Source organism: Polyodon spathula, chromosome 11 (assembly GCF_017654505.1).
Source record: "Polyodon spathula isolate WHYD16114869_AA chromosome 11, ASM1765450v1, whole genome shotgun sequence".
Taxonomy (NCBI): domain Eukaryota; kingdom Metazoa; phylum Chordata; class Actinopteri; order Acipenseriformes; family Polyodontidae; genus Polyodon; species Polyodon spathula.
This window is the reverse complement of record NC_054544.1, coordinates 41,701,121-41,822,696: the sequence shown is the minus strand read 5'-3', so window position 1 is coordinate 41,822,696 and position 121,576 is coordinate 41,701,121. Positions and strand designations below refer to the sequence as shown.

At 38.9% G+C, this 121,576-nt stretch overlaps 6 protein-coding genes across 8 annotated transcripts; 4 read left to right on the top strand and 2 right to left on the bottom strand.

The window, feature by feature from the left end:
• Positions 1-25,459: 25,459 nt before the first annotated feature.
• Positions 25,460-26,634, top strand: LOC121323484 (odorant receptor 131-2-like). The gene has a single exon (XM_041264569.1). The coding sequence runs from the start codon at positions 25,460-25,462 to the stop codon at positions 26,474-26,476; it is 1,017 nt and encodes a 338-aa protein (XP_041120503.1). The 3' UTR covers positions 26,477-26,634.
• Positions 26,635-27,618: 984 nt separating this feature from the next.
• Positions 27,619-28,707, bottom strand: LOC121323483 (probable G-protein coupled receptor 148). Its single transcript, XM_041264568.1, has one exon. It carries the CDS (start codon positions 28,705-28,707, stop codon positions 27,619-27,621), a length of 1,089 nt encoding a protein of 362 aa, XP_041120502.1.
• Positions 28,708-43,284: 14,577 nt separating this feature from the next.
• On the bottom strand, positions 43,285-61,151 carry LOC121322725 (PAS domain-containing serine/threonine-protein kinase-like). Its single transcript, XM_041262972.1, has 20 exons — positions 60,940-61,151; positions 60,146-60,387; positions 59,316-59,548; positions 58,570-58,740; positions 58,067-58,204; positions 57,162-57,296; positions 56,025-56,340; positions 55,714-55,898; positions 55,122-55,296; positions 54,645-54,749; positions 54,284-54,455; positions 52,880-53,937; positions 52,220-52,398; positions 51,511-51,678; positions 48,998-49,123; positions 48,213-48,347; positions 47,534-47,733; positions 45,420-45,553; positions 44,879-45,022; positions 43,285-44,301 (listed from the first exon to the last, which is right to left on the bottom strand). The coding sequence occupies exons 2-20, from the start codon at positions 60,351-60,353 to the stop codon at positions 44,114-44,116; spliced, it is 4,170 nt and encodes a 1,389-aa protein (XP_041118906.1). The 5' UTR covers positions 60,354-60,387; positions 60,940-61,151; the 3' UTR covers positions 43,285-44,113.
• A 902-nt stretch (positions 61,152-62,053) lies between these two features.
• Positions 62,054-71,375, top strand: ppp1r7 (protein phosphatase 1, regulatory (inhibitor) subunit 7). Of its 2 annotated transcripts, XM_041264429.1 has the most exons (10): positions 62,054-62,146; positions 62,741-62,830; positions 64,608-64,660; positions 66,115-66,180; positions 66,312-66,442; positions 67,700-67,862; positions 69,309-69,425; positions 69,521-69,625; positions 70,207-70,293; positions 70,469-71,375. In XM_041264429.1, the coding sequence occupies exons 1-10, from the start codon at positions 62,113-62,115 to the stop codon at positions 70,643-70,645; spliced, it is 1,023 nt and encodes a 340-aa protein (XP_041120363.1). In that variant the 5' UTR covers positions 62,054-62,112; the 3' UTR covers positions 70,646-71,375. The 2 variants fall into 2 exon arrangements, with proteins under 2 accessions (XP_041120363.1, XP_041120364.1); XM_041264430.1 differs by lacking the exons at positions 62,054-62,146; positions 62,741-62,830 and adding an exon at positions 64,175-64,301.
• A 7,664-nt stretch (positions 71,376-79,039) lies between these two features.
• Positions 79,040-89,453, top strand: LOC121323246 (E3 ubiquitin-protein ligase rnf168-like). Of its 2 annotated transcripts, none has more exons than XM_041264189.1 (7): positions 79,040-79,287; positions 82,971-83,281; positions 83,594-83,670; positions 84,309-84,476; positions 84,723-84,829; positions 85,132-85,216; positions 87,084-89,453. In XM_041264189.1, the coding sequence occupies exons 2-7, from the start codon at positions 82,978-82,980 to the stop codon at positions 87,999-88,001; spliced, it is 1,659 nt and encodes a 552-aa protein (XP_041120123.1). In that variant the 5' UTR covers positions 79,040-79,287; positions 82,971-82,977; the 3' UTR covers positions 88,002-89,453. The 2 variants fall into 2 exon arrangements, with proteins under 2 accessions (XP_041120123.1, XP_041120124.1); XM_041264190.1 differs by lacking the exon at positions 79,040-79,287 and adding an exon at positions 79,660-80,984.
• Positions 89,454-90,363: 910 nt separating this feature from the next.
• LOC121323247 (UBX domain-containing protein 7-like) lies at positions 90,364-109,657 on the top strand. The gene is made up of 11 exons (XM_041264191.1): positions 90,364-90,470; positions 94,484-94,637; positions 95,742-95,809; positions 96,186-96,251; positions 98,040-98,152; positions 98,579-98,725; positions 99,848-99,938; positions 100,427-100,554; positions 101,078-101,576; positions 107,350-107,429; positions 108,397-109,657. The coding sequence occupies exons 1-11, from the start codon at positions 90,401-90,403 to the stop codon at positions 108,556-108,558; spliced, it is 1,578 nt and encodes a 525-aa protein (XP_041120125.1). The 5' UTR covers positions 90,364-90,400; the 3' UTR covers positions 108,559-109,657.
• Positions 109,658-121,576: the final 11,919 nt, after the last annotated feature.

The window sequence follows — 121,576 nt, the reverse complement described above, 5'->3', positions numbered from 1 at the left end:
TTTGGTCGAAAACCTAACACTGCCCACCGCCAAAATAACCTTATCCCAACTGTCAAGCATGGTGGTGGGAGTGTCATTGTTTGGAGCTGTTTTTCTGCCTCTGGACCTGGGCAACTCGCCATCATTGAGGGAACCATGAATTCAGAGTTATATCAGAAAATTCTGGAGGAGAACGTCAGGCCATCCGTCCGTCAGTTGAAGTCGCGCCGAAAATGGGTATTCCTAAGCATTCCAGCAAATCTACCAAAGAATGGATTAAGAGGAAGAAATTTTGTGTTTTGGATTGGTCAAGTCAAAGTCCAGATCTCAACCCAATAGAAATGTGGTGGCAAGACCTGAAGTGGGCTGGTCATGCAAGACAGCCCTCAAATGTGAAGCAGTTGCAGCAGTTCTGTAAGGAGGGATGGGCAAAAATTCATGGAAGATGTGAGAGACTGATTAATAACTATAGGAAACGCTTGGTTGAAGTCATCGCTGCTAAAGGAGGTGCCACAAGCTATTGAACCAGAAGGTTCACTTGCTTCTGCACACAAGGATTTTTGAGTTTCTGTTATATAAACATGTTTTGTTAAATAAATATTGACAATATATCTTATTTGTGTGTGTGTCTGCTATTCGTGTTATCCTCATCAAAAATTTAGATTTAGATGAAGGATTTATAAGGTTCTTTGTCTAAAATATATGAAAAGGAAGACAACCCCATGTAGGGGTCACATACTTCCACGCAGCACTGTATATATACAGACAGGTGCACCCAAGGTTTAAATTGCCCTGAAGCATATTCCTGCCCTCCCAGAATGACTCATTACACTGTCATCATAATGGCTGAACAGTACATATATCCTTCAGAAGCACTTTGAAAACTTACATCACATCACAATAGTACAGTAATAGCATAGTTCTGTATGTATACCTCAATTTAACAGAAGGCAAAGTAAAATTGTATGCAAACAACTAAAACATTACATTGTTAAGCATTGCACAATTATGCATCTCCACTTACATTTGCTGCTCCATGAATGTGGCAGCCTAATTTAAGAAAGCTCCCTTATACCGCAATCAGATTGTGGGCTTGTTATGAAACTCTACCATCAAATCAAAGCATACCCATGAGTATGATTTTTTAAAAATGTTTGGATTGTATAGTGCAACTATTCTAGACTCTTGTTAATTAATTAAAACAGATTAAAACCTTAAAAACTAATCCTGAGTAACTATAATGCATTGTACCTTTTTAGTATACCAATCTATCACACCCTATAAGTTATTGTATATTCTCGTGAAGGGCCAACTGTACATATTGCCTTAAACCTTCTATAGTGGAAAGAAAAGCAGGAAGCAGTTTGTGCTTCAGCTACAGAACATTGTATTGCCATTGTGGTGTCACTGTATTACCACTAAAGATCGTTTGGTAAGGGGAAGTCTACTCTGCTTCTTATGTATTTATAGGGATTCTTGTTCTTTCTGCTGTCAGTTACTAACCCTTCCTCAGGAACCTGTTCTAACTTCCTCCTTCTGTGATATTTAGCTATTATAATTAAAATTAGTGTAGTTGGCACATAGTCACATTGGTTTTGAGGTTCCTCATTACATTTGTGATTTTTTTTTTCTAAACCTGGTTATGCCTTTTCTTCCTTGTTGTTTTAACAGCTGACTTTCTGATACAACTACATTACCAGCTTTTTAGAAATCATAAACTCAATGACACATCATGTTTGGACTAGAAGTCTTTCTCAATATTTGCCATCAAATTGATTTTGTTTATTTTAATATTAGTGAATTACCACTAGTGAGTGTTTCATAGTTCTGGATGATATTACCAGTTTTTAATATACTTCCGAAATGGATGTACCTAGTATGTTGGAGACTGACTGATTAACACTTTTGTCATTTTTGTACCACAAACAGTGGAGCACCTTTCTCCGGGCGAAGAGAGACGTCATTGTTAAAATAGGCTGATTTACAGAGGAACTGAAACCTGTTTATCAACTACAAATGACTGCAGATGTCATCACCTGCTCCTCGGTCTATAGATCACAAATTACATTCCAAAAGTAGACAAATCAAAATCTAAAACAAAATTGCCAAAATGGTTTAATAGATCAATTAAAAGAAAAAAAAATATTCAGAGAAAAAAAGGCACTTTACAGAGCATTTAAAAGGGACCAAAAACAAAGTACACAGAAAGAGTACTTGGAACTGCAAACACAAGTAAAAAAGTAAGTTAGAAAGGTCAAATGAGAGATAGAAATGAACATTGCTAAGGGGGCTAAAACCAATTCCAAAAAGTTTTTCCAATATTATAACAGCAAGAGAACATACAAAGAGGAGGTAAATGTCCAAAGAGATACAAATGGCAAAATCATAGAAGAAGAGAAAAAATAGCAAATATATTAAATTATTAATTTTCACAAGTTTTTACGAAGGAGGATATGGACAACATGCCCCACATGTCAACCTGTTCCTATCCAGTTTTACATAACTTTAGCAATACAGAGGCAGAAGTGTTAAAGGGACTAGGAGCTCTTAAAATAAACAAATTCCCTGGGCCGGGTGAGATCCTCCCAGTAGTACTCAAAGAAATGAAAGAAGTTATTTACAAACCGCTAACCAAGATCATGCAACAGTCTCTTGACATGGGTTATACCGATAGACTGGAGAATTGCAAATGTAATACCGATCCACAAAAAGGGAGACAAAACCAAACCAGGTAACTACAGACCAATAAGCCTGACTTCTATTTTGTATGTAAACTTATGGAAACTATAATAAGATCCAAAATGGAAAATTACCTATAAGGTAACAGTATCCTAGGAGACAGTCAGCATGATTTTAGGAAATGGAGATTGTGTCTAACTGTTCTTATCAATGTAGTAATTAAGTCTGATCAAACCCAAACAGTTTTAAAAACAGGTTTTACATATTTCAGAATCATTAACTTTTGAAAGTGTCAGACGTGTTGGTATTTCCTGTAAATCGTGTTACCTATCTGAATATATTGTGAATTAATACAGATGTAACTCACTTTATGTACTGTAACTTATTAAAACAGACTTTTGAATCCATTCTTTGTAAATGCGGCGTATAAGGCCACATCTATCAAAGTTTACCAAAATGCAATTTACACCAATTATTTATGAAAGAAAAGCAAGTTAGCAACAAACATCCGCACTACGGCTGTAAATTCAAAATTACAGCTGAGAAAGTAGATGCCCAACAGTATACAGAAACAGTATGTACAGACTGGTAAGAAATAAGAATTAACAATACAAATTATAATCACAATTTAAAAAGCGGTTCTTCAGATATATGTAAAAAGTGTGACATGCAGACGTATGTATGGGCACACTGACATCCTCTATATTCCCAGATTCTGATATGCTCAATAGCATAAGCTGAATAATGTTAAGTCCAAGTTTCATGACAATTTCCCATGCAGTTCTCCAGATATAAGCACAAATGCAAGTGTGACATTGTGACAGAGAGCGCATGAATCAACATTACTGTTATTATTTCGGGACTGAACCACATGGTTTTGATTGGCGTTACACATTGCTGTGTATTGCCATGATATGAACACCTCTACCTTTTCCACTTTGTGTTAGATTGTATCCCCAGCAGGGAACGGGGATCATAAAACTATTCATGATACATGACTAGTAACACATGCACAGTCCCTAAATTAACTCTATCACTTGATAAGTCTGATCTTTAGTGTGTTATGATTTATTTTTTCTGTTTTGCGTAACAACTACTTTCTAAACTATTTAACTATTTAACTATTTCTCATTTCTTCTTGCATCATATTTAAGTCCCCCTGTGGGTATTGGCATTCCAGAAGAGTAATGTAATAGGTGCCCGTACATCTGTGTAGATGTAACACAAATACCTGTTTTATGAAGTGCAAATGCGATTGTGATCAAACTTGAAAAAAAACGGAAAGAGTCGGGCTCCCGATTGGCGCATCCAGCAAAGTCGCTCCATGCAGATTTGCCCTATAGCCTGTTGATTATATGCTCGAGTCCATGCTATGTCCCAGCCGACCGTGACCGGGAGTTCCTAGGGGGAACACAATTGGCCGAGTGCTGCCCGGGTAAGGAGGGCCTAGGTTGGCAGGGGAATTCACGGCTCACCGCGCATCAGCGACCCCTGCGCCCGATAGGGCGCCTGTGGTTCTGCAGTGGAGCCTCCAGATCTGTGTTGTCCTCCGGCTCTATAGGTCTGGTGGCTTCGCTGTGGATCCGCAATGCGAGGACGCGTGCTCCAGCCTCCGTTCCCCAAGTTGGCGGGGGGGTTGCTACCGGTGGGCCGAGGATACAGATAACAATTGGGCACACTAAATTGGGGAGAAAACCAGGGTAAAAAAAAAATTGGAGATGACTACATTTATAATAAAAACCAAAAAAAAATTAAAAAGAAACTGAAAGAGTCTTCATATATTATATGAAGGCTTGTAAAGAGTTGATCTTATTATGGTGTAAGTTATAAAACGAAATAATTGGCTGTTACTATTTAACATTGTTAAATGAAAAAACTATGTTAGTTTCTAATGGATTTCCTGTGACTAAAAAAAAAAAAAAAGATTTAGAAGCTTTCTGATTATAGTGATAAGCTTTCTTCAGCAGTACCTGTAATGTAAAATCAGACAAACATTAATGGAAAGTTTTTTGTGGATCTTTTTGGTAAAATGAAATTCTTCACTTTGGGTATCGAAATCTGTGTTGCCTCTTCAGAAGACAGGTCAAAGACAAAAGCTCTGGAGTTCACTATGAAATGTACCGCTCTTAAAACACTGAGTAAGACCTAACCTGCTGTTTGTCATCAAGAGTCATGTGGTTAGCTTAAAGTGAGGACAACACTTGTGTGGGTGTAAATTGCCACAGTTGTTTTCAAACCAGATGAATTAAATGCATTTATCAGACAGGTAGTGCTGACAGTCTCTGGAAAATGTTCAATACTAATTATAGGTGTGTAGTGGCCTACCCACTGATCTGATTTTGAAATATGAAAGCCGAGAAGTAACAATTAGCCAATAAAACCAAGGTGACTGGAGATCTTACTTGAACCCTTTCTATTTTAGCTTGAAACACTGAACAGCAGCTTGCATTGTGGGGTTTCTGTTAGCTTGTCAATGCACTGAAAACTCCCATGGTCATCGTTTTGTACAAAGGGGCAATGGTAGCACATGAGTAACAAGGTACCATCTGGGTGTGGTATTGTTCACATAATGTTAGCTGCTTCTTCAGGGGTTTTAGAATTGCTATGGTATCACAGTAAACATTTTTGAAAGAGAAGCAGTCAACACCTGTTTGTTTTATAAAGGTCTAACATCTATGGGCTCACCAGTACCAAGCCCACATTCTTACAAGACAATATCTCTCAATGTGAAATTCACCATTTATCATATTTTTGCTTGGTACTGAACACTGTCCGATAACATTGAACCAGGTTAACCAGAATTAGATATTTTGATTCTAAACAAGAACCTGCAATTGTTTTTCTTCATACAAATGATGGCCCTTCTTTTAGTAAAGTTTTTAAAAGACCACAATTATGTCTGATTGGATACTGATTTGTCATTCTTCCATGTCAGTGTACCAAATCCATTGTTTCGCCTTCAGTGCACTTGAATTTAGCCTCTGTCTGACAGTGGGGTTCACTGTGGTTCTGTAAGGTGAACCAGCCACAGTTGGTGTCCCTCCACTAGCCTATGTATTAGAAAACCCCAGTGCAACCCTGTGGGCCTCTGCCAACATCTGCAATTTGGCGCAGCCGGGATTCACCAAGCTACTGATCACATGACTCCCCTGCGCAGTAGTACCTTTACTAGGTAAGCTGCTAGGAAAGTTTTTTTTTAGTACAGCTGTATGACTTCTAATTGAGCGTGTTTAAATCATAGATGCAGCAGCAGTGAAGGAACTTTCAAATTACAACTTTCAGGTTTGTCACTGTGTGTCACAAAGCAGTGCTTTTTGAACACATCAAACTGTACCTAGCCTTCAGAAGCAATTTTCATGAAAAGTTCAGAGGGTTTTTTTGTACTGTAGCAGCCCCCTCTAGCGGAGACATGTAAGCAGTGCACTGTATGTACAGTGGCTCTCAAAAGTATTCACCCCCCTTGGACTTTTCCACATTTTATTGTGTTACAACATGGAATCAAAATGGATTTAATTAGGAGTTTTTAAGAACATAAGAACATAAGAACATAAGAAAGTTTACAAACGAGAGGAGGCCATTCGGCCCATCTTGCTCGTTTGGTTGTTAGTAGCTTATTGATCCCAGAATCTCATCAAGCAGCTTCTTGAAGGATCCCAGGGTGTCAGCTTCAACAACAACATTACTGGGGAGTTGATTCCAGACCCTCACAATTCTCTGTGTTAAAAAGTGCCTCCTATTTTCTGTTCTGAATGCCCCTTTGTCTAAACTCCATTTGTGACCCCTGGTCCTTGTTTCTTTTTTCAGGCTGAAAAAGTCCCTTGGGTCGACACTGTCAATACCTTTTAGAATTTTGAATGCTTGAATTAGGTCGCCACGTAGTCTTATTTGTTCAAGACTGAACAGATTCAATTCTTTTAGCCTGTCTGCATATGACATGCCTTTTAAGCCCGGAATAATTCTGGTCGCTCTTCTTTGCACTCTTTCTAGAGCAGCAATATCTTTTTTATAGTGAGGTGACCAGAACTGCACACAGTATTCAAGATGAGGTCTTACTAGTGCATTGTACAGTTTTAACATTACTTCCCTTGATTTAAATTTGACACTTTTCACAATGTATCCAAGCATCTTGTTAGCCTTTTTTATAGCTTCCCCACATTGTCTAGATGAAGACATTTCTGAGTCAACAAAAACTCCTAGGTCTTTTTCATAGATTCCTTCTCCAATTTCAGTATCTCCCATATGATATTTATAATGTACATTTTTATTTCCTGCGTGCAGTACCTTACACTTTTCTCTATTAAATGTCATTTGCCATGTGTCTGCCCAGTTCTGAATCTTGTCTAGATCATTTTGAATGACCTTTGCTGCTGCAACAGTGTTTGCCACTCCTCCTACTTTTGTGTCGTCTGCAAATTTAACAAGTTTGCTTACTATACCAGAATCTAAATCATTAATGTAGATTAGGAATAGCAGAGGACCTAATACTGATCCCTGTTGTACACTGCTGGTTACCACACTCCATTCTGAGGTTTTTCCTCTAATCAGTACTTTCTGTTTTCTACATGTTAACCACTCCCTAATCCATGTACATGTGTTTCCTTGAATCCCAACTGCGTTCAGTTTGAGAATTAATCTTTTGTGCGGGACTTTGTCAGAAGCTTTCTGGAAATCTAAATAAACCATGTCATATGCTTTGCAATTATCCATTATAGATGTTGCATCCTCAAAAAAATCAAGCAAGTTAGTTAGACACGATCTCCCTTTCCTAAAACCATGTTGACTGTTTCCCAGGACCCTGTTACCATACAGGTAATTTTCCATTTTGGATCTTATTATAGTTTCAATAAGTTTGCATATAATAGAAGTCAGGCTTACTGTTCTGTAGTTACCTGGTTCAGTTTTGTTTCCCTTTTTGAAGATCGGTATTACGTTTGCAATTTTCCAGTCTGTCGGTACCACCCCTGTGTCAAGAGACTGCTGCATGATCTTGGTTAGCGGTTTGTAAATTACTTCTTTCATTTCTTTGAGTACTACTGGGAGGATCTCATCCGGCCCAGGGGATTTGTTTATTTTAAGAGCTCCTAGTCCCTTTAACACCTCTGCCTCAGTTATGCTAAAGTTATTTGAAACTGGATAGGAACTGGATGCCACTGATCAACACAAAAAAAGTCCATAATGTCAAAATGAAAAATAAAATCTACAAATTGTTCTACATTAATTACAAATTTAAAACAGAAAATAATTGATTGCGTAAGTATTCACCCCCTTTGCTATGACACACCTAAATAAGCTCTGGTGCAACCAATTGTCTTTAGAAATCACATAATTGGTTGAATGGAGTCCACCTGTGTGCAATTAAGGTGTTTCACATGATTTCAGGTTAAATACACCTGTCTCTGGGAGGTCCCACAGTTGGTTAGTACATTTACTAACAAAAACTACATCATGAAGACGAAGGAACATTCGAAACAAATCTGGAATAAGGTTCTTCAAAAGCACCAATCAGGGGTAGGATATAAGAACATTTCCAAGGCATTGAATATCCCCCGGAGCACAGCAGAGTCCATTATTAAGAAATGGAGAGAATATGGCACAAGTGTGAATCTGTCTAGAACAGGCTGTCCTCAAAAACTGAGTATCCGGGCAAGAAGGACATTAGTCAGGGAGGCCACCAAGAGGCCTATGGCAACTCTAAGGGAGTTACAGTCTTCCACGGCTGAGCTAGGAGACACTGTGCATACAGCAACAATAGCCGGGTGCATCACAAAACTGGCCTTTATGGGAGAGTGGCAAAAAAAAAGCCATTGTTGAAAAAAACTCACATCAAATCTCAGCTAGAGTTTGGCAGAAGGCATGTGGGAGACTCTGAGACCAAGTGGAAGAAGATTCTATTGTCTGATGTGACCAAAATAGAGCTTTTTGGCCTCAACTCTAAGCGCTATGTTTGGCACAAGCCTAACACCGCACATCCAGCTTGTGAAGACACAGGGCAAAATGGATGCAGCAAAGTACAGAGAAATCCTGGAGGAAAACTTGCTGAAGTCTACAAGAGACCTGGGACTTGGGAGAAGATTCATCTTCCAGCAGGACAATGACCTCAAACATACAGCCAAAGCCACACTGGAGTGGCTTAAAAACAAAAAGGTCAATGTCCTGGAGTGGCCCAGTCAAAGCCCGGACCTCAATCCAATTGAGAATGTGTGGAAATAGATGAAAATTGCTGTTCACCAAAGGTCTCCATCCAACTTGATGGAGCTTGAGCAATTTTCCAAAGAAAAATGGGCAAAAATTGCAGTGTCCAGATGTGCAAAGCTGGTAGAGACTTATTCAAATAGACTCATGGCTGTAATTGCTGCCAAAGGTGCCTCTACCAAATATTGACTCAAGGGGGTGAATACTTATGCAATCAATTATTTTCTGTTTTGTATTTGTAATTAATTTAGAACAATTTGTAGATTTTATTTTTCACTTTGACATTATGGACTTTTTGTGTTGATCAGTGGCAAAACTCCTAATTAAATCCATTTTGATTCCATGTTGTAACACAATAAAATGTGGAAAAGTCCAAGGAGGGTGAATACTTTTGAGAGCCACTGTACAGGGTAATGGTGTCTACCTCCAGTACTATTACTTTATTATGTATTATTATTATTTGTTTATTTAACAGGTGCCTTTATCCAAGGCAACTTACAGAGACTGGGGTGTATGAACTGTGCATCAGCTGCAGAGTCACTTACACCAACATCTCACCCAAAAGACAGAGCACAAGGAGGTTAAGTGACTTGCTCAAGTTCACACAGTGAGTCATTGAGTGAGCCACAGTGTGAACTGGTGACCTCCTGGTTACAAGCCCTTTTCTTTAACCACTGGCCCACATAGCCTCCTGTGTAATAATAAAATCCTTTTTTTTCAACTGTGGACATGCAGCTGATAAAGCAGAACAAGCATTTGTACTTGGATTCTACACCCACTGTTTGGTCTTGATTGCCACATTGCCTTTATAAACAGGATGGTACACAAGTACACACCAAACACACATGCTGATTACTGACCCGCTGTTATAGCTAATGGTGTAATAAACCAGCTGGAATGGAAACAGTTTTAAGTAGTTAACATACACACACAAACACACACTTAGATATCAATAGGATGCTCTAGCATTGACTCTCATTAAATTGACTAGATTTACTGTCATCCAATTTGTTTTATATTGCAGAAACAATAGCTTTGTGTATATTAGCCAAAAGCAACAATTAACTTCCACATAGCATACCTTAGAACAGCAGTTTTCAAACAACGGGGCTCAGGTAACTTACTTTCTTTAGCAACTGCTAGCTAGGCCACCTTGAGGTTTACAAATCAACAAAGAAATACAGAGTCAGTGTAGGCTGTGCTTTGATGATAGCCCTATGATTCGGAAACATATTAGGGTTTATGGCCATAATAAATATGGTCAAAAATCATTCAGTTTTACTGTTTCTTTTCACTTCTACTGCAGGACATTTAACTGGCCACCAACCTTTAAATTGACCCAACTGATTGTTTGAACTTCCTTCACCGATTAGCGCTCACCTGATTCCAAAATGAAAATACAGTCGGAAAACAATTTCAAAGACTTGCAAGATCGTGGGTATGCCGTTGTGGGTACACAAAAATAGACTTTTTTTAAAGCCTCTCAGACCAGCGTGAGCAGATGAATACAAGCACATGAACAGCTCTGACTGTGATAGACCAGAGCTAGTCATTGCAAGAAATATCCAGCAGTAGAAATAAAGACGAGTCGCTCTTTATCACCTTACTCTTTAACATCAGGTTCCTAAGGTATAGAGTGATTAACGAGATTCATTGTTGATTCAGATATAAACCTGGAGCCTGTTTGTTCAATGTCATGTTTATTTGTCCACACATACGATTCATATTACAGATTTACCTTAATGTTGAATTTACCGTTCCCTGCTCACCGGCAGTAGAACATTGGGATCCATTTTCTTACAATTGTTCTGAAGTGTGTCTGCCTTCATCCCGACATTCAAAAATATCTGTCAATCAGACCTTCTGGGATAAATAACAAAAATAAATACTACTATGACTGATACTACTACTACTACTAAAAGAGAGACCTCCTCGTCAATCTGCTCCTGGCTCTTGCTAAACTGGCCATTTACAAGACCAGGAAGCGTAAGATGAGCGGGGAAGGTCTCTTTGACTGCGGAGCCATGTTCAGGGCCCTCCTCCGGTCAAGGATTAATTTAGAGCACGCCCACGCGGAGTCTGCTGGCGACATGGCATCGTTTGTCGACCAGTGGACTCTAGGGGGCGTGCTGTGTACCACCTCCCCGTTTTCTTTGAATATTTAATTTACAGTCCTTTTTTGACCGGTTTTCTTTAAATTAGTTATAAGCCCATTCCTTTTAGCATCCTCAAACTGAGGATGTTAATGAGAATTTTTTTCTCCAGCCGTTATTTGACGGCTGGAGATGTCCTATATATTGGACGGTCCCATTTAATGGGCTTTTAAATAGGACTACTACTACTACTACTACTACTACTAATAATAATAATAATAATAATAATAATAATAATAATAACAAATAAGATCCTAAGATCTACCAGTGTTTAGGAAAGTAAATTGGACACCATGTTGTTATATAATACACTAAATCTTTTCTTTTTTTTTTACACAGGAAAATTAAATTAGATAAAGCAAGGCAGGGCATAGTGGTCAGACCTGTCACAGACAAGTATCCTTGGTTTAGGATGAAAGTCATTTGGTATTGGTCAACAAGTTTAAATTAATAAAATTGACTAAATTTGTTCTGATGTATATATAATGTAGTCTTCCGAAATGTGAGTGATAAAATTTAAAATTTAAAAGTATGAATCGCTTATAATTTGGCACTGGTATCTAAATACTGTAAATGCTTCTTTAAATTTGCTATAAAAACTTTTTTGGGTGGAGAATGTGTTTTTTAACATCACACATAAGTAGGCACAGTGCTGGCTGGTGCCACGATCTCCTCCACTCACAGCACTGCAAGTGCACCTCAGTCTCGACTTGAAGACCCCCTGCCATTCATTCTTGTGATTGCAAATTGTGCTGAATTATGCCACACTGTTTGGTTGTGATGTAGGCTGATTTCCACAATGGACTATGCTGACTTATTTCTCTTTTTACCTGATTAAAACTTAGGACTCCAAAACTGAAAGACAAGAAAGACTATTTTATTAGCCAGCTATGCCTAGATTCCACATTAAGGATTTTGCTGAAAGAATACTGATAACAGGTAAAAAACATGTTTAGCCCTGAAAGGGTAGACAGACCTTGAGGTGAAAGGGAGCAAAGCAGTACTCAAGACCATAACAGAACTCTATGTTAATGTTAAGACATCGCTCCAGCAAGTGAAGAAATCCTATCAAACAAATGTGTCTAAGACCACTCCTCTTTTTCCATTAAAACAACAGGTGAGTCCTTTAAGCTTCACTCTGGATTTGCTGTAACCGGGGACACAGCTTGCCTTGGGCATTTAAACCTTAAAAAGAGTGGTTGGGATATTTCTTTGACCCTGAACCCATACAGGTAGGGCGTCAAAGCCTTGGGCAGCATCATTAACGTATTACAGTTAATTAATGTCACCCACATCCATGTCCTTATCTCCATCAAGTCATAGGAGTACAGCAACATTTCAACCACAATTTACAGAAAGGAGCAGAAGGAGAGGAATAAAAGGATGTAATGGATTAAAAATGTCCCCTTTCCCCTAGCAGAAAAAAACGGTCCATATCCCTGACTGCCCTTGTTTTGTGATAAATGATATAACAGCACAGGATGAATCCTAAAGACATGAGCATTCCCGTGACTGAATCCACATGAAACTTTTTTAAAGGTTTGTAACTATTCACTGTGTGTACAATCAAGAGTGGCAAGGAACAAATGTTCAGCGGGATTACCTTTTTAGTCCTCGAAATTTGGCACAGGGACAAATAGCGGCGAGGCAGTAGCACAGCCAGGGAGATATCCAGCACCATTGTCTTGGTACTGAGTACCTCAGTGCAATATGATATCCTCAAGAAGAACAACTGACAAGCGCAAGCCTCTTTAGGCATGAGCAAGTATCAAGCATTGAAGCAAGTGCCCAGGGTGTACAGAGACACATATATTAAATCCGACAGTAGAAAACTGGCAAGCAGCAGGTAGCGGGTCTCTTGACGAATCCTGGGGTTTGAGAAGATAGCAAATAGGATCAGTGGGATGACCAGCCAGACGTCCACAAAGCACGCTATAGGGTAGATCACAAACATCTTCATCTGCAGGAGCGGTAAATGCTGTCTCCATTCTTTCATTAATTCAGCCAAGTGGGAGTCCTCAAATGTTATGGCCTCAAGTGTTTACCTCAAAATCCCTGTTTCCCGTAAGTAGATGGAGTTTAGAAAAAGGGGCATTCAGAACAGAAAATAGGAGGCACTTTTTAACACAGAGAATTGTGAGGGTCTGGAATCAACTCCCCAGTAATGTTGTTGAAGCTGACACCCTGGGATCCTTCAAGAAGCTGCTTGATGAGATTTTGGGATCAATAAGCTACTAACAACCAAACGAGCAAGATGGGTCGAATGGCCTCCTCAAAAGACATCTGTATTAGGTCCTCTGCTATTCCTAATTTTTAATGATTTAGATTCTGGTATAGTAAACAAACTTGTTAAATTTGCAGACAACACAAAAGTAAACACTGTTGCAACTTGTTGGAGAAGGAATCTATGAAAAAGACCTAAAAGTTTTTGTTGACTCAGAAATGTCTTCATCTAGACAATGTGGGGAAGCTATAAAAAAGGCTAAACTTTCTTATGTTCTTATGTTCTTAATATCTGTCTCATACTGTGTGTGGGATTGTTTGTCTTACCTTACCCAGCTTTTCTTGTTGTGTCATTAATACATTTTTAAGAGGTTCGTTTCGGATTAATTTAATACAAATTTTTGACAAAAAACATAAAAAGGAAATTAGTCTGAAAATCTGATTACATTTGTCATGCTTACTAACTATTCCAGTAGAACATGCTGTTGATAATGGAGAAGGTATGTGAGGTGGTAGGTGTTGCCAGCAGGACTGAAACATCACGAGAGACTGACACAGCACACATATAATAGCAAATAAAATAATAACATTGTTAAATCTCCTTTGTTAACTCAAGTAACCTCTAGCTAATACTTCATCCTTCATTCCTAAAAACTGTGGCAATACATCCATGAAAACAAGCCTTGGTTCCTCTCTGGATCTATCCTACATAAATATGTTCAAATATTAATAATTAATCTGGATATTGTGTTTCAAACCAGTAGGGTAGAAATGTATGGTATAAAATATCATAATAAGATTATATGGTATAGTAAAATTGTTTGACAGATATATTAGCTTTGCATTTAGCCATCTGTGGTATTTGTTCTTTAGGCATTTTTGGTTTTGCATGAGAGAACATTTTGAAAAGGTGAACCAACATCTGACTGAAAACAGTATTCATGTTGTACCTGGCAACAACAGAAACACCTGAGCCATTTGAGAAGAAAAGTATTGAAAATGTATATCACTTAACATTTGCTGATCCTCTACTTGGAACAAAGTAATGGACATTATTTTACAACAGAGGTAACTCGGTGTTCCCTGCCTGCTCTGACTGTACTCTATATCGTACACACTTTCGGGATCACCCTGCTGAATCACAATATACAGTATCCAAATTGGATTTTCCAGGACATATTTTAATAGGATAAGAGAACACAAAAGGAACAGTGAAGTGACCAGGTTCTTTTACTCTCTTACAAAATCGTAAAATCTGTTTTGGCTTTATAAGGTAAACCATGCCTGATATTTCATTGCCAAAAATAACATTGTAAGACCCTAAATACCCGCTTGCACGTACAAACCTGTCTTGTTTATGTTTCTAAGGATGACTCTGTGTAACTTCACACAGCTCAATGCTTCTGGATTGCTAATGGATCATTCCTCTGATAATGCCTCCAGTTTTTCACAGGATGACCAAAGCGCTGTAGTCATTGAGGATTGGACTCAGGTTCTGATGTATGGAGGAGGGAAATTCTTCATCATTCCTGCCGCTGTATCCCTGGTAGCTGTGCTGCTAGCCAGCCCCTTGGTCCTTCTTGCTATATTTTCCAGGAACAGTCTTTATGAAAAGGCAAAGTTCAGACTGATCGCCAACACTTTAATCAGTGATTTAATTTACTGCCTTGTGAATCTTACAGTTACAGCTACCAACATTGCTCAGTTTTTTCCCCCCAAGTTGCTGTGTGATTTCCTTCTGTGTCTTCTGTTAACTACGTATTTCACTGGCGTTTTGAATATTACGGCGATGGTGGTGGATGTTTTCCTGGCAATCAACTGGCCTCTGCACTATAGCTCCTTCCTGCCCACATCCAGAGCCGTCAAGCTAATAGGTTGTATTTGGATGGTTTCAGCTATGTCTTCATTAGTTATATACATTTTGTTATTAACCAAGGATACCTTGCAATGTGAAATTCCAGTCTGCGTTTTCAACGTTTCTTTCTTCGTTAAACCATTCAGCCCACTCCTAAGGGAGTTGAACTACTTTATGATGGCCATCGTGTTTGCCTCCTGTTTCGTCCTGATTGTCGGCTGCTACTGCGTGATGTTCTGGAAGACCCGACGCTCCGGCATCTGGGATGGATTTTCCAGAGCGAGACAAACTTTCTTCATGCACTTCCTTATCTTCATCTTCTACTTTTGCCCAATGATAACACTGATCACAGAAAAAGTTATGTTTGCCTATAATCTGATGGATGTCCAGTCACTGATTTTTGTGACAATGACCGTGTCCAACATTTTTATGATATTGCCAAAGGCAATCACTCCCTATCTATACTGCTTTAGGTGCAGAGAGTTAAATAAAAACATCAAGTCTCTGATCAAATGGAAGGTCCCAATTGGTCCAAAAAATTAGAAGTCAAAACCATGAGAAAAAAGTACTTCAGGCAAATATTAGGTATGGCTATTCTAAAATGAGTTTCTTATACTATAAGTTCACCGCCTGTGTTATAAGCAATAGGATCCCACCGTTTCTGGATAATTCAAACTCAGTAGCACTTGTGTTAAGGTGTTTAAGAATCGCTTAGCAAGGAAGAAATGCCTTCAAGTTTTTTCAAGCTTCTTTGCCTTTTTTAACTTTGCTGCCTGCCTTTTAGACCACTGTCGACCTCCTGGAATGTAGTGTGAAGATCGCTTCTCAAGTCAAAACTCCATCTTAATAATTTCTTCTGATTGCTGTCTAGAAAAGGATTGTTCATTTTTCCAGGTCTGGCACAGCAGAACTAATCCTGTTTTACATCTACAGATACTCTGAAACCTGAAACAAGCAAACTCTGAGGAGCTCTATAGTGATACCCATGCAAATAGTGACATTACAAAAACCAAAAGACTGTATCTGATAATTGTGATTTAATAATCAAATATCTGTTATTAATTGTGTGTGGGTGAATTTAAGAAGTCAAATATTTGCATGTTAAATCCATGTCATTGATTTACTAGTATGATTAATTTTAGTTTCTAGTCAATTAACTACTGTATTCATATACATTTAATTGAATATATTATTATTATTATTATTATTATTATTATTATTATTATTATTATTATAATATCATAAAAAAGTATTTTATTCATTATAGACAAAAAACTATTTGCTATAAAAAGCAAATCACAAAAATAGTTATGACCGCCCACTGGACTGGAACATCCCTCTTTCTTAAATCTATCTCCACATAATTTCCTCTGGTCCTCTGGTCCTGGTTTCTGCACTGTGCTTCGTGTTGGTTTGGAATAACTGTCATGGGGTTTCCATGCGAGTTTTCTTTTTTTTTTTTTTTTTTTTAACTCGGGACATTTACACGAGAAAAATGTGTAACATATGTGCATTTTGTGTGTGTCTATATTAGCGTTAGGACTGCTTTAATAAACCAATTGTTGCACACTGCACTTTAGGAATAGATGTTGCTAATACACTGGTTAAATAGTTATATAATAGACGAAGGCTGGTGTCATTTAAAATAGATTGACACGGTCATTTTAACTATCGGGAGCTTACCTTTCATTTGATGCTGTTATGTCGTTGTTTGTAATTGACGCACCTGTTACCTGTTGCGTGCTGTACGTCGTGTTAATTTCCTCTACTCGCATGATCTATACTATTGGTTTATCATGTAATTGGCAGCTAATTTCATTGTTTGTCTTTTGTGATATGTAATCTGTTGAGAGACAGAGGAACTGCAAGGACGGCCGGTCCTGCGGCGTGCTTTGGAATCTATAGAAAGAAATTGGGAATACTGATTCTGTTTGTTTTGTGGGTTATATAGAAACTGAATTGTTTGCGTTGAGAACACTCTTAAATGCTATTTTGCACAAGAAACTATTTGAAAGGTGGAAGTTTTCTTGCTGCTGTTTGTGTTTCCTTATTGATATTCAGGTTAACCCATTCACTGCAGCGCGGCTGACCTGTTAGTGTGTGGTCAGCGTAATTGCCTCTGTCCTTGCAATTCCCCACTCTCGTTCCCTTTGTCTACTTCACAATCAATTGTGAATCTGTGCTGTACTTTATTTTATATTGTGTCTTTAGCTTAATTGCCTATTTATTTATTATTTGTTCTAAAGCTTTTATTAAATACTGTATACCCTTTTAACTATAGAATAAACTTAAATTATCAAATTGCAGTCTAAACCTAAATGTTAATGCAGCTGCTCCTTTGGTGGCTAGGGCTGGTACTGCACCCGCGCCGACCCCACAGTACACTGTATTTGCTAGTCTGTTATTGTGCATTATTGTTCTGAGTAATTATTTGGTTCTGTTTGTGTGGTTTAGTTTATTTTGATTTTGATTTATTTATGTTTTACAAGATTCAGAGTTGTTTTATTTGTTGTTTTGACTGATTTCTGTGGCACTAGAATTATGTGTTTTGTTTTTGATTTGTTTTTGCACCTTCCCTGTGGGTTGAGCAGAGCTGCATCTCCAGCCACCCACCCCTCCTGGTACAGCTGTGACTGAAATGAAACCAAGGTTTACCTGTATTGTCTTAAAACCTGTGTCTTGAGCTTTCATTGAAAGGATATTGTGACAACTTACATGATTCCAAAAGAGGGTGTGATGGTATGTGTATAATACATATAGTTAACTTGTTTGCCTGGGTTAGAATCTTTCCCTGGTTTTAGTTGCTATTGCCCTTGCCTTATTGGCTAGGTGTTGCAATCGTCTCGTGTAAAGTGCTTTTTTGGGTTTCCATTCACTCAGTTTATTTTACTCCAGTAAACCAGGCTTTTCACCCGACATCATGCAAATGAATGGGAAAGGTGGGGGTTGATATGTAAATTAGCTATGCATAAAGTACTCATGCTGTTTTTGCAGATTACTAGTGAAATTTTGTGAAAATGTGGTTTCCATGCACAGAGAACTGGTACACGAGTAATAAGGCAAAATGCCTTGTGCCTGGTTGGTTAATAGTGTATTTTACTGCCCAAATTTGTTTTTCAAATGTCATTAGTAATACCGTTTCAACTAATTTATCTTGTGACTCGTTAATTAAAAATCAACTCAGAGGTATAAAATAAAATTGACTAACAAGTGTGTGTGTGTGTGTGTCTATATAATATATATATGAAATCTCTTTTTCTCTCTCTCTCTCTCTCTGTGTATATCTATCTATATCTATATATCTATCTATATATCTATATATATATATGTATATGTATATGTATATATATCCTTTCATTAAGGCAATACAGCATATAAGGGATCAGTTGATGATGCTACACTTGCTTAACCCTAACCCGTCCGAGCGGATGACAGCTGCTGAGGATGCATTCAACACCATGCTTGTGCAAATTTTAGTATTATTATTATTAGCGGACTTGGCAACTGTGAAGGTTACCTCAGCTGCCTGTTTCAATTTGACAGCAGCGATCTGAGGTGGCCCGAGCTGTCGGATTCTCTTTCAATTCGAAGATGACAACCACCACATAGGTATGGGATATTCCTGCCCTTCAGGTAGGTATTGCTGAGCTCTCTATACCAGAGCTGCCGAAAGGCCCCTTCCTGCGATGATGCACTCGACCCCGCCCACCGAGGGAATAAAACCGTCACTCACAGGAAGATCCTCCTCTCTTTCCCTCTCAAGACAGTATGGTAAGACCTCTGTGTTGAGCTGAGCATGTTGATAGAAAAGAGCTTCTCGAGTTGGTTGTATTTCCCTTGCATTCATGCTGAAAGCTGGCTTTCCGCTTTCCTGGAATCGACGACTTATATTGTCTTTCAGCGGCCTCCTTGCTTGCTGGTAGACTACTCTTTTTTTATCTGTCTGTCGTATGTGAGTGACTGTCTGTGCAGTCATCCGCAAATGTTTGTCTATTCTTCCTGAGAGTACACATGTCCTCCTCGGGGCTAGGCCTTGCTGTATCCTTGCTGTCGAGTGACCTTCGCAGCTGTGTTCTCCTCCACAGGGCTAGGCCTTGTCGCATCCCCGCTGTCGAGTAGTTACGCCGGCCACAGGCCCGTTGCTGCAGTGGTTAGGGCCTGGTACGAACGGTGTACTCTTTCTCCCTTTGCTATCTTTCTATGTTTTGCTGTCTGCTTAAACTCGCACACCATGGCTTCGGCCCTGTGTCCCCTCCTGGTATATGCCACACAGTTAGGGTAGGAATATTGTGTTGCGGCCTCCCCAGTGCTGCTGCGCACGCAGAGCCCCTGAGGTAGTTCTCCTGAGCGTACACGTGTTCTTCTCAGGGTAGGCTTTGCCATATCGCCACTGTGGATTTACTCTTCCAGCCGCGTTCTCTTCCACGGGGCTAGGCCTTGCTGCATCCCCGTTGTCGAGTAGTTCTCCCGGCTACAGGCCCACCACTATGGTGAGTCGGGTCTTGTACAGAAGGTGTACTTTCTCTCCCTCCTCTATCTCAGTGCCTAGAGTAAGTGACACATGGTGCCAGCGCGTCTACGGTACATTTAGTGCCCTCAGTACTCGGTGTACGTGGTGCTCAGTACACACAGTGTACCTAGTATACACGTGCTAGTAACTCTACCATTACTCAAGGTATGCAGTTCACGTAGTGTACGGCGTTTGGAACTCACAGTGCAAGCAGTGCATGTGGTGAACGTTGCGCTAGTTGCGTATGCACTGCTCTACCTAGTGTATAGCTTACAGTGCTGCACAGTACCCAGTGTAAAACAGGATACTTGGTGTGCATGTAAACTGGTACTACACTAGTGCTCATAAGGTGCTGCATGGTACGCGGTGCGCAGTGTTAATACCCTTGCTGCAACGCTGTGGAAATACACACTACATTAACACTTACCAGTGTTCAACGCAGTGTAAGCAGTTCTTCAGTGCTAACGCACAAAGCCAGGCCCATGTCAGGGTCTGTGGCAGAGTGTCCCGCCCCTTTATGTTTATTAGTGTTTTATGTTGTATGTAGTGTGTTAATGTTGGTGTTTATATATGGGTTACGAGCACGAGTTTTAAAAATGTATATTTGTATTAGGCACGAGGATTGCACAGCACTTCACGTGCAGGTAAAATGTAATATGTGAGCACGGGAAATTACACTTAATTAATTCATGTGTAGATGTACCGAGAGTCCAATTGAACGATTGATTAGAAATTGAGTCTCAGTACTGCTGCATAAAAGCAACATGTTTTCACGCACTCGGGGTTGTGTGTTCGGTGAGTGGAGAACAGGTGTGGAGAGGAGAGAATTAAAAACAAAGAGAAGTAAAAGTAAATACTTGATTTCACTCACCGTGTTTGTCTGTTCGTCCGCTGTGTTTTAGTGTGTTTTGTTTAGCGTTAATTCATTTTGTTTGTCTTATTTTGGCCTCAAGTGTCGTGTCCTGTTTTGGTGTGCTGTTTTTGTTTAAATTTTTGTTTATTAATACTTAATAAAACACTGAGCGTCCCTGTGCCTCAGTTTCACCCACTGCTTCCTGAGTCTGTTTCTGGTCTGACGTCACCACTGCAAGCCATCCTGCCCACAGGTCCCATCCCTGTATGCCCTGCACGTAGTGCTTACGGTACTCTGTGCACACGTTGTTTGGTAGGCAGGTGTCTAGTACGTCAGTGCGCATAGCGCTCTCGGGTGCTTGTTGCTTAGTCCAGGCTAGACACACCTGTCCAACTACTACGCAGTCCTTGCTGTTTTGTGTTTTCCTCTGCTATTGCAGTTTCAAAAGAAAAAGAGACGCATGATCCTCCACTGGACCCCGGCTCTGCCGTGCCCTGCTGTGGAGTTGACTCTGCTGGACTGCCTCAGCCCACCCTGACGGTGCGCTTAAAACCTTTCAGTTCACCTGCGTTGCAGTGGTGTCTCTTGTATTACCCTCACAGTTTGCTGTTATGTGTGTGTATGTGTGGTTTATTTCACTGCCTTGCAGTTTAGAAATAAAAAATAATACAAGCACGATTCCTCCACCGGGACCCAGCTCTGCTGCACCCCGCTAATGAGTTGCTTACGCTGGCTTGTTTCAGCCTGCCTACTCGGTGGGCTGGTAAAAACAAAACAAAATCAGATCCCTCATTGACATGGTAACTAATTTTTACCGCACAGCTTGCTGTGGAATGCGTATGTATTAGTTTCTTTTGTGCCTTGCAGTCAATGGCACTGGAACAATTTTTAATGTGGGGGGGTGCTGATAGCCATTGAACAAAACTGTAACTCCTGTGTATGATGGAAGCCATGCAAAGCCAGCACCCCTAGTTCAAGTGCCCTTGCTTGCAGTTTAGAAACAAAAATAATACAAGCGTGCTTCTTCCACAAGGATTCAACTCTGATGGCCCCACTTTTGAGTGGCTTCAGCCAGCTTGTTTCACCCGCCTAATCGGCGGACTGTTTTTGAAAAAAACAGTTATTTTACCCTCACAATCTTGCTTGTATATGTGTGTTTTTTCTTTACTGCCTTGCAGTTTAAAAAGAAAATGTAGTATGATTTCCAGCAGGACCCAGCTCTGCTGTGCCCTGCTGTTGAGTTGCATACGCTGGCTTGTTTCAGCCAGGTTTTGTTGACTTCATGCGGTTAAGGCTGGGTGCCTCTTAGTCGGCGCCCTTGGTGCTTAGATGCTCCACGCCTCGGTGCTTAGCGCCACAGCATGTCAATAACACCTGCAATCAGTGCCCCAGATGCTTCAATGCACCAGTAGTGTATTCTACCCCATTCAGTGTCCTCAGTGCCTGAGTGCTTCAATACACGACTGAGCTCTCGCTGTGGCCCCAGCTGAGCCGATAACGGCGGCCCCGGAGCTGACCGGTGGTCGCCCCGGATGTTACAGATCTGGATTTCAGCTTTGCTGAGGAGGACCATGATGCGATTATGTCGCAGCCTCATGGGGAAGTGGCTCCTTCCTTCAAAAGCAGCCCCTACCTCCCCTGACCGTTACTTTGGACCAGCGATTGAGGAATTGCTGCAGCGCTCCCACCGAGAATGCAAGGCGCCTTGGCAGGTAGAGAACAAGACGATGGCATCCGCTGTACTCGCCAGACTGTCCAGCCGGGTGAATGGTTCATCAAACTGGACCAAAGGAATGCAGATTCCATGTTCCTGTGGGTCCAGTGCACAGGAAGTATCTCCGCTCTACTTTACTGGGGAGCGTCCTGTGTTTTCTGTGCTGTGATTCGGCCTCTCCTTAGCCTCCCGCACATTTTCGAAGTGCATGGATGCCATCCTAGCTCCCTTGCTGCTGCAAGTGATCAGGGTGATGAATTACCTGGACGACTGGTTGATCTGCCCAGTCACAGGAAGGAGCAGTGGCACACACAGCTATTTGTGATGATGAATCTGTTTGAGGCTCGGTCTCACCCTCAGTGATGCCAGAGCCAAATAATACGGTCTACTGGATTCCCTTACGATGCAAGCCTACTTGTCGGACGGCAGAGTAGCTGCCATTTGCAACTGTCTGGCCCTGTTCAACAAGGGTTTACAGTACAATAGGTGTTGTGTTAAAAACTATTGGGTCTGATGGCCACGGCTTCATCACCCCCCCAACCTGGTCTGATCTCTGCACATAAATGCGTGGTGCTGAGAGCAGCCCACGAGAAGCCTAAATAGTTTTTGTATGCTTCCCGCCTATACTGCTGCTCCCAGCTTTTCTCGAAAAAGTCAAGTTAGAGAAAGCATCAGTTCTCCTATTGACCTCCTATTTTCAACCCTGTGCCAGCTGTTGCATGGCCAGCTCTGGGAGATTCCACTTCGTGGATCTCCTCAGTCAGATGAAAGGCTCTTTTTTGGCACCCAGAACCAGGCAGGTTCCGGCTATAGGTCTGGCCCCTGAAAGGGACCGCTGGCTAGTCCCAGGGCTATCGGAAGTGGTTGTGGGAATGATACAGAGTGCTAGGGCAGTTTCCACTAGGTCTTTGTAAACCTATAAGTAGAAGTATTTTCATGCTTTGTGTCTGGCTGGGAACCATGACCCCATTACTTGCCCTATGCCAGACATTTTGCAGTTTCTGTAAGAACTGCTTGACGCTGGAAGGTCACCTTCCACTTTAAATCTCTGCTTGCCATGCCCTGGGTGTGCATTGTGTCTCCAGGTCTGCATTTTTTGGCTACCCGTTTCCTTAAAGGCACACGGTGATTACACCCTCCTTGTTTTTACAGCAAGGGTATTCTCAAACAGCTGCTTTAATACTATAACAAGGGCATAATGCAGTTCATGGTAAGCTGTTTTATACAGAACTATAAACCCACAAGAGATATAAAACATGACTAACCAGACACAGCAAAAAACAATAATAAAAAAAGAACTACATCACTGCTAACCATACAATCTCCCTTCAGCCACTACTTTCTGCCATCTTGGAATCCACAGTAACAACTGACCTGCTCTCTTGCAATATTTATAGTTAAGGATAAACATACTCATTAACATTAACACGTGAAATACGGGTTTCCATGCGAAACTGGGTGTGGATTTTCCCGTGTGTTTCGTTATTTACACAAGTAAATGAGATTTACCCTATCGCTGTCTTTGGCCGTTTTTTTCAGCCACAAACCAGATTTACCTGAGTAATTCTCCCATTGCGTATCACCATTTCACGTGTGAAAAGACCTGCATGGAAACCCCATGAATCATGTCCCCCTGATTCTTCTTTGTTCAGGCTAAATAGATTCAGGTTTTTCACACTTCATACAGAACACACATAATGACCCAAATCCTATACAACTATTTGTCAGTCTCCTCTTGCTTTGGAAATCATAACAGAGCAAGTATCTTCAAATGACATTTTGACACTGTTTTTTTTTTTTTTTTTTTTTTTTTTTTTTGCTTTCTCTACATTTGCAATCGTTCTGAGTAGTTTGCTTGAGAAAGTGTCTTGATGCATTTTGAATGTCTTTTGCACTTGCCATACCAGGTAATGGGTTTCCATTGCTACTGGTACCATCCCTCAACCCCTCAGTGACACTGCATTCAATATCCAAAACAATCAATTTTCTCAATTATTGCCTCACTGTATGTGATATTACAAGTACAGTGTGGAGTGGACAGAAAATTTGTTTGTATAAACATAGCACTATGATAAAACTATTAAATTGATACGTCTTTGTTTTATTCGAATAAACCTACAGAAACAATTGCAGAAGTTTCACTTTAAAAACACACAAAGCATATTTAGTGAGGGATCAAAGTGAAGGGAGCTGTGGAAATGCACTTCATGGAAAGTAGAAGTCAAGCCAACTGCGATAAGTTCCTGTGCTTTTCAATAAAAACATTTCCTCTATTTATTAACTTTGATTTTTTTTTTTTTATATTACAAAATACTATACAAAACCCATCGAGAGTGCTTCAGAAAACTTATAATATATCATGTAGTTGTTCGGTTTAAGTTTTGTAAAATTGTTAGGAGTTTTATCTCTTTAAAAAAAATAGGCATTCATTAAAGACTGGCGTAAAAGATTTGAAAATATGGCACAATATTTGCACTCCAAACTACTTGGGATGTAATATCATTACAAGGGAAGGGAAGGTAAAATGAATGTTAAAATGTATTTTGAAATTATAAATCTTCAACAGTACACCTCTCTTGTAAATGGTGACAGAGTATGCATGGACATGAAATGGTGATCCATTGCTTTAATCCTTTATTAATATAACCAGGATATAAACCTCAGATGTGCCCAGGATACTTTTTAATAAGCCTGGCTTTATTTTCAATTCTCCAACACCTGACAAAGCTGGCAATACTGGCATAAAATCATGACTTGGCACCTCTATGGCTCTATCCTACATAAATATGTTCAAATATTAATGATTAATCTGGACATTGTGTTTTAGGCCAGAGTGTTAGGAATTTGTGGTATAAACCTATTACATCACATTAAATTGTATTGACAGATAGATTAACTTTCCATTAAGCCACCTGTAGTCTGTTTTATTATTAAAAGGCAATTTCTTTCTTTCTTTTTTTGTTTTGCATTTGAGAACTCTTGTCAAAAATCAGCTGTACCCGTGTATTACCTGGTAACAAAAATACTCGTCACATAAGAACAAAAGGGTTGAAACAGAAATCACGGTCAACATTTGTAGAGCTTTTTCTTAAAACAAAGTAGCGGGCAATTTATACTGGAGAGGCAACTACACCTTACCTTACACCACAATATACAGTCTGAGAGTCAAAGTTCCCAGGACAGCTTTTGATAGAAGGAAGAATACAAAATACCTGCTGGAGGATTGAAAATACAAATTAACATTGTAGGAATTTAAGAGACCTGCTTGCACATCAGACCTGGCTTGTTTATGTTTGTAACGATGAATCTGTGTAGCTTCACACAGTTCAACTCTTCAGGGTTGACAGTGGATCATGCCTTTGGAAACAACTCCAGATTTTCTGTCATAAAGATCATTGAGAACTGGTCTCAGGTTCTGACGTATGGAGGAGGGAAATTCTTCATCATTCCTGCCGCTGTATCCCTGGTAGCTGTGCTGCCAGCCAGCCCCTTGGTCCTTCTTGCTATATTTTCCAGTAACACCCTTTATCAAGAGACAAGGTACAGACTGCTCGCCAACACTTTAATCAGTGACTTGATTTACTGCATTGTGAATCTTACCATTACAGCTACCAATATCGCGCCTTTTTTTTTCACCAATATACTCTGTCAATTTCTTTTAATTCTTCTGAGCACTACGTATTTCACTGGCATTTTGAATGTTACGGCAATGGTGGTGGATGTCTTCTTGGCAATCAACTGGCCTCTGCGCTATATCTCTTTCCTGCCCACACCCAGAGCTGTCAAGCTAATTGTTGGTATTTGGGTGGTTTCAACTACATCTTCGATATTTATTTATGTATTCTTATCTGCCAAGGAGACCATGCTATGTAAAATTCCAGTCTGCATTTTCGACATTATTTTCTTCATTAAACCAGTCAGCCAAAAAGTAAGCCAGTTGTACAACTTTATAGTAATTATCTTGTTTACCGTCTGTTTTGTCCTGATCGTGGGCTGCTACTGCATGATGTACTGGAAGACCCGGAGTTGTGGCATTTGGAATGGATTTTCCAGAGCCAGACAGACTTTCTCTCTTCACTCTGTTCTCTTCTTCTTCTACTTTTGCCCAGTGATAATACTGATGCTGGAAACAGTTCTGTACTCCTATTATCTGATGGATCTCCAGTCGATGGTTTACTCTTCGATGATCATGTCCAACATTGTTATGATGCTACCAAGGGCACTCATTCCCTACATATATGGCTTAAGGAGCAGGGAGTTGTCTAAAACCATAAAATCTATGATTAAATATAAGGTGCAGATTAGCCCGGGAGAATAGAAAATAAAAAAGGGGGTGGTATTATCATTTGTCTTATGAAAATTGAAGCAACACATCCCTGCAAACCCTAAAAAAAAACGTTTTTATGTGTAATGCCCCATGCCTTTGGATTTCTATTTCTCAGAGTGTCAGAGACCCAGATTCCATTCTTATTTTTACATCTGATTGTATAACTTATTTTGACAGATATCTCTTTTTGTAAAGCATTCTGTGATATTAACATGAAGGATGCTTTAAAAAAAAGCTTGTGTTGTATTGAAATGTTTTATGGCGAAATAATTATAGTAATAACCACAGTATTAACCTTAAATGATCAGGCATCTGGTACTGTCGTCTCCTCCCAGTTTGCGTTATTCTCTGTGGTTCTGCTCTTTGCTGCTCTCAACAATTAAGCTAAATGTTTATACAATTAAAATATCTGATAGAATTGCATTTTCAAAAAGAAAGAATGGGAAAAGTAATAAACTTCATTATTATTAATTATTTCATTCCTAACTCATAAAAAATATATATTAATAAATCTGATTTGTGTATTTAATTGCCTTAGACTGAAGGACTTCATTGATATAATGGCGTGATTAAAAATAATTAAAAAAAATAACAGATTGCAATAATTCTACAACTTCTCAGCAACAAGCCCCTTTATATAATTTAGTCTTTTCATAAAACAGAAATAGCTGCAGGAGTATACATGTGGCTTAAAGCAGAGGTAATTTAGAGCAAAAGGCTATTACTAATTAAGTAGACTGCAGACCTTCATGCAGCAGTGCAGCAGCACTTCAAGAGAGCCTTAAGAAAGAAAGGTGTCTCTCATGAATAGGAGTAAGGTTGAGTTGGGAAGTAAATTTTGTTGCTAAAAAAACAAATGCAAACTTCCCTTTTGTGGCACTGCAAACATGCAACTGGGCTTCACCTCAGCGTCCAGCAATGTTAATCCAAGAAATATTAATATGAACAAAATTGTTCATTTAAAAATATGATTCATAGAACTGTCTCAAATGTGGAATTATATTATACATAAAGAAAACATCAGTAGTTACCCAGTTATTACAATGTTATAACATGGTTATGTATGCCAATTAATCAGAATGATCACCAAATAGTGTACACCAGAACAGTACAGATTAGGGCTAAATGATTCCTTATGTAACTGAAAGACAACAAGGTACCGAAGTCAGTACATCCAGTTGACTGATTGTCCTTCTCCTAAATAGCCTTTTGAGAGTGTTTAATATTTCCCTGTACCTCAGTCCATACAGGTAAGGAAAAAAAGCTCTCGGAAGCATCATCAGAAAGTTGCTGTTTGCAGAATGCGTCCACACCTTGACGTCCAAGCTCACAGTATCCTTCTGAAGCAAAATGATCTCGATGGCAAAAACCAAACCAGGACCAAAGTAAAGGAGAAGCATCACAGTGTGAATAATTAAAGTCACTTTAGCCCGCGAGTATGGACTCTGCCAAAGACCAGATGTCTTGGTGGTCCAGTACAAGCGTATTAAACAAAACACAACCACAGACGAACACAGTAGGGCACCTAAAGTGAAGTACACGTGGACACCAATTATCATTTCATTACCTAATGGCCCAGAGCCCAGAATCAATAACATGAGACAAACCTTCTGCTGTTTAAGAGGTTGGTTGTCAAGCATTTCCATTATGATCATAATGGTAACTGGGTATAGGGATGTCAATACCCAAATGGCGGGCAATATCTTTTTGGTTCTGGAAGATGGCACAATGTTTTCGTAATGCAGCGGCCAGTGGACTGCCAGGTAAGTGTCAAAAACCATCAGCGTGATAGTTATGATGCTGCTGGAGTAAGATGTAACAATGATAACCATGAGGATGACACAGAACAGCCTGTGTAGCGGCCAGCCTTGCATGTTGCAGATTGAAACCACCAGGTTTAAGATTGAGAAGATGATGTCCGATAACAGGGTGTTTGCCAGTAGCAAGTAGCGGGATTCTTGTCTGAGTTTCCTGCTGGAGACTATGCAGATGAGTATGAGCGGGTTGGCTAAGAGGCTGACCAGGAACAAGACAGCTGCAGAGATCAGGAACAGTTCCAAGTGCCAGTAGCGGCTCCTCAAGAACCAGTCATAAGTGGCGTCTTGAGAACTTGAATTTGCACTGCCTGTGCTCAGTTCTTCCGTGACTCCAGAGACTCCAGGATCCCAAGCTATGATAGGGGTCCATTCCAGTTCAGAATGGTTCAGGCCAGGCAAGGACATGCTGGAATTCACTGCAATACTTGAATAATGTTTCAGTAGTAATGTTGTGTTCTTACGTCTGCAGGCAGGGGAAACAAATGAAACTTTTATCATTTAAAAATGTCTTGACAGGTTTCGGAAGATGTATAATACAAATGATTTATTCATGTGTAAAAGCATCTGCTACAAGGTAAACAGAAGAAGAAAAAAACACCTGTGTTATCTTCAAATTTCAGCTCATATATGTCACTTTATAATGAGGGAGCACTGTTAAATTTACTACTAGAGGTAATTCTACTATCATTACACAAATATATATATATATATATATATATATATATTAATATATATAATATATATCTATATATTATATATATATATATATACAATTTGTCTACAATTTGTCTACACGTACGTCAATGTCATTACAGTTGTACATGTCGTCCAGGATAGGGTCGATCTATTAGAAGTAGAACAAAAAACAACTCAAGCTTTTTCTTAAATAAACATTCAACAATTTGGATTACATTTCCAGTGTATCAACCTGAAGAACCCTCACGGAACAATTAGCACACCACACGTCATCAAGGACCTGGAACAAACATTGCACTGTGGGATTCTGGGAGCAAACAGCCCACATAATGCTTCTGCACCCCAAAGGAAATTTTGCAAAAATGCTCATTTGTTATTTTTTTTTTTTTTTAGTTGCAAGGAGATGACATCATTTTTTTGTATTACATCATCAATACAGTTCAAAAGAATTTTAAGGAAATTATATTATTGAAATTAAGATATTGTTGGTGTATTACCATTGTGGTACGTAATTGACATGTTGTTTAATTTTTTCGGTTCTAAAATCACCACACTTTATAAATGTAGCTTTTAAAAAATTGTACAAAGTGTCCCTTTAATAAAGTATTAAGACTCCTGGTCATTTTATTAGGACCTGTCCTCTCGATTATATTAGGCATTGCACTGGTGGGGATAATGTTATCATGAGTTACCTTGGGTCCCTTGATTATTCCAGAAGACAATCACCTCTTTCACAAATAATAATTCACCATGTCCTGTGTGGGATGAACTTGTATCAAGGCTGTGGCATACGGAGGCCCAACCAACCCGCTATTAGGTACAGGTCCTAATAACGTGACCAGACAGTGTACATCGCAGGACTGCAGCATTTTAAAAGTTCTTTGTATGTAAGACCCCCCCCCCCCCCCCCCACCCCGAAACATTAGCCGTTTCCATTTTCCTGTTGTAATTTATGTTATAAAGCCAAGGGATAGTGCTGTATGTGTAAAATTGGATTTATTGGGGATATGACTAAATGAAATAAGACCAGCAAGTAGATTAGAGACTATTAAGAGATAGTATTGCTGTAATTAACATCCTGTCTGTGAAATTAGTCCACTTGAATCACCATAGAAACAATACAAAGTAACCTGAGGTAATCATCTCCCACACTGTCTAACCCATCCTAACATAAAACACATTTACTAGTATTATGATACGGCAACCTTTATTTATTTGACTTTTATATTATCGCCGATATACAATTACCCCCTTACCTATGCCTTTGGACCCTAAAGATCCCTATGGCAACTATTAGAATAAACAATTATTAGAAAGCAAAACAATTTTCTAAGCCAAATTACACTTCAGAATCTCTTGTTTAGAACTGGAAATAAACGCATCAGGTACAGTATTTTATTTAAGACATTTTAAGAACACTTATGTTGTTTATTTTTCATTTCATAACTTAAAAGGCTTTTGCAATTGATTAATTTACATTTGAGTAAAAATCTTTGAAAAGTGACTCTAACTTTACCCAAAGAAGCTGAACGACATGCAGAATCCAAATTTAGATTCTAATTTGGCTTTTCATATGGAGGAAGAAGAATTGTTGTTCAACATTCTTTAAAATATGCCACCGATATAGGGCCCACAGTAATAGTTTAAGAGCAGGGTGAGCCATGCAAGCGTGGTTCGAAACCTGCTCATGGCAATCTGGCTGGAGACCCACAGTGGGCTCTGAATTGCCTTAGGTCAAGATGGAAAATAAACTGGTCAACCCCTACCCCAACCCCTACTGGTCAGTTGCTTGACTTCCATTGGGGTCTTCCCAGGCTAGGCCCTCGTCGCCAGGGTTCAGTAGCTTGGTAACATCCACTGCTTTGGTTCAGCTGGTGAAAAGAGGGGCTTGACAGTGAAAATGGAGCTTCAGTTGATTCTGCATCTACCTGATTGGTAAGTGGGTATCTTTGGTGAGGCAACATGCAAACTGAGCAATGTAGGTAACAAAACAGGCTTAGATGTTATCCAGGCTATTTTTAATCCATAAGAACATAAGAAGATCTACAAAGGAAGGGAGGCCATTCGGCCGATCTATGCTTGTTTGGTTGCTAGATTCAGAAGTCAGATTCTTAAACGATTTGATTCTGGTTTCTGTGCTGAGCCTAGAGTGTTGGCTAGGGTTAACTATGTCAACCCCCCCCCCCCCCCCCCCCCCCCACACACTTTGTTGTTCTAGATTCCTTCGAATTTAAGACCCACTTTTTATTTTCTTCTCAAAAATAGCCTGCGTCTTAAATTCGAGTACAGTATAGTGATGCGTGTATAAAATCACCAACAAAAGACTGCCCGAATAGACAAGCAGCAACGTGACGTACATAAACCAAAATGTTATTGCTTGATCTCGAAACATAGACGCGTCATTAGCTTCCTGATGAATTCGAAGAGAAGTTTTTACAATTTCAGTGTTTCTAACAAACAGTGCCAGCTTGGACAGAACAGAAATGCTGACCAAGCCCCCTATTTTTTTGATATGCCAAGCAATACCACAGTTCACAAAAATTGGGAGAAAAACAGGTGTGAATAATCAAATTAAGGGTGGGAAATACAGGCTGCATCTTCAATTCTAAGGAATAAGGTAGATTGAGTTATTTCTTCATTGTTCATTCCTTTAAGCCCTTTCATACCCAAAACAGAGTCTACTGGATTTTGTTTGCAAAATATCTTTACAATAGTGCAATCAAACTAAGGTGATAAGATTTGTTAAAAACATTAAGAATGTCACAATCATGGAGGGCAATACAATACAGCACAGCACTGGATACTAGAGTATTCATCAGTGGTGACTCTTTAATACTAAAGACAATTAACAAAAACTAAACCCTCCATGTGTGTATGTATGTCTAAATACCCTAGATTTTTGGGTAGATTTTGTGTAGTTGTAGTTTATATAAATCTAAACTTCAACAACTAATTACAATCATAGAAATACTAAAAAAGCCATAATAAATTCAATGACATATTTTGAAATTCTGCACTACGTGTTTTTAATAGTTATGGATGATAATTATAATAATATTTAATGACATTTTAAATTGTGACTACAAAGTTAAACATTTGTTGGACATAACGCACAAAAGCAGGTATGCTGTTATTCTTCTCCATATCCGTGCCACATAATTTAGTTTTAGTTTCTTAATTGATCCATAAAAGTCCAGCCCAGGTTTACAGCAATTCAAGCAATGGAAAATATCAATACATTGATTGAATAAATTTCATTCTGAAATTCAAATTGACTTTTTGTTTTCTTTTTTCTAAAATTAACTGACCATTAACAAAAAACAAAGAGAACAGTGGCATGAAACCTTGAACACTTACTGTAAAAAGAGTTAAATAAGCATCTCACCTGCTTTTAAGTGAAGTGGATCATTGGCTCAAAAACCATTCACAACCCAATGCTTTTAGAGGCTGATCTTCTCCCTGAGGGATTGCTGGTGTTATCAATAGATAATGCTATGTTGACTCACAGAGGCATTGACTAAAAAGAAGCACACGATCTGCCATGGCAACAGAGAAAGCAAAGAAAAACACAGCAGTAGGGGACGTATGTCACTTTACAGCACTGATAAGGCAATATTTGGACAGGTTTAACACTATGAAATCTGGGACTTGATTCAGTTCTGTAAGTCATCCCTTATATTGATGGATGTGTCAATGTTAGTGTTGAAAATCCCAGCAATATCGTGTTCAGATTCAATCTACGCATATCCTGTCTAGGTGGGCAGCTGTCACAAAGACGGCTGTAGTGGGTGATGTCAGACCAGAAGCAGCAAAAGACAGACACTGCAGGTATGGTGCAAAACTACGCTTGCTTGCGCCAGTTTATCGTAAAATAAAAGATTGAAGAAAACAGAATATAAAAAGATTGTAATAAAAACACTGACACCAAAAGAGCACTTGAGCCAAAATAAATAGACAAACAAAACGTACTAACTCTTAACAGACAGACAAACAAGTGTACGAACACTAAACAAGTACCTTGCTGGCACTGCCAGCACGCTGTAGCAATTGTCATATTTTAGCTTTACTCTTCTCTCTCTCACCCGTTCTCCACTCCCGAACACACACTATATTTTAATTTGCACGTGGAGTAATGTGCAATCCTCATGGCTTAATACAAATATATATTTTAAATCACTTGTGCTACGCAGACCCCTTTATATCCTGTGTACCAATAACTATACACCAACATTAACACACCACACGCAACATATAACACACAAATACACACAGGGGCAGGGCACATTGCCACAGCACCATACAGAAGAGATTTTTGGCCTTTCAATTGAAATCAGTGGAAACATATCAACAAGTTGGTTACCATGGAAATCATGTCATTAAACTGGCCCTTCTTAAGCAAGAGTTATATAATGTATCATCATTTCTGGGTGGACAGATGATGCTTGTCTGTCTGTCCAACTGTCTTTCTGTGTGTCATTTAGCTATTTTGAATGTAGCTATACAATCTCCTGTCTGATTGTGACGAAACTTGCTAAAGACCTTCTTTTGCACAGTGAATGCTCAGGGTATGTGGAGGCTGTTTCTCTGGCAGTCCAACTGTCTTTCAGTATTTCAATTTACTATGTTGCATACAGCTTGTTTATCTCATTCTGATAAAACTTGTTAGGGATCTTCTTTGGTATCATAATCACAGGGTACCCTTGTCACAAGAACAGCCGAAGTGGGTGACGACAGACCAGAAACAGGAACTGACTCTGCACAGTTTAATAATGAACAGGCAGAAAATAAAAGGTTTGTAACAGTACAAAAACAGGACGTGGCACATGAGGCCAAAATAAATAGACAAACAAAACGAATACACTGACAAAACACAGAGTAGATGAACACTACACCAAAACAATTGAGACTTAGAATTATGCTTATCTCTTTCTCTCTCTCTCCCCCGTTCTCCACTCCCGAACACACAACCACCAGTATGTGACAACGTGCATCTATATATACTGTTGTGCCGGGATTCAATTACTAATTAATTATTCACTTGAATCCCAGCACGTGAATTAATAAAGAGCAATTCCCCATCCTCACATATTACTACATTTTACTTGCACGTGAAGTGCTGTGCAATCCTTGTGCCTAAATACACATACACATTTTAAACACACGTGTTACACAGACCCGTTTATATCCCTTGTACCAATGTCTATACACCAACCTTTAAACACACCACACGCAACACATAACAGATAATATACATAGGGGCGGGCACTTTGTCACATATACCCCCCCCCCCCTGCAAAGCACACATGGCCTCAATGGCCACCTCCCTCCTTTAAAAACCCAAAAGTCCCGCCCAAAGTCCTTGGCCAGGACCGGAGGCTTCCAGGGGCCCACAGGTCGTAATGCTGTCAGCAGCAATGCTGACAGCAGGGTAGAATTCTCCTGCCAGGGTAGTCCTGGCAGCGGAAAGGCTGCTTGGTGTGTCGTCTCCTGACCTTCCCCCTTCTTCGACGCTGGCAGCTCCCCTTGGTGTGGTTCCGGCCACAGTACTTCCGGCTGTGACACGGAGTGGCGGGCAACCCCAGGAGATGCAGAGCGGCGGGCAACCCCAGGCGATGCAGAGGCATCCTTGGGCGAAGCGAGGCTGGCATCCCTGGGCGAAGCGAGGCTGGCATCCCTGGGCGAAGCGAGGCTGGCATCCTTGGGCGAAGCGAGGCTGGCAGTCAGGACAAGCTGGGGTGCGGGTGTAGGCCCTCTTTTCAGCCACTGTGGCCGGGAGGTTCTTCCCCATGCTTCTAGCCACCAGCATCTAGTCCTGGCTCCTGCTCCTCTCCCCCTGATGGAGGTGGAGGCAGAGGAAGCTCCAGCTCCTCTCCTCGTGATGGTGGGGGAAGTGATACCAGCAGGCATTCACCCTCTGCTGGTGGGGGAAGTGATACCAGCAGGCATTCACCCTCTGCTGGTGGACAGGGACCCAGCAGCCATTCACCCTCTGCTGGTGGAGGAGGCAGAGGCAGCTCCTGCTGCTCTGCTCCTGCCGATGGAGGTGACAGAGGCATGTAGTCTCCTGCCAGTGAAGGTGGCGGAGGCAGAGGCAGCTCCTGCTGCTCTGCTCCTGCCGGTGGAGGTGGCGGAGGCAGAGGCAGTTCCTCCTCTCTTTCCTGGTAGGGGCAGCGCACCACCGGGTGCCCAAACTCCCCACAGGCAAGGCACCAGCCCTGGTCCTCCAGACCACCGAGGAACTCCTCCAGGTCCTGGCAGCCATCTCTCCAGTCCCAGCCTTCCATGTTTTATTTTTTTTTTTTTTTTTTTTCCCAAAACTACAGTCCGTGCCCTGGTCTTAGTCTAGGATGTGTTGTTAATCCCATGTAGAACACCACTTGTCACAAAGACAGCCAAAGTGGGTGACGACAGACCAGAAACAGGAACTGACTCTGCACACAGCTGTTGAAATGGTGAAGGCGCTGATGCGCAGTTTAATAATGAACAGGCAGAAAATAAAAGGTTTGTAACAATACAAAAACAGGACGTGGCACATGAGGCCAAAATAAATAGACAAACAAAATGAATACACTGACAAAACACAGAGTGGATGAACGCTACACCAAAACAATTGAGACTTAGAATTATGCTTATCTCCTTATCTCTTTCTCTCTTTCTCTCTCTCTCTCCCACGTTCTCCACTCACCGAACACCCAACCGCGAGTATGTGACATCGTGCATCTATATATACTGTTGTGCTGGGATTCAATTACCAATTAATTATTCACTTGAATCCCAGCACGTGAATTAGTAAAGTGCAATTCCCCGTGCTCACATATTACTACATTTTACTTGCACGTGAAGTGCTGTGCAATCCTCATGCCTAAATACACATATACATTTTTAAACACTTGTGTTACACAGACCCGTTTATATCCCGTGTACCAATGTCTATACACCAACCTTTAAACACACCACACGCAACACATAACAGATAATATACACAGGGGCGGGCACTTTGTCACAACCCTGTACACACCTCAGGTGTTATTGGAGCAGGTTATGGTATACATGCATCACTTTCCACTCATCCTATTTAAAACAAACAGCACATACTCTGTGATATTCCGCTTCTTATTGCTTGCTGTTACACAGGTAAAGCTGAATATTCCCATTACCTGACAAAGCACTCTTTCACGAGTGTGTATCAGTCATTGCAATCCAATTGGAAGCCAAACCCAATTGCATTTAATTTGGGTACTTTGATGACAATGGGTCTGCCACTCTTTAAACATTATCCCACTTGTAAATTTTACCCAACGGTTATAACCAAGGTTTGTAAAAAATTTTCTTACCTCTCTGTAACATAACACTATATTCTTGAACTGGTTGATATTTTTCTTATTCACTCTGAAGCCTCTTTCTCCTGGTGAACAAAAACTATAGTACGGTTTTTGCTTCACAATCTGTGATAAAAACAAATTGAATGGTACCACAACCTGAAAGAACTTCAATCCTCACAACAAGTTAACTGATTGAAGTAATTATTCTCATAAAAAAAAAAAAAATGCTGTAGTTTATATATGTTAAAGATATTTTAATGCAAACTTGCCCACTCTTGGAGGGTTGTTGAAACTTAGGGCAAAAGCCAAAACAGAAACAATTTGAAAAAGAACAAAGGATACCATATATAAAATAGTACCTTGTTTAAGCTGACGGAATGTCCACTTTAATATATAATTTGAATTTACAGTACACTACATTAGATCATGTGAAAACTATATATGGCATTGCTCTTCTAAACAACCCAAAAAACATTTAAAAAGACAAACAAGTTAATTTTAGTAACTGATGTAATGTTACCAAATCCTTTATTAGGCCTACGTGTTATTGAATTTTTAGACATAAAACCGTTATAGCATGATGGCTGTAACGGTTTTACAGGATCAATACAGTTTGAAAAAACTAATAATTACACAGAAACAAGTCAGTCCCTGCAAGCAAGAGGAGTAAAGGGGGTTACTTTTTTCTCTTGGTGTACACAGTCTGTTCACTGTTCTCACTTTCATACCCCTCCTCTGCTTCCTCTTCTTTACTGTCAGAGTCCTGCTCCTGCCCCTCCTTTTCCTCCTCTTGCTCGTGGGTCAGAAGCTTCCTGAAGACCTGAAACTCGTCAGGCGAAGCCCTGGCCACCTTGGTCAGGAAGTCCTCCGAGGCTCCCAGAACTGACTTGGAGGAATGATTAAAATGATGTTTCCATATGGAGGGTTTAACTGTAGTGGTGTGCCTTTTGATTTTGTGATGTAATAAATAGCAAATAACATGTTTGGTTGATATACAATTGAGCAATAACAATATTAATAATTTATAAAATGATCCCTGTTGTAGAAATACCATTTTTTGTCTTATTAAATTAAAATTATAAAACCATATTGTTTGACTATTTCTTTGGGGAACAAACACTATTTTGAGCTAACAGAAAGACAATGTAAATTGGTCTTAAATTCCAGAGAAAGTTCATAACTTGAATCTCCCTTGTTACAGGGTAGTGTGTACACCCACTGTGTCACCATGAACACACATGCTACCTTCCAACAATTCCTACCACAGTAATGGGACACAATAGTTTGCCAATATTTTCTGGAAGGCAGTGTATTAATAAGCATGTGTAAATATCTATTGGATTAGATAGCTCAGTCAATGAGGTCTCGGTACACAGTAAACTGCTGCTTTCCGTATAGCTTCAACCTGCGCTCAACAAAACCCATTGTTTTGAAATTATTATTGTCCTGTAAATAAACAACTTTCACCAGGAACATGTGTCACCACCACACTGCTGTTTCGCCCTGCAATTACTGCTTTAAATGAGAAATGGAGCAACTTCGAATTTATAGTAAAAACATTCCACCTTCTAGCACAAAATCTTCCCCCTGGTTACACTGTGCATTTATCACAGTTTCCATGTGTTTGTCATGTTTCTTTTCTTTTTTAATACGCTTTACCATGCCTTCACTACGTTTCACAATGCTGTTTTACCGTGCCTTCACTATGTTGTTTTACCATGCCTTCCCTATGCTTCACAATGCTGTTTTACCATGCCTTCCCTATGCTTCACAATGCTGTTTTACAATGCCTTCAATATGCCTTAACTACATGTTTAGAGAGTTCTTACCTGGAATTTGTACTGGAGTTGGCGGTTCTCCTCCAGCAGTATGGCGGGAGTGCTGCGCAGGATCTCTGTCACCTGTTGTCCTGTAAACTGACGCTCCTCCTGCAGGAAGCGCACCGCAGTGCCCAAACGTTTGGGGGTGAGGTTGAAGATGTACGGGCAGTGAGCCACTACCCGCTGCAGGCTGCCTGCGGAGAGACACTGAGGTTTATCCAGTAACAAGGAATACAGACAGTCAAGCGAAGTTGGAGGTTTAAGAAAACTCACTTTTTATCTCTTATAACAAAAAACATAAATAAATAAATAAATATGTGTTAGGAACTCAAGTAGACAAACGCCTCAAGTACTTATGAAGGAACAAACTTAATAATTGTTGATGGTTTGTTGGTCACTAATAGTACACTAACTTTTTTTTTTTTTTTTTTTTTTTTTAGTGGGGTTCAAGGAACAGGTGGTAAAATAAAACAATAAAAACAGTCAAATAAAACTGCTCTTTGCGATCATTCTGGTGGTTCTGGCTTGCAGCAGATACTGATTATTCAATTATTCAAATGTTTATGTAAATATGCCTTCATCTGATTTTCAACATTCTTTGATCTTGTCTGGTGAAGCCTAACTGCTGGGACAGAACACCCTCATTCAAATCACGCAACACAGTGACAAGCTCTAACCAAGTTCAAAGACATAGAGATAAATTATAATATACCAACTCTGGAGCAACAGAACCTGGAGCCACAATGATGGGAAATACCTTTAATAGGAAGAGAAATAACAGCATTTAAAATAATATGTGTAGCTACTTTCTCTTTGAATAAAAGATATGGTTGGATTTGGAGGATCTGAATAGAATCACAGACGCTAACAGATGGGAAGTTAATGGTTAATGAGCCTGGTTAAATAATTCCACTCCCTCTCAGATTAAACCATCATTTATAATTTAATTAAGAAAACCCCACCGCTGGTTTAGACAGATTTCCAACTATTTTTGGGACTACAAAAGTACCTGTCTGGGTAGGATTAAGTTGAATGCTAAGAATGGTTCCATACACAATGATTAGACCACACCTTCTAACAGATCCAGCTTCCTCAGGCTGACAATGCATGCTGGAGCTGGTTCCCACTGACGTGTGGGAGCTCAGGACACTCCTCCAGGACCCGCAGAATGCTGCTGTGGTTTAACCCCAGGGTGGTGTTGAGAGTGTGGACAGGCCCTGTTTGCTCAGGGAGACCGTCTGGCTAGAGGCTCCCTCACATAGCTGGATCACCTGATCCTCAGTGAACCCCAAGTCCATTAGCGAGTGGACGGTCTCCTCAAGAGCAGTGCTCCCACTGAGGAGCTTCAGCTTACCCTGAAGCTCCTGTGAGAGGGTCTCTGGTCTATCCTTGTCCCGGCTGCATGCAAGGTCTAGCTGGGGTCTGCTGGAAGGGAGGAGCAGAGTTGGCGCTTCAGGGGCTCCTGGACACATTTTCTCAGAGCTAAAGGGTGCTGAGACTCTGAGAACGATAGTCGTTGGATTCTGAAGAGGGAGGCCCACCTCAGCACCTGGGGTTAATGAATGTCTTCATAAAGCGTTACCATACTGCATTGTGGTCCTGATTCCATCTTTAAACAACTTCAGTACTGTAATACGTCACATATTCGACTGCAGTGGGACCAGAGTAAGGGCAGACATGTAAAAAGTAGGATGAATGAATCCTGTTTTAAATACCATTATACACAGCTGTAACAATGACTATATTCACACAATTATTGTTTTGAGATTCAGCTTTTATTAGGGAGCTCCCCTAAATCCCTTGTTTGGAAAGATTAAGGGTATTAATGCTTGTGACAGAGTAGCCGTCTGCCGTGTGGATGCGTGCATTCGCTGCTGAGTGACAGGCAGGAGATCAAGATGTAAGTTAAAGTTGATACACCCCGCAGGCCAACAGGATTTATTTACATATCAACACACGGAACAGCTCACGTGACACTACCAGCAATGGCAGCGCATGGAGCCCATATAACACAGTGTATGAAAACTTTGGTAGGATCTACAATAGCTGAAGTAATCTTCTCTGTTCAAGAGGTTGATCATGGCGGATACCATCTTAAAAGGTAAAACAACTTCCATAGTAAATACTGGATTTGTGTCACCTCCCATCTTACAGACCCCTATTCTTTGAGGTTTAAAAAGACTTATTCATGAAACAAACATTAACATAATGGGACCTTACTGTTCAGAGCACATTTTCAGGCATTCATTTATGAATAAATCCTTTTACAAAGGGAAAATGAAAGCTTGCAGAAACCCTTCCCTTTTTCTTCCTTGAGATGAGCATTGTCTACTGTCCTTTATTATCTATTTGCAACAAACAGGAAGTCCACATCCTATTTTCTAATGGCAATGATTCATCTCAATATATTTTCAACACCAGGCAGATGGATATCTACATCATCAGATGGAAAGAAATGCAAATGAATGGAGATGCAAATGGATCACATTAGTTTACTATAAAGCTACATCTTAGTTGGTGCTTGTCTTTGCGAGAGCCAAGTTCAAATCAACATGTTTTAACATCTAATCTCACGTAATGGAAATCATAATTAATATATGACCCCCACACCCTCCCCACATGTCCATATAATTACCTTTGGGAATAGAAAGTATAATTACCACGTCACATGGAAACTATGCATGTTACAGTACAATTTGAATGACTGAAGTAGGCTGATACACAGCAGGCATTGTGTACTCTGCAGCATCCCACAAGTAGCTTCATCCACAAAGGATAACAGTAAACAGAAACTTTTTTACTGTTATCAGATGGTGAGAAAGATATGCAGTATAAAAGTACAGAAATGACATTCCAGGTAAAGCATATTAAAAAACTATAAAATGAGGCAAACTGTGCTAAATGCAAAGTATGTATAACCACGGAAAAACTGCAAAATTGCCAATTTAATATGGTAAACTTTTATAAGGGATGAGTCAGTGTAATCTAGTGAACAGAAATCCAGTTTCCTTTTCAATTACTTGCAATACAACGATGTGCACTAGATAATAATAATAATAATAATGATAATAATAATAATAATAATAATAATAATAATAATAATAATTTTTATATAGCACCTTTCATAGTAGATCACTATCACAAAGTGCTTTATAGAGTTAGGCTGTGAACTGTGCATTATATGCAGAGTCACTTACAATAGGACATTGATTTAACATCTTATCCGCAGGATGGAGCACAAGGTTAAGTGACTTGCTCAGATTGGGCTGGCACTTACATATGCTTTGGCTGATCTAGCTTACCTTACATATATCTATGGCTGGCGTCAACTAGAACTGACGTTAAGATCCTGAATTCGTATTCAAAGTACTTTAACAAAGAAGTATCAGAAAAGGACATAAATATCACATTTTGGTACATTATGCTGAATTGTGATGCCCACTTTTAACCTTAAAGTGACTGTAGCTTAAACAATAACTTGTCTTGCAGTTAAATTTCCTATATTGTGGTGTGGGTTTGAAAGCAAACATGTATTTTGTTTTTTAAATGATATCTAGTATTACACAAAGTTAAATAAGTATCTGCTTGCAAGCATTTATTTGCACTTCTTTGCTCATTTTGCCTGGAGAGTGAAATACTTTCTAATCACTTTTTCTCCTGTCAAACTTAGCAGCTGCTTCCCCAGTTGACATATTTTGCAGCCAGTAACATGCTTTGCTGAGGTGTAAAACTGTTTTTAACCTAGCTTCAGTTTGTAATAACATGTACTTCTTTCGAGTTTGCACATTTCATAACAATAACAAATGGAAATGAATGACAGTTCGCATTTATGCAATTGTTTTGTTCGCCTACAGCTGCTTCATATTCCGTTCATTTTTTTATATCAAATTCTGACGAGTAAACTTATGTGAGAATCTTGTCCCATCATATCAATTGCATGCTCTGATGTACGTTCATTTCTTAAAATTGCCACTCAGTCCTGGGTTTCAGAAAGTATATGGAGGGCAACATTTTGCAGCAATGCATCCATACCGACCATAAAGCATGATGACAGATCATTTTAGTGCTAATCCAATAAATTCTGGATACTGGATATATAACACAATGCACTACAAACTAATAACGATAACCACTGCAAGAATAGCGAATGCATTGTGCTTCATGGAGACATTATGGAATGTGTAATTCAATGGTATTAAAAGTGGCACAGTGGCCTTTGCGTGTGCTGTAGTGACATAGTAAGGGTAAACTCCTGCTCCGTGTATACCTAGCTGAAAAACGTTTCTCCTCGTCTCATTTTTCGAATGCTGCCGCCAAATCCTTTTGTACTGCAGCCTACTAGTAAATCACTAGAATGTAGAGAGGTTGCACTGTTGCTTAGTCTCTACATATCGAAAACTGATAGTTTATTTACAAATACTGGTGCAGTATTTTGCTAACAGAAAATGCAGCTGAAACGTAAGATTATCAGACAGGTCACAAAATTGTTATATATTACAAACAACAAATAAAGCAAGGACCGCAGTTGTACAAGGTGTTGCAGACTATTATTTAGGAAAAAAAAATGTTTATCAGCGTCGATTTAACACAAACTGGTGGAATTCCATAGCGTGTTTATTTTCCTGCAGCGTCATTGAGTGCAGACACTGTCAGAGAATAGCAAGCATGCAATTTTTCTGTTACAGCCACCAACGTAGAAAAATTGACATTAAACATTGTCGAACCTGCGTTCCCCGGCTGCGCATGCTCCGTCTGTCTGCCTGACACAATCCTGCTTAAAACATAACATGGGGAAAATGGGTTTCACCTTAATTTGTGTCCTACCCAGTATTAAATTTATACTTGGTTAATACCGAACAGTGATTGTGATTCGTGAGAACTGGATATAACAGCTACCTCTAACCAAATTAATGTTAATATATATTTATTATGTGTTAGTAAACCATTCCCCTTAATGGTTCTTACTGCAACCCATTTAATTTATACCACGCAGGAGTGCAATTGATGCATGTTCATTTTAAGGAAAAAAAAAGAGATAACTGATAATTGAGTGAAGTCAGCAAAACAGTTTATTTTTATTTTTATAATTGATATGCTCCTGTAAATAACAATTTAATATAATCATGTTTTTTTTTTTGTTTTTTTTTTTTTAATTATAAAGGAACTAGTTTTATAAATTGTATTGGCTATTGGCTAAGGAACTGCACCTAGACTTGACTAAACATAATGAATGAACAGATTTGTCTGAACCTCCATCTACAGGTTTTGTGAGATTTCCAGAGATTAATTAATCAACAGGTATGCCTGATAGATCACATCTGCAGAAACTGCTATTCTATTAGAACTTTGATTTTATTATCATTTACTAGTTTACATTTCTTAAGGCAAGAATTGTTGATTAAACTGTTAAGAAAAAACTCCATCATGCATGATTAAAAAATATGAAGTACTCTTTAATAATTCTTCATAAAATATGAATGAAAAGTCACCACCCTTTAAAATAGTTTATATGAATATAGGAATACAACATAAATAAAGATTGTATTTATGAAAATATTTATACAATAAACACGGCATGATTTTCAAAAGGCTGCAAAGTGTTTCGTTAAAATCTGGTTTAGACTACTGTAAATGGAAGGGGCACATTAAAATGTTGTTGATTTCAATCCATTTATCAGGTTTAAAAACTATTTTGCCCATTTTAAAAATCAAGTTGTTAGTACATACTCCTCCTTTCACTCACATTAGTGTCTACAGCATTGAAAGACAAGCATTCCCCTAAAGGGATGCCTACAGCACAAGCTGTAACCTCAAGGGCAATATATGAGCCAAGCTGTGCACGCCAACATCTCTCCATAATGTTCTGATCGTTTCTGTAAGAATTACAGTCAACTGTAGTGACAGGCATTATACATCCCTGATCTCTGTTTATCAAATATTCAGTCTCATTGTCCTGCAGCATAATGAAAACACTCAGTCCTGGCTGAGGAGGCATTTAAGAAGTTCAGTCTCCAGGGCTTCTAGGGACCTTTCCTCTTCATCTTCCTCGGGATCCATGCTGTCTGTGGGTGCTTCGTATATACCATGCCTTGGAGTCAGGGAGTCCTTCAAGCTGCCCTTCTCTTCCTCAACGAGACAGTCACTCCTGCATAGAGGGTACTCTGTAACAAGAGAAAGGGGTGATACATACTAGTGTCTGCTTTCTTTATCTATGTACAGCGTTATTCAGGAAGACCAGGTGAATAGATGAGAATATGCTGCTTCTTTAAAACAAAAATACATCTAAATGATAGGATTTCCATATGAAATGCTACACAATTAAACAGTTAGTTAACTCACTTTGTTTATGACCAAGCAATTCACATGGTAAAACATCATTTACTTTATTTATGAGTAAATCTGGTCTCATGCCATTTAACTACAGATCTGTACACATATGAACCTTATCCATAATAAAAACTGATACTGTTTAAAGAGTTTGTTAAGTCATGCACACTCTTTATTGTTTAAGCCTTTCTAGTATGTTCTAAATAATATTTTTGTATCATGTATAATGCATTGTCTTCCATACATACAGTTATTCCTGTCCTTTTTGAAAATAGTTAGCTTTATCTCCTACCACAAAATTTGCAATATAATGTTCCTGAGTCACAAGCACTTCCCTGTAGATTAGCAAAGACAAAGGTCCTAGTTTCCCTTAGGAGTAAAAGCAGCCAGTCTGCGCTCTCCCCAGCTCACCTTGCCTGGCAGGACACACCTCCTCCCAGCTGTACTCAGCTAGGTTGATAGGCTGTGACAGCCAGGGCACCTGCAGCAGCTCCTCCAGCCTCATCCTCTCCTGGGGGTCAGGGTGTAGAAGGCAGGACAGCAGGGTTTGCAGTTCTGGAGAGCAGGAGAGAGAGAGGGTCAGTCACTACTGGCATTTTTTGTTTTTCAGTGTTTCAATTTTGTAGTGTCTTTCAATGTGCCAGTAAAAATAGACCTTGAAATCATCTGTGTGGGCTCTTTAACAAAAAGCAGAGTAGTGCTGATTTGTTGTTAGTTTTCTGCTAATGACACTAAGGATTATGGATGTGATTTTTTCATTTTGTTAGAGTGAACACATTTGTTTTAAAATGATTAAACAAGCTACAAAAGAATAGGCAATTAAAAAAAAAATCTGCAAAGATTCTGAAACTGAAGAAACAATGCAGGCAAAGTTTCTTAGATAGCTTCTAGACTTAAGGAGGAGTACCAGAAGGAGATAATATAAAAGACACAGTTCTCTCTCTCTACTTACCTGAGGACACTGGGGCGGGGGGCCTCAGCACAGCCTCCATCGTCTCCTCCACCTCACAGAAAGGGTTTTCTCCGAAGTGCAGGGTGTAAAGGGCCACCCCCAGAGACCACATCTCCAGCTCAGGACCCTCATACCTGCAGAACAAGCCTAGACAGTTACAATCAGAGGATGAACAGCCCTGCATAGCTACAGTGCAAGCAGAGTTTAGGATATCTAAGGCTCCTTTATTTGGCCTCAGAAAGACTATACAGTATCTATAAACAGGCACTTTTTCAGACCCCCCTCCATTTTCTCAATTTGCATTGGACACTTTTGCATATTCACATCAACTGTTTTTGATTAACTCCAGAACACAGATTGCCTACCGGGACAGTTGTAACCAGTTCTAGTACCATCCACCATGCTACTAGTAAGCATATGAGAACTTTCCTTGGCCTCAACCCAATTAAGAACCTATGGGATTAACCTGAACTTCTCATTCAATCAGTTTTATTCATTTCTTATCTGTACTCTGAAGGAATGGGCCACACTTCTGCAAGCAACTTGGGCAGTCTATACTTACAGAATGGAAGGATGGAATAAAAAATACAGAGTTGCTTTCTGACCTGCAACTTGTGGGCACACTGGCATTACCAAATATGCAAAACCTCTGAGTTCATGAGCCCCTCATTAAAAACACATGCTAAATAATTAGAGTGAATGTCACGCCATACAGGAAAAAAAATGTGAATCATTAATCAGTACTGTATTTTTGTCATGTAGTGTTATTACAATAGTGCAATAAAACGGCTATACAATATAATTGCCCATAAAATGTACTTTGGATATCAAGATTGCCTTGAAATATCTTGTGGGATGAATGAAACTCAATATCTGTGATAATAATCTGAGTGAAACATAATAAAACTCTGCTGACTAAAGGTCCGCACACGATTTTTACTGGGGCGACACAACAAATTCGCTGCGAAAACACAGTGCACACCAGAAGCGATCACTGAATCGACACAACAACTGGAAATTTGCCAGATCTTTCAGAAAGTATGATTACTACCAAACGCTTATTATTATTATAGGTCAGGGAAATTAGGTAATGCAAGTATGATCTTTACCTCCATTTTCAGTGAAAGTGTGTTACGGGGTGGCCACCCCTTGTGTATGTTATTATTTATGTAGGTATTCATTTGTATTGTTATTATTAATAGTAGTCGTAGTATATAAATATATTGTGTTTATGTGCGGACGGATGAAAACGGTCTGACATGATTATTTATTATTATTTAAGATGGCGGCAAAAAGCAGTGCGTTTGTGTTTTGTTTATTTATTTAAAAACCTTGTGCAGAAGGTGACCATCTCCCGAGTTAATTTATTAATTGTTGCTAATTGGCAGGTGTCCACCTGTATAAAAGGGCACTCTGGCCAAAGTGAAAAAAACACTAACAATTCTAAAGTATATTTTAGCAATTGTTTCTCTATTAATTTAGACTCGTGTCCTCTGACACGCTTCTCCTGGAGCGCAGAAAGCTGCAGGTTTTTATACAGATGACCATCTCTGGTCACTGGTCGCCTTCTGCACAAGCTTTTGAAATAAATAAACAAAACACAAACGCACGCTTTTCACCGTCATTTTAAATAATAAATAATCACGTTGGATGGCCTTCGTCCATCGGCACATAAACACAGTATATTTATATTAATAATAATAATAATAATAATAATAATAATACCTACATAAAAAATTAAATACACCCAAGGGAAGGGCACCCCGTCACTAAGTGAAACAGTGCTTGATTTCAAACCACATGACATGAAGCTGTTCTCTGATTGCTCAGTTGTGTATTTGTCGCTTGACAAATTCGCAAAAATAGGATCATTTTCTATTTTTTTTTTCATCGCTCACATTGGAATTTGTGTCGGGCCGACGTCGCTTGTTGTGTCGTCTTTGGTGTGAAGAGCGCTATTGAAAAGCAGAGGTTTTAACGATTTTCTTGCATCGCTTTGTCATGTCGCTCACCACGTTGCATCTGGTGTGTAAGGGCCTTAATACCTGAATGAAACAATTAACCTGTCTAAAATAGCAGTAGCACATTTAAAGCTAACATGTTTAAATACGTACGGATTTCCCATGAGAACCTCAGGAGAGCAGTACTCCAGGGTCCCGCAGAAAGTGTAGAAGAGTTTTCCTGGCTCAAGAAGAGCGGCCGATCCAAAGTCTATAAGCTTGATGTGAAAGTTGGTATTAATTATAATGTTCTCGTCTTTGATGTCTCGGTGAAGGATGTTCTTGGCACGTAGGTAATCTACAGCCGCCACCAGCTACAATACAGAAATAGGTGGTCTTTAATACATTACATCTTAAGTTCATTCAAACTATTCAAACTTTCGGACTTTTAGAGTCCTTCAGCCATGTATATTTAAGGTGTCAGCAGATCCTACAATTTTGAGCTTAAGTTGTGACTAGATGTAAAATCATAAATCAAATGGGAATTTCACCATCTATTTAATTCTGTTTAAGCACTATAACATGGCATGGACAAGGTAATATCAATCTGCTGGCTGTTGGGGCCCTACATGAACAGAAGTGTGACACCTTTGCAACCCTTCAGAGGGGGCAAGATTTGGATAGGCATGGGTATTGACAGGGCAGTGTGGGAAAGCTTTCATAGCTGTTGCCCGTGCTGTACTTATTGCACTAGCCAGTGGATTTGCTTTCCTGTACCATCAATTCAGTACTGAAATTTAGATTTAAATTACAGTTTGGCACTGTAGATTAACACCCAGTCCTTGTCACACACCTGTCTGAAGATGTAACTGGTCAGAGGTTCATCCAGAAGGGGCTGCCTGTCTATAAACTCAAACAGGTCAAACCCATCTCCATGTTTCTCCATCACCATCTGGAAAAAGTTCTCATTTTCAAGCACATTCAGCACCTGCGTGACATGTTAAGGAGATTAAACTGGTTTTGAGTCAAGAGAGAATTGCTTTTTAATAAGACTGTTTTCACTTCATGTGCTGAAATCTCAACACCAGAAGTGGTTCTGCAACTGTTTTATAGCCTTGGTTGCTTGAAACCTGTAGTAAAAGCATAGTGACGGATAATAAAGCTTATCAAAATTATGGTAAGCATTGTAAAGCCCAGAGAGGTATAGTAAAACATATTACAACATAACATGGAAAACCATGATAAACTATGATAAATGCATAGTACAGCCATAGGAAATGACTACGAAAACTGCAAACATACTGTGGTAAACTATTGGAAGGGACCAGCCAAAAGCATTTTTGAAACTGTATTTAAATTTCTGAATGGATTTTATGTGCATAGCTTATAATTGACAACATACATTTATATGCTGTCCTACTGTCCTCACAGTCCCCCATTCAAATGAAATTCAAATGAGGCTTAATACTATAGCTTTTAAATGCCATACATTATTTGAAAAACAAAACAAAAAATGTTTTACCTCTGCATATTGTTTTATATGAAGGGAGCTTATTGAATGAAATTCAGTGTGAAATGTTTTATGTGCTTTAATTAATCATCAGTATTCATTTCTACTCTGATGGTCAGGTTGCTTACCTTGATGATATTGTGATGCTGGAGCCTGGACAGTATGGCTATCTCCTGGCTCACTCGACCCAGAGCAGGATCCTCCACCCAGCAGTCTTTCAGAATCTTATCCTTTCTTATAAACTTCACCACCACCTACAACAGAGATAAATGCATTAAAAATAGAAATTTAAAAAGGTATATTCTTTTCAATGTATCCTTTATATAGAGGCATCAAATGACCTAGTGTATACACTACTGGTCAAAAGTTTTAGAACACCCCCATTTTTCCAGTTTTTTTTAAGTTTAAGCAGTTCAAGTCCAGTGAATAACCCGAAATGGTACAAAGGTAAGTGGTAAACTGCCAGAGGTTAAAAAAAAAAGTTTAGGTTACCAAAAACTGAAAAATAATGTACATTTCAGAGTTATACAAAAAGGCCTTTTTCAGGGAACAAGTAATGGGTTAACAACTTACAGCTGTTCTGCAGCAATGGAAGTAAATTAAGCCTTGAAAGTTGATGCTAACAATTCCTACAGGTGTCCCAACTTTTGTTGATTACTTACAAACCCTCTGTCTACATAAAAGCAGTGTTGGAACAGACTGTGTTACTATACCCTCTTAAGCATTATTTGGACAGTATTGTACTGCATGAAGTAGTATATTGCTATCATAATGGCGAGAAAAAGGCAATTAACAAAGCAAGACAGACAGACCATTATAACCCTTAAAATTGTAGGTCTTTCCTTTAGAGAAATTGCAAAGAAAGCCAAGGTGTCAGGGAGTACAGTTTCCTACACTTGGAAACTGGAGGAAACTCTAACAGGAAGAGGTCTGGCAGACCCAAAGCCACAACAGAATCAGAAGACAAGTTTCTGAGAGTCAACAGCTTGCATGATAGGAGGCTCACAGGACAACAGCTTCAAGCACAGCTTAACACTGGTCGAAGTAAGCAAGTCTCAGTTTCAACTGTGAAGAGAAGACTTCGAGCTGCAGGTTTGGCAGGTCGAGTGGCAGTAAGAAAGCCATTGCTAAGATGGCAAAATAAGAAAAAGAGGCTTGCTTGGGCCATGAAGCACCGCCAGTGGACTACTGAAGACTAGAAGGTCTTACGGATGATTAATCAAAATTTTAAATCTTCGGTTCATCATGCAGGGTTTTTGTACACCGTCGAGTAGGCAAAAGGACGTTTCCTCGGTGTGTGACAACAACTGTCAAACATGGAGGAGGAAGTGTGGTGTTCTGGGGCTCTTTTGCTGGATCCAGAGTCGGCGACTTGCACAGAGTGAGTGGCACCCTGAACCAAAACGGCTACCACAGCATTTTGCAGCGCCATGCAATACCCTCTGGTATACACCTAGTTGGTCAGGGGTTCATCCTACAGCAAGATAATGACCCAAAACATACCTCCAGGCTATGTCAGAACTACCTTAGAAGAAAAGAACAAGACGGTAGGCTTCAAATCATGGAATGGCCAGCACAGTCTCCAGACTTAAACCCCATCGAGCTGGTTTGGGATGAACTGGACAGAAGGGTGAAAGCAAAGCAACCTACAAGTGCAAAACATTTGTGGGAACTTCTGCAACCGTGTTGGGAAGAACTTTCCGAACAATATTTGATTTCCATTGTAGAAAGAATGCCACGGGTGTGTTCGGCTGTTATATCTGCAAAAGGTGGCTACTTTGATGAGTCAAAAATTTAGATTAAATTTTGTTAAACAAAACGATTCCATGATTTCTTTTTTTTATCTCCAATAGTTTATTTGTTCTAAGCTTTAATTTCAGAGTACACTGAGACATTAAACTGAGTAAATGTCAATAAAAACTGGAAAAATTGAGGTGTTCTAAAACTTTTGACCGGTAGTGTATGTCAAGTTTATAGTTACTAGTTGGTTTGACTCAGTACAACTGGACAGGATCCAGTTGTACTGAGTCAAACCAACTAGTAGCCTCATCAAACAGACATATTTTTCTAATATATTACTTTTTATAGATCATTTTATAAAAACATTTTATAAGGTCAAATCACAATGTACGGTGTGCAGTTCAGGCTTTGTGGGTGTGAGATGAATATTACTGCTCAAAAGTATTGAAGCAACAAATGATTTTGTGAATGGCTGGGGGTAGGCCAGTTATTGCCCATTTTACCCCTCTGCAGACCCCTTGCCCACTAAATATCTTGGCATCACTGAGTAGATAACACCTCTTTATCATTAGACTTCATATTTTAATGAGCAAAAAAATGCTAGCCATTTTTGTTATGACTGGAGGTAGTGCACTGATTGGCAGTTTTATCCCTTGCTCACTAAATATCTAGCAACTGCAGGGGAACCCAATTACCTATTTGGATAGGATTTGTGTTTCTTCATTTTACCCTCCATGGCGACTCCTAGGACTGGGTTCCTGCAATATGCCTGGGAGTCACCAAGAGTTTAGAAAAAAGCCCTACTACAACCAAATGAAAAGATTCAGTGTGTAAGCAGCACTGTGAAATGTGTCGCACTATGTTATTTACAGTGTAACTAGTGCTATGAGTTGTGCTCCACCTCCTCGCTGTCCGTTCTTTGCTGTGCTCTCCAGACAAAGCCAAATGCTCCCTTGCCGACAGCGCTGATGGTGACGTACTTCTGGTCAAACTCCCCCTTGCAGGCCTGCGACTCCTCCAGGTCCTGGGAGCACCGCAGCCCTTCACCCCGAGCCGTCTCCTGGATCGCCTACAGAGGGCACAGCGCTCAAGTTAAATTATTTAGTATTTCTTCTCATTGTCCATACAAAACTTACAACAGCACTCAAACAATGGCAGACTTTAGTACCTGAGGCTGGTGAAAAACACTTACTAAACTCATGCAAAAGTGCGCTTCCACACACATTTCTTTGTGGTTTTGTGACAAAGATGAAAACTTTCCAATGCTGTACACATTTAAACATATTTCCACCTGACGCAGATGTGAAGTTAGTTTTTTAAGTTTCTCATCCACATGTAGTAAACTTTTCAACCAAAATGTAATTAAGTAATACATAGAAACTGTGTACCCAGCTTGAGGGTTAACAGAGCAGGGCTGCAGCACACTTTCCAGAGGGACTGAAATGAATACATTGCATTCTGTAATTGGCTGTATTTCCCTTTCAATACCCTATTGCCAGCAACTGGTGCTGTCAGAGAGCAGGCAGCTTTCTTTTGAAAACAGCTACTGTAGTCCAGAGTGAATCTGGATCTGCTGACAGGTATGGTCACATCTAGGCAGGTTCACTCACCTCCCCCAAGCTGATGCCAGAAACGTCAGGGAGGAAATCAGTGCTGTTGAGGCTGGACAGAAGGAGCTTCATCCTCATGACAGCTTCTCTCTGAGTCTCAAGGTGGTCTCTCACCATCCAGAGGCAAAATAGGGTCTGCTGCTCAGGGAGCTCTACTTTCCGGACCTCAAACTGCACACCTGGGGAGGAAAGCAGCTTTTCAGAAACAAAGCCACCTCTGCAGTTTCTTATTAAACTCTTCACTCAACCAAAGATAAACCTTAAGTCAGTAGATCAACGGCTTAACATTTTTGCTACTTGTCCTTCTGTGCTGTGGTAAACATTACTATTTTAATTTGCTCTGTTAAAATCTTTGTTCTAGCGTTTTACAATTACATATTTTAACGTAATTTATATAAACATTATTGGGTAGAAGACTTCAGATAGGACTTCAGAACTTAGCCCTAAATACAAACTTCATGCTCTAAAGAAAGCCCACTAATTAAGTCATAATTCAAGTGCTTGTGTTAAAGGATGTCTATGTGAAGTTCTCCAATCTCTGTATTTAAAATTGTAAGTGTGACATTACATATCATGTACATATAGATGCTATAAGCACATCACCATGAAGTCACCATGAGACAGATTAGACAAAAATAAGAGCAACAAGAAGAAGCTTACGGAGTCTGGACCCATCTCGATGATAACAGTTTCCTCTGTAATGCCCCTCCTGGATTTCACTCTGGGTTGTGGACAATGCCTGTCCCTCTGGTTGTTTTTTAGGCGTTGATGTTGCATGATTCTCTGCCTTCAAAGACGTCTCTTCAAGTTCTTTAGGAGCTAGGTAGACACCATCCTTACTCTGAGGCATTGATGATTTCCAGTGTTCCTGATCACCCTGTTCCAAGGGCCTGCACTGCCTTTCTCCACTTCGATCAGACAATGCAGTGGTGACTGCCTCATCCAGCCTTGAAGAGTATGGAGGAAGCTTCTTTCCCTCACCGCTCTCCATCTCCAAGTCAGACTCCACCACATAGGGAGAGGGTGTCCTGAGGAGTTCAGAGGTGGAACAGGAGGATAGATCTGTGGAAACCAGTTCCAGACTGCCATTCAGATCCAAATCCTGCATGGCTTGAGTGAGCAGATTGCCATTAAGGTAGCTGCTAGACTCCTGAGAAATTAAACTGGAAACAGGATAGGACACAACTGGGAATTTACTTCCATGTGAGACAACTTCAAAGCTGGAGTTTTCACTATATCTGTTATCCAGGAGATCAAGTGTAGGTTGTCTTCCAGGCCACACCTCATCCAGAGTGGGAGTCCCTGGAGAGATGTTAAGGTTAACTGGGCACCCTCCAGCAGAAGGCTTGGTGTCTCCTTCTTCTCTGCTGTTTCCATTCCAGCTATGCTGTGGAGTTACCAGTCTGCCAAATCTTGTGGAGCCAGTCTGAGGTTCTCTCTTCTCTGGGGTATCTCCTTGACCAATTCTGCTGCTGCAGAGAACAGATAAGGCACTGGCTGGCTGATGCCCTTCTGGGTTCCTGCATGGAGCCAGTTTGTTCTGTTCCATGAAGGCAGGTTGTGGAGAGCCTCTAGGTGATCCCTGAGGTGACTCCACTAAGGACGGTGTTTGCAGAAGACCATTGGTGGTGCCCTCCTCACTCTCTGTCAAAGCAAAATCACTGCACTGTGGGACAATCTGGGCTGCCAGGCCAATCAGCTCTGCCGTGCTTTCACCACTGTGGAGATAAAAACAGCAGCTTTGAGAAGATTGTTTTTTCCTGCATAAATAAAAAAAGAAATTGCACATGGCTGCTATATTTTTTTGTCCCATGTAGTTGCAGAACTCATTTCGGGGGGGGGGGGGGGGGGGGGGATAGGTCTGTGGATTCACAAAAAAAAAAACTCCCTTACTTAAGCTCCCCTCACTGTGATGAATGCAGTGTATTCTGCTAATCCATTAAGGGATAGTGTAATTTGTATTGGGTATGTTGTGTGAAGCTCAATGTGTAGCAAGAATGTATTGTTCGGTGCACTGCTTATTGACTATGCTGTTTGAGTGAATGGTTTCAGATATACACCTACCCGCTAAAGGGGGTGGACGTCACTGCTGGGGAGGACAGTGTTGATGGAACACTTCCTTCGTTCTCCAGTCTGGTACTGGTTCCAGTAAAGATTTCCACCTTTCTGCCAGCAGATGTCCTTTGCTTCTCCTCCTGAATTAATTCCACATTGCCAGCTAGTAATGGGCTGGGGTCTGCAAAGCAAGCAAGCAAAGCTTTTAATAGCAAACATTTACAATACATTCTGATGTATGACTTAAACGTGTCTTCTTGTGGGGCTTAACAAGGCATAAAAAGCACTGCTTTGAGGAAGCAGTAAGCTGAGTCATAAAATTCTACATATGTTTAAAAATACAACCACCCAGACATAACAGTGTACATACCTTTTCCAGCAGTTGACGTCTCCTCTATTGAAGGTGGAATGCAAAAATTAACAATTTCGTGGGCTCCATTTAGAGTGTTAGCGCTACCAGCAGGACTATAGGCATCTAAATGGCAGGTTAAACAAACAAACAATAAAATAAAACACTAGAGGCACACAGAAGCTACTAGGAAAGATATAAGAAGCTATAGCAAAAATAACTACTTAATGAAAAAAGTAGCACAGAAATCACTTGAAACACAACAAATGCTATCAGTTGCTGAAAAGCACTACACATCACCATAGAAGCAAAGCATGTTATAAATAAGTTGGTTAACTGAATGCACAGGTTTTCTTTCCCCTTTTGATTTTGAAAGTACGCTGTAAAGTAAAAACGACATATTATCCTACTGCATTAGAATAGCCTAATCTCTGACAGCTCCGGTCTGTTCAAGCCTTTAAGATAATAGCCCTGAGGACTACATAGAGGCCCTGGCACCTGTAATGCTGCTGGAGAGACTGGAACAAGCATGCTGGGGTTCATCTCTCTCCTCTGCTCGCCGACACTCAACAATCTGGTTGCTCGGATCTTCCTCAAAGGGGGGTAGCAGGAAAGAACTCTCCTCCACATCACATAGGCTCTCATAGAAACCAGGAATCAGGAAGGTGATATTCTACACAGACAATCACAACAGAGATTAATTCACAGTCCTTAAACCTTGTAGTTTAGTAGGTCATAGCTGGGAGTTTTTTTTCAGTGCTCCTAAATGTACAGTTACAGTGATGGGTGTTTGAAACTGTGAAGCATTTGAAGTAAGGAATGGACTTTACAATGAATAGGTATTGCAAGTAAGGTAAAACATGTGAACAAGCTTTTTGGAAATAAAAGGAACAATCTCTGCCACTGTAGGTTTGATTAAGCACAAGACTGCCCCCTGCTGCATGATGCTTTTATTAATATTTGTATCCATCAGACAAGTGTGTGAATGTCTGAATAAAACCGTTGTTTTACTTAAAGGTTATTACTGAGTGTTAGATTCTAGGGATGAATTACACGTATTCAGATTAAGACAAAATGAAGACGCTCCTACCTTCCCCTGCAGTTCTGCCTTCTCATAACCAAACAGCATCAGTGAAAAGTTATTGTTCACACTGAGAATTGTTCCATCAGACCGCAGGGTTAAAAGTCCACTGATTGCTGTAAACACCCAAACGGTTCCTGAGTAAACCACCCCTAAACTTGGTACAGTCTGGGCCCATCTATCCTCTTCACGTGCTAAAACAGAACAAACAAAAACATTTGGGTATCCTTCTTTAACTCCAGTTTGAGCATTGCTTCTACTGGCATGGAATGGGTTGTTGCAGGATCTCCCACAGTGGACGGATTTGACTGTTTACTTACCTGTAGATTGAACATTATATTTTCTAGACTCTTGAATGCTTGATGGTTCTTTGGGTTCAAAGTGTCCTCCAGATTTTAGATGTTCCATGTAATCTGTTGGCACCACAGCTTCTAAACTGCTGGACAGTTCGCTTTGGTCTTGAAGTCTCTCAGAGCCATGAAAGCAGGACAGGAATTTTGATTCAGACTCTAAAAGGCTGGAGTGTTCTTTGTGTTCTATGGCTCTCACTAAGTCAAGAACATTGTTCAGCTTTATACTGAGTGGGAAGGTGGTACCATCCCTAGAACTGCCTGTGGCCCTCTGGATTCTCAAACTCTGTAAGAAAATTGATCAGCCATCAAAAGAACAAATGGTCCAGTGTGTACTCAGAAAACCAGTGGCAAACCAAATCTATACAATTAAAACAAATTAATCGACTGAGGTCACAAGTGAATTGAATTTGGTGTGGTCTCAAATTCGCCTCCACTACATTAGCCAACATCACAAAACCATCCTGCAATTCAGTACAATTGGAAGTCTCTGTCTGAGAGTGGCCAAGGATTGAAGTAAGCTCGCAGAGCTGTGAGCTGTCAACATGCATGACTGCAGCTATTGCCTCTTAACTTTCATAAATAATAAAGCACAAGCACCAAAATAAAGTGAAAATTCCTTTAAGGAGCGACAAGGCGTTAAAATCCAGTTTACCTTCCCTTTTATTAGCATTAGCCACATCATCACTGGTCCCCTTAACACTGTGGTTCTAACATGTTTTTTAATTAAACGGGTATATGCAGATTTTACAGTCACCACTATAACTTCAGAACATTACATTGCATTTTCCCTGGAATCATACCACTGACAGAGGGAATGGTCTATTTACATGGTCGCGTCAACAGGCCTCATTCTGGAGGACCATGTTGAGTGATTCGGACAAAAAGAATTATGAGAATTCTTTTTTTAAAGATTGTCAACCCACAAAAAGACACTTCAAACACTAAGACAGGTGCTTGGTCTTCATTCTCAGCCCCTCAAATGTATGAATTTAGTTTATGCTTGATCATTAACGGTTTGTAATACCCCCTTATGCCTTTCTCTGAACCACTTCCCAGTAGTGAAAAATAATTCTCAGTCCACAAACGGTATCTATCTCTACTGACCTTTGGAATCTTCCTGCAGGCTGGTGGAACCTGGAGTGATGGAATCAGATCTGTGATCAACAGCCCAGTCACATCCTCTGGTGACAAATAGCCATGGAGGTTTGCAAACAGAGCATCACAAGACAGGATCCTACCCTGAAAGGATTCACAAGCATACTGGTCAACAAAAAAAATGACACGTGAAGTAGGACCTAATGAGTAAGAGGTAGAGCCATTTGTAAAAAGTGATTGTAAGAGTGTAGATTTTAATTAATTGCTATGTGAGATCCCGGCGTGGCATAATCTTTACTCCTAAGTGTTAGAGACAGACAGACAAGAAAAACTAAATGCTGTTTATTATCGGTCTGTCGTTGACCTTCAGCTGTACCACACCTGAGTTGAGCATCAAGATAATGCTGTATAACTTAAGTGCCCCAGAGTCTGTGCAGTCCATAAAGACTGTTCTGTGACTTCAATTGGCAATCCCTTCTGACAAAATCAACAGGTTACCCATTTTCCAGCAGATTATGTTGCATTAACAAAGACATCTCTAAGATGGAGATGTACCGTTTGCGGTATCATTTTGTTGATGAACAAAAGTCTGATTGTGCCACCATACCAAATGGTCCTCCTGGATTAAAATCTTGGCTCAAAGTGTGATACAGGACCTCTTTTATTCCATTCCTAACTGTCTCCAATCCCTAAAGGACAGCAATTTAAAGTCAACCTGATATTAAAGATTGTGAACGTGTTCTTTTTGCTAGTCCAGCAGTAGTTACAGTTGCCACATTAAAAGCATGTTTTCAGACTTAGGTGTTCAGATCATTCTGGCAGGGATCGGTATATTAAGGTCCAAAATTGTACTTACCTGTACAACTCTAGTTGTAATTTATTCTGAAAACCTCTCACTACTTCCAAGAACTTACACTTTCCCCAAAGGAGACCGAGGCCGAGATTCTCTCCACAGGCTCCATCACCACTAGACAGCGCCTTTCCTCGTCATTTAGTCTGCGCACCCACACAGACACCGGGATCTCAGCATTGTCACTTCTCACAGCGTCAACCTGCACCAGAGAGGACACCAGTCATCAACAACACTACACCATGGGATCCTAGCCATGTAAGATCACACCAGCATGGGTTATATCATATTGACCCTTGTAGGCAGATTAAGCAATGGGAGTATGCCACCTTCCCTGAAAACAGCATAAGGTTTCCAGAAGATCTGACCTTTTCCAAAAAAAAAACGAAAAAAAAAAAACTTACTACTCATAGTCAATGAGAAATCTCTATTACATTGTGTCTCGCCAGTGAGAGGACTTTTGCTGGCGAGGTAAAAAGTGCAAAATTCCTAAATGTGATGTGTCCGTTTCCTTCATCTAGTTAACCTGTGACAAACAGAAAAGAGGGATTCAATATTGTTTTTTACCACTTTCCCTGAAACCATCACAAGGTTTCCTGTAGCCTCTAGATGCTCTTCCCCCAGGACCTCCTCAAGGCTCTGATTGGTTTTGCGTAGAAGTAACGACAGCTTCTGCCCAATCAGATCCTGGCTGCTGTACCCAAATAACTTACAGGACATTTCATTGGCAACCAGAATCTACAAGAGAAGAAAACAAAAAAGAGAAAGGGTAAACACTGACAGTCAAACTTTTAACTCCTCAGAGAATACTAAATAGGAAAAATAACTGACTGCAAGAGAATTGCCTTTAATTGTAGGACCAATGTTTAAGCCTATTATTATTTAAAAAAAAAAGAAACAACACAAGGGTTTCCTGCACATGACAGACTTGTTAAGTAAATGGAATCCTAAACATATACTGCATTCTGTAATATATAAAAAGACGCACCTCTCTTTTGCAGGTCAGTTTTGCCTGATCGGCAGCTATTTGAGTGTATTACTAAGATCAGTGCATTCTGGTGGGTAACCACTTTATCCTGGATTGTTGTACCAGTTGTTGGGTTTACAATATTTCATTTATTTCTGTTGCATCCCATGTATACCAGCAACCTCACAAATCACACACAGGGTGAGATGACAACCACAGAGTTGTATGTCTAGCATCTCCAGGAAAAATTAGATGAAAATCTCAGTGTCTTCATTCAAGTTAAGCAATAAAGAATACTACTGCAGTGGTATAAAAAAAAATGCATAAACAATAGGTATGTACTGACCTCTGCGCTTCTGCTGTCCACAGTGAGAAGTGCCTTGTTGGGGTTGCGAATGGGAGACGGGCCTGTCCAGCTGAAGGCTCCCCTAGCCAGCTGTCTGAGGAGGGAGCTGCTAGAGATGTCACAGGAATCGGACAGGGACATCGCATTGGAGGGAGACTGGGAGTGACACAGGTCAGACAGCTGCATGTTACGAGCAGCCACTGAGCTGAAGCAGAAAGAGTTCAGCCCATCGCCTAGTGTTCAAGACAAAACCGTGTTTCAAACCTGACTGTCCAGCAACTCTGCAGTACAAGAGAGTTTTGTTCAAAAGTCTGGCAACTTTTTCTAAAAGCCGATTCATTTTTAGGCGACATCTTCTTCCTTCCTGTGCTTGCGAATGCAGTGAGGGACAATGTGATTTCTGCCAGTGCACCTTAGAATAGCACAAGCAGAGCAAAATTGTGCCAAACACTTATCTAATGATTTTGTGATGTTGGGAAACAACTGGGGGCTAGAATGACAAAATAACATTGACCCTGGCCACATTTAACACCAGGCCTCCAGTTGGGAAAGGCTACCACCTACAGCATAAATTATATTAAAATGCTACTTGTATACTGTTAACAAAGTTATAGATAATAATTCCATTAAAGTTAAAGGGTCAAAAATCATAAAATAGGGAATTTTACCCAGTCTCTCTACCACAGAGCTATACTTTATCAAGACTGTGCTTCTATCACTAAGCACTTCAGCAATCCTCCCCTAATACTGTTGAATTATACAACATCAATCCTTCTTATATGATTAAATTAATGCAATTGAAGGAATCTGTTCTGAACAGATAGACTAACCTGTAAAGGAGTCGATGCCCGAGCAGAACTCATGTGCCCGGTTTTTTCGAAGGGCTGGCTTGCTGGCATGTGGGAAGGATTTGCTCAGGTCGAAGGAATCACAGAGTGGGAGCAAAGCTCCCATCCGAGAGGTGGCTGCACAGAAAGAGCCGCCCCTGAGAGAGGAGTTAAGCTGCCCAAAGTCTGAGGTTGGAGCTTTCAAAGCCATCTCCTGCTGATGTACCCTTTCACCAGCTCTGGGCCTAAAAGAGTTCCAGAACACTTAAGTTAATGAACATTCACAATTAAAAAGGGGTGATGTGCAGGTAACGATATAATATGTTGCCTATCAGTCACCCTACAGGAGATGGTCCTGACTGGCTACTTGTATGCATACAATCACATGATCATTTAATGATGGATTGTTTTGTCAAAAGACAAAAATGTAATATGAACCACTATGTACTTTATCTCGTGTCAGGTTACATACACACACACACACACACACATATATATATATATATATATATATATATATATATATATATATATATATATATATATATATATACACACATACACACACTACTGTACAAAATACCTGATATAACCTTCAAACTACACAGATATGTGTTTTTTTTATCATTATTATTATACAATGTAATACCTATTCAGACACCCCAAACGTGGTTCAGCTACATACAAACTGTGGGGCGGAGCTTCCCACTCACACGAACACATGGATTGGACGGGGCGCGGAATTAATTATTTTTTTTTTTTTGCCCCACGGACCTCTGTAGTCGTAAAACACTCACCTCGAAAAAAAGATCTGGTTACCCCTCTGAAGGGACTGTCTGAGTTCCCTTAGCGTAACAAAAGCTGGTAACTGTCTGTAACCCAACCCAAAACAAATCAAAAGTTATTTTAGACTGCCGCTAATTAAATAGAACGACGACTCCAGTGAAGAATTTGTAATCTTACAATTTTATATTAGTCATTATTGTTTATTGTTTATTGTTTTGAGCAATATTTCAAACGGCCGCCCCAGCTACAGTCCGTGCTGTAGGCATTCCTTGATTTGTTGCGAGACTGGGTAATGAACAATTTGACCAATCACAGGTTAGCATTTAGGAAAAGGCGGTCTACGTAGAAGGCAAACGGCCAACAAGATTAAAGGAATGGCGGTTCCTTAAATGTTTAGGTTTCAAACTGGATCACGGTTCCTATGGAGACGGACACGGTAGGTTGAAGGGTTAGAAATATGTGATGTAAACAGGAGAGGCGGACGGTGAAGCTCGTTGCTACTGGAAACGAGTGAACTAGTTGTAATGCATGCATTGGCATCTCCTGCAGCGTGACAGTACACAAACTATGTCCACACAATCCTCCAAAAATGACAGATTGTTTTTCGTGTATTTTAAGGTCTCGATCAAGTCCAGTACAGTCACTCAAATGCAGACATCTTTACCATTCGGTTTAAATTAGAAACGTATTTTGAATGTACTAATATAAGGGACAGATATATTGTCTCAGCCAGATCGTTGTGTGCAGTGTGTGACCCAGCTGAAGATTTACACTTGTTCAATATTCGGGTGTGTTTCATAACTTGCTTAATCGATTATTAATATTGATTTCTTAGCAGACCCCCTTATCCAGGGCGACTTACAATTGTTACAAATACTATTATGGATAACAGCACTGTATGAAGCAAAATAAGGTTCAATACTTCAATAAAAATACAAATGTATTATTGAATAATAGCAGTGTAGGATAAAAACAATACCTTTTGGAAAAAAAAAAAAAAAAAAGAAAAGTTTTTTTTTTAATAGCTAATTACAGAAAATGGGTATAAGTTGCTCGTTTGAAAAACTACACTTCCCAGGATGCCTAACAACACACTCGCCTGAAGCGATTCCTGACCCGCGTTTTCTGGATTGGTTGTAGCCGCTCTGACTTAAGCAGTTTCAGAGGGAGGAACCAAAAGAAGAATGGCGTCTGCAGGAGAAGCGCAAGATATGGAGGGTGAGGAGAAACAAATGAGAAATGACCAATAATGTCTCTTCTATAAAGATGATTATTGTGATATATATGCTAATTGGCGTGAGTAAATCTCAAAAATGTCAGTATAGGTTTGAAGGTTAAAAACATCCTAGGTGGACCGTCATAATCCGTGATTGTGTTACCATTCCTTGTTGATGTATGTGTGATCAATACAATATTGATTCAGTTTATTTGTTCTGTGGGCTAAGTAGGAAATCCAAATCTTCACAGTGCTAGTAACCAGGGTTAATATTATACTTGAGTTTAACCTCCATCGCTGCCTTAATTAGTGGAGCGGTACGATTATTATGTTGTTGCTTTTTTTTTTTTTTTTTTTAAATGTATTACATTTTTTTTTTTTTTCGGACGGGACGCAGTTTTCTCCAGAGCGTTGTGCGGTTTCTTTGCTGCAGGGAACACACTGTTGAGATAAATAATGTGGAATCAGACATCAGTCCGTACTGTTAATTGTTTTACCAGTACAGTAATTCCAATACTATTTTAGAAACTCTTCTATCTTGAGTAGCCTGTGTTGACGGGTGTGTGGGTCTCTGTGCTTAGCTGTTGTGTGTTTAGTTGACAGGCGAGTCGAGTCGGAGGAGTCTGGGGATGACGAGGGGAAGAAGGGACTGAACGAGTCTGACCCCGCACAACAGGGTAACGGAGGTGAGTTCCTTTTTTTAAATGCAGAATATTATGGAGTTTAGGGAGGCATATGAAGAAGCACATAGAAACAAAATAAAACCGTCTGATTACTGAAACTTCCAGTATAGGCTTGCTACATACATACTATTTATACCTTATACCTCGTCTCCATAGTCAAGCCTACTCGAGTACACGCCCGAGTACACTTGAGTAGGAATGCGCTCCAATGTAGGGAGTCAAGGACCACAATAACAAAAGCGGAAAAGGTCTCAAAACATTCCTCTATTATGACGGATTAGATGCGATTTTAGGACAACGTCCAATATCACAAGACAGTGTGCAGTGAATTTCCTGGAAAAGTATTCACTGCCGTGTGTGGTGGTAACAATGTTTTAAACTAAATAATGTTTTAAACTCAATAAAGATGATACATTAATCTGGTTAATATCTGGCCATTTTGCTTTGTGAACTATGTTTTAAAACGGCTTGGATTTTTTTTTTTTTAAGAATCTTAATTAATGTTCTAAAATGTCAATTACATGTTAATGGGTTACAACTGCCACTGCACTTCTGTCTGTCAGAAACTGCATGCTTCAGTAGTCGAGTACCACTTTGAGGTGGACTGTCGCTTTTCTCTTGGACTAGTTGACTGCTGCTACTATGCTGTATAGTACTGTGATGTGCCAGTTTTGTCAGTCACCATTGCAAGATTCCACAGCTTATATTTATCAAATGTTTTCGTGTATACGCTGCTCTCACGACTAGATTGATTTGATATGAAATGGTATTTCTAATTATGTAATATATAAAAAACTGCATCACCCTGTTACAAATCTCATTGTCACAATGGCAAAACAGCAGATCTATTTCACTGGTAGCAGGGCTAATAGACTTTCTGGAGAACAGATTTTCACCTTTCCTTTCCAGAAGGATTAGGAAAAAGTGGTAATTGAGGAATTAGAAATACTAAAATAATCTTAAATCGAATGCCAAAAGTTTCAACAAGAAGTCTTTCTGAAAGTTTTCAATGTACAACAACAATTCAAACAGCTTGCTGACTGATATGACCACCTTTATAGACTAGACACCAGAAATGCATTTTTCACAAGTGTAACCGTAACATTACATGAGAAACAAAGGAAAGCCTTTTTTCTATTTCTCAATATATACAGCCTATGAATGACCATTGGTTAGTGGCAGTTGTGTGTAAGTCAGAGCTTTTATAATGCTGCTGCTCACGGGGAGAAAAAACAATCAAAGCATTGTTCACGTTGCTCGACATTGGGGTTTGAAGGCCCAGCCCCCCCCCCCCGACAGACGACGCCAGCACTGACCAGCTCCCTTCTCTCTGAATCACAAGCTTGCTTAGCTGCAGCAAAGATTCTTCATCAGAGCAACAGAAATCTGAAGAGAAAAATAATGACCAGTTTAAAAGCATTGGCTCGCTGCTGTGTGGTTTTCTCGCCTAAGATCTTTTACCATGCCGCCCAGGGTAAGGTGACAGTTGTTTTTTTTTGTGGAGTCCCTTTATTAATACTATTGAAGGCTCAGTAGCCTAGCATTGTCATCCAGGTATGCTAGTTCAAATCGAGCCCCAGGCAGCAAAGTCTAATTGCTTTGTGTTGGGATTGGTTACTTTTAAACAGCTGTGCATGTCTGTCTGTCTGATTTTGGGGTTAACCAATGGTTTTCCTCTCGATACAGTAGCTAGGTGGCTGCATGTTTATTGAATACCAAATAAAATGTTTGAACATTGAGTTTATTAACCTCTGTTTTTTTTGTTTTTTTTTACCTTTAGCGAAAGAGTCACCTGTTGACATGGAAACTATAATTCTTGACCCCGAAGCAGAGGTGAGTGTGTGTGTAACAATTCCTGCAACGCATCTCATGGCCTTTTCATTGCAGGAGTAATGGAACACATTACAATTAAATAACCCTTTACTTTTCTGAGTACTAATCGATTACAGTCAACGTATTAAGTGCATGTTTATAATAATGATGATTAAGATGTGATGCAATCTATTCCCAAAACTTGAACTTGACTTAGGTAAATAATGTTTTCCAGTTAGTTTTATATTCAGTCAACAGTTCTAGGCTATTGTGTGTTACTTTTAGATAGAACAGTCTTCTGCAGCAGACTTGTTTCAGTGTCTACAGGAAATTCATTTGAAACCTTCCACTGTCACTGAATTGCTGAAAACATCTCGCAAGATTTCAGTGACTAACAAGATCAGAGCTGTGCCTGTAGAGTCACTACATACGACTACAATATTTATTTTGTAGCAATTTTAGTGATGTCAGGGTTCTCTTTCATTTTCATTTTGAGGCTTATTGGCACTAAAACGGACAGACACATTACATATACATCAAGGGCAACATGGCCAGTACTCTTTCCATACATACACGTGGCAGAGTGGTTAATAGTCTGCAGGTGCAGGTGATCAAAGGACATACAATTGTAATCCAGGTGCAAAAAGGTTGTTTTATTTTATTCCTTTTTTCCAGTGCCGGATGGAGAAATAAACAGTAAATAATAACGCTGTTAAGTAGTACAGCGGTGTGTATTACTTAGATTTATAATCCCTAAATTAGTCCTGAACTAAGTCCCGTTATTGTAGCCCCACATTAAACACAAAACACATGTCCGTTTAGTGTGTGAATTAGTGATTGTGGTGCAATACAGTGATACAAGTGAAAGTGCTGATTCGGCTTTGTGCTGGCCCAAGGCAACAGCTCTGGATATGTGTTAGCTGTCTGGTGGTTTATAAACTTAGGCAATTACTAACAGACACAAACAAACAAAACACTCATGAATATTCTTAAAACACAGGTTTATTTCAGCAGTGGTTACTGCGTCTGTCACAGTCCTTCAAGTTCACAAACCAAGCAAAGGAACTGATTACAATTCTCTGCCCCCCTTATATGCTGTCACGCATGACCCCTTGGTAAACGAATGCAGCTGCCTTTACAATCTGCGGCTGCTACCTTGTTTCCGTTCCAGGACAATACGTTCTTGCAACAGTCTTGCCTTTTTCCAGACTGACCGACTTCCTGACCCGGGGAACGAACTGTCAAGTCAGCCCGTCCAAAGAACTCTGCCCTTGCTTAGCGCCCTCACAGGTCGGGAGGGAGATTTACAACCAAGGTTCATTATATTTCTGTCACAATACATCAGTGTACAAGTGCCAGGATGCTTGCAGCATAAAAGTCTGTGATTGCACCCTGCAACAAGGTCAGGTGCTGCATGCTTGATGCAGTGCTTAAACAGTGTACCGAGTCTGACTGTGTTATTCTCTGTTTTTTAGGATGTGGATTTGATTCACTGTCGAATCGGGAAAATAGAGGGCCTTGAGGTGCTCCAGAAGGCAAAGGTTAGTTTAATTTGTAGCGTTTAGTACCCATGGTGGCTTTCCCACTGCACACTGCAGCAGTGATTCCAGTAACTACTGTCCTTTGTTTATTGAACAGGCTTCCCTGATTTAATGGTGTTCTCTCTCACTAGATACTGAGCCTGCGTCAGAACCTGATCAAACAGATTGAGAACCTGGAGGAGCTGGGCTGTCTGAATGAGCTAGACCTCTATGACAACCAGATCAAGAAGATTGAGAACCTCCAGGCCCTCACAGAACTCGAGTGAGTAGCCAGCTGCGGAGATGCTAGGCACAATACTCCAAATAAAATGCAAGTCGGCGTGGTGTGCAGGGCAGGTTTGCGTCCTGGCTTAGCGTCCAAAGAGAACGTCGCATTGGAGGGTTAGGGAGCTCACTCACATCTGTTCTCCATTTACTGAGTGTAAAAAAGAGGACGCTGGCTTGGTCGATCGGAGGACGTCCACTGAACCTTCAGATCTCCTGAGCTGTGTGGGGATTTGATGCAGTGAGGGGGAGAAATAATTTGACATTCTAAATTGGGGAGAAAATCAGGGGTGGAAATAATTGGGCACTAACTTAAAGATAAAGAAACAACCTGACTGTACTTAAGGCATTGAATTAAATACCTGATGTTTATTTTCACTTTGTAACGTTAACAGGTGTATTTCTTTTGAAACATTCATGGAGTTTATGTGTTTATTCTACAAAAGAGGAATAATGAATAACCGATGAGCCCCAAAAGAGAGAGTGCAAAAAACACGACACATTGTTTATTATAGCCAGTATTGAAAACAAATGCTTAAACCAAAAATGTAATAGTTCATTTCTGAGAATTACTTCTTTAGGTCAAGCATTGCATCTGCTTAGCAACACAGCGTAATTGAACAATTGAACAGTTAGCCTAGTCATTCTGTCATTTGAGTGAAGGCAAAGTTGATTCCAAAATGCCTCCTGCAACTTTTGTCCAACACTACTTCCAGTTTAATAACCCACATTTCCTTTCTGAAAAAAACGTTCTTTGCAAGCGCTTTATGATTTTTCTGTTGTTGTTGTTTTAGATTTAGTTTGACTAACTCTGAAGTCTATTTAACTTGTCACCGCACTGTAGATTCCTTGTCAAATTAGCTTCCCAGTTGAAATATAAATGTCAGATGGGATCCAAGTGCCTGCTGCCCAGAGATTGAATCTACAGTGTGGTGGGAAGATGAACAGGTTTCACTGTATTCAAAGTGATAATGAAGTCTTTAAAACTGAGTAATCTACCAACATAAAGACCATAAAGCTTTTGGAAGCAAATAAGAAAGAAAATTACTTGCTGATTACTTCTTTACTGACATGAGAGACTTTTTTTTTTTTAATTTAGTAGTCGCCAGTTATTTTTTGATTTTCTCCCAATTTAGAATATCCAATTATTTTTCGGTAACCTCCAGTCCATAGGGTGCAGCCTGCACTCCACGCAGAGCCCCTTCACATACACTTCTATAGATAATGCATTACTGTGTGACCATTGCTGTTGCAGGATCCTGGACATCTCCTTTAACATCCTGCGCAGGATGGAGGGGCTGGAGCGCCTGACTAAACTGCGGAAGCTGTTCCTCATGAACAACAAGATCTGCAAGATTGAGAACCTGGGACACCAGCAGCAGCTGGAGATGCTTGAGCTGGGCTCCAACAGAATCAGGGTGAGGAGCTCTGCTCTATGAAACAGGGGTACAATGCCTTCTGGTTTAACAGAGTCCGTATTTCAAACTTCACAAAACGTGTATAGAGAGAGTCGTGTATATGATTATGATGGTGCTCTTTGTGAATGTTGTGACAAAGTGGTTAGTAGTGTGCAGATGCAGGTGATCAAATAAGACAGACAGTTGTAATCCAGGTGCAAAGATTTGTTTTTTTATTTTATGTCCAGTGCCTGACGGCGAAACAAACAGTAAATTATAATGCTGGTAAGTAATACAGCGGCGTGTATCGCTTACATTTATAATCCCTGAGCTGGTCCCGAAATAATAGTCTCGTTATCCCCATATTAAACACAAAACACATACACAAGTCAGTTTAGTGTGTGAATTAATGATTGTGGTACAAAAACAGTTTACAGTGATACAAGTGAAGTGCTGTCCCGGGTTTGTGCAGGCCTTTGGTGACAGCTCCAGAATGTGTTAGTCGTCTAGTGATTACAAACAACAATAGACAGAACAAAACAAACGCTCACGATTATTCACCACACAAATACAGGTCCTTCCAGTTCACTTATTAATAACCACGAACGAAGGAACAGATACATTGCCTCGCCCCCTTTTTATACCATCACCTTGGTTTAAACGATTGCAGCTGCTTTTTACAATCTGCAGCTGCCACATCATTTGCCCTCCGAGTCAGTGAGTTAGTGTACTGAAGCTCCATCTCTTTTCTACATGACCGACTTCCTTTTAACCCTTTTAATGAAGTGTCAGTTTACATAGTCAGAGTATTCTGTTCCCGTTACTTAGCACCCTCGCAGGTTGAGAGGGAGATTTACCACCAAGAATCATTGTCTTTCTGTCACAATGTCAATTGCAAGTGCACTTCCGTCCATCAGAACTGCACACATCGTAATTCCACAAACTTCCCATTCCAGTTCAAACAGTGACAACAATTCAAATTACGTCCTGTGATGTTCTACTATTTGGTGCCACCTCTACTTTGAATGCCAGCACTTCTGATGTCTTAGTTACTTGCGTATGATTTTGAATAAAGTTAAGCATTATAAGCCCAGCTTACACGAGGAAACACTTTTGTTCAAATTTTTATATTGTTTTTTTCCATTTTCAGTATTGCATTATGTGTGTTTCTGTGATGTTCTACAAGGCTTTAAAAAAATGACCAATGTGACCATTTTGTTGTCCAGACTTTTCAGTTTTGTTTTCTACCCCCATTAACTTCTTGTGTTCCCTACAATATAATCCCACCTGATTAGATAATTTTCAGGACAACTGGGTTCAGAATCAGTCAAGAATAAGGGTGAGATTGTGGAAAAGCCCATATATATATATGCTTCAGCTACACCAGAAGGTAATAAGAGCAGGTGCTGCTTTGTGAAGGAAGTGAAAGATGCAACCAATATTCTGAAGTGGTGTTCTTGCTTTCAGGTCATAGAGAACATTGACAACTTGTCACACCTGGACAGTTTGTTTCTGGGGACGAACAAGATCACAAAGTTACAGAATCTCGATGGACTCACCAACCTGACGGTCCTCAGTATACAGGTACTGAGCCACCACCTCAGAACTGCTTTCAGAAGTATGTTGATGATTGAGATTAGGTCTGGGATTTGTTGCTCAGGTTTGCTCTTTCATTGCAGAGTAACCGCATCACCAGGATAGAGGGTCTGCAGTGCTTGATGAACCTGCGTGAGCTGTACCTCAGCCACAATGGGATTGAGGTCATTGAGGGGCTGGAAAACAATGTGAGTCTGGGGCCAAGGTGTGGGTACATACAATATTAATGTTATATGCATTTCCAGTGCCAGCAACATTGTGGAGGCACAATTATGATGAAACTTGGCATGGACATTAATTGGCAAAAGTTAAATTAAAATGCTTATTGAAGGGATGAGGAAAATGGAGGATTAGAAACTGGGTTTCTTAATTTTATGATACTTTACGTTTGTGCTTTTCCATAAGCGTAACCCTGTTGTATTGGTTAACTGCTTGCAACCTTTGGCCTTGTCATTTGTGCAGTATTGTGATTATCATTGTAATAAGCGTGAACGTTATTTAGTTTAGTTGCGAATGTACGTTCGGTCACATTTGTACTTATGAATAGGACAGTATGTCACACAGTTCTTTACCTCAAATTATTGAGGGTCTCAAAAGATGTACTTTTTTTTTATCTAACTTGTCATGGACATTTGTTCTAATACGATTGTGAGCACCTGCCCATGTATGTCACACCATAGACTAACATCGTCCAGGATGTCAGTATGCTGTTACATATCTTTTAACAGAAAGATAAGTGGTGACTGCCTTCTTTTTGATTCTATGTTAGAGAAAACTGACCACATTGGATATTGCTGCAAACAGAATAAAGAAAATTGAAAATATCAGTCATCTAACAGAGCTTCAGGAGTTCTGGGTAAGTAGGTGGACCTTGGGGTGCATTGAAGGGGTAAACTGTGGAGCAGGCTGACCCCAGCAATGAAAAATGATCTACAAATCACAGGAATACTGCCAGGAAAAACTATTTGGTAGAGGGCAGTATTTTGCCAGATACAGTAGTAAGTCACTGAGTCATTGTCTTTTCCTGGTAGATGAACGACAACCAGATAGAAAACTGGGGGGACCTGGACGAGCTGAAGAATGCTCATTCCCTGGAGACGGTGTACCTGGAAAGGAACCCCCTACAGAAAGACCCCCAGTACCGGCGCAAAATCATGCTAGCCCTGCCCACCGTGCGACAGATTGATGCCACCTTCATCCGCTTCTGACCTGCCAGGCCCCCCTGCCCTTCTCTCCTCCCTGGGACTGAATATCCAGTGTCTGCACGCGCACCCTGCGGTTCAGCCTGAACCAAGACCTTTAAACACAAAGCACACCGACCAGTCCGTGGAATGAGCTTACGAGTGTCTCTTACTTTGCTGTGTCTGCTGTTTTTAATATTATTTATTAAACCATTAATACATTATAATCAAACCCAGTGTAAGAAAGACACATGTCTAGCGCTCTGGTTCTTGATGAGGTTGTGAGTATTTTCATTCCCAGCAGTCCAGAGATTGATGTCCACAGACTCGTACTGCACATGGTGAGCTGGTTCATAAAAAAGATATGTCACTTGATACTGTTTCTTTTTTCTGTCCGTCTGGATAGGGACAAGTGAATTGGCATTTTAAAAATAAATAAAATAAACAATTTGCAATGAAAGAATTCTCAGCTATTGCTAGCCTTGAAAATTGTATACATATACGGCAAACAGAGTTTAATTTAAAAGCAACACTTAGGAAACAGACCACATAAAGCAGGAATTGATTGTAGTGAACAAATGTGTTTGAAGAAAATACACAAGGACAAACTGTATGCACTGTAAACACCTGTTGGGAAGGAAAGATAAACTACTACGAGTAAGTCCAGGAAAGTTACTTCCATGCATCACAGCTGTCTTATGTATACCCATGTGAACCATCTGGCATTTTCAGTACAGTAAAAGACACTGAAACTATAGTACTGAATTAGTCTTTGTGTTATCTTTCTGTATAGTGTTTGATTGTTGAAACAGTTCTTATAGAGGCATGTTTCTAACTTGATCAGCAATCTAAGCAAATTCTTGCCAAATCTACAATGGATTGAGCAGGGCTTATACAAAAGTCTTCTGGTTCGTCTTGCCCTTTTTAAATTATTATGTATTGGAAGAAATATAGGGGAAACTAAACTATTCAGCGTGGGTTAGTGTAGTCTTGATTGTTTACATGACGGGCGCTGATCATTTTAAAAATATCAAGCAGTAAAAATAAGACTTACAAACAAGGGAATTTAATAACGCCTACACATTTTTATCTTTCCTTCTTGAACTCCAATTTTTGGGTAACTATGTTTTAAAGATTCAATGTTTTTTTTTTTTTTTTGTTTGTTTGGTTTTTTCCCCAGAAGTAACACTAATGAAGTCCTTATCGATTTAGTTTGACTGATTGACTTGTATTTGGAGGTAAAGTGTAGGTAAAAAAATTAATACATTTTGAGGGCCCAATTTTCCCCCTGATTTTTTCTGCCCAATTTAGACTGTCCAATTTTCCCATTCACTGCAGCAATTCCCCACACAGCTCAGGAGAAGTGAAGGTTCAGTGGGCGTCCCCTGATCCCACAACCAAGCCAGCTTCCTCTTACTGGTTGGAAAGATCAAGGTTCTCCAATTCTTTAAGTACAGAGCAGTTGGAACTGATCCAATATCCTCCAGAACTGCAAACAGCTTGTACATGTTCTGACAAGACAGGGCGCTGTGATTGATCATGTTTGCGCCTGCCAATTTTAGGATACACTGCATGGGTCAGGACTTGCGAGCAACATTTTTTGTCACTAAATGTATTTTTGTTTGTTTTTGTTTTGGACTGATGGTTAACGAAATATGTGTTTTTGAAAGTTCAGTGGATGAAAGTAACAGTAGCAACAAAGCCTTCAGACAGATGAGTATAAACAATTATAGGGTGTCGGTTGTTGGGACCACTGCACTGTAGGTACCATGATGGACATCTTACTCTCAGCAACTGTCAAGTATCACATTTAAAAATAAAATGATTTACCTTCTTGGATATGTCCCCCCCCCCCCCCCCCCCCCCAGCTGTGCCAGGTTCTGATGTTGTCTCTGTGTCCAGCAGTGATGACCTTAAAATTAAGGTTTATATCCCAATGGAATTTTCACATTGTTCTTGTCTGTGTTATTCTGCCATTTACACTGAAGAAGGCACTCTTGCTCAAAAAAAAAATTTGAACCAACAATAAAACAAGTATATACTATATGTAAGCAATAAGGCACAACAGGGTGTGGGATGTACTCTAATATCTGCATGCCCTGGGTGCGAGACAAGTCAAGGTGAAGCCGAGTGGCTTTAATTGGCCAGGGTGTGTGGATATTAGAGTATGTCACACACCCTTCGGTGCCTTATTACGCTATAAAATGGATCAAGTAAATACATTTTTTTTAAAAAGTAAAAACATAAAGTATTTTTTATTAAATATCCTTCCACCTCTCACATAAAAAAAGTCCTTAAAACTTAAAATATTAATTTAAAAAATATTATTTTGTTAATATACATTGAACTGATTAAAAACAAGAAGCACTATTCTGTAGATTTTAAATTGAACACTACCATTGAAAATGCAGCTTTGAAGATTTACAGGCCCTTTTTTAGATATTCATTCTGAACAGCAGGTGGAGCTGCAGCAAGTGATTTCGAGAAATGTTTGATTCACTGTTCTTGTTTGAGGAAGTGCATCAGGACAAAATCAATGTTCAAAATCAATCAGGCCAATCTCTTACAGATAGTCCTTCAGTTAAGAAATATATATATATATATATATATATATATATATATATATATATATATATATATTATATATATATATATATATATGTGTGTACTATATAAAATTTATCCTTATAAATACTCTATGTATATACCTCATCGTAGGAAAGACATTTTTGCTGGAAAGGAAAAGCAGCAAAACAATCTCAGAACAGAATCAGGGATGCTCAAAGCAGAAACAATACAAACATGATGGATATTAAATAGTTTAGTCCCTCTCAGTTGAAGATTACTACATTATGGAGTTATGCATAGAAAACAATCCAATATCAAAATAAAACATAATTAGCAAAATATGTAATCCATAAAATGCAGTTACTATTTATATCTCTCTTGGTAGACCGGTGCTCCCACTATCAAAGTCACCGGTATGCGTACAGCCTGTTCCTCCCATTTCATGATATTGCTGGGAAGGTTTCGCTTTCCCTTGGAGAACATTGTCTTCACTCCAAACAAGGGCAGGGCTGGTTGGCTGGCTGGGCCAAGTGGGTAATGTTAGCTTTGAACAGCTTTCCCTAAGTGTTTCCATAAGAGTGGCAGGAAATGGGTTTTCATGTTTTTGAAGTTAGACAGGCGCAAGCCAGTTGAACCTGCAAGCAGTTTTGAAAGGTAAGGTTCTTCAGTTTGGTTGAGGGGTACTTTTATTTACAGAGAAGTGTGCAGTGCTGCTCTGTCTAATGCTTATCTGAAGGGATTATATTGTAGGCAATGTGGGAATTCTGCTGGAAAATTCCTGTTATTCACTTAATGTTGCACTGTACAGTAGGTCTCATGGGTGTGTTTTTGCAAGATACACGTTTTTATTTTTTTACCTGCTAGAAAACGGAGTACTTTGGTATGTATGGTACCAGATCAAAACTTGCCTGTAGTGCATGTCTACTAGTTATATACAGTAGGTCTCAAATGTGCAGTTTTGAAGAAGAAAAAAAACGTCACATCAAACAGTTATTTTCATTTTATAATATGAAATGTGGTTCTGCTTTAACTTAAAGAAAGTTCTCAGTTTCTATGCCTTATTCTAAGTATATTCGTTGTACGTCCTGAATCATTTCAGCTTCTGGATCACGTTACTGGCTGAAATCATATCAGTCAATAGGAGAAGCAGCTGGCTGGCTAATGAAAGATGCCACTGTTTACCCTGTGTTTGAAATCACCAGGTACAGAGAATACAGATAAGTCAATGGGGATTATTCGCCAACCTACTTCTACTTGTTGGCGATTCAGTTGGGATTCATCATTATTTTTGAGGTAAGGTCCATACTCATGAAGACTCATTTTAATGTGACTGGGACAAGAGTGGATGGGTAAAAATAACCCATGCATTTACATGAACAAAACTATATTGAGTGTGTTTAACATCCTTCTTTTCCTCAATGTTCGTTTTCCTGCCCTGCTCACCCAGCACACTGTGTTCTTCATCGGTCGTGTGATTGACTGATTGTACCAGATATCCCAGAGGAAGTGGAGATCAAGGTGAAGAGGGAGAACTACATGGCCAGAGGCCCTGGCTGAGAACCAGGTAATCTGTACTACCCTGTGCTGACTGGGATCAATTTAAACACAATACCTATGTGTAGAATAGCATGGTCAGACAATTGTCAGTTTTTGGAATTCACCCCTGAATATAGTACAATGGTTGTACGTTGCTGGTTGTTCACTGTTGTGGCACCCAGATAACAATACATATAATTTCCCAGAGCGGTAAAATTTGCCAATTTGTGTATGGCTGATTTTGAAAACAGATTTTTAACTCTAAATGATGGTGGATGAGAGAATGGGACCTAGAATATATGAAATTTCAGTTTTTGTCTTTGTACTTGAAATGTAGGGCCCAATTCTTAAAGCTTTGGGTAAAGCTCGGGTAAATTTAAATACAGTTTTAGTTTGATTACACTTCTGACCTCTTAAAAATAGCATAGATATATGTTCTGGATATCAAAACATTATTTAATTAATAAAAACAGACTTCACTTATGAGCTTAAGCTTTGTGAATTGTTTGTGTGTGTGTATGTGTGTGTATTGGGGTGTTTAACATTTCCATTTTTAAGTATTGTCCAGTTTTGAATGACAGCCCTTAAATCATAATAAAAAACGTTCTTCATATTTTGCTGTGTCATATAACATAGAAAATGATATCCGGTACCAAATCAAGTTTTGAGCATGACATGTAATTTTAATGTAATTATTTTATTGGTTATATAACCTCTTTAAAAGGGGTAATAAGCACTTTTCTTCCTTTAGTTTTCATGACTTTATTTTCACATCGTCAGCCCATTTATCCTGCTACAAAAATGTAGATTCGCTCCCTGTGCAGCAGCTATTAGGATCCCATCTGACCCGACCTATGTGCAACAAAGGGACTTTACAGTTGCAGGTGGGATCCTAATATTTGTTGCACAGGGAGTGAAATTATAGTGTGGTGTCAGTTACAGAGTGAAAACAAAGTCTATAAATATAACTGATAAGGGACTTGAAATAAAGTTGTTACCTGTACCAATAAGAAAATGTTTTTAAAGCTTTGGCAATTCAATTAAAGTTTTGGTAAGTCAGTGACTTTCAGTTCTTAATCACTTTGCCTTGACTTGCAGGGTCTGGGAAAAGCACTTTTTGAAGAGATAGACCAGCAACCAGAACTCGGAGGAATGGCGCAGGACTAAACCCCCCATCCCAGAGGACCAGCAGCCATCCTGAGAGGGTTCAGAAGAACACAGAACACAGTTACCTCTGGCTTCAACAAACACTTCCTCTCATCTCACAGCCTGGAGCTGTCATGAAGCCTTACCTCCATGCTTTTTATGTCTTTATTCACACCAGTCATAGTTTGTGTTCCTGTATATCCAGAGACTCCACAGAGACTTTTGTGTGTATTGAAAGTGTATTAAATGCCTACAGATTCAAGGGAAAGAAACGTTTTGTTAACCATACATTGAGAACAGATTGCTCAGTATCATTAAAAATGAATATCTAATGTCCGTTTAACATACCTTTGATGTGTAATGGGACATTGGAAACCAATATTGTCAATTGCACAGGAATGATTGATAGACAGGAATGATTGCGTGTGGTTGTACTGTAAGTATGCTTGTGATAGATGTTACATTTGACAAATCTATAAATGAATGTAATCTGGTTGATGATTATAAATATATTATTTGTATTTTTATTTATAGCTTTCTTTTATAAAGACTGTTTAAAACACTAGGTCAGTCATTTTAACTATATCCTGCATCAGTTTGCATCCAAATGATGTCATTGATTTGCCATCACTCAGATTTACACCATGAAATTATTGGATACCAAAAAACACGTGGAAAACATTATTTAAATACCAGCAATGTGATTTAAACAGGAGCCCAATGCTCTGCAGGGCTGTATTAGTTGTATTTATTTGAAGTGGCTGTTTTCCTTGGTTCCTCAATGGGCTGTGTAATCGTGACACAAAACAATACATTATAGACAGGAGGTTTTGGAATATACTTAATGACTGCTAATAAATATTTATAAATAAATCATTGCAAAGCAAGGAACCAGGGAATATAGAAAGAAGGTCACATAGGAGTACATTATTTCATGCTAGATTTTAAAATATCACATTTTTCAATTTTTGTCAGTTTTTCGTTAAGTATATGGACAACTACAAAGTGGTATTGAGATTCAATTAAAGTTTCATTATTCTGTTAGGTTTCATTCAACTTTATGAAGCACAATTTGTCTGCTATATAGAATGATGCAAAACATGTACCCATAACTGTATCTCTCTCCTCTTCTCCAATCACAATGTTATGTTAACATCCTTCCAATCCATCCATTCATCTACTCATGGTGACATCATATTACTCCGACAGACAAGGACCAATGAAAATGCAAGACTGGTATGGGGTTCCGTCCCAAAAACAGGACCTGTGTGTCACTCATCAGTACATCATACAGCAAGTCTTGTGGCCAGCTATGGGCAAGGGCATCGATTCCCAAAGGGCCCCCGCCTCTCTGACTCAAGAACCACAGAGGGCAATGTGTGGACTTCTCTGAGGCAAACAGGTAGACTGCTGCACTGCTGAACCTGTGCCAAATCATGACTACTGCCTGGGGGTGCAGGTGCCACGCGACGTGACAAGGAGCCCCTCGACAGCAGGCCCACAGCCTGATTGGACACCGCAGGGATGCCAGAACTGCGTCCATGCACTTGGCAGAACACAGAACTCGTACATGCTGCCTTGAAAAGAGAAGCTGAGGTACTTTCTGTGGCCAGGATATATCAGAATGTGAAAGAATGCATCCCGGAGTTCCATGGTCACAAACCAGTTGCCTAGCCAGACAGATTGGAGAATGTGACGGGTAGCATTTTGAACTTCCGCTCCTTTAGGAATATGTTCAGGCCTCTGTGATCCAAAATGGGATAGAGCCCGTTGTCCTGCTTTGGTACCAGAAAATACCTTGAATAAAAACCCTCCTGTTGACATGAGGGTTTTACAAGGCGAATTGTGTGCTTTGTGCGTAAAGTATCCAATTCTTGTGCCAGAACAGAGACCTGTGCGGGGCCAGAAATCAAGGTGTTCATGAGCCCCTGGAAGGGAGGAGGTCTGGCTTGGTGCAGGGGGAGTTACCATATTGACAAGGCGCTCCAGCAACCATTATTAATTTGTCACCATGCTTGCCAGCTGTTTCATTTGTGTCCAAAGGCTGACACATCCACACCGAAAGAGTGCCTGGGCTTCTTGGTAATGTGCTCGGGAGAGTGAGAAACAGATCGAACACTGCGGCTCGCAGGTGGCTCATGCGAGGCGCTCCTCAAGCCAGTGGAGGTGGAACGACCTTCAACATGGCCTACTGTCTTAGGCCTGGACCTTTTCTGAAATATAGCACACACCGTACAAAAAGTGGGATCTGCCAGAGCTCGTTGAGCATGAGCAGTGCCCAGGCATTGGACGTATGTTTTGTGGCCACCCTCTGTAGGGAAGCTGGCCACACATCTCACACAATAGTGGAACGACATGGTGAGGAAATGGTGTATTGGTGGATAAAGGCTGCAATGCACCTGTACTGAGCATGGGGTAAGACACTGTGCTATGCACGGGAGTGCTCTGTACCACCAAATAAGGCCCAACGTGCTATGCACTGGGTTAATGTGCTATAAGACACCGAGCCAGAGCTAGGAGGCACGGCACACTAGAAATACTTTTTTTTTTTTTTTTTTTAAACAGCAACACCACAGACCTCGGTTTGGCGCAACACGTGAATGCGGACCAAGTACCGAAACACAAAAACAATCTTTCAAAGACTAATACAAAATGGATGATGCTGGAAACAGCAGCCGCTGCTTCTAGGCTGCCTAAACCACACAGGCGTGTGATATAGTACTACTTGAAGAAAAAGAAAGCCAGCTTCCGAGGAGGAATAGCGAGGTATTTTACCAACCAAATCCGTCTCGAAAGAGATTCTCATGATAACGGAGCAAGTGCTTACAACTCTGCTCAGGTTGGAGTGAGAAATCAAACGACAAAGGTTGCTGCAAAGAAATATATTAAATAGTTAGTTAAAGTATATAGAAATTGAAGTAACATCAGCAAATTACATTTTGAAGGTAGAATGAAGAAAGACAAATGGAGAAAGAAATGTATATTAAAATATATAAGAAGCACAGGGAAATGGGAGAAGCTATAAGGAAATATATAATATATATATATATATATATATATATATATATATATATATATATATATATATATACTCTATTTAGATGGCATGCGCCAACAAAACCTAAAAAGAAGTCTTGAAGTGACTCGGTCTGTTTAGACATGCGCACTGATACGTTCAACTCTGAGGGAAAGGAACGGCGTTGAAGTTGTTTCGCTTATATATATTTAAACATATAGTTATATTTAAAACATGAAGTTGATTAGATCATTTAGTTTCACGTTATAAAAAAAAAAAAGATTGGTAAAACACACCTGTAAATTTGATCTGCGTGTGTTTTGTTTTTTCCTGTGAGCTGAAGAGGTGGATTAAACGTCAGTTCAGTGCGCGGGTATTTTGTATTTATGCCTTAGGAGAGAAGGTAAGCACCACGGTTTCCACTCATTTGAGTTGCATGTAATATTACTTAACACTACTGTAATCTGTGAAAAATAAAAAAAGGAAAGGTTTGACAAGTTGAATACTAGTATTTTTAAAAGAAAGAACACCTTTCTTCAGTTAATTTCCGCTTGGTGTCGTGTCCAAACTTTTTCGTTACATCCAAGTAGTTTCAAAGTAATGCTGGATACATTTTTATATACTTAAGCTGTGCAGGTATACATGGAGAACAACGCGTTTTTTGTTTCGGTTTTTAATTTATATATATATATATATATATATATATATATATATATATATATATATATATATATATATATAGTAACTTATTTGAATTTGGAAAATGTGCCAGTAACATGTTGTTTATAAATAATGTACAAATATGAGTGGAGAAAGTATGTTTTGTGAGAACCAGATTCGTGTGGTAAAGGAAGACCGGGAAGATGGGATAATTGCCTGCAGTAAGTCCTCCCATTCACAAGATGGCAATGCCTAGTTTCTGTCACACAAAAGAACACCACAAATCACTGTTTTCTAACTGTATTTAGATTGCACCTGGTATTACAAAAATATTTATTAGGGAAGATGGCCAATATGCACTGCCTAGTTACTCTGATCATTGTTGTCTAACTGTTTTTAGTGGGAAGATGGCTGTAGCACATGGATTTATTAGGGAAGATGGGCAATAGACATCGTCTAGTTACCCTGATCGTTGTTTTAAAACTGCTTTTAGTGGGAAGATGGCTGTAGTGTTCACTCCAGCTCGGCAAAGTAATGCTGCTTTTTTACTTCAAATTACTATGGAAAAACACCAAAATATTAACATTTTCTGGGCTCAGTCTGGAACGATAGGAGGTAAGGATGTGACCACCACAACTGAATACCCGCTTCTTCTTTATCAGTTTGGACGGCATCCTATTAGTTAACAGAAGCAAAGTATTACATAGAAATAGCCAATCGAGTGCGTTTTAAGACATGCAGTGCCCGCCTACTGATCTCTCAGCAGTGCAAACCTTGATGAGAAGACAGCGACTGCAAATGTTTTTTTTTTTGGACTGCATGTTAACAGAAAAGTTAAGGTGGGTGTGACACTGTTTCAAAGTCAAGCGGCATCTAGGGAACTTTTTTTTTTAAACATAAAACCACAATCCCTACAACACTATCAACTCGAGGAGACGGTAAAATCTTTACAGTACAGTTTAAAATAAACATAATACCAACTGCACTGAATACACTGATTTACCAGCTGCGGTACAATATTAACAAAGTACACACAGTACATTGTCATTGTACACTAAAAGCTCTGAGCCGGGTGGCTTAATAGTAACCAGTTTAGGGGTCCTTAGAAACAACTGCGCACATGTCGCCTTCGTGATCAATCGAGAGTTTACCTGGTTGCCTTTTTAGGAAGGCTGAAATAAAAACGCTTTTTTCACAGTTTAGCGAATGGTGTTGAACTAGTTCGGTTGCCTTACTTTGCAATGTAGCCGTTTGCACAGTTTTTTTTTAGGGGTGTCAGATAATGTAAACATACATGCAGTTGCAACTCTGCTGCCCGATTGTGTCAACCTGCAGCTACATGTTTCAATGCATGCCGGGTCTTTGACCCAAATCAAGCGAAGTATCTCATTATAGCTGAGAAATCCATTCTACTGTCTGAAGACAATTGTGTAGCACAACGTGAGTACCGTGCTTTCTACGAAATTGTCAGTGAAATGAAATGCGATATTTACCAGTTCTGGAAAATCATGGAAACGAGATTCCCAGCTCTTGCTGTAATCATTTTCTGCATACAAACATGCACTTCGGCATAACCGGCGCTCCAGAAAGGCTTCAAACGAACAACGTGTTTCAGAATAATATGAAAACAAACAAACCAAAACATAAAATAACTGCAGACTACCACAGCAAAAGCAACAGATGCACACACCGAGAAAGTCTGTTTAAATGTATTTTTTTTAATGTTTGCTTCTGTAGAAACCGCACCAAATGCTATGTAAAACCAACATTTCTGTTAATAGTTGCATGTGATGTGAACTTTACCGATTACAGGATTAAAACTTGAACCGGATGTTGTGAAAAAACATAACAAATATTTCGATTAATGTTACTTTTTTACTACTTATATAGACAGACTCGTTTTATGCTTAGGTAGGTATTGTATTTAAAAAAAGTTTAATTTTCATCCCCGTGACACCATTTTCTGCTTTCTCTGGTTTTGAAAAAAATTACCGTGACTGCTCTGTCATTTTTAGTATACATTTCCCTGACAAAGCTCCACCCTTACTGATCAGTTATTAAAATAGGAATTGCAAATCAAACAAAAATAAAATATCTCCTCCATATAAATGGTGGAGGCTGTCTTGTCCGAAATATCGAGAGGAATTTACGACAGAATGGCCATTCATTAAAAGAAGTCGAGTGTCTCAACCTCACGTCTACTGTGAATACTGCCTGACAGACTTTTGAAACATGGTGGGTGTCTATCGCTCACGAAGGAACACCAGCAATAAAGAAAATCTGACACTTATCATTACTGTATGTTTGTGTAAATGGGTTTTGAAGTTCAGCTCGCTTCAAATAATTATTGGATACTACACAGCATTTTGTGTTTTGATAATTGCAAAGTAGTAAATGTAAAAAAAAAAAAAAAAAAAAAAAAAAAACATTAAGTCTTTCATGAGGTGTTATTTTGATAGTTATTTTTTATTTTTGTCATCTGTCTAAAATAATAATAATAAAAAAAAAATATATAGACATGGTCCAGGATATTTAAACAGATTGTGAAACACATAATCCATAAAATTGTGTTAACATAACAGTTTTGTACGTAGTTTTTAAAAAAAAAAAAAAAAAGTTCAATAGCAAATCCGGGAACATTTTACATTTTTAATGTTTCCGACCAGGACAAAAAAAGCTGGGCTGAAAAACTGAAATTCTAATTTCTCCTGAGACGCCTGGTAACCCCAAATCGGCATTACTCGGCAAATCTATGTTTGCATGATAGAATTTTTTTTTGCCGCGGTATTTTCTAACTTCCTTATTCTTGATGTAATCCCAAAGGTGATTGGCTACTCTTGTAATTACGCTGTGAATGGGAAGTCATTACAAGTGACTACTTCAGCATGACTAGGTACTACTGTAAAATGACATAGCTAATTTACATTTATTTAAAACACATTTTATGAATTCTGATTGGTCCAAATCAATACATGTACTAGGTATGCGTTTTTGATCCGATTGGTCTTCTACAGGTTAGTTGCTCATACACCAATGAGCACAGAACAGGTTCCTGTCATCACAGTGAAACACTGTTTGGTTCCCTCATAACTATCGTCAATACCCTTTTTTTTTTATTGTTAACCTACTAAAGCAGAATATTAAATAGATAACCCTAAATAAATGTAAAGATAAATATGTATTATTAACCATCAGTAAGGTAATTGACAGCAAGTAATAAACGATAGGATTCGCAGAATCCAACACAGTTCAGTGCTTTATCTTTCTACCTGTGCTTCAAACATATTGACCGCAACGGAAACAAAACCTAAAGTTGGAGTTGTCTAATGTGCATTGATTCTACCAGTTTTGTTGAGATAGTGGAAGATCGAAACGCCTTTACTGGTGCATATGGAGGAAACAAACTAATTGCAATATTTTCCCAAGGAGTGAGATGCCGCAAGTGTCACTGGACGAGTTGTCTCAAGCGGACTGCATTTGTCCGATCTGCTTGGAGATTTTCCTGGAGCCGGTTACACTGCCCTGCGATCACACCTTCTGTAAGCCCTGCTTCCAGCAGACTGTGGACAAGTCGAACCTGTGCTGCCCTCTATGCCGGAAAAGGGTGTCCACTTGGGCTCGGCTGCACGCCCGCAACAAGACCCTGGTGAACGAGGAGATGTGGGAGAGGGTGCAGAAAGCCTTCCCTGTTCACTGCCAGCGTCGGCTCAGCGGACAGGACCAGGATGACCCCATCTGTGAGTTTCTCTGCCAATCACAAACCCTGTCACAATAAAACAAACGAGAACATGACTGACCCATGTTGCAGCCAAGTCCTGTTTTAACCTGTGTTTGTCACATGCAGACTTGGCTACTCTTTTAAATAATGTTAAACTTTAACATAGGTGTAGAAACTTTTTTTCCTTATTTTTAAATAAATTATTTTGTCATGTAATTGGGTTTTAGTCCTTAAGCTATAAGCACTTCAAAGCTCCTGGTCCTTTGTTTTCTTGCTGAAATAAAATTGTACTGAGAAACAAGAGTAACAACATTTCCATTTTTGTTCCCAGTGAATGCACTAATTCCTCAGCCTCAACTGTGTAAACCAGGAGAGCTGCGACGGGAATATGAGGACCAGAAAAGCAAGGTACATTGTGCCAAATATATGCAGTCACTGACAAAAGTATTTAATAACATGCAAAAACTAATTTCATATTGTAAGCATGACCCTAAGCATTCTATGAAGTGTACAAAGGAATTTCTGAAAAGGGAAGATTAGAGTTATGGATTGGCCATCTCAATCCCCAGACTTGAATCCCATCGAGATGTTTGAATTTACTTAAAAGATGAATTTACTTTAAAGCTGCTTTTGCAAAAAGGAAACCAGTCAACTGCAGAACTCAAAGCTGTATGTGTTGAATGGGCAAAATTTCTCCAGAAAGATGCCAGGAACTGGTTTGAAAATACCAAAAGACTGCAAGCTGTAAAGGAAGGAAAGGGTGGGCACACAAAATACTAATGTAAGAGTGGCCAAATACTTTCGTCAAAGTGTGAAATTCATTTTAGCATGTTTTTCATTTTATGCTTATGATGTAATAATTAGTTTTATTATAAAGCCGAATCTCTACTTTTAATTTATATCTTTTAATAGAACAATTAGAAATAGTAGAATTGTAGCTGTTTTTCCAGTACATGTGCACACAGTGGATGTTGGTCACCGTACCTCAACTTTATTTTATTTGTAAACGTGGTGGGGTATGTTATTTGTGTTTAAATAATTTTCAGCTGGAAGCAGAAAAACGTGTGTTGGAAGAAGAAGAGAGGCGAGCTAGCGAAGAGTATATTCAACAGCTAGCTGAGGATGAGGAGAGAAGAGCTGAGGAGAGCAGGAGGGCAGTACAGCTGCAGCTGGAAAATGATGCAAGATTGGCCCAGATGCTCGTCGAAGAACTAGTGAGCTTTAATAGAATTGCCTTTTCATATTCTGTCAGCTTGAATGGAAAATAGCACAAAACAGCAACCTTGCCGCATTGGGATGGTCCTTTCTTGGTCAGGAACTGTATTGCAGTCAGTAATTTTTCTGCAGTATTTTCAAGTATAGATTTTAGTTTTTACACACAAAAAAGCTTTTAACAGCATAAAGGCATCCTAAAACCTACCTCAAAATAGTTTATGTATTTATTTGTATTTCTCTTTTAGAATACAAATCAATTTTCAGAAACCCATGGGCCTTCTACAGAAATATCAAGACAGAACTCCTCAGGAAAGAAGAAGAAGAAAACAACAAGTTTAGGGAATATTGAGAAGTAAGTTTTGCAGTTATATGTACAGGGGTGGAGCATGTAGAGAAAAGATGGGATTGAGAAAGGAAAGTGCTGACACAGACCTTACCAAGTGTATACGTATATTACAATGACTCAAACTGACGTTTATGACCTTCATTTAAGTTGTAATTTGTTGACAGTTTGGTCATCATGAGTGCAAGCGAGGTGTGTACCTATGAGCTGTAACCTCCCCAGGCTTTTATCGGATGATTTAAACTATAGTGTTAAATTGAAACTTTTTTGACTTGTACATGTTGTTAAGTGTCTTTTTGGTCTATTTTCAGATACTTTTCTCCTGTTTCAAACCGAATGCCAAGCTCTTTGATACATGCTGAAACTAGCAGATGTACAAGCCTTTCTGCTAACAAGGTACATTCTTATCTGCCAATAACCTTTTTTTTTGTCCATATGTATATTGACATAAGTATATTGTTATATGAAAGAGGTGATATTCCCCTTGAATTATATACCAAGTTATATTTAATTTTGAATGACTTTGCAAATGGATCAGCCACCTACTAACGAATATATAGGATTAAATAATCAACTATAATCTGGAAATGCTGTACCATATACAGTGGCTCTCAAAAGTATTCACCCCCACTTGGACTTTTCCACATTTTATTGTGTTACAACATGGAATCAAAATTGATTTAATAGGAGTTTTTGCCACTGATCAACACAAAAAAAGTCCATAATGACAAAGTGAAAAATAAAATTGACAGATTGTTCTAAATTAATTACAAATACAAAACAGAAAATAATTGATTTCATAAGTATTCACCCCCTTGAATCAATCTGGACACTGCAATTTTTGCCCTTTCTTCTTTGCAAAATTGCTCAAGCTCAGTCGAGTTGGATGATGACCTTTGGTGAACAGCAATTTTCAACTCTTTCCACGTATTCTTAATTGGATTGAGGTCTAGGCTTTGACTGGGCCACTCCAGGACTCTTGTAGACTTCAGCAGGTTTTCCTTCATGATTTCTCAGTACTTTGCTCTATCTTCACAAGCTCCAGGCTCTGACGCAGAGAAGCATCCCCTTTGCATGATGCTGCCACTATCATGCTTCACGGTAGGGATGGTGTTCTCAGGATGATGTGCAGTGTTAGTCTTGCGCCAAACATACCGCTTAGCGTTGAGGCCAAAAAGCTCTATTTTGGTCTCATCAGCCAATAGAATCTTCTTCCACATGGTCTCAGAGTCTCCCACATGCCTTCTGGCAAAAGCTGAGATTTGATGTGAGTTTTTTTTCCACAATGGCTTTCTTTTTGCCACTTTCCCATAAATGCCAGTTTTGTGAAACACCCGGGCTATTGTTGCTGTATGCACAGTGTCTCCCAGCTTAGCCATGGAAGACTGTAACTCCTTTAGAGTTGCCATAGGCCTCTTGGTGGCCTCCCTGACTAGTACCCTTCTCGCCCGGATACTTTTTGACGATGGTCTGTTCTAGACAGATTCACAGATGTGTCATATTCTCTCCATTTCTTAATAATAGACTTTACTGTGCTCCGGGGGATATTCAGTTCCTTGGAAATGTTCTTATATCCTATCCCTGATTGGTGCTTTTGAAGAACCTTATTCCGGTTTTGCTTTGAATGTTCCTTTGTCTTTATGATGCAGTTTTTGTTTGAAAATATACTAACCAACTGTGGGACCTCCTTTTAACCTGAAATCAAGCGAAACACCTTAATTGCACACAGGTGGACTCCATTCAACTAATTATGTGATTTTGAAAGACAATTGGTTGCACAGAGCTTATTTAGGTGTGTCATAGCAAAGTTATTTTCTGTTTTATATTTGTAATTAAATTAGAACATTTTGTAGATTTCTATTTTTCACTTTGACATTATGAATCTTTTTGTGTTCAGTGGCAAAAACTCCTAATTAAATCCATTTTGATTCCATATTGTAACACAATAAAATGTGGAAAAGTCCAAGGGGGGTGAATACTTTTGAGAGCCACTGTATATGCCCCAAACATTGGTTTCTTAATACTCTACAACTGCACCCTACCAGACCATTTGAAACCAATGTATGGGGCATGCTACAGTGATGTATATATAAACATCAAAATGCAATGTTGTCTAAATAAACATTTGGCAGTACAGGGTAAACATACTGTAACATGATACAGTGTATTAACAAAGAACTATAAAGCTAGGCAGTAGTGTTAACCAACTGGTTTTAACCACTGAGAATGCATGTGCATAATTTGTTTGTGTTTTTGTACTTAGGAAAATATCTCAGCTGCTCTTGGTGGGACTGTTTTGATAGAAGATGGAATACTAACTTTAAGACCCCAAGAAGGTGCAAGTTTTTCTGAACAACCTGCAGAGTTACCATTACCAAAGTTATCTTTTCATGGCGAGAGTTGTCACCACAATGATTGTTCAGACATTGTCAGCTTTGCAGATTCTGCACAGTTTGGAGAGACAGACCACAAATTAGACATTCTAGGTAATGCCCCTAAGGCGGCAAAAAAAATAAATACAAGTACCAGTGACAAAGACAGGTGTTTCCTTATGCCTACAAGCACAGATGAAAGTGAAAACTCTGGTGTGCACCCGAGAAACAGAAGCAGCCATTCAAACTGCAGAACAGGTGATGAAGATACCAGCAACGGGACGTATCCAAGCGAGTCTGACTCGGAAAGCAACTTCAAAAGCAAGAGACTGAAAGTGTTATCAGGAGAGGGTGATCCTCCCGAAGGGGAAGAGTTCTCTGTGGATGCGTCATGCGTGCAGCAGCTCAAAGAGCTGGAGAATGATTTTTTCAGTAAACTGCAGCAAGAGAAAACAGACAGACTTTTGGCCTTGCAGTTGCAGAGGCAGCTGAACAAGGAGATGAAAGAAGTGAACAGAAAGAAAAACTCTCCAGATGGCTACCTGCTCCGCATTAAGCTGCCTAAAGAGAGAGCATCATGTAGTAAAGAGAGGAATTGGTCACGGTCCTGCTCTACTGTGAGAGGTGAGGTGGAGACAACATTGCCTGCAAATCGACCCAGTGGGAGCATGCTGACTACTACTCCGATCCCAATAGAAGAAGCTGGCAGTCAGAAGGGTGTGAGCAGCAGTTCAGGGTCATCAGCAGAACAGCAGATATATGGCAAACAGATGACCATAACCAAGGTGTTCCAAAACCACGTAAAGTAAAGGTCTCCCAGGGAAAACAGTCCTTTACAGCGTTAACACATCACCGAGAGATATCTTGCTTTACTTATTTGACCCAACAGCTGGACTACAGGTTTTTATAAAGTCTGATACTTAGCTGTTTTTTTCCCTCAACGTTTTTGTTCTGCTAAATTACCTCCATATAATGTCCTTGCTTAACATTTGGTAGCCGCCAAAGCTGCATTTAACTACTATGCGCTTTGGCTGAAGCTCATTTAAACTAAACATTTAAGAAAGATACAAATGTGGTGTCTTCAGCATTCTCTCAACACACTTTACAATTAGGTAACTAAAGGTACAGCATTTCAATTATAACATGATCCATGTATAATTATTTTACTGTTAGAAATCTGTATGACCATACCATAAAACAGGACATCAAAGGAGGGATTCAACAATCAAATCCTATAATTTTATTAAGAATAATATTACATTACTGGGGCAGGTATAAGTGCTTCTATGACACTTTGAGAGGACATTTGAAGTAAAGTTATAAGGTCCACAGAATTGAACATATACAGATTAAACTGCCTTGCTATGAAACTAAACATGTTTTAATTTTTTGGAGCAGGCCCTGTCCATCTCTGACTTGTAAACACTAGTTTACTCATAAACGACTGTCCTTCTTATCTCCACTTTTTATGTACAGTAAGTTTACTATTGAAAACCTTAACAAAAACTTTGACATTAAAAATGTCATTCGTAACTATTAAACGCTCAATGGTGGTATACTGAGTAATACTAAAAGAGGCGTTTGTCATTGAAGTTTATGCGTTTATTTCAGTATTATTAAACATTTAAAATCAGTAGGAACTTGTGTTGGTAATAAAATGTTCACTGTTTGTACTTTTGTAAAAATTCTCAATACTTGTTTTGGGTTGGTCTGGAAAAAAAAAAAAACATTTGCTTCAATGCAAAGTTTGACCCATTTTTCTTATATAATCACACTTTGTCAGTCTCTTGGTAGTTCAGTTACATTACCTGTTTCTTTTCTCAATAGCAACAAAATAGCTCAAACCTTGAACTAGGACACATGTAATAAATGTCAACTACAATGCCTGTGTGTCTATATACTTGCACTGCACAGGGAACCACTTAAAAAGCATGGTCTGCAATACCCATCAATATTAATGGTTTTTGAATCAATTTTCAACGGGTTTGTGTTATTTAACAGTAAGTTTGTATTTCTTTTAAGTTTAACAGTTTTGGGATTGTAAACTTCAAATGAACATCAACACCAGTTTATAATATATATATTGTCTTGGTTGTAATGTGCTTTGTACATTTTACAGTTAACTATATGAGGAATATTCAGCAATCAAATCTCTTCACTTGTAATAAACTATTTACAGTAAGCAGACTTATGGAAGTTTACATTTCAGTCTTTACATTGTCATTTTGATTGTTTACATGAAAAGCAATAAAAATGTTCATCCAAACAAAAATACTGAACTTTTATTTTGCCTTGTAGGATAAATGAGAAGGTTCCACTTGTAATCAGACTAATTTATTATTTTAGCAAATGAAAGGCTTCTCACAGAAGATCCAGTACTGTTTCCAAGTTTGATCATAGGCACAAGAATAATGAATTCCTTTGGCAGTTATTTATTGCAGCAGCCACACTGTCAGAGCCTTATATCTGAGAGACTATTTCAGTTAATAGCTAAATGTGCCTGTGACCTATATGCTAAGGTTAATATTGGGGAGAGGGGTGTTACAGGAAAACTGAGTTTGAGCACTGGCCAATTAGCCAACCCCTCAGTACATAGCTAATTATAGATGTGTCCAAACCACACTCTGCAACTACTATGATTAACAGCATGGGATGTGATTAGTTTCCATAAATGTATAACACTGAAAAGTCATATAACAGTTGTACAGATTCTGATACTTAGTAATTTATGCTGAAGACAGGTACAGACATACAGACAGGTGCAGGCGCTATTTCTAGCTTGTGCTAATGAATGGCCTTTCATTAAAACTGTAGGCGGTTCTCTAGTCTAGACATGAACTCTGAAGTGTGACAGACTTATGCAACTTATTACATGCATCACGAGCAGGGATAGTAAGAGGTAAAAATAATTTCTATATAGTTTAGTGCCCCCCCCCCATAAAAAAAAAAAAAAATGTCAGGTATCGTCTAACAACACACAGAAAGACATTTTTTTACTAATTTTTTAACATTTTGTATTGCTGCTTAATTTATTTTTCTAACTTTTTTCTCTAACGTGGTTCCCTTACTTGCATACAAGCTTCGTTATCAGGAATGCTTGGGACTGCTTGTGTATCACGTGTACCTTACCTAAGGGTGGGGTTAGAGTTCGCGGGTATAGCAGCTCAATGCGCATGCGGTTTGGACTGTTGTTGTCTGTGGCGGCAAGATGGAGGCGCTGGGGGATGCATCAGCTTCGGGACTGAATGGGTTAATACAGCAGTTTACAGCCATAACGGGTAAATATTATATTTTAAAATGGGTATGAGCTTTTTTTTAAACGGCCACGAAAAAAACAAACAAAAAACAAACAAACAAACAAAAAAAAAAACAGGCTGTAACAAGTGTGTGAATTGCACTGGGCACAACATTGCCCCCTGTCATAGAGCAGGAGACCAGTTCGCTGAAAACAGACGAGAAAATAAAGCACATACATAATGCACGTAATTGTATTATGTTATTATTGTTAAAGTTTACGTTAGTCGTTGGCAAATAATTAAAGGAAATTCACAAGTAAAAGTCCAAACACCGACTTAGACGTAGAAATTCTTGCCCGTTTTGAAAAGGTTGAGATGTGCAATTTTTCTTTTTGTAGCTGTAGGCTCCTCCTTATGGTGGTTGAACGTGCAAGTCAACCTAACATTGTTAAAATGTTGTCATGTTATTTTAAAAGGTAAAAAAAAAAAAAAAAAAAATCTGAGAGACTTTAAATGCTGCACAGGAATCAAAGTGCAAAACTGTTGCGGGAGTGACTTGTTAATTAGGCTGTTGTGAGACGCTGAAGTTTGAGAATTAAATTAGGCTCTGCTACTTGTGATGCACAAGCGAAGAGTTAAGTTACCGTGTCTAGGGGAGGCTGATAAGAGTTCATCCCGATCAGTAGCAGCAATAGCACCGCGTTTTTGGCGGTTTTGGCTCGGGCTAGTTCACAACACGGTACTAGACTCATCTCTTTAAACGTATTGTTTTCTTATTCCGTGTAGAAAGCCCTTTTAAAAACGGATTTAGGATTAGTTTCAAACCGTATTGTAAAAACACAGCAATCACAACCATTTCATAACATAATCACTTGGATGTAATTTGTGGATGTGCTTATTATAGGAGGAGTGGCAAACACTGATGCAGCAGCAAAGCTCATCCAAAATGATGTAGACATCATTCAGAACTGGACAGACACATGGCAAACTAGATTTAATAAAGAAAAGTGTAAGATAATGCATGCAGGCAATAAAAATATGCATTATAAATACCATATGGGAGATACTGAAATTGAAGAAGGAATCTATGAAAAAGAACTAGGAGTTTCTGTTGACTCAGAAATGTCTTCATCTAGACAATGTGGGGAAGCTATAAAAAAGGCCAACAAGATGCATGAAGTAATGTTAAAACTTTGCAATGCATTAGTAAGACCTCATCTTGAATACTGTGTTCAGTTCCTGTCACCTGGCTACAAAAAGGATATTGCTGCTCTAGAAAGAGTGCAAAGAAGAGCAACCAGAATTTTTCTGTGTTTAAAAGACATGTCTTATGCATACTGGCTAAAATAATTGTCTTAAATAAATAATTCAGTCGTGAACAATGACTATGCGACTAGTCTGATTCAAGTATTCAAAATTCTAAAATGTATTGACAATGTCGACCCAAGGGACTTTTTCGACGTGAAAAAAAAAAAAAAACAAAGACCAGGGGTCACAAGTGGAGATTTAGATAAAGGGGCATTCAGAACAGAAAATAGGAGGTACTTTTTTACACAAAGAATCGTGCGAATCTGGAACCAACTCCCCAGTAATGTTGTTGAAGCTGACACCCTGGGATCATTCAAAAGCTATTTCTTTTTTTTTTGTTTTTAACTCCGGTTTTCTCCCCAATTTAGTGTGGCCAATTATTATATGTATCCTAGGATCACCACTCGCAACCCCCCTGTCAACTCAGGAAACGGTGGCTGGAGCATACGTCTTCCGAAACATGCACCTGCCAAGCCGTCATTTTTCGCACTGTGGGTCCACAGCGATGCCACCAGACCTGTAGTACCTGAGGCCAACATAGATCCAGTGGCTCCACTGCAGAACCACAGGCGCCCTATCAGCCACAGAAGTCGCTGATGCGTGGTGAACTGTGGATTACCCTGCTGACCTAAGCCCTCCCTACCTGGGCAGTACTCGGCCAATTGTGCACCACCCCCTAGGAACTCCCAGTCATGGTTGGCTGTGACATAGCCTGGATTTGAATTTGCAGTCTCCATGCTATAGGGCACATCGTGCACTCTGCGTGGAGAGCCTTTACTGGATGCGGCACTCGGGAGACCCCAAGAAGCTGTTTGATGAGATTCTGGGAACAATTAGCTAGTAACAATCAAACAAGCAATATGGGCGAAATGACCTCCTCTCGTTTGTAAACTTTATTGTGTCCTTATACTTTTTGTGTTCATTTATATCTTCCCAGTCAGTTGAATTCCTGTATGCAGAAAATGAAATGGGCGAAATTAATAATGCAGGCAAACCCCTTTCACAAAACTTTAATGATTTGGGCTTCTTTATAGCTTTTCAGACAAGGCAGTCAAAACTTGCGCAGCACATATTCGTTTTTTACAAAAATACAATATGCAGCACAGTTGTAATGTTAGCCAGGAATGTTGCCTACACATTTAATAAAAAATAGCCAGGCTAAATGTAGGTGTTGGTACATAGTAGTAAGAGTACAGTCATACATCATACAATTAAATTCTGTAGACATGCAGTGTATACACAAAGACATGTTGCTGTATTATATCTAAAGTAATGGGCATTCCTGCAGCATGTTGTACCCTCCCTCTCATAAACTGAGTTGAAGTATCTGATTTGGTACAGCATCTTCATGAAATCGGTTCGAAATCTAACATGAAATACTGTACTACTATTATGGCTTTTGCGATATCATTTTGCAGTTTCTTTGATTACCTGATAAATAAAAGATCTAAATTATGTTCCTGTACTGTATTTAAAACCTTCTTTTTTTTTAATTGTTACAATGCTAAAATTCTAGGTAATGTAAAACTTTTGACCATAGCTGTAGGTTTAATACCAACAGTGCATCATGGCTATCCTTCCTCTTTAAAATGGAATAGAGACGACCCACCCGCTGCTTCAAAGTGCAGTAATTTTATGTAAACCTGTTCACATCTCTTGTGTTTTTTAAGGTTTAAGTGAACGCAATTGACTGAATCTGTTCTCAGGCTTTTAAAGACTGCTACTCTTTACAGGCAGTGTTTAAGACAGGCGTTGCCCGAGTTTAATTTTGCATCACTTGAACAACTACATGCTGACTTTTTACTGCTGGTTGTCTTTTGCTAAAAGACATCAAACAAACCGTTGAAGCACCAACAAATTAATACCATACTGAATTAACCTGTTTCTCATGTTAGTGAATGGCAAACATAAAGTAGTAAACTGTAACTAGTAAACCTGGTGTGCAGTTGAGAGCTATTATTGAGACAAGGAAAACTAGATGGGCAAAGCAAAACAGTGTTGGACTTTAATGCCTCGGGACAAGCACAGTCACCTTTCATTTTACCAGGAAGAAAACATTGGGTGATTTCATGCCATGTGTTTTCATTTATAAGAGGGGACCCTTTTTTTTAAATCTAGAAATAATTGTGCTGTAAAAGGGACAGTGGCTTTCACATGTAATTCTTCTGTTATCCTTATGTTTGTTTCCCGTCTCTCAAACATTTAAGGAAGGGATATGCAACAGATTTGAGTGCTTTGTGCTACTGTTATAGTCTTAATAATTTCTATATAATGGGTCATACTAGTATGTTGCTCATTTTATATAGTCTGAATTTGTAGTGGAAATCACAGGAAATTAGCCAACTCTTTGGATAGTGAAATAGGAGATTTAAAACAGTAATAGATACATTTGAATATGTTTCTATCGAAGAAGTTATTGTGATGGTTAATATTAAAACATAAAGTCAGTCTTAGAAAGATCATTCCAAATACCTGACTTTTTACATGAGATTTCACTGGCAAAGGTGCACCAAAATACCATTAGTTTGAATGCTTCACAGACGCAAAACAATATTCATATTACATAATTACTTCTATTACAAGCTGTACCTGGGTTACGGGAAAAACAATTGGTTGTTGAAAATGCTGCTTGGTTTAAATGAAGGTTCCCACTGTGACGCTAGTAGTTGGTTGCATAGAAACGTTACTGCTGTGTTCCACTTAAAGATAATTCTTTTAACAAAGTGTGTTTTTTGTTTTTGTTTTAGGGGCCACTGAGAGTGTGGGCCAACACATGTTGGAAGCATGTAACAACAACCTAGAGATGGCAGTCACCATGTTCCTGGATGGAGGTGGCATCGCAGAGGAGCCCAGTACCAGCTCTGCTGGGACTTCAACCAGTAGAGCACCCCCACATGCAGAGTATGTTCACGAGCTTCCACTAATGATTACAGATTTAATACAGAAAAAGTGATATGTTTTAGAAATGCTAGGCTATAACAAACAAAATAGAACATTTTAATGCATATGCCAGAGTTGTTTGGATTTGTGGGTTATTTTAGGGTTTTTTTTTTCCTGACGTGAACATGACATGATAATAACTTGTTGTCTGAGTAGTAACCAAGCTTTTAAAAAAATCTTATTACCCCCTCATTGGAATAAATACTTTTGTGTATGTTAGTTATTTGGTTCTAGTCATTTACACTTCTCAGGTTCAGTTGCAGGATCTGACAATGGCCACTAGGAGCAGCAGTCTGACCTCTATTGAAGTATCACCACAGGCCAGTGTAAATAATAACACAAAATGTTTGTTGTTCCATCATGTGACTTAAGGCGGCTGAGATTTTGACTTAAAGCGTAAAAGGCAGACCGTAATCTTTTGCTGTGTTATTTCAAGGTCTGTGTGTTTTTCACTGTACATTTCTTCTCAACTCTTGCATGACCATGGTAAGCAGGGTTGCCAGATTTCTGCTGGATTTATAGCCCAAAGTCACTTCAGAAATAGCCCAAAAATAGCCCAATTATTTGTTTTAACTGAAAGCAAGCTTATTATTAACACATAGGCCTATGCATTGAAAAAAGCCTTTGTGAGAAAAGATATCAAGTATACATTTGATAAAAACGACAAGACCCAGTACAGCTCACTGTCAATAAATTCGTATGGAAGCTCTGAAGGGACAAATCAGTATTCTTACCAGGCCACCAACCGAATTACAGTGTGATCCCTTTATTGAAATACTAACGCTGGTACTGTATCCCAAACAATATTGCAAACATGAAAACAGTTTCAATCTTTAAGTTATACTACCAATCTAATTACATTATCAACCCGCGACTCCTTAACATTTCCCGTGGCTTTGTTTTTAAATTAGCCCAATTCCGCTGGAAAACCGCAGACCTGACAACACTGATGGTAAGGGAATTATTTCAGGTGGCCTTGAAATCAAGTTACAGCTAATAATGACCTGAATCCATGTAGGTTAAAAAAAACCCAGCAGTTTAATGAATACATTTCTTTATTTTCAGCGATGAGGTGCGAGCTCCTATTCCACAGAAGCAGGATATTTTGGTGGAACCAGAACCACTGTTTGGTGGTAAGCCCTCATTTCCTCACTTGCAGCTTCTTACATCTTGTACAGTACATTGAGAAACCTTTGAGTGCGTCATCTTGTTGTAAGGGAGATTGGAGTTAGTGTTCTTCCCCTCAAAGAATTTGAATATCCAGCACCAGTAAACAGTCTAGTTTTTAGTTTTAACCACCATTAAATAAGCTAAACTCTATAGTATTGACTTGCCAGCATCATCACCAGTTCCTGGGTATTGGCGATGACACTGCCAGTCTATAACACTTGTAATTAATTTGATTCAGGGGGTGCTTGATTTTTAATATCTCGCCCAAAGGCTCACCCACAGCAAATTATTTTCACATTGCATTTACTATTGTCATTTAAATTTATTTTTAAATTATAGCTCCCAAACGGCGGAGGCCTGCGAGATCAATATTTGATGGCTTTCGGGATTTCCAGACGGAAACAAGTATGCATTTACAGTTTATCAAATAATTACTAAATCTATCTACGTGTAACCTGCTGTCTCTGTTTGTGTGACGTCTTTGTATTTAAATTAGGTCTGTCAAATGATTAAAAACAATGATCGTGATTAATCTTGAGACACTTGGTTTTAATTGCTTATTTCATTGATTCAATTACTACATCCATCTCATTTAAATTTGTTTTATTAATGATATTATTATTATTATTATTATTATTATTATTATTATTATTTATAGTTTTATATTTATTTACAATCCAGCATTGTTAAATTGTTTGAACCAAATGCTAAATCACAATGGAGTCAGTTTATTACTCACCTTGCTGCATTTACTCAAACTGATGTGTCTCATTGCCATTTAAATAATACTAATTTTTTATTATTTTTAATAGACTGCAGTCGGTAGCTATTGGACAGCACTGGTTATATTATACTTAGCTTCATGGGTTTGCAGCGATCCTTAATTTCTAAGAGCACTGTCAAAGCTGACAGGTTTCACTTGTTGAATCATTGTGGTCTGTAGCAGAAAAATTATTAGAAAGTGTATTTTAAAAAGTGAAAGCATGTTTAGCACGCAGGTCATACAGCAGATTAGATGCACTTCTGTGATACTGGAACTCACTTTGACAGTAGAAACCCTCTTTCTATCCAATGTACGATCAGAAGGTTTTAAAAAAATAAATGTCCCATTCATAAGTCCTTCAGTTTGAGTACTTTGCTGCATAATGCTGTTCCATATTCAAACGATGACTACACTAATTCAAGCCTGGCAGGAAATGAATTGCAGTATGCTAAGAGGGACACGACAGGAGTGTGCTAAAAAAAATAAATAAATAATTGCTATTTAATTGACAACCCTAATTTAGAGATTAAATTTAAAAAAAAGAACCGTCTAATCTTCCTGTAAATTGTTCCTTTTAAATCGCTTTAATTAAACCTGTTTTACATGTCATTGCTTCTTTCATCTTTTTCAGATTAACAAGCAGAAATTGTTAGCATGACTTCTCACCTTTTATGTATAAATCGAATTGCTTCAAAAAATGTAAAAAAAAAAAAAAAAAAGTGTATCAGCTTGCCAGGATTAAGTAAAATAGCTTTTCTTGTTACACCAATTAACACTGGATTTAAAAGGGTAATAACCAAGGCTTTTCTTACCAAATTTGTTATTGTTTTGCTGTTTTTGTTTTTCAGTTTCTTTTCAATTGTCATACCCCATTAACTTTATGTAATGGCTTATAGGACCCCAACTGACAGTTTCCTATGGGCAGCACAGAGTGAGAGTGTAAGACTTAAACTGGGCCCTATGGCCTGTCACACACTTTCATTTTTATTGTTGTAAACTGTACTGGATCTAAATAAGACCCCCCAAAACTTTATATTAATCTCAATTGTGTTTCCCCCACCAACGGTGAGTTAGTAACTCCCTTATAGTATCACTGAATACAATGCAATTACAGTCTAAAGAAGCTAGAATGAAAATGTGATTAAAGTGAAAATAAAGTCTGGGAAACCATATGTAAGGGACATGCTATTAAAGCTTATGAGAGGTAAGAGTGTTTTGGCATTACCCCTTATGCGGCTGTTTTCCCACACCTTAGTAACATCATGTAGAGCAAGATTAGGGTAATTGAAGCGTACTGCTAATAGTGGTCTGTGATAGTCCAGGAATAGGTCTGTGAAACCAGCCATAAGAATTTTGTTAGTTAAGTGCATGCAAACTGTAAGTATGTATACTGTCTTCTAACATAACGTGGTTTATTATTGTGTCAACAGTTCGTCAGGAGCAGGAACTTCGGAATGGCAGTGCGGTTGATAAGAAGCTTAGCACTCTGGCAGACCTCTTCAGGCCACCCATAGACCTCATGCATAAGGGCAGCTTTGAAACTGTAAGACCCCAGAAGCATGCGCTGCACAAAATCGATTGTTTTTATTTTCTTTAAATTAAATATATGTGGTTTGTCTTTTTTTTAATTTTTTTTTTAGTAGCTTAATTTTGAAAATTATCAGCTCTCAGGTAAAGAATGATAGTCTTACTTTTGTAGCAGTTGATGGGCATAATCCAAAGCATGAAGTACATTTCATATACAAAATAATGTCATGGTGGAATCAGTTTGAGTTTTAAAAGCCAATTTAAACACTCCATAACAAAATATTGTAAAAAATCTCGATACTCACAGTGGGATGCCAAGTTTTAAAATAGTTTTTCATCTACTGTGTGTTTGCTTCTTAGTTTAATTTTCTGTATTCAAATATACTTTCATTGAAGAACCCGTGTTTCAAGTTTGGTTTTACTCTCTCCCCTGTTTTTCCAGGCAAAAGAGTGTGGTCAGATGGAGAACAAGTGGCTGATGATAAACATCCAGAACGTGCAGGATTTTGCATGCCAGTGCTTGAATCGGGATGTGTGGAGTAACGAGGCTGTCAAAGCCATCGTTCGGGAGCACTTTATCTTCTGGCAGGTACAGGGAAGCCCAGCGGTCACTCAAGGCCCAACTCGCTCAGCTGGAGGGGGGGGGGTTCATTTTAAGTTCATGCAATACATAACACGAATGTGGAGTAGCTCAGTCTCCTCCTGTACCACCATGCAAAATATACAATTTTACTTTTTAATATTGTTTTATCTGTTTACAACCAAGCAATATTATAACATTGAGAAGTACAGGGAAAAAGGAACAGTAGGTTTAGTATTTTGTTCACCAGCTTATCGATCTGTTGTGTCTTTAAACTTACGAAGCAAGGCAGTGTTATCCAAATATTTATTGTTATCAGTATTCTAGCATAAATATGTTAAGTAAGTTTATCTTTCATATCATATAGTCTCATATAATATCATACAATACAATTTTAATCTGAAGGAATCAATTCAGCTGTGGTTATGTACAATTTCCATAATGTACCAAATATTGAAAACCATGAGGCAGCAGTATCAAGGGTCATAGCCACCCATACCCTGGCCCACTCTGTAACGCTACAGGCATTTAGTGTCATAGGCACATATAATGTGTGTTTGGGTAATTAAAACCGCATGAAGTCAGGTCTTGCAAGGGTTTTTGGATTTTGTTGCTGAGTGTACAGAAGAAAGGTGGAAAGCAGGTTGACAAAACTTAAATGGAAAGCAGGTTGACAAAACAAACCAAAAAAAAAGCTATTGAGATTTACTACAAGGACATATTTGTACATTATCATTTTAGTGAGGCTTTGCATATGAATAAGTTAAACAAAATGTAATTCCAGTACAGTGCTTCCACGTTATTTATTGAAATTAGTGAATCACCCTAATACAATAAAAATAATGTACTTGTGCAGTACACTTAACATGGCCTAATCATGAATTTAACAATATTTGTATATTGATTTGTATATTAATGTTCATATTGATGTGAACAAGGTAGTAGTTTATGCAAATAGGCTTACAATTAGAAACCGTTGTCCATTTTAACACAGGAAATGATCAGATTTGCATTTAAGTAGCAGTGAAATTCTTAGCTGTAAAGTCTATATTTTTAGTTATTACAATCATTGCATATTTTCCATCCTGGTATTTTTGTTGAGTAATTTCTATGATCTATGTATTCTTGTAGGTATACCATGACAGTGAAGAGGGACAGAGATACATACAGTTCTACAAACTGAATGAATTTCCTTATATTTCCATTCTCGACCCAAGGACAGGTGAGAGAGCCAAATGTTTGCATATGTCTGGTCTAATAGGTCTAATAGGCCAGACTAAATCAACTCCAAAAACTAGGATTTCAGGATAATGCGTTTATGGCAAAGACTGCTGTTTACAGCTGGGTTTGGTCTACTTGGTTCAAACCCTGACTTTTGAGTGGCACCTTGCCACCTTTAGTACTTTTTTAAAACAAGAGTCATGCACAAACAAGACAGAGTGCATTCTTAGTTACATCTCTAGTTACAGGTTGGCAATGTGACAGTGTGAATATACTGGTCTTTTTTTTCTAGAACATTAAAGGTTTGCAGTGTCAAGACTTAAAATACACAATCATAAGACGTCCAGTAATGAAAAAATAAACTAGATGGTGTATATTTGTGTCCTAAAGACATCCTGTAGAACAGTTCTTCATAACTGTTCTTCATAACTGTCTTTAAACCTCCGGATCAGACCTTTTGTTTAATGCCTGCTGTTTTGTCACCCACAGGCCAGAAGCTGGTGGAGCTGCACCAGCTGGATGTGAATTCCTTCTTGGAGCAGCTGACAGGATTTCTGACTGAGCATGGCCAGCTCGATGGACTCTCCAGCAGCCCGCCCAAGAAGAGAATGTGCTCAGTGAGTACTCATGAGAGACGCGCTGCATAACTGAGAACGACACAGCAGCTGGAGTACAGAACAAGCTTATGGGCATATCGCTGGCAAGGGGGGTATTGGAGGGTATCCTGCCTGTATTACATACATAAGTTTTACATACATTGAGAGAACATCTTGTGTACAGGTGGATGATAATTTGAAACCATAGACTGTAACCTTTTGAGCTGCTAAATAAAAATGAAATATTTATCCATGGTGCTTTAGCAATAACCTATAATACAGTGAAAATCAATTTATGATCATTATTTTGAGACCTCCTGCATACCCTCTATGACCCTTGGAAGTATCCACGGTTGAAAGCTCTGTCTTCAATGATCACAGTATTCTGAGCATCTATGAACAAATTCCAGCTGAGTCCTCCATGTGGATATGAAATGGAACCCTACTGAAATGCAGAGTACTGTTTGCAAGTACACATTGCGGATGATGTTCTCTTACATTTGCACAGTCAGGCAGTTGAACATTGCTTGTTTTTTTCCTCCAGGAGAGTCTCATAGACGCCAGTGAGGACAGTCAGCTGGAAGCTGCAATCCGCGCTTCTCTGCAGGAGACGCATTATGAGTCCAACGAGCCGAAGATTGACTATCACTCGGAGGAGGAGTCGGAGGCAGAGCCATTTTCGGACAGCGAGGGGTTAATCTCCGTAGACGGATCAGACGATGAGGTGGTGGCAGAACAGCCTCAACCCCAACATCAACCCCAGCCTCAGCCTCAGCCTCAACACCTATCCCAATCCCAACCCCAGCCTCAGCCTTCACACCAGTGGCAGGACAGCCCCTCCAACTCAAAGAAATCCACCCACAAGGAATCCAGCCACAGGAAAGAGGAAAGTAAAAAGAACCATTTGGAGTTCCCTGCAAGGACTGAGGCACCTAGAGACACTTGTGCAGGTAACAACCACCACGCAGAGCCAGCAGGGAACTCTGGGCTATCAGAGACACAGGAGGAGGAGCAATGCTGTCCAGAGCTGCTGGATGACAAAAGTAAGTAAATACAAAAGTTGTGTTGGTCTGTCATGGAACGACCTAGTTACATTTTCAGAATATTGTATATATATACTTTTTAGGGCTGGGATAATGGTGGCTGTTCTACCATCGATGCAGAGAATAAACAAGTCACACGTTTTCAGATATCTGATGTAAGCACGAAATCGAAACTTTTCTGCATTTTATCTTTCTAATTTTAGAGTAAATTAAACCTTAGACATTTCCTGTTTTCTAATATAAATCAAACAATACCCAGCGAGTTTCTCATTCTCACAAATGGTTAAAATGATTAAAATGTTTCTTACATAAGATTTCTTGACTGACAGCAACTGGTTAGAAAAAAATCCTTTGCAAAAAAATCTAACAAAGTGGGAACACTAACCAATTCATCTTTAACTAATTTAACTATTCACAAGTCCAACTCATTTTATAAATTCCATGATCCAGAACGATTTACTTTTTGTTTTTGTTGAGAAATTATGGCATCCACATTCTCCAGTTTCAAAGAAGAACAGAGTTTAATTATTATCCCGGCCTTGCTGAACACCAGCTCACTTGGGACCAGTGTTGCTGGGATACTTGGCATGTTCATTTTCCTCCACAGCAGTGGATCTTCGTTCAGAGGTGTATGTCATCACTTCTTGTCTGATGAGGCTTTCCTTGGAGATCATCTCTGGTTGCTGCCATCCACAAAACAGCAATGCAAATGCTTGTTCTGTCTTTGTTTTCTTTTTAACTGGCAAGTCACTTGTAGTTGTAGTGGCACAGTTTGTGTCATTAGCGGGACTGCTGGCCATCAGCCTAACTATAGTGACTTTGGCTTGTTCTGATCCAAATTGCGAAATGGGGGATCAAGGAAAGATGCAAAAAGCAGTGGTATAACATCGTCGCCTGGGTCATTCAGTTGATGTAAACGAAATCGCTGTGATAAATTACTCTGTAGTTATTCTCGCAAACTTTGTGCTTTTGAATTTAGCAAAGCAGGTGTTGTGTCCCCTTCACAAGCTTCAACGGTAACTTCGCTCAGTCTGTATTTTATCCCTGTTGCAACTGTGTACATGGAACTAGCTGTAGTGTTTTTCTCTGCGCTTAACAGTACCGTAGCTAATTCTAATGGCTGAAGTAGAGGTGGCTCGTCCATTAGCTTCCACTGCTCAGTAGTTAATTTAAAGTAGCTGCATCAGACTTTTTTTGTCAAGTCAGGGTTTGACAAAACTGCAATTACTGGCCACTTCAACTCAAGCAGATGTTCAAAACATATAATGTACAGTGCCGAGAAAGTTTTGTGAACTCCAGTGATAATCATGGAAATTCCATAGTTTTACCATGGTAGCCTTCTTGAATCAAAACAAGTATTTTCTTAAATATCCAGTAAGGTTTATAGTAACTAATTCCATGTCTTTTGAAACAAAATGATGTATGAATTAAACAAACGAGTAATTAAGATTCAGGGTATGTGAAAAAGTAAGCGAACCCCTGGTTTTATCAGCTCAGTTAAGGGGAGAATTAGAATCAGGTGTTTAAATAATTAGGTAGATCTTCAGGGGTGAGTTTGGGAGGCTCCATCCTATATAAAGATCAGAAACTTTGTGAGTTTGGTCTTCACCATACAGGTGTGTGGAAACACGTCATGCCACGATCAAAATAAATCTCTGAGGACCTTAGAAAAACAGTTATTGATGCTCATCAGTCGAGAAAAGATTACAAAAACATTTCTAAGGATTTGGGGCTCCACAAATCCACTGTCTATACAGGTAGTCTACAAATGGAGAAAGTTCAAGACCACAGTCACTCTACTCAGGAGCGGTCGTCCTACCAAAATCTCTCCAAGAACAAACCGGAAAATCATCAAGGAAGTCACAAAGAACCCCACAGTAACATCCAAGGATCTGCAGGCCACTCTTGCCTTGGCTAATGTGAGTGTTCGTGACTGAACTGTCAGAAAAAGACTGAACAAGAATGGTGTTCATGGAAGGATAGCGAGGAGGAAACCACTGCTCTCTAAAGAGAACATTGCCGCCCGTCTGAAGTTCGCCAAAGAGCACATAGATGATCCACAAGACTTATGGAACAGTGTTCTCTGGACAGACGAGTCAAAGATAGAACTTTTTGGCATCAATGAGAAATATTATGTTTGACGAAAACCGAACACTGCATTTGAATAGAAGAACTTAGTGGTAGGAGTGTGATGGTTTGGGGCTGCTTTGCTGCCTTATTACCTAGACGGCTTGCCATCATTGAACCTATATTGTATCGGAAGATTCTAGAGGAGAATGTCAGGCCATCCGTCCATGAGCTGAAGCTGAGTGGGTCATGCAGCAAGACAATGATCCTACACATACAAGCAGATCTACAAAAGAATGGCTGCAGAAGAAGAAATTCTGCGTTTTACAATGGCCTAGTCAAAGTCCGGACCTAATCCCCATCGAAATGTTGTGGTAGGACCTGAAGCAAGCTGTCCATGCAAGGAAGCCCTCAAATGTCACCAAGTTGAAGCAGTTTCTTAAGGAAGAATGGGCCAGAATTCCTCAAAACTGATGTGAGAGTCTGACCAACAGTTACAGGAAACACTTAGTTGAAGTCATTGCTGCTTAAGGAGGTGCCACCAGTTACTGAATCTAAAGGTTCACATACTTTTTCACACATGGATATTGAATGTTGACTCATTTGTGGATAAGTAAAAATTGAAAAAGTATCATTTTTATGCGTCATTTGTAATCCAAGTCCTTTATCTATCTATTAAGACTTAGGTTAAGATCTAGTAACATTTTAGGTTTGAAATATGTGAAAATCCTAAGGGGTTCACAAACGTTTTCTCGGCACTGTACTGTGTTCCATCTTGTTTGCACATCCTATGTTAACTTTAGTGGCGCCTTTTCTGTGTTCATTATTTCTGTTTGTTTTCTATTTAAAGCACTTGTTGTCATATCACTGTTTTAAAAATGTGCAACCAGTCTTCTTGCTGTTGCCACTAATGTGTGTATGGCTCAAACATCCTCCAAACAGTTCTGAATGCATATGGTTATATTATGCTCTGCACAGCTTACACTTGCCACGCAATTAAAAAGTCCCCAATTTTCTTTCCATAATATGATGCCACTGTAGTGGTTCCTTTTGTTTTTTAGTACTCACATTGTCATATTTTGTTGGATGGAGCTTCACTAAATGGTCTCGCAGGTTTCTGGTGTTGCCAGAGAAGTTCAGCAAAGTTTCACAGATGTCGCATTTTACCTTACCATTTTGTTCTTTAGAAAAAAAACTTCCAAACGTTGGAAAACCTTGTTAGTAATTTAAACGAGAAAGCTTTAATCCTGTAGAAGCTATACTGGTATTTCACTGGGTTTGTTCTGTTCACGCTTTTGACTGAGTTCCCAGGTTGATTCTAGAAAATGTTTGAACATACAGTGGCTCTCAAAAGTATTCACCCCCCCTTGGACTTTTCCACATGTTACAACATGGAATCAAAATGGATTTATTTAGGAGTTTTTGCCACTGATCAACACCAAAAAAGTGTCAAAGTGAAAAATAAAATCTACAAATTGTTCTAAATTAATTACAGATACAAAACATAAAATAATTGATTGCATAAGTATTCATCCCCTTGAGTCAATGTTTGGTAGAGGCACCTTTGGCAGCGATTACAGCCTTGAGTCTATTTGGATAAGTCTCTACCAGCTTTGCACATCTGGACACTGCAATTTTTGCTTTCTTCTTTGAAGAATTCCTCAAGCTCCGTAAAGATGGATGGGGACCTTTGGTGAACAGTAATTTTCAACTCTTTCCACATATCCTCAATTGGATTGAGGTACAGGCTTTGACTGGGCCACTCCAGGACATTGACCTTTTTGTTTTGTGTCTTTGGCTGTATGTTTGGGGTCATCGTCCTGCTGGAACAGTGGTCCTCAAATTCATGCCCGTGAAGCCAGGCCATCGTGCCCGCGGCAGCTGTTCTTAAATTATGGGTCATGAAAACATTTCTGGTGGGTCGTAGCGTGGGAAAATAAAGAAAGCTTTAAACACGTTTTCCAACAAAAGTGCCACAGCATTCAGGCTGACAGTTCTGCTCGCTTATGCTGTTCTTGTACGTACTCAACCTTTTTTTTTCTTTTCTTTTTCACAAAGGGCTTCTGTGTTACGATCAGCCAATTGAATATCTGCATTGTCTCTGCGGTAGCCCAATCATAAGTTAGCTGGGTGGGACATAAACTGTGTCTGTTTCAGTTACAGGTACTGACAGTAAGTTTAACCAATAGGAGAGTCAAATATCTGCGAAGTTTTACGCAGCTGTCCAATCATAAGCAAACAGAGCAAGCAGAGGCTGTTCATGGTATTCTGCATGAAAATTGAAGGCGAGTCATTAGCCAATGGGAATGAGAAAGATCTGACCGCTGTCCAATCATTTGTGAGCAGAGGTGGGTGTTAATATGCCGGGTAAGCACTGAATTTCACCAAATGTTATTGAGAAAAATAATAAATTTCAGTATATAGAATTTAATTTTCTACCTCTATTTTTTTATTTTTTTTTATTGTACTGGAGATGAGTGATCTTTAAAACAGTGGTGTTGACAAATTTGTTAAATTGAAACAAAGCAAGACGCTAACCTCTTATTTTAGTTTATTCACAGTTATCTGTGTAAACATGCTATTTAAAAAATGTTTGCATTGTGCATTTTATGTAAATCATTTAAAGAATAAGCGTAGCACGCACAGTTACTGCCTGAGACTTGGCTTTAGCAGTGAGCCAAGAATAACCCCCGCTATAAACTATATATAGTTTATAGCAGGAGTTATTCTTGGCTCACTGATTCAGAGCTTATTTTGGTGTGTCATAGCAAAGGGGGTGAATACTTATGCAATCCAATTATTTTCTGTTTTATATTTGTAATTAATGTAGAACAATTTGTTGATTTTATTTTTCGCTTTAACATTATGGACTTTTTTTGTGTTGATTAGTGGCAAAAACTCCTAATTTAAATCCATTTTGATTCCATGTTGTAGCACAATAAAATGCGGAAAAGTCCAAGGGGGGGGTAAATACTTTTGAGAGCCACTGTAGATGTGGGGGGGGTGGGGTTTGAAAGAAATAGAAAGCAAAGGTGGGGAATAAGAGTACAGTTTTATATAATTTAATTTTGTCCTAATAAAATGGCGTAATGAAAAAAACATATGTTAGGTTATGATCATGTGCAGAAGTAGATTCTCCTGGGGTTAGTGCTGGCTCCCTAGCTTCAGCTCCCGGGCTAATAAGAGTCTGCAACACAACAAAGGCACGCCCCCCAGCCAATCCGAACCTCCCGTTCACCTCAGCACCGGGGCGAGCCCACCTGCTCAATTAGTTGCTTAGCAACGCGTCACCTGTTGTGCGTCCCATCTGCTTCCCTAAAAGCACACTTGCACACCAAGAACCAGCGACATGGTCTCCCTGTTGCACATGATTACATATCACCCCATGCACAGTGACACTGAACAATTTTTAAAGTGGGGGTGCTGAAAGCCATTGAACAAAGCAGTAACACCTGTATATGGTGGAAGCTATGTAAAGCCACACCCCCAGTACCCCCTAGTTCCAGTGCCCCTGCATCATCTTTTAATTACATCCCGTCACTACTGCATCCCTATCTCCATGTAATCCCAGGTTATGACATTAGTATATGGCTACACGTCTAGTTCTCGTGTTATTTAAGACAACATAGCCACACTTAGAAAAGATATTTTGATTGCTACATTAGAAGTAATTTCTGAATAATTCAAACAATATCTTCCATTCCAGGGCCAAAGGCAAGACTGATGCTACGATACCCAGATGGACAGAGGGAGCAGATCTCTCTGCCAACACATGGCAAGCTCCTGGTAGGTGGTATGTGCACTTGTCATAACTGTCTTCTTTTCAAAGTACAATTTCATGTTCGTAAAACACGATGGGCTGCAAACAGACAATATCAGAACTTCCTGACCTGAAGAACAACTACTGTCACCATTATTTACTTTTACCTAATGGAATGACTGTAGAATTGTTTTGTTATCTCCTTTAATATTTACATTCAAATATGCATGTGGTTTTTGTTTCGTCTTTGTTTGGCCTTGCTTCTTTAGTATAACAAAAGTAAATGAGTGGCTTAACCTTTTGCAGTCCATTTATTCAGCGCTTGTCAAGTGTGCGTCGGGTCCAATTTATTTTTACATGTGCTGTTTAAAATATATTTTTTTCAGAGTAAAACAGGTTTAAAAGGCATTGACTTGCAAAAGGACACCCATTACTGTATCTATAGCCAAGCCCCACCCCTTGTTCGCTGTATTTGTCACGTACCTTTTTATAGACATGCATACGGATAATCCTGTCCTGATCACTCTATTTATCACCAAACGCCTTAATAATGCTATCCAAGTCATTATTTTATTACTATAACATCTCCAAAAAACTCTGCAGATGTCAGTGTTATTCTCTGAGCACTGGATGCAGAAGCAGCCACCTCCTTTGTTAAGTCCGTGTTATATCTGTAGTGGATGGGGCTATGAGATATACCTTTTTTTTTCGGTTTCATTCGGCTATTGAAAGGTTTTCTTGGCTTTTTCCAGAGAAAAAATGACTAGAGACCTGTGCTTTACGTCTTTTTGATGCTGTTGAACAGGGACAGGGTCCGACATTGGACTTGAAAGAGAAAATTGTAATGTTGGACCTGGTCCGACATAGGACTGCAAAGGGTTAAGACATATTTTATTAGTAACATGTCTACTATTTACTGATTTCAGAGCAAAACACAAAATATTTGTATGCACTTTCACCAAGCAGTTTTATCAAGTTTATCTTCTCTTGCAGGCTTTGGTGAAGCACATACAGTCCAAGGGGTACCCCAACGAACGCTTTGAACTTGTAACTAACTTCCCCCGACGAAAGCTTTCTCACTTGGACTATAATATTACGTTACAAGATGCTGGTCTTTGTCCTCAAGAGACTGTCTTTGTACAAGAAAGGAATTAATGAATGCTAGGGGTAGCTTCCCCAAGGCACCTCAAGCAGCTAAACCTAGCAGGAAAAGGGAGACTGTACGGCTCAGCCTGTACTCTGCACTTTTTTCACTTAACCTCCAGTTTTCTATCCCTCAAAACAAGAAGACCCTGAAGGCAGTGGCTAGCTTCAGGGGGCTTAATATACAACTGTCTTTTGGCATAGCAAGCTCGAGTCAATCACAAGAATGACTAACCAGATTTCTACAACTTATACAAATCCAGGAGTCCTAGGCATGTCTACGGACCAGGGAGAAGAATATTTGTTAGGTTTTGTTAAGCAATTTGTGCTTTATTACGAATTAGATAGACTGTCTTGGTGTAGTTTTTTTTTTGTTTTTTTTCTTCTGGAAAGTATAAACTGATGGTAAAATGTATTATAATCCTGAAAATCACACAGGACAAATCTGCTCACTTTAAAGTGCTTTGCAGATTCCTAAATGTTGTCAGAGAATGAAGGCAGTGGATCAGTGGTTTATGAGCAGATCACTGGGTGCTCTGCAGTCTGGGATATGTATAGGCCTCTCATTTCTTGTCTCATTGGATCTTGAATTTTACTTTATAACATTGTCTGCCACAGTAAATAAGATTTGTGCTTGTAAATCATGTTGGGTAAGGTTCATGGCAAGTGCTGGCAGTTCAGACTTCAAAAACTGCAGATAAAGCTAACATTATCAAGCCATGAAGGACTACATACATAAAACCTACGTGCTGAGGTGAACAAAAGGTGATGTTTCTTTTTTATTTAAGATGGTTTTGTTGAATTATGATTGAAGATGTTCCCGTTTTTGTTTACCATCTACCAATACCACCTTAAATCTCTCTGCTGTCACTTCTGTTTAAATATAGCTATAGCAAATGTGGCATTTTGTTTCCTGTTCTCATGGTTGACTCCTTGTTTTGATTGGCTGAATAGAATGACTTGCATTAGAAAGTTTCACACGACACCCCAGAAATAAGTCCACACTTGCATTTATCTCTTTATGTCTTAGTGAGTTTGCTACACTTATTCTTTTTTTGTTAATAAATAGTTTTTTTTTTTTATTTAGGTCTCAAGAAGTTCAACTTTGTCACCAAAGTGAATTGTCTTATATTGTTATATATATATATATATATATATATATATATATATATATATATATATATATATATATATATAATTAATTTTAAATGTTTAATTTTAAATGTTGTTTTCTGTTTGCACTCTGTATATGTAACATTTGATGGCCTTTTACTACAGAATGTCTCCAACCTTCATTTGGAAACTTTTTTTTGGTTTGTTTTCATAATGCACCCCTGCTTCTGTTCCCGTTGTCTACAGTTTATAGGTGTGGGAGAGATACCAGACCATTAGAGATGTGTGACATGTTTACTTTGCTAATGATCCAAAACATATTTTTTTAATTCAACAGTATCTAATACTAGGTCTGTTGCACTGAGAGACTTCTAACTTCTTCAGCCAGTATTAGCCCTTTACTTTCTCAGTTACTTTTACTTTTGTTTCATTTTCTAATCGGAATTAGAATATGTGGTTTTCATCAGCACTAAGAAGACACTGACTCTCTCAACAAGTAAGGACATGGGAGCAATAGCTCTGCTATGTTTTTTAACTGAAGACATAGTTTACAGAAGCGAAGTATATACATTAACATACTAACATAAGGAAGTTAAAAAAAATATGGGGTAAGTTCTTGCACACCCATCTAAAAGGAAAATATTTAAATCGGTAGAAAGATGTAGAATAAGGAGATAGGCCTTTTGGTGTAAAGTGATCATTCTGTTACCATATCAACAGTACAACTGAAAGAGTAACAATTGTGCACATCTCTATTAATATCTGTGCTGTTTCTATTTGGGACCAAGCAACATTTACCTGGACTAGAAGGTAACAACTGCTATTTAACCTGAAGTGGGGATAAACAGTTCAATAGTATGATGGGCATTGGGCTATGGGAAGTAAAACATTTTAATTGCCCCAAAAAATAAGCTTGTGGCCGTTTGTATAATGCTGTGTCACTTATGTGAAATGTGCGACTATAGCTGTTCAGGGGCGGTTTCTAGCTGTTTTTCTAAGCTAATTGTCTTGGACCAGTGGGGGATATTCACCCCAATAAACAGCAATAGTACTTTTTCATTGAGGCGTCATATCTTCGTTTGTTCTTATTTGACCTTGTTTAATTGCATTTAAAAAAGCATGCTGTTCTTCTTGGCACCTTTCTTGGAGTTACAGTTCTGCTGTAACGCTTTGTACCTTTATCAGTACAGTTGGAGTATTAACAACATGAAACGATACACTGACAATTCGTCAAGGGATCGGGACACATTCTCACAGTATAGAGGGGTTCCTGAAATGCTCGCCTTGTTCTGGCTCCTCTTTTTATTGCCATATCACTGTTCAGTGCTAGAAATATATATATATATATATTTTTATTCTGTACAAAATAAAGGAAGAGCAGGTTTTAAAAAAGATTTACCCCAACTTGGCAAAAGTCAACTTAGTCAAATGTTTCAAAAGCTAAACTTGGACAAATCTCCCAAGCTCCTTATTCCAAAGTGCAATTTGCACAATTTTTTGAGAAAACAAAACTTAATGTTACTAAATGGGTAATAAGTCGGAGGTTAATTTAATAACTTAATAGCAAGCATGTCAGTTTTGAAAAATAGTTTAATTTTCCTTCCACAGATGTAGAGCAGATTTCCCTAAGGCACTGGTAAAGTAGACACTGGGGTACAGTATCTGATCTAGTTTATTCCTACACATGAAAGTATTTTCTTAACTAAAACACATCAGGAAATATTGTCTAAGGTTTACACCTGTTTTGATTAGTTAAATAGTTATGTTACTGCATAAATCTTTTCCAGACTGTCAATAAACCAAGAACTGTCCAAGATTAGTTTCTTGAATATAAAATCCAGAAAAACAGCTTTGTGAATAGGGACCATCATATCTTGACAAAATGCTGTGAATGATTCAATGTCATAAATACCTCACTAATTTCAAAGAAAATCTCACTGTAAAAGATAGTCCAGAAAAAACAGATGGCATCTGTGATAGGAGTGTCAGACTGACAGTAATCAGGGAAGCAGCTGGTGGTGGGTGCTCTGTGATTTCTTCCGTTTCCCTTCTCTTCATACACAGTAACTAAAACCTGGGATAGGACACCCAAGCCTAGCAGACAGCTGGGGTGGTCATTTACACAAAGCAATGCTAACGATTACTGTATTAAAATTAATGCAATTTCAAAGCCTACATATTAGCAGCTATAGGTGCTTTTTTGTTTGCCGCCAATGTAAACAGTACACAATTGGCTATAGCAGCATTACGATGAAAAAGTAGACCACCGTGACCTACATTCACCGTATGTAGTACTGGTAAGATTCATCACAAATGAAAAAGTTTACCATAGTGAAATGATAGCAAAGTAAAGAATTGCAAGGTTTAGTACAGTATATTATTCAACATGGCAATCCAGGGTAAACTGGTATATGCATAGTATAATCAATCATGAGAAAAGCATGGTAAAACTGAAAATACTGGTAAACTTTTAGAAGGGCCTAACCAGTGATTAATAAAATAAGGGTCAATAGCTCCACCTTTGTAAAATATGCACCGTGAACAGGAAAAGGTTATATAGCCAGTTATTCTCAAATATAATGCGCAGCCGGTGGTACTTTATTCCACAAAAGAAAGTAACATAATGTATTTTACGGCCCCCAGCAGCATCTGAGATAGCATCCCCTTCAGATTAATAGCAGGTACTGCCTTTTGATTTCTAGGCTGTGTACAATTAAGTGGAAAGGGTGGTTTTTACCTTTTATTCCAAGTAAAGAGCCAGACTTGGGTTCACTGCAGTTCCTCTATCAGTGTCCCTATGCTTCCCCACTGGAACACGTGTTTTTGTTTTACTACGTTCTTTTTTTAAGTTGGCACCTATGATGTGGGTCATTCATCATTCATGCTGTTTGGTGTTCATTAGGAGAAGATAGTTACCTGTCAACGCCATTGATGAGACTAAGATGATTGTGTAGCAAATGTATGTGTAAACTATAATGTATCCGTCTTGTAAGTAAATACTGTGTAAGAGCTCTGATACAAAGCCAGACTTCTTACGGTTTAATGTATTTGATTTCCATGTATGATTTTCTTACTTGCAGTGTGAAAATACCTTTTCCCTTGACTCTCCCTCCCTAAAATAATAAGTTGGAGAGTGTTGCAAAACCCTTTCCTAGGTATCCTCAGATAGAGGGCAGTGCTTGTTATGTAAAGCACCCTGTATAGCTGGCTGCATAGTAATGGCTCTGTAAATACAAGGCAAAAGAGGTGTTGGTGTGTGTGTATAGGGTGTTCACAACTGTACAACCATTTTTATACAATTCGTCTTAATACTGTAATATTTTATCTGAAAATAAAGTGCTTTTCCAATTTGCCCGTCCCATTCTTTAAAAGCAAGGGGAAAATTCCATTTTAAGTGTAAAATAAGCCAAAAGTGAGGTATAATGAGGCTAAAAGTTGTATAAAGTACATTTTGATACATTTGTTTTCTTAAGTTCTTTTATTAGTTTGTTTCATTTTTGTATTGCATGGTTCCTTACTTTTGACAAATTAATATTGCATAATATTTTTTACATAAACCTAAACTATATCCATAGCTTGTTACTGTTCTAAAAGTGACCAATCATTTTTACAAAAATTGTTTGCAGTTTTTTTTTTTTTTTCCAATTGTGTAGACATTTGTCTGGTTTGTTACAAAAAAAATGCCTGTTTTAACAGAAAATTGTAGTTGTACCTTACTGCACTGTATACTATATTATATAATAGGCAGCTAAATAAAATAATTAAACAGATACAAACTGACACAAGTTATCTGATGCAAACTTCTGTTAAAAGCTTTTATTAACACTAAAGGGACTAATTTTAAATGATAATCAAGCAGTTGAGCATTTATACAACAAATATGCCTGTTTTCTGTGTAATTCCTAGTGGACTGTAATACTGTATTAAAATACATTTTTCATTGTACAGTCTACCGTACTGTACAGTACACGTATAACACTTCGTGCAGAAGAAAGCTACAAGCATATCATTCTCTATATTGTATTGCATAAATTGTTGATGCTCATAACATTGATATACACTGAGTTAACAAAACATTAGGAACACCTCCTCTTTCCATGAAATAGACTGACGAGGTGAATCCAGGTGAAAGCTATGATCCCTTATTGATGTAACCTGTTAAATCCACTTCAATCAGTGTAGATGAAGGGGAGACCGGTTAAATAAGGATTTTTAAGCCTTGACACAGTTGAGACATGGATTGTGTATGTGTGCCATTCAGGGGGTAAATGGGCAAGACAAAAGATTAAAGTGTCTTTGAACAGGGTATGGTAGTAGATGTCAGGCGCGCCAATTTGAGTGTGTCAAGAACTACAATGCTGCTGGGTTTTTCACACTCAACAGTTTCCTGTGTGTATCAAGGATGGCCCACCACCCAAAGGACATCCAGCCAACGGCAGGCCAGTGGTTGGAAACGGCTCATTGATGAAAGAGGCCAAAGAAGGCTGACACGAATTGTGCAGAGCAACAGACGGGCTACAGTTAGTCAACTGACAGTCCAGTACAACGTTGGTGCTGAAAGACCCATAAAAAAATGCACAACTCATCGTACCTTGACATGAATGGGGTATGGCAGCCGATGACCTAACAGAGTTCCACTTCTTTCAACAAAACACAAGAAACTGCAGTTGCAGTGGACTAAGGAATGAAAACACTGGACATTGGAGGATTGGAGAAACATTGCTTGGTCTGATAAATCCTGGTTCCTGCTGTTTCACGTTGATGGGAGGAGTAGGGTATGGAGAAAACCACATGAGTACATGCATCCATCATGCTGCGTGTCAACATTGCAGGCTGGTGGTGGTGATGTGATGGTGTGGGATGTGTTTTCATGGCAGATATTGGGCCCCTTGATAAAAGTGGAGCAATGTTTGAATGCCACAGGATATCTGAATGTCATTGCCAATCAGGTGCATCCCTTCATGGCAGCAGTGTATCCATCTGCTAATAGATTTTTCAGCAGGATAATGCCCCATCCCACAAGGCTAGGATTGTCCAGGAATGGTTCCATGAACATGACAGTGAATTCAGCTTACTGGAGTGGCCTGCCCAGTCACCAGATCTCAATCCAATTGAGCATCTGTGGGATGAGATGGAACAAACTATTAGGAGTAGAGATCCACTACCAGCCAACTTGACACAACTGTGGGAACAATGGAGTCAACATGGGCCAGCATGCCTGTGGAACGCTCTCGACACCTTGTAGTCCATGCCCTGACAAATTGAAGCTGTTCTGAGGGCAAAAGGGGGTGCAACTCAATATTAGGAAGGTGTTCCTAATGTTTTGTACACTCAGTGTGTATGTGTGTGTGTGTGTGTGTGTGTGTGTGTGTGTGTGTGTGTGTGTGTGTGTATATATATATATATATATATATATATATATATATATATATATATATATATATATATATATATATATATATATATATATACATGGTGGTGGTTTGCAGAAGTATTCACCCCCCTGCAAAGTTTTCACATTTTGTTGAATTGCAAATAATGTGTGCAGTTTATTCAAACAAACTGAACACTGTTTTATGAGGAGGAGGTTAAATGTCAGCAAAACTTGCGAAGAAAATGTACAAAATGAAATATACTGGTTGCATAAGTATTCAGACCCTTAAGCTAGTACTTGGAAGAAGTACCTTTTGCAGCAATTACTGCTATGAGTCTTTTTGGATAGGTCTCTACTAGCTTTGCACAGTAGGATGGTGAAATTTTTGTCCATTCTTCATGGGAAAATTGCTCTAGTAGTGATATGCTTGTTGGGGATTGTCGAAGGACTGTAATCTTCAAGTCTCACCATATATTTTCGATTGGATTCAAGTCAGGACTTTGACTAGGCCACTCAAGAACATTAATTCTCTTGTTCAACCACTCCAGTGTGGATATGGCTTTGTGCTTTGGGTCATTGTCCTGCTGAAATGTAAATTTCCTCCCCAGTTTCAGAGTCTTGGCTGACTACAATAGGCTATCTTCAAGGATTGGTCTGTACTTTGCACCATCCATTCTCTCCTCTATCCTGACAAACTTCACAAACCACTGTTTGCAAACCACTGATAAATATATATATATATATATTATATATATATATATATATATATATATAATATATATTGTATTTAAATGTATATAAGATTAATTTATTATAAAATCTTCCCAATTCCTTGTTAGGAGTTAGGCAAGAATGATCAAACATAATGTTTAATTTAAAGTGAAACAATTAACTTCAAATAGTTAAGTTGTTACGGAAACAAATTCACAACAAATGCCTTTTTCAAACACCTGGGTCCCCAAAGCTCAACCGCGTTAATTGTGTGAGTTCACGTGCTCAAGTAAATTGAGAATTTCAAATGTGTTGTCAACATACTGTATCACAGCATCTAATACAAAAAGCTTATACTATGAATGTGAAGTGTAAGTATACAAGCAAAACTGCACGCTGGTATGTATGCAATATTAAATATCAATGCATTGGAAAATAAAATATTAACAATATTAACGAAATACACCACAGTAGCATGTTGCACAAGTTACACAACATAATTAGATTATATACAAATAGAGATGTACCCTCCCACATTAGAAATGAACAAGGCAGTTAAATCAGACAATTTCTTATCAGGATCTCATAGAGACATTGATACGATACTTATTGTTTTAAATACTGCAATAGTGCCCTATGCAGATAATGGCATCTCTAGATACAAATGTTACAGAAAATGTTTTTTCAAAAAATATAGTATCTTATTATCAAGTATCTTATTTCTTCTACTCATAAAAAGAAAACACTATTACATGCAGTTTTGTTAAGTGCGATTAGAGGGTTGTCAAAGTTTGATGAGGTCTGGGCCATAGTTTAAGAAAGTTAACAGTTTGCATACCCTATGTTTAGATAGTTACTTTTTCACTTCCTACACTGTAGGTCATTTGACTCTGAGGTCAAAGATAGTAACTGGCTGGTTGGTTAATGACAGGAAAGCATGCATTGAAAGGAAACAATGTCTCTCTCCGCGTAAAATGACATAGTAACTGCATCCATGAACATAAAGCATGCAAATAGAATGTTCTTCTATCTTAATATGGTACCAGTTATTGATTTAAAACTGCACATGAGAAAGCTGCTTGGAGAATGGAAGGGCAGGACAGAAATGAAATTATTTCATCAACTAGACTAGAACCCCTTTAACGATTGAATGACACTGCAGCTTTAAAGGATCGGCAGACTTCCCTGTTGTCTGCTGTGCAATAGTCTTGTGAAATCAAGGGACCTTCCACAGTATTTCCTTAAATACTTATGCTAAGTTCAGGGAGGGAATAAAGAGGAAGCGACTGCACATTAATACAGATCACATTACTATTCTGTTCTTCCCATTTGTTCTGTACCATGACAGAGGTTAGTTTATAGTTTCCTATAAAACCAGCCTCCCACTAACTAATAAGACAAATATATAGTTTCCATATTATTTAAGTTGGTGACGTAGATTTTTTTAAAATATAACTTGAAAGTTTAGATTAAAGATTGCTTTCATCAATTAATTGATTACTATTATCATTGTTCAGTTTTTATAAATCAATCTTAATCTGGCATTCTTATTTTGCATTATATTTTGGGGTGGACCTATAATTCCATATCATATCTGAATAATAAGACGTGCAATTTAATGATTGTTCACATGCGCAGTTTGACAAATTGTCCACTAACAAAAGAAAAATCTGCACCCCAGGAGTCTCTACACAGAATCTGAATGCATCTACAGGAAAACAGACTGATCACTCTTTCCTCAGGGTGCTGGAATACTTTCTCTTGTAATAAATAACTTGAAATATCTTCTTAGCCTAATCTGGTCAATTGTTGATATAACTATGCATTTTTCTTTCTCTAAACCAATACAACATAAATATTTAAATTTCTTCAGCCCTGGTGTAAAACAGTGAAACCCAAGCCAAACTAACAAGAAATTCTAATCTTAAATTTGTTTTTGAAAAGGAAAACAAAGTCAAATTTAATCAAGCTATAGCAACACATACTGGCCAGGTGTCCAGCTAGCCAGGTTGAGCTTCATCCTCAGGGTTCATTACTGTGGCAAAATTGGCTGCTTAAATGTGTTCTTGGCTATGAAATGATCTTTCAGCTCCCGTATTGAAGTCTGGGGCATAGCAACAGGGCACCTGGGGTTATTGTGTTAGTGTGCACATCTAGTTTTCTTATTTCTTATTTCTGTTACCAGTGTTGTCTTGTAAACATGATCTGTCAATCAATGCACATTGTTTTTAGCCATTTCAACGATACAGATGATCTTTTTCACATATCCATTTTGTATAGTTTTTATTATTATTATTATTATTATTATTATTATTATTATATTATTATTATTATTATTATTTTTTATAAACTATGATGCCATTTCCCTTACATTATGCCCTTTGAGATGCTTTGTTCTTGGTCACACACACAAAAACATTTCTTTTTTTTTTCCTTTGTACTAACAATGCACTAACAAGAGCAGACCATTTGGCCCATCTATGCTTGTCTGGTTCATAGTACAGTACAAAGTCGCATATCAGATCCCCCGTGAAAAAGTGGGATTTGCAGACATCTATAGAAAATGACATTTACACATGCATAAATAGGTTAGTGAACAAAAACAACACTCAAACTGATTTAAACACGGGAAAATGCTTTGCTTTAAAAGTAAGCAAACACAAACGAGATTAATTAGGCTACAATACACAGTGTGGTGTAGTCTAATTATGCTATGCAGGTTACTGTAAACCATCTCCACGCAAAGCTTTAAAAAGAAAAAAACAAAACAAACGGTAAATGTACAGTAACCCGCATGTATTTATTTATTTAGCGAGACGGTTATGTGATGGTCGGATATGTGATGTTCCACTGTAGTTGATTGAACTCAAAATATTGGCTCTTAAAGGATCCCAGTGATTCAATTTAACAACATGGCCAGGTAACCCATTCCATGTTCTCACCACTCTCTGTGTAAAGAAGTGTCTCCTTCCCTCTGTCCTAAATCTATCTCCACTTAATTTCCAATTGTGTCTTCTGGTCCTTATTTCTGTACTGCGCTTAAAGAATTGGTTTGGGTAAACTATGTCAACTCTGTTTAAGATTATGAAGCCTTCAATCAAGTCCCCTCTAATTCCTCTTTGTTTAAGGCTAAATAAATTAGATTTCTTCATCTTATTAGGTTAATTCCTTTAAGACCTGGGATTAATCTGGTTGTACTTAGTTGGACACTCTCCAGGGCCACAATGCCCCTCTTGTTCTGTGGGCACCAGAATTGGACACAGCGGTTTCACTCATGCATTATACAGTCTCATCATAACCTCCTTGGACTCTACACTTTCGACTGTACACCCAAGCATTCGGATTACCTTTTTGATTGCGCCCCCACACTGTCACGTTTACAGCACCAAGTTATTTCTCTTGGTCAACCTATTCTAGTTCTAAACCCTCCAGCCTGTTCTAGTTCTAACTTTTAATTTTTTTTCATTTGCCACATTTCTGCCCAGTTCTGAATAGTCCAGTCCTTTGGATTTCCTGGGTGGCTGAAAGCATGTTGGCCACTCCCCCAGAGCTTTTATGTCATCTGCAAATCTTACAAGCCTGCTAATTGTCCCTTGATCTAAGTCACTGATGTAGATAAGAAACATCAGGGGTCCAGTCATGGCTCTCTGTGGCACCCCACTGAGCACGTGGTCCCAGCTAGAGGTTTCTCCTCTTACAAGTACTCTCTGCTTCTTATGTTGTAATCACCTATGTGTCTACTTGCATGTACTTCCTTCTAATCCAACTGATTTCAACTTTAGGATGAGTCTTTATGACATATGTTTTGTTTAAATATTTATTATTCATGTGATCATGCAGCAGCTTGACCACATTATGGCTCTAACACCATGTTCCAAACAGCATGGGCCAACCTGAACTCATATGATGTGTGAGGCCTCAGTGTTTGCATGCTACATTATTTCAGTAAAACATAACTGATACTGATCATGTGTATTCTGTTTAGTAAGCATGAGAATTTCTAGGGTGTTATGTGGTCTGGAAAATAAAGGATGTATAAAGAAATAAAAATCAAAACAAATGTTGTAAAATAGCGATGATGATCAACGACTCACCACTGGAATTAAACTCATGTGGGGGAGAAGATGACTTCAGCCATTCAAAACCAATCCACTGATAATTAATAGTAAGTGCAAGACTCAACCCCCTCAAGAATTATACAATAACCAGGCAGTTGCAAATAGACACTTGACTCATTTATTTAAAGAGTGACAATATTGCGACGTTCTGAAAGTCCTAGTCAAAGTTTATATGAAAAAAAATACAATGAACACTCAATAGTGCTAAATTTTTAAATATTATCAGAAACTTTGCCAATTCAAGTGACAAAAACTTCGACTAGAAGTCTTTTTCAATGTTCAGAATGTTTAATGTCTTCAACTTAATAAATTCAACGATAAACATTTTGACTAGAAGTCAAGTGAAGAAATTGAAAGAGACTTCTTATTGTAATGTTACTCACTGATTATATTAGGGACAGGATTTTCAAAAAACAGTGTTATTGCCCTTACAGAAATATACTAATAGTAACCATTGAGCCTTAAATGGTAAGTAATTGTAAACAATGGTAGCAAATGGTACTCTTAATGGTAGAAAGATACACAATGGTGTTTCAATGGTACTTTTTAAACATACATTTTGTCTCAATAATGTTTTAATGGTATAAACAGTGAATGTACACAATGGGTGGAGAGTGGAATGGTCAAAAGTTGTGAATGATGTCAGAATAATAATAACATTGGAATTACTGTTAGTTATTTGTTGTATGCAATGATTTGAGTTGATATGTTATTTTATGGAGGTTTTGAGCAAATATGAATTTTAAATGGTCAACATTATATTTGTTTTTTTTTCCTGAAAAAAAGTTTAATACTGTGTAACTGGCATTGCAGTTTAATTCTGTGAATAGGTGATGAAAAGAACAGCAGAAACCAGTTTTAGAGTAAAAATAAAGGTTTTATTTACTCCAGAAATGAACAATAACACATGTGCGCTCTCACCTTTTAAAGCAGGGGCAGTGAACATTTAAAACAAAATAAACACAGTAGCTTTTAAAACTGTATACACACACACACACACACACACACACACACACACATCAGTGTTAACAAAAGCAACAGTAAGAACTAAATGCAAAATGCTGCACAACAAACTTTGATCGTTTATGTGATAAACAGTAAGAGGAGAATTGGTACATAATTCCTGCATAACAAAATCTGTAATAATGCTTGAATTGTTTATATGGCAATACATGGCCAAAACGATCAGAAGCGGCTATTCTGTCTCCCATGCTTAACCTTTTGATTGTAGGTTTACCATATAACTATATTCCATCAACTACCATTTTTCTCACCACCCTGTACTTGCCAACATATGTTAGTTTGCTATAAAACTAGTAGTAGAATAACTGAGCTGTACTGACACCTTGTCCAAAGTCAGTTTAAATCTCGTGCTTATATGATTGTATTGGAGGTATACCTTTCTTGTCAACTTAATTTTTTCACTAGACTTAGAAATAGTAAATAAAAATATAGTGCGAGTCAATGAGAAGTCCTCAGAAACACTATAAACAAACGTGTATAACATTGATTAAATATGCTCCCCCCCAAAAAACAAAAAAACAAAAATGGACTGTTTCAGCAACGTGTCAGAACAGATGGCTTTGAAAAGTCTTGCATCAGCAGAGGAAATTGCACATGAGGGCAAGAGGGTCAAAACCATAAGCAGGGGTGTTACTTCGTCCATCTCCACAAAGTCGGATAGAGCCGGAAAACCGATCACATGTTAAAAACT

Bases quoted from the DNA above. Each gene is read 5' to 3' on its own strand.
- ppp1r7 (XM_041264429.1), top strand. From the start codon at position 62,113: ATGGCGTCTGCAGGAGAAGCGCAAGATATGGAGG. The intron at 67,863-69,308 runs GTGAGGAGCTCT...TCTTGCTTTCAG, and splicing joins TGGGCTCCAACAGAATCAGG to GTCATAGAGAACATTGACAA. The intron at 69,426-69,520 runs GTACTGAGCCAC...CTTTCATTGCAG, and splicing joins TGACGGTCCTCAGTATACAG to AGTAACCGCATCACCAGGAT.
- LOC121323484 (XM_041264569.1), top strand. From the start codon at position 25,460: ATGAATCTGTGTAGCTTCACACAGTTCAACTCTTCAGGGTTGACAGTG.
- LOC121323247 (XM_041264191.1), top strand. From the start codon at position 90,401: ATGGAGGCGCTGGGGGATGCATCAGCTTCGGGACTGAATGGGTTAATA. The intron at 98,726-99,847 runs GTACAGGGAAGC...GTATTCTTGTAG, and splicing joins AGCACTTTATCTTCTGGCAG to GTATACCATGACAGTGAAGA. The intron at 107,430-108,396 runs GTAGGTGGTATG...CTTCTCTTGCAG, and splicing joins CAACACATGGCAAGCTCCTG to GCTTTGGTGAAGCACATACA.
- LOC121323483 (XM_041264568.1), bottom strand. From the start codon at position 28,707: ATGTCCTTGCCTGGCCTGAACCATTCTGAACTGGAATGGACCCCTATC.
- LOC121322725 (XM_041262972.1), bottom strand. From the start codon at position 60,353: ATGGCTTTGAAAGCTCCAACCTCAGACTTTGGGCAGCTTAACTCCTCT. The intron at 55,297-55,713 runs GTAGGAGCGTCT...TTGTCTGTGTAG, and splicing joins AGGCAGAACTGCAGGGGAAG to AATATCACCTTCCTGATTCC. The intron at 53,938-54,283 runs GTAGGTGTATAT...TTATCTCCACAG, and splicing joins ACGTCCACCCCCTTTAGCGG to TGGTGAAAGCACGGCAGAGC.
- LOC121323246 (XM_041264189.1), top strand. From the start codon at position 82,978: ATGCCGCAAGTGTCACTGGACGAGTTGTCTCAAGCGGACTGCATTTGT. The intron at 83,671-84,308 runs GTACATTGTGCC...AATAATTTTCAG, and splicing joins ATGAGGACCAGAAAAGCAAG to CTGGAAGCAGAAAAACGTGT. The intron at 85,217-87,083 runs GTACATTCTTAT...TTTTGTACTTAG, and splicing joins CAAGCCTTTCTGCTAACAAG to GAAAATATCTCAGCTGCTCT.